This window comes from Homo sapiens, chromosome 5 (assembly GCF_000001405.40).
Source record: "Homo sapiens chromosome 5, GRCh38.p14 Primary Assembly".
Lineage (NCBI taxonomy): Eukaryota > Metazoa > Chordata > Mammalia > Primates > Hominidae > Homo > Homo sapiens.
The window spans coordinates 16,364,819-16,508,997 of record NC_000005.10 but is presented as its reverse complement, the minus strand read 5'-3'; the positions used below and the strand labels follow the sequence as shown (position 1 = coordinate 16,508,997).

Here is a 144,179-nt window from a genome sequence, read left to right as displayed (position 1 = left end):
TCCAATGAAGGTTACTGGCTGAGCGGGGACACCTTCTCACAGGACTGGAGAGAGAATGCGGGGCAGCTGGGCAGGGCTCACTTCCAGCCGCCTGTCACAGTACTGGGAGTAAGAGGTGACCTATTTATTTTTAGAAGGGGGCAGTGATAATAACCCAGCTCCTAGCTTCATTCAAGGGAGGCAGGCGCTTTGGAAGTTTGTAAACACCAACTTTCTGAGTAAGGGAGGAGCACTTTTTTTCCAAAAAGGAAAGAACGTCTCTACTGGGTTTTTTTCCTCCTGATATTCAGCATTAGAGTAGAAAAGAAACTATTGTTTGGCCACATTAGCCGTGGTTAGCAGGTGCTGCAGCCTTTGCCACTGTTATTATTTTTAAAGGGCAGAAATGCCTGAAGGTGAAGACTTTGGACCAGGCAAAAGGTAATTGTGATATATACGTACGTACTTATTCTTCAGTCTGTTTCACTGGCTAGTTATCTTTTTAAAAATATTATGACTAATTTAAAAAGGAGTTTAAAATGTAAAAATATGAAGAATGCAGTCCTTTAATTCCAGGAAACATAATTTTCTTTGGCACGAACTCACTCAAGAGAGGCAAATAACTTAATGTCCTCTTAAAAACTTATGCCAATAAGTGCTTTTCTTGAATCAGAAAGTGATGGCCTGAAATTTTTTAAAAAAGTGTTTCCCAGCACATAATGTAGAATCTACTTGAATGTTTTAATGTTGAGTTTTTAACATTAGATGATAGTTGTTGGAAATCTAAGCTATTGAACATTTTTAAAAACCTATTGCATTTTAAAGATTTGTTAAGCATTTCCACAGTTTAAACATTGGACCAATATACCATTTTGATATTGTAAAACTTTTTAAAACCACAGTTCCTATTGTTGAAAATGTGATTACTTGGGTTCCCTTTACAGGGAGTACATTAATTGTATCACTGTTTATATTAATATCTAACTCTGAGAAGGGGGAGATCAAGAGTACAGAAAGGAAGCAGACAATTAATTCCTGCTCATATGAGCATAATTGTGCCCAGAGTGAAAGTCTGCATTTTAGCCCCATTGCTGTGAACAACTTTTGTATGAGTCAGTTAGATGCCTTCATTGGAATTCTAATTGGGGCCATTGAAATTTGGATATGAAGTAGACAGAACATTATTAAACAAGAAAAGGAGTTGGACAATTTTCTTGCCAAAGAAAGTGGAAACTGGTAACTCTCTAGGAACAAGGGCACCAAAATATATTTTTGTCATTGTATTAAAGACAAGCATCCCCTTTCAGCCATGGGTATATGGGGCATGTTTGTGTGTGTGGTAATTATAATCAGTTGTAGTAGAGTCTGTAAAAGCTACTTTTCTCTAGTTTTCTAGTTTCCATTTTCTTACAAGTTCCTTCCTAGTACATCAACATTATGTTGACATTTAATTGAACAATGAAACAACTTTCTACATAAAATGACACAGTAAACCAAGTACTTGAAGATGACATTTACAGAAATGCTTAGAGTGGGATATGGGTTAACTAGCTGGTTAAGAAAACATTTCCAGAAAAGTGTAAATGTCAGGTTCAGTTTTGAGATCATGGGTTGATTTACTCGTATGTATCCCCTTCATGACATTTTAACATTTCTGGAAGCAGGACTTTTATTTTCCTCTTGGCACCTAGGCACTCCCACCAGCTCTCTTCATAGAATTTTCACAGAACAGGCATTTTTAATACATACTTGTAGAATGAAATGTATTGATAAGCTATTTGATATGTGCAGTACATATTTATGGGGCCTACTCATTTTAGAGGTTGAAAGAAGGGAGAGATTTGGCAGAAATGTGATTAGGGTTGCTTTAATGAAATGCAATATTTTCACAATTAAGTAGTAATTATTGATAAATATTTTGAACCAACAGTTTGTGATATATACTGAACAAACATAAGAATTTTTTTCTAAGAATGCTTTACTGGTTAACAAGGCGTAACCAGATAGGAGTGTATAGATATTATATAGCTATACATTCACATAACCATATATTATACACACATATAATGATTATTATTACCAAGGATTAGTAATATATTGGATTGAAAATGAGAGACTCCCCGTCCTTTGAGGTAGCATATTCCTGTGCCACCTCCCCCTACTACCTGTAGTTTTAATTTTGATAACTTTAAGCTTTTACCCATTGGTGGTTTTCTATGCAGTATACTTTGTCTTACTTCATACATTTGTTTTTTCCCTATCTGTGCAGAAAGAAGGGGCATCCCAGACAGGGAGAAAGTTTAGAGCTAGGCTAGAAATAAAAGATTACAACTGGCCTGGTGCCGTGGCTCACACCTGTAATCCCAGCACTTTGGAAGGCCAAGGCAGGAGGATCCCTTGGGTCCAAGGGTTTGAGACCAGCCAGGGGTGCTGAGGTGGATCACCTGAGCCCGGGAGGTGGAGATTGCAGTGAGCTGTGATCAGCCCACTGTACTCCAACCTGGGTGACAGAGTAAGACCCTGTCTCAAAAAAAAAAAAAACAAAAAAACAAAAAGATTGCAATGGAACAGGAATTTGACTCTTGCTACCTTCGAGATGAAATGCCATTGGACAAGTCTTTGGGTGCCTTGTCTGAAAGAGAAATAACTGTTGGAAGTTGTTTATCTACTTACAAAGTACATTCTTAGAGCTTGATTGCAGCAGGTTCTAGTTGAGTCTCACACTGAGGCTTTTTCATGTGACTTCAGTTCCATTTTGGCACTTGGTGTCCTAGATTGCTCTGGAACCATCAGTGAGCTAAATCTCAGTTTTGTTTTTAAAAAAATCAGTGGAAGCCAAATGCTCCGCAGCTTCATAAGTGTATCCAGGTGTAGGGCCCAGGCATCCAGGGCAGACTGCCATGCGTGCCCTGGTCTGATGGCCCCGAGGCACCATTTGATATTCACCAAATGGACTTGGTGAACCAACGGCCTGAGAGGGGGCAGGTCCAGGAGAGACCCCCCTCCTTGTGGTTTATCTTATGTCAGCCATACGTGGTATTAGTAGGAGCCTCTGGAGACTCCATGCCCTTTTCCAAGGTCAAGAGACGAGGGGAGAGGGTGAGCCTGAATGCCACTCTGAAGCAGGCGAGGAAGGCAGAAGCCCAAACAGGGAGCCTCAGGGGCCAGAGAAGAAGGAAAGAACAATGGGGGCAGCGACTAGGATAGCAGACAGGGTCAAGAAATAGGAGGAAACGTGTACCCTGGCCAGAGGCCTGGCTCTGCAGTGGTTCCTTGGCCCCACCTTGGAGCCGGGGCCTGGGAGGGCCTCTGACGCCTTCAGCAAGCAGCCTGGGCTGAGGGGTGTGGAAAGGGGGACGGTCCCTGTTCCAGCTGTCCTGAAGGGAGAGGGACCCTAGGCACCAAGACGGAGCTCTTCATGCATCTTCTTGTGGAAGCGCTTTCCAGATAACTTCCGGATAATTGTGTTCACATGTTCATTGCTTCACTTGGTAGGGCTTTATGGCGCTCCCAATGTCAGCCAGCTGCGGTGCCAGGAGCTAGGGTGATGTCAGGCCCCTGCTGTCACGGAGCACACAGCCCAGGTGTGGAGACAGACCCCAAGGTGAAAAAAAAGTAAGCAAGAGTATTTCAGATAATAGGGGCTGAGGAAATGAAACTTAAAATGGTCGTGTGGGAGAGTACCTGGCGTGCAGGCTGGGGGAGGGGATTAACAGCAGAATGTCACCTGCTAATCCAGGCCCCTGTGAAACATCCTACTGGACTTGTCATATAGTAAGGACTGAAAAGTTTGTCTGCAAAGGCCACTGAGTCCGTACAACTGGAATTTAGTAATACCAGTTTTGCGTCCTCACAGGCCTTTTGTGATCGCTGGACTCCGGAGCGGTAGGGCTGCCGTACATTTGTGTTCCGGATGCACGAAGGTGATTGTATTTAAGATCACCAAAGCACTTTTAAAGCCGAAACGTCATTCGTAATTGCACTAAATTTTATTCTTGGAAGTTTAAAAGAAATTGACTTAAATATATTCTGCAATCCAGATGTTTTAATAATTCAGATTAGCCAGATTTTAGGCTTAATTTTACATTGTTGACAAAGCCTATTGTTGATACTACCATTTCTTTAAAAAATCGGGTGAGGAGGAGAAAAGCCTGGCACAGGAGCCTGACCAGGGTGCCGTTGGGATTCCTGTGAGCCAGCGTATGTCAACTTTTGTATGTTTGAAAAGGTCGTATGTGGCCTTTGGTTTTGAAACAGGTACAGAGAGCTGAAGTAAACAAAGTTCACACAGCCGTGAAGTGAGGGAGTTGCGATTTGAAGGCAAGTGGCTGACTCCTGAGGAGCCTGTGCAGTTAGATACGTACATATATGGCTGTTATGTGCTGGCGATACCCCGGGTGTGTTTAGCATTTAGGAGGGCAGTGTGGGCGCAGAAAGGTCAGTAGGGTTGACACCCAAGGAGAAAGGAGAGAGTGGCTGAAGTGGGAGAGGTACATAGGAGTCCTTCACTGGGCCAGGTAGGCAGCGGTGTGATGGTGAATGTCATGGAATCTGCTCTATGTGGTAGAGAAAACCTGATCTTTAGCATTTGCTGATTCCTGTAGTGTAAATACTCCCACTGTGGTTGATTTCACATCACCACTTGAGGTCACTAAAAGTGGAGCTGGAACTATTCACAATAGCAAAGACATGGAATCAACCCAAATGCCCATCAACGATAGACTGGATAAAGAAAATGTGGTACATATACACCATGGAATGCTATGCAGCCATAAAAAGAAATGAGACTGTGTCCTTTGCAGGGACATGGATGGAGCTGGAAGCCGTTATCCTCGGCGAACTAATGCAGGAACAGAAAACCAAACGCTGCATGTTCTCACTTACAAGTGGGAGCCGAACAGTGAGAACACGTGGACACACGGAGGGGAACAACAATACTGGGGCCTGTTGGGGATGGGTTGGGGGGAGGGAGAGCATTAGGAAAAATAACTAATGCATGCTGGGCTTAATACCTAGGTGATGGGTTGATAGGTGTAGCAGACCATCATGGCACACCTTTACCTATGTAACAAACCTGCACATCCTGCACATGTACCCTGGGACTTAAAATAAAAATTAAAATGAAAAAAAAAGTGAAGCTGGAAAGAGAATCAAAATATTGGCTCTCCTGAGCCTGCAGAGGTCAGTCCCAATATACCATTGATTGTGGGCCAAGATAAGAGTGAGCATTTAATTCTAACTGTGCTGTGGCTCCTTCATTTATATATTCCTAAGGTATAATAGACATTCAATAAAAGTTTGTGGAAGGAATTATTTAGTTTTCTTTTCTTTCTTTCTTTCTTTTTTTTTTTTTTTTGAGATGGAGTCTTGCTCTGTCGCCCAGGCTGGAGTGCAGTGATCTTGACTCACTGCAAACTCTGCCTCCCGGGTTCAAGCAGTTCTCTGCCTCAGCCTCCTGAGTAGCTGTGATTACAGGCGCCTGCCACCACGCCCAGCTAATTTTTTGGTATTTTTAGTAGAGATGGGGTTTCACCATCTTGGTCAGGCTGGTCTTGAACTCCTGACCTCGTGATCCACCCGCCTCGGGCTCCCAAAGTGTTGGGATTACAGGTGTGAGCCACTGCGCTTGGTCTATGGAATTATTTATTTTTCTTCTACTCTTCTACCATAGTCATGGAAAATGTCTCTTAGATATGGAAAATGTTTACCACTTTTGAAATCCTATTTTGTCCCAGCTGGGCTAATATTTAAAATTGATTAAGAACATGTAGAACAATGCAATCTTTTTGATGCAAGAGAGTTTGTTGAGTTTGTTTTGCGTGAGATATCTGAATCACCAGTTAATAAGTGGTATGCTTCCTAAACCTTTTCAGTGCCCCAGTGAGCTTCCTGTAATCACGCCCCTGTGAAAGCTGATTTCTGTTTTATAAACACAGAGTGACTAATTCTTTGCTGCTGTTTGTAAAATGTGATGAAGGTGTCTCTGGTTTACCATGCCCAAGGAGGGCTGCAGCTGCTATGGTTGGCCATGGGGAGGGTCTGTCCTTGGTGACTGACAGGACAAAAGCCTAATTGTGTGGGCTTACCCTTATTCCCAGCCTCTTCTCTCTTTATGGCAAATCTGTGTCTAAATCCATTAGAGCGTCTTGCTGCTTCTCCACAGTGGGCTAATCTGGGTCCTGCAGAAACTATGTGGGCATGAAGTCTTGCCTGAGGGCAAGTCTGGTACACTACTATTCATATATTTTAAAAACAACGTCTCTTTAAAGAATTTTCCCACTAAAGGATGTTATAGCTGTTCATTTGGGAAGATAAAAATAGTATGGGGGAAAAATATAATGGCGAACAGATCAACTGTAATCTTAATGCCTCGAAAAAATACTGTTATACTGTCTTCTAGTTCTTCCTGGATATATTTTCTTGGCAGAGTTATAATAAGTATCTCATATGTACAATTTTGTCTGCTGCTTTTTTCTCGCAGCAGCATTTCTCAGTGGCATCTAGACATTTTGGAAGCATTTTTAAATGCCTGCAAAAATATCCTATCCTTTGGATTGACCCACGTTTATTATTGCCTGTTCCTTAAGGCCTGGGCCCAGAAGCTGGGACAGCATCAGTCCCACCATATTCAATTGGTCAGGCAGCCCAGGAGCCATGATTAGAGGGTAGGGGACATAGAGCAAACTTTCCCTTGGGAAGAATGTCAAACAAATTGGGCTTTAATTTACAACTAACTGAAAGAGAAAAAAAATGCTTACTTAGGCTGGGCATGGTGGCTCACGCCTGTAATCCCAGCACTTTGGGAGGCCGAGGTGGGTGAATCACGAGATCAGGAGATCGAGACCATCCTGGCTAACATGTTGAAACCCCGTCTCTACTAAAAATACACAAAAAATGAGCCAGGCGTGGTGGCGGGCGCCTGTAGTCCCAGCTACTTGGGAGGCTGAGGCAGGAGAATGGTGTGAACCCAGGAGGCGGAGCTTGCAGTGAGCCGAGATCACGCCACTACACTCCAGCCTGGGCAACAGAGTGAGACTCCATCTCAAAAAAAAAAAAAAAGCTTACTTAATTAATATTTATAGTTATAAAATTTTATCAGTTGTTAGTGGAAAGGATATCTCTGGTAGTACTTGCCATCTGGTGCTCTCTTGTGCTCTTAAAAAAATGCAGGCCAGGCTGGGCGTGGTGGCTCATGCCTGTAATCCCAGCATTTTGGGGGGCCGAGGCAGGTGGATCATTTGAGGTCAGGAGTTCAAAACCAGCCTGACCAACATGGTGAAACCTTGTCTCTACTGAAAATACAAAAAAATTAGCTGGGCATGGTGGTACATGCCTGTAGTCCCAGATACTTGGGAGGCTGAGGCAGAAGAATTGCCTGAACCTGGGAGGCGGAGGTTGCAGTGAGCCGAGATCATACCACTGCACTCCAGCCTAGGCAACAGAGAGCAACTTTGTGTCAAAAATAAATAAATAAATAAAAATAAAAAAATAAATAAAAATTGCAGGCCAATGAACTCTCTCCCTAACAGAATGATGCGTAGTCGCTTGATAAATAGCTCTTCTACATGGAATCACTTTCCAGTTAATTGAAACTTGCATTTTAAAGTGTAAACACTGAACGATTTTAACCATTTTAACCATTCTGCTGGGTGACTGTGAGCATGGGTTTTAGAACCATGCAATGCTGGTTTTACTCCTGGCTGCAAATCCCAGCCTTAACCAGGTACTAGCTGGGTGACCTGGGGTAAGCTACTTAATCTCTCTGAATTTCATTTTGTCATCAGCAAAATGGGCATAATAATACCTACTTTATAGGTTTGTTTTATAGATTAAATATGGTAAGCCATGTTAAATATTCACTTTAGTGAATGGCTCATTGTTAAGTCCTCAAAAGTAGTTGTTAACAATAATAAATGTATACATAAGTTATACATTTCCTTAAGCAATACAAAATAGGTCACACTGAATGGAAACACCTCAAACCATCTGTGGTTTACCCCTAGAGAAAATCCTGATTGCCAGACATAATATATAGGGCAGGTCCTTAACGTGTGGTCTACCCACTCTCTCTAGGTGGTAGTCTCCTCTAGGGGGTGTGCAAAGTTACCTGGGGCCCCTTTTCAGGAGAAGCTCCAGCTCCCTAAACAGCTCCGGAGTGCATTCCTGGTTAGTCTGGTCTAGAGGATCTGTGGGCTCTTTGTGGTTTGTTCAGCTTGTTTTGACCCTTCCTAGGATTGCTTTAACGCGCGTGAACATTGATATTATGCCATGGACTGTGCCGAGTGAAAGTATTTACTCTTTAGGGGGAAAGCAAGGATGTCTGCCCAGTGCATCTTATAGAGAGATGAGTACCCACACGGAGAATTTCAGGCTCAGGACATCCATATGTCTTTTGTGCAGCTGGTTTGCTTTAGTCTTTTGAGCACTCTGAATCTTCTGACTGGTCCTATTTCCATTTCTGATTGAGCCATTTGGAGGTTTGGAGCTAAAATTTCAGCTCTCCTCTAGCAAGTGTGTAGAACCCTCTGGAATGCACTCCTGTATGGTCTTCTTCCACATGACATTATTCTTCTTCTTCCCTTCAGGTTCTTTAGCCTCACAGTCTCTCATTCACCCATTCTCTCATCTCTCTCTTTGCTCTCCTTGTACCGCCACACCAGTAAACTGCCTTCTTAAAACCATGGCACCTGCTGTCTCTGAATCCCAAATTGATAAAGGCATGCGGCAAAACCTGGATGTAGCAATGCATTACAATTCATCTAGGTCACAAAGCATCCTGAGGCAGAAGTTGGGCAACGGTGGTGTAGGGAATGTTCCAGCTGTCCCTGGGAGAAGCCCATAGGCTCTGTGCATATGTCAAGAGGACAGTTGTGTTGCTCCACTTCGTATGGACAAGCTCACCCTCTTATTAGGGAGACAGAAGAAATGACGGTCTTAAAGGGAGGCTCCCATGGTCTTTCAGGCCAGGCCACAACCTCTGTCCTGCTTCAGCCTCATTTTTGCAGAGTTGGCCTGCCCTAGGTGTAATTGTTATCTGCTGGGTAAATACCATGGAGAGTATAAAAGATGTTGCTCTGTGGCCCTTAGTTGTGTCAGTGGGGTGCAGGGAGGCATTACCAGACTGCAGATTCTTTGCTTTGGAAGGGAGGATTGCAGTTGTGAATGCCTGATATGGGAACAGTTGAGGGAAAGGGTCGAAGCCCAGAATGTTCTCTCACAGTAGCAGTGATTTATGAAGGGTTGCTATGTCCCCAACATGCAAGTGTTTCACTGGTGAAGCCTGGCACTGCCAGAGGTGGGCAGACACCCACACATGATGGTGGTGGTGGTGAATGAGTGTCGCATGGTAATTACCATCAGGAATGGCCGCCTTGCTAGCCATATAAACAAAACAGGAGGAGCTGTGCACAAATATTACTCTGACTCGAAGTGACATCGCCTGGTGATAGTTTGGTTGAATTGTAAGCAAGTGCTTCATTTTGAAAAGAAAACAAAGCCATCTATTGGTGCAGAATCTTAAAATGATACCTCTAAAAATTATAAACTCTATTTTACATAAGGTAAGGGGGTTATGAATGTGTTTATGTTTCTTAGAAATTACTAGTTTCTACTGCTTAGAACATTCTCTCCAGGAATCGCAAATTATATGGCACATATATGTTTCTGGAGTAGCTTATAACATTAGTGGTGGATAACTTTCCCTCAAAAGTAACTGGGATAGACACTCCATGATTGAAGTAAACGAAATGTTAATTCTAAATACAGTCATACGCCGCATAAGGACATGGCTGCATATGTGACAGTGGTCCCATGAAATTATACTGGAGTGGAAAAGTCCCTGTTGCCTGGTGATGTCTTCATCATCCTGTCCCTGGGTAGGCCAAGGCTAATGTGTGTGTTTGTGTCTTAGTTTTTAACAAAAAATTTTAAAAAGTAAAAAAAAAAAATCAAAAATTAAAAATAGTAAAAAGCTTATAAAACAAAGATAAAAAGAAAAAAATTTTGTAGAGCTATACAATGTGTGTTTTAGGGTAAGCGTTATTACAAGAGTCAAAAACTTTAAAAAAATGGAAAAGTTTATTAAGTAAAAAAGTTACAGTAAGCTAAGAGAATTATTAAAGAAAAATTTAAAGAATTTAACTCAATAAGTGTACAGGGTTTGTAAAGTCTACAGTAGTGCACAGTAATGTCCTAGGCCTTCACATTCACTCATTGCTCACTGACTCACCCAGAGAAAGTTCCAGTCCTACAAGCTCCATCCAGGGTAAGTACACTATATGGATGCACCATTGTTTTTCTCTTTTTTTGAGACAGGGTCTCTCTGTGTTGCCCAGGCTGGAGTGCAGTGGCACGATCTTGGCTCACTGCAGCCTCGACCTCCTGGGCTCAAGTGATCCTCCTGCCTCAGCCCCCTGAGTAGCTGCAACTACAGGCATGCACCACCATGCCGGCTAATCTTTGTATTTTTTGTAGAGATTGGGTTTTGCCATGTTGCCCAGGCTGGTGTTGAACTCCTGAGCTCAAACAATCCATCCGCCTCGACTTCCCAAAGTATTGGGATTACAGGCGTGAGCTACTGTGCCTGGCCCCATTTTTTAAAAATCTTTTATTCTGTATTTTTATTGTACCTTTTCTATGTTTAGATGCACAGATACTTACCATTGTGTTAAAATTGCCTGCAGTATTCAGTACAGTAGAGTGCTGTACAGGTTTGTAGCCTAGAAGCAATAGGTTGTACCCTATAGCCTCGGTACGTAGTAGACTATCCCATCCAGGTTTGTGTAAGTACACTCTGTGGTGTTCACACAATGACAGAATAGCCTAATGATACATTTCTTAGAACATATCCCCATTGGTAAATGATGCATGACTGTAGTCATAGTTTCTCCATTCCGAAATATTGTGAAAACTTCCTTTTGGAAACATAGTTGTTTGTGCTCAGGAAGACTTTGAGATAGACTTCATTATAAAATGAATGCATAGAGAAATTATAAACCTAGAATGAATTGACTTGCTTGCTGAAACAAGAAGAGATTTGCTCAATAAACTAAGGTACAACAAACATTGGCACTGATGATAAAGGAGGTAACTGATAACCCTCTTTTTTGGGCATAGGAGAGGGGAAAATTGGAAGCTGTTGTGTCCCATAAGGCAAGTGTTGAGGGTTTGATGACTTCATTCTCTCATGCCAACTCCTATAAACTGCAAATGGTGCCTGGAGCTCTAATAGGATCATGAGGCCTTGTTGGGAAATTTCTGGAAAGAGTGCTGTGACACATTAGTGTGGTCTGCCATGCATGGCAATGGTGGAATGTTACATGCCTATCCCGAGATGAGGACAGAGGGTGATAATCTTTCTCTTTATTTAGATAAACTTTCAAAGACCTTATAAGTGGTCAGTGATGTTGATGTGACCTTGAGTTTTATCTGCCCCCGACCCCTGTTAGTTACCAATGTTGTAAAGCTTATGACCTTGGCGACTTTACCCAGGAAAATCTGAAGGTTAGGTGCCTCCCTGCTAAAGCCCAGGTTAACTGCTAGGCAGGGGATATTTTAAGATCAGAGGAAAGCCTTTGTCATTGTAATACTTTACATGTCCAATCTGACATAGCAGCTTTGCCGGTAGTGTGACAAGAAATTGTGTGCACTTATTTCACTTATTGTTAGCCAAAGGACAATTTTTCATCCAACTTCCGTAGAAGAACTTGTTTCATCTGGAAGAGAACGGGCTTTGGAGGCTGGTGGATTGAAGCTGGAGACTGGGTTCTGATCCTGGTCGCCTCTTCTTAGCTGTGTCTGCTTTCTTATCTGGAAAATGGAGGCATTTTACCCACCTCGTCAGAGTGTTGTGAGGATTAGAGATAATAATAAAGCTCCTAATGTCATGCCTAGCACTTGGTGTGTGCTCAATAAATGGGAGGTTCTATTAGAGTAGAAGCTCTCTTAATAGTTCCTAGTAGCTTGCAGAATTGGTGATTTTCATCACCTTTGTATAGCCATGTGTCTGAACCTATGACACCCTGAACTAGCAGACTCCTGTGCCTGGGCCCAAATCCACCCTGCAGCCTGATTTTGTATATGAAGTTTTATTGGATCACAGCCATGTTATTTCATTTTCATATTGTCTATGGCTGCCTTTTTGCTACAGTGGCAGAGTTGTATAGCCAACAAAGCCAAAAATATCTACTATCTGGCCCTTTAGTGTCTAATGGCTTCTACCATTTGAGTTGTGTGCTTGCTGAGTCAGTTGTGTTTATTCTCAAATCTCTTTGTGCCCGTTGTTTCCATTGTAATTGCATAAAATTATGTAAACTGATGAAATAAGGTATCAAAAAGAGAATTGTTGTGGCAGATTCTGTTGGTTGTTTCCAAATACCCAGCTTCCCTTTCTTTTTTGGGTAATGGAATTCTGAGTTTCAGCTGGGTGGTGGCCACCAGCAATTGAACTATGTTTCCTAGGCTCTCTTGCAGGTAGGCATGGCCATGTTTCTATGTTCCAGCCAGTGGGAGGTGAATGGAAGTTGCACAGGCAACTTGCAGGCCATGACTTTAAAGAGAAAGGGGAATTATCTCAGCTTCTTTTTACCCCTTCCTGCTGGTGGCAATGTGGATGGGGCAAGGTCCATGGGGTGGCAGTGTGATTTGACAGTGTCTGAGCAATGAGATGGAAAGGGCCTGGGTCTCCAACATTATGGATGTCCCATATCAGCCTGGGACTTCTATGCTCTGCTGTGACATAAGGGAGAAATGAACTGCTCTCTTGTTTAGACCACTGTTGCTTTGACATTTGATATGATAGGAAAACCTATATTGTAATACATATAACTGTTTATGAAAATTAAGTCAAATGCATTGGAGAGAGTAAGAGTAAGTTGCTAATACTACTTTTTTTTTTAAGTGTGGACAAAACTAAAAAGGTTTGGGGGGATGAGCAGAAAAATTTAGAATGATCCTTTACTTGGGTTTGACTTCTGTCATTAAATCCTTGCTCCTTTTTTAAATAAATAAAACTAGAAATCATGCCTAATACATCAATTTATTTGAAGCCCTAAATCAATTGGCAATTTGATAACCCCCTCAGTCCCCGCACCTAAGTGAAGATTTATTGGATTGAATCGAATACCACAGGGGTGGACTGCTAGGTTTGTTAGTCCCCAGTCAGCACTCAACTTATACCCTGAGTCTAAGAATATTCATACTCATCTATTTTTTTTTTTTGAGACAGAGTCTCGCTCTGTCGCCCAGGCTGGAGTGCAGTGGTGCAATCTCGGCTCACTGCAAGCTCTGCCTCCTGGGTTCATGCCATTCTCCTGCCTCAGCCTCCCGAGTAGCTGGGACTACAGGCACCTGCCACCATGCCTGGCCAATTTTTTGTATTTTTAGTAGGGGTGGGGTTAACACCACATGGAAGCCACCAAGGCTTATGGCTTGCACCCTCTGAAGCAGCAGCCCGAGCTGTACCTTGGCCTCTTTGAGCCATAGCTGGAGCTGGAGTGACTGGGACATAGGGAGCAGTGTCCCAAGGCTGTTCAGGGAAGAGGTGGCCTGGGCCTGGCTCACAAAAACCATTATGTCATCCTAGGCCTCTGGGCCTGTGATGGGAGGGGTTGCTAGATGGTCTCTGAAATGCCTTTGACAATGGGGCTTTTCATTGACTTGGCTATTTGCACTTGGCTCCTTTTTACTTATGCAAATATCTGCAACCTGCTTGAATTCCTCCCCTAAAAATGGGCTTTTCTTTTCTACCACATGGCCAGGCTGCAAATTTTTCAAACTTTTATGGTCTGTTTTCCTTTTAAATGTAAGTTCAAGTTTCACATCATTTCTTTGCTCACACATATAAGCATAGGTTTTTAGAAGCAGCCAGGCTACATCTTGAACACCTTGCTGCTTAGAAATTTCTTCCACCAGATACCTAAATCATCACTCTTTAAGTTCAGAGTTTCACAGGGCAGGGGCACAATGCAGCCAGTTGCCTTGCTTAAGACATAGTAAAAGTGACCTTTGCTCCAGTTCCCAATAAGATACTCATTTCCTTCTGAGACCTCATCAGCCTAGTCTTCATTTTCCATATTACTACCAGCATTTTGGTCACCACCATTCAAGTCTCTAGGATGTTCCAAATTTTCCTTCATCCATCTGTCTTCTTTTGAGCTCTCCAAACTCTTCCAACTTCTGCCTATTACCCAGTCTCAAAGCTGCTTCCACATTTTTATTTATCTTTACAGCAATGCCCCCACTCTTCAGTACCAATTTTCTCTATTAGTCTGTTCTTGCACTGCTATAAAGAAATACCAGAGACTGGGTAATCTATAAGGAAAAGAGTTTTAATTGGCTCATGGTTCTGCAGGCTCTACAGGAAGCAAAGTGGCTTCTGCTTCCGGGGAGGCCTAAGGAAGCTGCCAATCATGGCAGAAGGCAAAGAAGAAGCAAGGCACATCTTACATGGCCAGAGCAGGAGTAAGAGAGAGCAGGGGGGCGGTGCCACACGTTCTTTAAACAACCATATCTCTTGAGAACTCACTCACCATCATGAGCACAGCACCAAGGGGATGGTGCTAAACCATTCATGAGAGTCTGCCCCCGATTCAACCACCTCCCATCAGGCCCCACCTCCAACACTTGGGACTACAATTTGACATGAGATTTGGTGGGGACACAGATTCAAACCATGTCATTAACTTTCTACCATTTTTTTTGTGTCATCTATAATCCCAGGTTCATACCCATACCCATCTTCCCTGCATACTGTTGTTGAATATTATATTTATTAATTTACCATTAATACATGTACTATTTACATAATAGCTTATTCTCAAAATCTGCTATTGAGGGAGACTGAGGGCAAGTTTAGCAAGCATTGTCATTTTTTTCTGTGACTGATAAGGGTCTGATTCTCTTAGTAAGAGTGTATTCCTTTAAAAGCCTCTGATTATTTATGTGAACATAAATGAGAGATACACTCTTTAAAGGACTAAGTTGGGAATATGACCTAATTAAACAGCCTAGCATCTTGACTGAATATCTTAATGTGCGATAGTCACTCCAAGTTTGCCATCTTCCAGGTTATTGCTTTTTATTACAAAGGCTGATTCTACAAACAAAAATAATTTGAATTGGCCTTCATAATAAAAGCACTTTGGAGAAACTTGAGAATTCAGTGTTTGAGTTGTATATACCTGGTGCTCAGGACCAGTGTGGTGGGTACCATCTCTAAAAAGCAAAATTAGGAACAATATTGTTAATGACTTTTTTTTTTGTGCTGTAGGAAACATATTTTTTAGTATCCTCACAGGTTTCATATAAGTAGGCCAAATGTTGCAATGCAGGGAAGGGACATTTACTTTTGACTCCAACTACAGTAAACCCTGGGTTGAAATTCATCAGAAATTGTGGATCTTCAGTGGAATGCAAGAAAAGACTTATATCTAAATGAGCCAGCCTGCTTCACAATAACAGTTTTGTTTTCCTTGAGGAGTGTTTCTTGACTATCTGATATTATCTGTCCTTCAGGGATAAAGTAGAAATATTTTCTGCCCTCAGGGACAGTGATTGAAGCAAATCTTGGCATTCACAAATGAAAGGGTGTTGAATCTCCTGCAGGTCTCAAGTAGGTGCTTGTCCTATGCTAGTAATGGAATTTGCATTACTCATGCCCTGGGCTTATGAAAGTCTAGTTATTAAAATGTTAAAATTAAAAACGCTGAAAAATGACTTATACTTGGCATCTTGTTCATAGAAACTTGAAACTGTAATAAATACTATGATGGGTAGTTGAGTGTCAGCCTCCCAAATGATCTAGGTGGATTGGATAATTGATGATCACCTGGAGAAGTAGCAGTGCTCAGTTTGAGATAGGAGGTGGAAAGGGTCAATCGCAAAAGTAAGTAGCTGATCTCTGAGTCGTTTTAAACTTGATATAAAAAAAGGGAGAGCCCCAAATAGAACACTAAGTTGCTCTGAGGAAGATGGGGCTCTCCGGGCAGAAAGCTTCTCCAGGCAGAAAAAGCCAGCACTCACTGGCGCCTTCTGGTCCCTGGCCTTGGGAGGAGTCGCTCACGTGGCTAATTGGCCTGAGAAAGTGAACGCTTCAAGTTGAGTGCGATGTAATTTCTTAATCTTGTGTTTACTCTTTTTAATCCTCTAGTTGACAAATCTTATTTGCGTTGTCATGGTTCTAATTCAGTGAGTGCTCATGCAGAGAAATATATCTGTTTTTATTTTGTTTCTCTGCCTACATACAGTCATATGCAAGCACCTACACACAGAGGAACATAATAAGTATCCACAGGATTAAAAAAAATTCTAACACATTACACTAAGAAATGTTAAAATCTGTAACCAGATACTGACTGACCTTTCTAAGAAAAATTCGACAGGAATTAGCATCAACAGATGTCCACTACCAGTAGAGAGCATGAGACCCTTAGTCACTAGCTGAGAATGAAAGGTCTCCAAGCCAAAGCATATTTATAGGTGTGATGGTTGCAGCAGCTGTTTGTCATGGTTGCCAGGTGACGAGTTATAACAAATCCTTTTTTTTTTTTTTTAAGTTTGTCAATATGGAATGGTGACTTAGCAAACTTTCTGAAAAATATTGTTTGGCTTCAACTTCCATTTCTTATAAATTGAAAATAAAATAATGAGTAGTGTGAAATAATGTATACTTTCTGGAGGTATTATAACAGAAATCAAAACATCTTTGGAAATGATTATTGCACTATAAATTCATAAGGATGTGAAAAAGTTAAAACCTAACAAGAATGGTGTGTGTGTGTGTGTGTGTGTGAGAGAGAGAGAGAGAGAGAGAGAGAGAGAGGACAACACTGTCTGAAAATGTTCTCCAGCGGGGTGCAGTTGCCCTACAAAAACTTGAAAAGCAAAACCAAAAAGGGAGTCATTTTTCTCTGATATTTCATGTGAAGGTTGGATATTCGTCAGGGCCCAGTTCTGTTCTCTACTGGTATCACAAATGCTGGTGGGCCATGTGGGAACAGTGCCCGCAGGAGATACTCATGGATCCAGGGATCCCCAAGTCACACATTAAGGCTCAAGTTTTGCCCGCAGAAATCTCATATGAAATACCGATTTTCAGTTCCAGAAAGTCTTGGAATATATGAAGCATCTTTCTTTCTTTCTTCCTTTCTTTCCTTTCTTTCGTAGAGACAGGGTCTTGCCATGTTGTCTAGGCTGGTCATGAACTCTGGGGATCAAGGGATACTCCCGCCTTTGTCTCCCAAAGTGCTGGGATTACAGGTGTGAGCCACTGTGCCTGGCCCGTATTTCCTAATTAGCTAATTTTGAAGGCATTTTAACTGCCCATTTGCAAGAAAGAACAAAACAAAACTCTTCCCTATAGATGACAGTTGTTTTCTAGATTTTTAATAGGACTTTTTGTCTATTATTTTGTATATTTTTATACATATGAGGGAATGCATGCTAATTATTACCAACACGTAATGTATAGAAACATTCGGATAAGTGAATTAAAAACATGGTGCCACCAAATAACCACTGTTAATTATTTTTGATATTTTCTTCTTTGGATGTTTACTGTTTATATTCATTCAGTATTTTTATGTGCCTCATAGATGTCAAGCTCTGTTAGCTACTGAAGACAGAGCACTGTCCAAGAATTCCTTCATGGGATTTAAAGTCTCATAGGGAGTCAGTGTTACAAATGTCATAAATTAATTGCAATTCATAGTTGCCCTGAAAGAACGTTACCAGATGCGACGGTCGTGGTCGGTAACCAGGAGATCTGCTGTGTTTCAAGCCCTTTTCAGCCTCAGTTTTCTCTTGGGTAAAATGGAGATAACCCTGCCTTGCAGGGTATCGTAATGGGATGGGGTCCTAGGGGGATCATGTGGAGGACATTGGGACAGTGCGGGCAGAGTGCTTAACATAGTGCCTGGCACACAGGGAGAGCTTAGCAGATAGTTGCCATGGTCATGGTTATTATGGGCACGTGTTGTAATTGAAGTTTGTGAAGTTGGGTTCATGATTATGGAATCACTTTGTGGGTACTAATTTAGGAACAGCTGGAGGGGTTCAGAGAGAAAATAAGAATCTAGATGCCTTAGGACCAAGGAGTTTCACCTGGGAACCAAAGCCGCTTTTTAACTATTTTGATTTCTATTTGTGTAGCTTGGCATTTAGGGATCCATAATCCTGCCTGTGGCACTGCCCTAATGTGCTTCCCTACTCATCTTTGCAATGGTCCCCATGTTCCAATCCGGAGAGTGTTTTTTCTGTATCTCGCCCCACATTAGGAGCATTCCCAGTTCTATGCATTACTTCCCTATTCCATTGTGGATTCATTCTGTGACCTTGAACAAGATAGCTAATGTATCTGGGCCTCAACTTTCTCAATCTGTTGAACAGGAATAATAAACAGTAGTTCACTCACAGGTTGGTTGTAAGGATTGAAGTAAGTAGTAAGTTTATAAGATAGTAAGTTTATAAGATGCTGTTCACTACCTGACCCCTGGTGAGTGTTAGCTATTCTTTTTTATGGTGCCTGTAACCCCCTTTATTTGAATTGTTAACAAACTGCCTTTGCTTGATTTATTATATAACCTAATTGCATCTTTCCTTTCTACTACAAATTGCCACCTAAATAAAACTGTCATAGTAATCTGTGTAATCTTATAACTCTTTTTTAATAGTTACGTTTATTCATAATTTAAGATATTTTAAACAATTTTCCATTGCTCCCACTGAAACATGGGACACTTTATTTTGTTTTACAAATGCCAGAAACCAGCTTAAGGCACAAGGGAACTGGCTCCAATTATGGGGGATGTCCATGGGTGGATTTGCTTTGCACCTTGCCTTTTGGGCCCAACAGGACCCAAGAACTCAAACCTGACTATCAGGATTCATTCATATTCTCTCCCTGCCTCCCATATACTTTCTCCCTCCCTCTCTTTTTCCATCTACTCCAGGTTTCCTATCTCTGGTTGGTAATTATCTCCTCAAATCTAAAGCTCAAGAAATATGTGAAAATATTTTAGCTTTGATATATTAAAAATATAATTTTTTGCTTTCAAAAATAACTGAGTTGTAAAAACACTTTTAAGTTCATTAGTATATGCTAAAACATTGTCCTGTAAAATGTACAATAGTGAAAAGATCTTACATTTAACAAGCTCTCCTCATATATCCAATCCCCAACATAGTTTTCAAATTCATGTATCTCCAATAGCCCTAGATACAATTAAATGCCATTTTTTAAAGGTGAGTTTCATGTATCACCAGTGTGTGTAGGCTTTGCATCATTCTTGGGTCACATGTACACTTTAACTTATTGGTTACAGGCTGTGCCTTAGTCAACCCTCAGTCCCAGAGCCAGGAATGGTGACAGTTAATGTACATTCACTGCATATTTATTAAAACGAACAGAAGTTAAATGATAATGAGATAGTATTTCTTCTATGCCAAGATTCATTTTGTTGCAGCATTATTTTTTCTAGTGCTCAAAGATACTATTGGTGAAAGGGATGAAACAGGCTGCTAGCACATGTTCTGTCTTACAGAATTACAATCTATTTTTAAAGAGCACAAGAGTGTCCTATTTCTTAGTCTTACAGAACCCCCTAATGGAGAATACTGTGTGCTGCATTCTGAAACTGCCAGCCAAGTGCATTAGAAATTCCATTATGCAGGCATTAAACTACACAAAGACAAATCTTATAATATTTAAACATTGTTTTGATAACTATATTTTTTAAGGGAACAAAGGTACATGATAATTTAAAAGATACACATAAAAGTAAAATAAGTGAACTGCTTCACATCCCAGTTTGACTGAGTTATTTTGTTCATAACAAAACTCACCACTTTGTATCCTACAGTTGGCGGTTGAATCACTTAAAATCAGTTTGATCCTTTTAAGGTCTGCTTTTTTTTTTTTTTTTTTTTTTTTTTTTTTTTTGAGACAGAATCTCGCTCTGTTGCCCAGGCTGGAGTGCAGTGGCGCTATCTCGGCTCATTGCAGCCCCTGCCTCCTGGGTTCAAGTGATTCTCCTGCCTCAGCCTCCTGAGTAGCTGGGACTACAGGCGCATGCCACCAGGCCTGGCTAATTTTTGTACTTTTAGTAGCGATGGGGTTTCACCGTGTTGGGCAAGATGGTCTCGATCTCCTGATCTCATGATCTGCCCACCTCGGCCTCCCAAAGTGCTGGGATTATAGGCGTGAGCCACCACGCCCGGCCTAAGGTCTGCTTTTAAGACTTGTTAGGACCAGAGCCGCATTTAGTTTAGGACTGATTATTCTCTGCTACTGAGGCAAGACCCTTCTGAGTATTCTACCCATGTCTGTGAATTTTGAAGTTTTTCGGTCTAGTTGGTGGGACTAGGTGTCATTCTTGGCCAAAGACACTGTTCCTTCTAGTCCTTTCTGATGGCTCTTTCCTGGCCTCCGGGCTCCTCACACGCCTGTGCCAGCAAAGCCTCAGCTGAAGACTCCAGGAATCCCCCACATCAGACCTCTCCCTTTATCTCCCTCTGTACTGTGCTCTACTCTCTGGCACTGGGTCCTGCAAACTCTGGCCCCTTGGATCTCCTTTTTGGACCCTCAGCAATGTCTCCTCAACTCAGGGAGTTGCCAGGTGGTACCTGGGTTGCTGCCCCTGCTCCCAGGCCAGGAAACACTCAAGGCAGCGAGCTGGGTGATCACATAACTCCCTTATTGGTTTCTCATCCCTTAGGAGTCACTGTCCTTCCTTGCCTAATGCCCAGAGTTTTGAAAATCGTTGTTGCATAGATTTTCTTTGTTTCAGGTGGGTTGGGTATATCAGCTCCCTCTCACACCGTCTTGCCCAGAAGCAGAAGTCTCCCTCCTCTTTATTTGTAGGACAGGAATTCAGTGTTACTTTATCAAGGGTATTTCTCACAGTGACTCTTAAGGTAAGACACACCTGCCTCAGCATCATCTAGGACACCTGTTAAAATGCAGATTTCTGAGCCTCACCCAGGCCTGCTCCATCTCCATCTCTTCAGTAAGGCCCACACAGCTGCTGCTTAAACAGTGCCCTGGGTGTCTCACAACTACAGCTGCAGGAACTGCATGAAGGGCTTATTTGGCCAGACCTCCCAATGTATATGGTAAATTGTATTCTAATAGGGACAGGGAGGAAGAAAGAAGGGATGTTGGTTTGAAATTCTACTGAGAAGCCAAAGCTCCTTTCTGTGGACAAAGTGAGTTTGCTTATCTAAGGAGCCATCTTTCCATGTTTTATTCCCTTAGAGTTTCACTGGCAGGTAAAACCAGAAATTCTTCAGCTGCTGAAAAAGGACTTTGCCCTGGCTTAGGCTTCTTTGATAAAGAATTGCTTGATTGGAGAATGGCCTTCATCAAAACACCTGACTAGTTTTTCCGTAAGAAGGAAAACTTAACCAGATGGCATCTGCTGGGGCTTTTTTGGGAGTCATTTACAGTTACAGATCCTTGAGCAAAGCCCATTTGATAGATGGCATGGCCATGTAGAGGCTGGGGCTTGTAGTGACTTCTCCCTGGGAACTACTTGAACTGGACTGGCTACGAGGATGGAAAGTTGGGGATGATGGTCATCGGGGGTGACTCTTAAATGGTCTTTATCTTGTGGCTGGAGTGTGTGGTGAGTTCACTCCTTAGTGAAGGCAAGAGTGTGAGAGAAAGCTGGAAGGCTGGCGAGAGGGAGGGGAGATGGATAGAAAGATGAACCAAAGAACCTATTTCCTTTTGAACTTGGAAAGTGCATGGTCTCTCTGAAACTAAGGAGGAAATATTAATAAAGCTACTGGTAATGAATTTTCTCCCTTAGTTGAGCGTCAGTCACAGAAGACTTGTATTGTTTGTTTAGGAACTTAGTACAAACTCAAAATGTTTTGAAGCCTTAGGTATTTTCATTTCCTTTTATGTTAGTTGGGCCTTATGTTGCATGGTGATCAGTGCCAAGGATGGTGGGAAGACAGCTACACACCATGGAAAAGATCTGTTCCCCAAGCCTTGCCCAGCATTCACAGGAGATCTTTTTTCTAGTTATGTGTTTTCCAAATAAGGCTCTCTGGGAAAACCTAGAGTTTCATTACGTAGCAACTCAGCGTGTGTATGTGTGTGTGTGCAGATGACACCTGTGTTAAACATCAACCAACCACTAAGCGTAGATCTTGGTTTCTGCTGAGTATTTGGATTCTGCACATGAAGTGCTCTGTTTTCCTGGAAAGGGTTGGTCCTGCATGATGGCACGTTGGTATTGGTCAATCACACCTCATCTCTTCTGGTTCTAGGAAGGAGTGAGGAACATGAAATGCTCCTTCTCATTCTGAATTGCCATGTGGTCTCTTCAAAGAATATCATTGAATGTATTCACCCTTTGAAGAGGGCACACATTTTAAAGGATCAGAACTGTATTGGAAACCCAGAGTCCTGGCCTTGGGTCTTGGCTCTGCCTCATACTAGCTGCAAAAAGTTGGATTTCACGTTCCTCACCTATAAAATAAGGGAATTTGAAAAGTTGACATCAAATGTCCCGTCTCATGACAAATTATCTAATTCTGTATAACCTAAATTGAACTGTGGTGACATAAATTAATGGTAAACTCACTGGAAGACTATAGAAATGTGAGTTCCTATGGTACTCAGAATTAATCACTGGGCAATTTAAAACTATTGTTAAACTCCCAGGGAGCACCTGTTTTTGGTCCAGAAGAAAAGATGTGGAGTGACATCTTTTTTTCACCCTGGAACTTACATTTTCTTTTTAAATCATATATATTTCGATTAAATTTTATTCAGCCCAATCTGAACATTTATTTTTAATCTCAAACACTTATTACTCTTTACAAACCCATTTGGTTAGATATTATTTTCAGGTTGTACACAATGAATTTCTCATTTCTGTTTGTGATTATAACAATTCAAATATCAATTATAATTTATTGTGTTAATAAAAATGTAAGTAATGATGAAATTTATTGTCCCAAAAAACTATTATATGAAGCTTTTTAAAAGGGAAAAATGTAATATAATTAAGAGTGTTTTCTTATGACTATGGAAGATAGTCAAAGATTGCATATTTTTTTCTTTCTTTCCAGCAAATAGTGTTTATCTATAGACACAGAGGAATAGTGCTACCAGCATTCAAGTTTTTGATAACAGTATTTTCCACATTTAGTGTGATGCAAGACACAAAGGGGGAACTTAATAACTTTTTATTGAATAAATGAATAAATTAGTGGATAGATGGTGTCCACTTGAAGTCCCCTGTGGAAAATAGATAAGACCCTTCCTTAAATGCTAAAGAGAGTTTTTAGTTATTTCATAGTAATCTCTATAAAACACTTTAAGTTATATGAAGTCTTTGTTCTAACATTATCTCTATAGTGACAATTTAGTATTATACTAGGCTCTTTTACAATTTGGGGACATTTACTTAAGCAGTAATAAAAAATATGTAAACAAATATGGATATGGTGTCATTTCCAAGACATGAATCCTAAAGATGATATTAGAACAAAGTTCCAGCATCTGTACAAAGTACTATTCATTCAAAAAAATATTTTTTTGTCCTCGCGCAGTGGTTCATGCCTGTAATCCCAGCACTTTGGAAGGCCAAGGTGGGAGGATTGTTTGAGGCCAGGAGTTATGAACTGTTCATTTATTCCATCTTAATGTTTAAAAGAAAATAACAAATCCTTCCATTATAGCTTTTCATTGATTTTTGTTAGAATTATATTGGGCAAACAGTTCAAATGCATCCTTAAATAATTATTCAATATGCATAGAGAGCAGAAATTAAAATGTTTTCTGTCATCTTCATGGTCCCATTAAACTGAACAGTAGCTTAGCCTGTCTGTGCCAATTTGCAGCAAATCTATATTATTCTGAGAAAACAGACTGCATTTTAATAACCTTATATTTCCTTTGCCATATAGCTTTTGCTCTCTGGTGCAAAATCTTTTCCCACTAAGCAGATATCTGTGGCAAGATTTTGCCACAGATATCTGCTTCTTAGCTATGCACTTAGTATTTTAATAGATGTGGAATCATGGGGTATGCAAACCTGGTGCCAGATATGGTCCTGCTGAAAACAGATTTGCTCAGTGATTCAAGAGTGGGTAGAGTTAATGGATGCATAAACCATCCCCAAAAGTTCATTTCTTCTGACAGACAGGAAATCTACCTGCAGGAATAACATCAGCCTGGACAACTGGTAGCTCAGTGACTCTCCAGAGCATTAGTTGAGGCTGAAAGAACAAAGAGGAAGGAAAATGGTATACTTCCCCCCTTTTAAAATATGCTATTGCACTCATTTAAACTTGGATTAAAATTATTTTTATAAAAAGGAATTGTAATTTACAAATTGCCTTACTATTCAAAATATATTAAAAGTCACAGAATCTGTATGTACATAAACTTCTGTATAGTTGAGCATCTAAGGGCAAAGGTAGTTTTGATTTGTCTTAGGGCTACTGGAATTGAATCCAGAGATCAGCCTCACCCTGGTACCCTACCACAGCTCAGATGATAGTTCACTAACAATTCTAGTCTTCTTCTAGAAACTTTGCTGCTTTTGTTATTGCCATATCCATAGCTCTGTGGCAGTGCCTTCAACATGGTAGACACATATCTCTCAATAATCTCTTAAATGAATGAATTTGAGGATTCTTAACAGGGCTTGTTTGAACTGGTATGTTTTTATGAGTTAGGATTGCAAGAGCAGGAATTAAGCTTTATGTCATTGTAATGTTAGGGAATGACATGTATTTACATGTGTCTTCTTCCTGGAGTGATTGTTTCTAGTTTTTAGCTCACTGAGGTTCCTGTGGAAAATGAGGGCAGGGAGAAAGCTGGTTGCCGGCCCATGCATCACACTCAACACATTCTAGATGATGATTAGGAAAATGTACTCTGGAAAAATAGAGGATATTGTAAGATCTTTTTAACAATTTTCTATAGAGTTTTCCAACCATGGTATATATTGAAAATACATTGTTGGTATTTATTCTTAATATTGTATGCTTAATTCCAAGGTTTCTCTAAAAGTACTGTGGTTTCCCAATCCTTAAGGTTTAAGACGTTTCTAACAAGTCTTCCATGACCTAGTCTCCTCCTACCCCTCCAGCTTCACATGTTTTTCTTCTGGTTGACTTTGCTGGAGTCACATTGAGACTCAATAGGATAGCACATTTAAGCTCCTTCCCACTCCAGGGCTTCTGCATATATTGCATGTTGTTCTACCTGGAACCCTATGATTAACCTGCTGATCCATCCCATATCTGAGTTTTAAAATGACTCTTCATTAAAGATGTCCCTAAGCCTCACCCTGTTCTCCCTGAGTGTTTCCCTGATTGTAAACAGACAATTAATTAGACAGCTAATTGTTTCTTTTGACATGTGAGTTTCCTGAAGCAGGTGTCTGGATAGTTCCCTTCTGAATTCACAGGGCTTTTCCAGAGGGTGTGGCCAACAGTAGATGCTCAATAAATATTTGCCAAAGCCATAAATGTTGAATGAATCATCCAAAGTTCAGTAGTATTTTTTTTCTTTTTGTCTCTTTAGCTGGGAAGTTATCAATTCCAAACCAGATGAAAGACCCAGGCTCAGCCACTGTATTGCAGAATCATGGATGAATTTCAGCATATTTCTTCAAGAAATGTCTCTTTTTAAACAGCAGAGCCCTGGCAAGGCAAGTTTTCCAGTAAAGGAGTATGTTTTAAAATGTTCAGTTACTTGGAAACAAATGAACTAACCTATTTTATCAGCTTGTCAGATTTCTCCAATTTTAAATATAATATACTAAGAACATATGCCATAAAAGCTGGTATCAGCAAGGTTCAGATGTGTGAGTGTGCGAACACTAGATAATCCTCAGCCTCACATTGTGAAATTGGATTGGTTTTACATTTTATATATATTTATCTAGCTCATTAGCTAAAATGAATGGTGATTGGTCTTATCAGCAAGACTAGGGAGAAAACAGTCTTAAGAATTTCAGTTATCGTATTTAGCCTGGTGCTGAAGTCAAAGGGAGATGAAATGAATACATAGTTCTTTGACTGTGCTTTTGGAGATAACTGAATCTTATTTTCAAGCTAAAAAGTGGAGATTCTTGTATGATTTACTTATTTAAGAAAGAAAACTTTTGGCAAAAACATTCATAGTGATTATATAAACAAAATGAGTATTTTTCCAATTAAGATAAAACCCATGAGGGGGAAGTGTCTTACATGGTTGGGAAGGGATTACATGGAGTGCTGCACATACTTGTATTATTTTATGCATAAAGGCAGCTTTAATTCTGATCAACTGTCTTGATAGCTTGGGTGAGGTGCAGAACCATCAATAGACCTTGTCTATTCCAGTGTTGCTTTCAAGCTCCTTGAATATCCACCCGTGGATAGAATGAAGAGCTAGGAATGTCAGCATTGAAAATCTCTGTCTTTGTACCTTGTATAGGCAATATCGTAACTTCAATAGTATTAAATAATAGAACTATGCTTGGAGACATTTTGAGTGTATTAAAGTGGCAGTATTGCATTTGGATGCATTTTTTTTATTCATTGAAGGCATTTTTTTTTTTTTAGCATAGATACCTATATTTGGGGCATGATGTGCTGTTGATGTTGATTTTACTGAAGTGATTAAATGTATTTTTGGAAGATTCTAAACTTCAAACTTCTGCATTGGGTTGCATTAATGTGCCCCAAGTCAATTAGCTTAAAATGATGATGCTACAAATGTAGGGCATATTATGAAATCCCTTTGTAAAACTAAATTCTGGATATAGTAATGCTTTTCTTGGCTTATTTGTTCCTTTGACTTTTATGGCCTTTCCATTTCATTTATAGAATTCCAGATTCTTTCAAGGGCCCTTGCTGTTTTAGAAACAGCTCTTAATTTTGTTCCACAAGTCATCTAATCTACTTTTGACTAGTTAATTTATTAACTCTGTACCGAAGAATGAAAAATCAAAATTAAACTTAGATTTAGACCCCTTTGCTCTTTATCATCATCAGTTATTGGTCAGAGGTATGTATTCCTTCCTCCTGTATCTTTTAGAAACTCCCTTAATGAATTTCCTTTGCTTGCTTATCAGTTTAATTTACTATCACTGTTTAAAGATGACGAAAAATGTAAGACAGTTTAAGACTGGAGGGTGAAAAATCAGGTGAAGACTTTATGGTAACATTTTTCTGCCTTGATGTTTCTAAAGGGAATTAAGGATATTTTCTGATGTTTTTAAATTTCTTAAAACAATCAAGATTTTTTAACCATAAATGACAGAAGGAAAATAAACATGTCACTGTAGGAGTTTCATTTCAATGGCAGTTTTTTTCTAGGTGACTTAGAAGTGGGGTCAGTTTGAGCAGTATATATGGTTAGGAAAGAGGATAGTGATGGCCATAAATTTATCCTGTCAGCTTAGCAGCTATAAATTACATTAGATTTGTGTAAATTACGTTAGATTTGTGTAGATACCTCTAATTTCTGTAACTTGTTTTGCTGTGTTTTTATGAATTTCAGTGGGCTTATAGTGGTAGTTTGAACTTTCAGATGTAGTTATCAGGCCGCATTAATTTCCTTAAATGAGCGAAGTAAAAGAAGTTTCTGGGAACATAATAGTTTTCTGTTCTCTTGCACCTGGCAGTAATATAGCCACAGGCATGAGTAATGGGAGTTGTCACTCTCTGTGCCAGAAATTAGCTCCTGTGTCCTCAAAATAATTATTACCAAGTGTTGAAATGGACTAAGACTGGTTGAATGCAGCAGTCATTAGTCAGCCCTTAGTGCAAAATAATGCTCTTTGGAAAAAATCTGTAATAACCAGATAGGTCACTTATACCGGTCACTATAGATTTACAATTGTGTGTGTATCCTGTGCTCCGAAATATCTTGGTGTTATGCTTAACTATCCCATGTTATTTCTATTATTTCCAGTTTTGTCTCCTGGTCTGTAGTGTGTGCACATTTTTTACGATCTTGGGAAGTTACATTCCTGGGGTTATACTCAGCTATCTACTGTGTAAGTATAGTAGAACATATGGCTAAGTGTTGTGATGCATATGGTATCACCTTACGGTCAACAGACCTGTAGTTTGAAGAGGGGGGATGAGTTCTTAACTATAATACAAGTTGATTATTCTTTAATCTCCTGCTGTACAAAGTTTCTCCATTTTCCTAGAGACATGTCTCTATTTTAAAATTGGAAGAATAGCTGCAAAAGGCAGAATTATAAGTGAATAATTTTATGTTAAATTTTGTCAGTAAAAGTATACATAAAGCTGTATGCCCCACCTCCCAAAAACACACCAACACCTTTGCCTTCGTGCGTGTTCTTTGGCTCAAAAAAATAATTAAAACCACAATGAAATACCATTGCATCCCTACCAGAATGGCTAAAATTAAAAATACTGACCACATCAAGTATTAGGAGGGATGCAGAGCAAGTGGAATTCTCACATACTGTTGCGGGGTAGGTAGAATGTTAAAATCACTTTGGATAACAGTTTGGCAGTTTCTTAAAAACTACTACATGACAAAGCTATCCCACAACTAGGTACTTACCCAAAAGAAATGAAAGTACAAAGACATAAATGTTCATAACAGATTTATATGTAGTAGCCAAAAGCAGAATATAATCCATACATCCATCAATTGGAGGAATGGGTAAGCAAACTGTGGTATATCCATATAATGGATTACTACTTAGCACTAAAAATGGATACATACAACACTAAAGATAAATCTCAAAATAATTAGACTGAGTAGACAAAACCAGATGAAAAAGTGTGATTCCATTTATATATTATTCCAGAAAATTCAAACAATCTTTAGTGACAAAGCAGGTCAGTGGTTGCCTGGGGATGAGGTGGGTGGGGGCAGGGAGAAGAGGCAGGAGACTGGAAGGAAGGTTGAATAAAACCATGAGAAAACTTCATGTCTACTGGTAGACATGTTCACTATCTTGATTATGGTGATGGCTTCTTAGTTGTATGCATATGTCAAAATTTATCAAATTGTACACTTTAAATACATGTATTTTATTATACATCAATGACCACCCAAAAATGTTATTAAAAAGTATGGATTTTCTTCACCTGAAAACTATGATCTGGCACTGCTACCTTTCGATGGGGCAGGCACTCTCCACTTAACATACCCCCATATTTTCCAATTTTTCTTACAATGGACTTTAAAATTTACATACAATTTCTTGGCCTCTAGAGACATTTGAGTTTGTAGCTCTTATTTTAAAATATAATACGGGACACTTCCTAAAACGAACAAAGAAATAAATATTGGGAATACAATACTTAGAGTGTGGCAATCTTTGCTTCTTTTTGTATTCTTAATGCATAATGCAAATGGCAAATGGTCAGAGCTCAAATCCATTCTCCCCAAAAGAAGTCATATATAACATCAGCCTCATGATGACATTGTTTAGGAGGTAAAGGAGAAGAGGACTGGGGAATGAAAGAATAATTTGGGCAAGGCATTATTCAGATGGTTTGCATTGATTTCATTTATGCTTCACAACAACCCCAAGAAATAATGTTACTATCCTAATATTATTGATGAGAGGCTAATAACTTTCCCATGGTGAAATGGCATTGAATAAACACAGTTAAACCAGGACTGTTGTCTGGAAGGCATGTAATTTTTCTATAAATTTTGAGAATAAAAGGATTGAAAGGAGGGAGTTGATCTAACTGCACCTGGAAACAATGACTGTGAGCATTGTGTAAGTGTGGGTATGCATGTGTGTGTTTGTGGGTGGTGGTAGAAAATGTTTACCTTACAGAAAAAGAATAGAAATTATAAACTTGTGTAAGTGTGGGATGCATGTGTGTGTTTGTGGGTGGTGGCAGAAAATGTTTACCTTACAGAAAAAGAATAGAAATTATAAACTTATTTCACAATGGCATTTCCCTTAAAAAAACTTAAGTTTTTCAGTAAAGAAATGTAGTATTTTGTGAAATACTGAAATGTACGTAGCCTTTTGAAAGGAAAGGCATTTTACCTCTGCTCTCTTTCTTCTTTCAGTACTGTGTGCATTTTTGTGTCCATTGTTTAAATGTAATGATATTGGACAAAAAATTTACAGCAAAATTAAGTCAGTTCTGCTGAAACTGGATTTTGGAATTGGAGAATATATTAATCAGAAGAAACGTGAGAGATCTGGTAGGTAAAGTTTATATTTTAGATTCTATGCATGAAATGAGACATTAGCGAGCTATTTTTAGGAAATTCTTTAATACATTTGAGGATACTTTTAGCTTTTTACTAAATATTATTATAGAAGCTAATCTCCCTCAAAGTTATATATATCCTTTTCCTATTTGGGCTTTCCTTCTTTTCTCAAATATACAATTAAATAAATTGACTTTTTAATCCACAGTGTCAGGGGAGAAAGAAAAGGCTTCAACACTCTTTATTGTGCTACTTATGATTTACTTAGTTTTATTTTGGGTTGGACTATCACAAAGAAAAAGAAAATACAGGAAAAGCCAATATAATCATCTCTTACTTTTTAACTTGGCTTATGACCTTATAGGTTCTCAAACTAGAATGTATCGGAGTCACGTGGAGGGCTTATTAAAGGACAGATTGCTAGGCCCCAGCCCAGAGTTTCTGATTCAGTAGGTCTAGGGTAGGGCCTGAGAATCTGCATTTCTAAAAAGTTCCCAGGGAGGATGCTTTTGCTGTTTCAGGGACAATATTAAGAGAGCCACTAATGTGGATCATTTCCTTTGCAAATATGTGAAGCTTGTTATGTGCAAACATTTAATTATATTTGTAGTTAAGAATATGAGAAATATATATTTGTATTTGGAGAATATGAGAAATGTGGGGTAAGAATACATAATGAAATAAATGCACTATGTCTGAGTTGGCTAGGAAACTGAAAGCTTCCAAATTTTTTCCTCAACAGAAGCAGACAAAGAAAAAAGTCACAAAGATGACAGTGAATTAGACTTTTCAGCTCTTTGTCCTAAGGTATTTTTTGTTTAGTTTTCAATTTGTTCCTGTGTGGTTTGACTGTAAATGCATGTATGCATACAAAGCTGAATGATCTTCCTAATAAACTCCTCATATTTCTGTAAGATGACTGAATGATTTCAAAATAAAAATATCCATTTGGTTTTTATTACTCTGTCATTTTGGGGGTTCATATGGATTTTTCAAAATATTCCCTTCAGCAGTTTAAAATGTGCCGCTGGTATTTATTTATATTAACACAGATTAGCCTCACGGTTGCTGCCAAAGAGTTATCTGTGTCTGACACAGACGTCTCAGAGGTATCCTGGACTGATAATGGGACCTTCAACCTTTCAGAAGGATACACTCCACAGACAGACACTTCTGATGGTATGCTAATATTTCTGGAGACATTTATTTTTATGAGTGCATACAAAACTATTGAACTTCTGTCAAATACTGAATGGGTAAATAACATGTTACCACCATATCTACACAGTAGAATATTACTTGGCTATAAAAATGAAGTCCTGATACTTGCTACAACATGGATGAACCTTGAAAACATGCTAAGAAGCCAGACACAAAATGCCACATACTGTGTAATTCCATTTATATGAAATGCCTAGAATAAGCAGGTCCATATAAAGGGAAATTAAGTTAGTGGCTGCTATGGACTGATGGAGGGAATAGTGAGTGACTGTTAATTGGTATGCATTTCTTTTTGGAGTGATGAAAGTGTCCTAGAATTAGATAGTGATGCTGCTTGTACAGCTTTATGAATATACTAAAAAACACTGAATTGTATACCTTAGAAGGGTGTTTTTTTGGTGCATGAATTATCAAAAGCTGTTTTTTAAAAAGTATGAGGAAAATAAATCAGTCAATGTCCAAATTTGCCTTTATTTTGAAAACAAAATAATCAAAAATTAGAAAAATTACCTCCTGAAATGTCTTTGAAATGTCCCAAGCGATAATGTGGGAGAGAAAGATAGACGCTAATCCTACACATTTAGGCCTAGTCCTCATTAAAAGGGGCTGAAGTATGGACGTCAAGTTCCCTGAGTCCAAAGCTGACTCCGGAGTTTCTCACATTTGTCTTCAAAGTTAAAAAAGCTTTTTATTTTTATTTTTTTTGTTTCTGACTTTTAAGTTCAGGGGTACATGTGCAGGATGTGCAAGTCTGTTACATAGGTCAACATGTGCCATGGTGGTTTGCATCCCATCACCTAGGTATTAAGCCCAGCATCGATTAGCTATTTTTCTTGATGCTCTCCCTCCTCCCACCCCCAACCCTATTGACAGGCCCCAGTGTGTGCTGTTCCCCACCATTGTGTCTATGTGTTCTCATTATTCAGCTTCCACTTACAGGTGAGAACAGGCAGTGTGTTTGGTTTTCTGTTCCTGTGTTAGTTTGCCGAGGATAATGGCTTCCAGCTCCATCCATGTCCTTGCAAAGGACATGATCTCGTTCCTTTTTATGGCTGCATAGTATTCCATGGTGTATGTGTACCACATTTTCTTTATCCAGTATATTCTTTGTTTATAATAAGTACAATTAAAAACAGGAAAGCACAGTATTCTTTATAATGCAAATTATGTCCAAAACTTAAATTGAGAGTCAATGCTTGTACAGTAACTTAACTTTTGTTAGTCTCACTGGATTACCTTGTTTTGGCCATATACTGAACATATGAGCAGATTATAAAGGAGGAGGGTGAATGAACTATTTTACACTTATGTTCCAAAAGGACATTTTCTGTTTTTAAAGGAAGGAGGGAGGGAGGCTGTGCAGTGTTTGAAAGAAGATGGGTTTGGAAGGTGGAAGACCCAAGTGGAGTCTTGCCTTTGTCACTACCTAACTTTATGACCTTGAACGGGTGACATAATTTTTGTGGATCTCAATTTCCTCACCTTTAAATTAGAACAGGAGCATTGCTGAAGGTCATTCAAGCTCTACAAGCTTTCAGTACCTACAATTTGAGGTCATATTTTAAAGAACAAGAATAACAAGTACCTTGTTCTTAAGCATCCCATCTCAGATTCAACAAAAGAGACAATAATAATCCAAGCCACATACAAGGCTTTTCATTAATTGAAGATTTCAAATCACTGTTGCAGGGAGTTAACTGTTATATTAAAAGATTTTATATGAAAGGTAAAAACAATAAAATCTATTAGCCTTCTAATGTGACATTGCTTTCAAATGTCCTAAATCTTGGTATGGTCAGTTTCAGCTATAGTTATAGAGAGCCAAATGTTTCCATAAACTCTTGGGTTATATGGAATAGAAGGAGCAGTATCTTCCTTTCATTGCTTAAAACAAACACAGATTACAGGCACTGAAATAGATCTCTATGTATGAAAATGCTGAGGCTGGATAATATTAACCAAAACCCAAGGAAACTTATTATAGTATTTTAAATTTCATGTACATGTGTACTCATTGGCTTAAGATAATTCCCACCCTAGGCGCAGGATGGGGAATTTTTATAGTAAATGCTTAAACTTTAGTCAAAACCTCAAGCTAATATCAGACAAAGGTGAATGTTAAGTCAGTAAATACACTGTTTTGTGCTTAAGAGGAAAGCTAAATATGGAGAGGGATGTGTAGTATTTGTGTCCCTGTGGAGAAAGAGTGTTGCAGGATTAGGAGGAGTTCAGTATGTGGTTAAATTGATTCAAGTTGACCCAGGAGGCTAGATGAATGCCAAGGTTGCCAGAGGGTTCAGATTAAAGTCAGATATCTTTAGACAGCACTTTTATTTGAAATTTGTTATGGTGCTTCAGTCTGAACTTCTGTTATCCATTTCACAGATCTTGACCGACCCAGTGAGGAAGTTTTCTCTAGAGATCTTTCAGATTTTCCATCTCTAGAAAATGGCATGGGAACAAATGATGAAGATGAATTAAGCCTTGGTTTGCCCACTGAGCTCAAGAGAAAGAAGGAACAGTTGGACAGTGGTCACAGACCAAGCAAAGAGACGCAATCAGCAGCTGGTCTCACCCTTCCTCTGAACAGTGACCAAACCTTTCACCTGATGAGCAACCTGGCTGGGGATGTTATCACAGCTGCAGTGACTGCAGCTATCAAAGACCAGTTAGAGGGTGTGCAGCAAGCACTTTCTCAGGCTGCCCCCATCCCAGAAGAGGACACAGACACTGAAGAAGGTGATGACTTTGAACTACTTGACCAGTCAGAGCTGGATCAAATTGAGAGTGAATTGGGACTTACACAAGACCAGGAAGCAGAAGCACAGCAAAATAAGAAGTCTTCAGGTTTCCTTTCAAATCTGCTGGGAGGCCATTAATCTAGGAATCAGCTTGCAACAGAGCACAAAAAACACCAAAAAAATTTCAAACAAGAAAAAAAAAAAAAAAAGGAAAAGAAAAAAATTGAACTGTAAGCTTTAATGATTACTTTAGATTTGTTTTATTTTCCCTCCTGCAGTGAATTAATTGGATATATATCAGCTGACACTGATAGATTGATATTTCTGATCGTTATTTTTGTGTAATAAGCATGGAAATGAACTTTATACACACCACTGTGTTGTCAGAGATAAATATTAGGGGTTGTTTTTAAAGCAAAAAGAAAAAAACAAAAACCAAACTATTAAAATCCTCCTATAAATATTCTTTTTCTTTACAGTTTTTCAAGCATGCAAAACAGTTTATTGTAACTTACTGAAAAATATTAACAATTAATTGTGAATACATGCTGTTACCAGCTTCCTTATTCCTAATACCTGGAAAATTTTTTTTTCAACGGATAGATTTTGATGTAAAAAAGACCGAAATTATCAAGGTATCTTAGTTGAAGGACTTGGGAAATACTATCAAAATTAATTTCTTAGGAAAAAATTTAAAAGTATATTTAAGTACTCTGGATAGACTGAAACGTTTCCATGTTATTTCTGCAGTTGTAGACTTAGGCTTATTTGTAAAGAAGCATGCTCCATTGACTGCCATCTCTAGTCTTGCAGTGGGTGGTATTAACCCATAGAAAGCAAGCAGTTGTGTATCACATAGACAATGGTTATGATGTAAACAGATTCAGTTGTTTTGTTGTTCATTCGTCATATGTTTGTGATAGGGATGTTGGGAGCACAGCTCTATTCTGCCTGCTCAGACTTAAGTTAGACCCTTATCTTTTATATTATGTCATGAAAAAAGTCTCCTAAAATTGTGAAACTAGTTCTTGATGAGTGATGTGATCATCAGCAATAAAGATATAATAACTCTGTTTTCTTAGCCTGTATAGAGGAGAGGAACTTGCTTGGCTTTAAAATATATTTATTTGCCATTTAAGTATAAATATGGAATCTGTTTCTTATTGGGAAGATAGAATATATATATTTTCCTTTAAACTTTTTAAGGTCACTTTTAAATAACCAAATTTGATTTATGGTTTTTAACAAAGGACTAAAGAGCTGAAACCAACCTAGTTTTGTTTTTGTGATATAAACTTTAAGTGTCGAGGGACCATGCCAGCAACTACCAAAAATCTCTTAAATCTTCAGGTACAGCTGGCATTTTGGCAGATGCATAGAGACATCTGAGACCCTCAGAAAGGAAGGATAATCCAAGAATATAGGAAATCTGTGTTCTCTTCCTTTCATTTTATCCCTTATATTTCTAAAGACTAATTATAAGTAATCTGACATTTTAATGTAGCTACTCTTATTTATTTTTTCTTTCTGAGGTATTAAAATATCTGGACTGAGTTTTGCCAAATGTTAAAGGGAGAAGAGTTACTGAAGACTTTGAACACTTGCTTTTTGTGATTGCTTATGTCATTAGTGCCTCATGACTGTGTTTGATGTCCTTTATTGATACAAAGTGAGCCTGTGCCTTCATTATCTTGCCCATTTTAATACAAATGGAAACCTGGTGTTTGAAAATCTCTGAACTGTGTGGGTTTTGGAGGAATATACCTGAATTTTATTCAATAACAGTTTCTGGACAGGAAGAAAAATACAGTTACATATTTATAAAATAGTCGTTATCAGTATTTTTTTATGTGTATGTTTCTTTCTTTAAAACAATATTCTTGGATATAAAGTAGAAAAGTTTAAAGGTCATTTCCATTTCTTCACTAAGGAGAAAAAAAGTTAAATAATCCAAGTAATTAAAGAATATAAGTCACTAGATGACCTTACAGGAAGACGAACTCAAGGGCTGATAATCTGTGGTGGTATGAACAATAAATCTAGAATAAAATGTTAATAACTACAAATTAAAAGGGGTGTGAGGATGGGAGGAAGTTGGTAGGGTAGAAAAATGTGCTATTACCACTATTGAGGAGACATGCCAGCTCTCTAGGGACAGCAGCATTATAACTATGTATGAATTTTAATATTATTTGTATATGACTGTATGACTACAAATTTACACAATACAATAATGGGACTTTCTCACAACTATTAATTCAAACAAACACAAGGATGTTGAAAGTTCTTGTTTGTGTATATGTGTGTTTTGGTGGTGGGGGGTCACTGTTTCTGGTTTTAAAAGATGAAGGAGCAGATACATTTCATATGATTGATCCAGTGTAGTAGAGGACTACATGTCCTTTACTATGAGAATATAAATAGCAATATTTCCCCAACATCTGAAAGAACTGATAATGAGTGGTTTGTAAAATCTAAGTGGACTGAAGTACTTAAAATGTGAACCATGGATATATATTTTTAAAACTGAAAGCTGTAGAGAAGTTCTGCTTACTTCCTTTAGAAAGTACTGAGCAAAATCACACAATGGCAATAGCATACATTGAGCATGTATTTTAATCTGAAGCAATAAAGCAGTGCTCAAGAAGCTGAAGCTCGCTTTGGAAGATCAATCCAGGCTTGAATATTCTCATTCTGAAATACCTTTGTTTTTTTCTTACCCTACATAGCTTCAAAAGGGATTTTTTTTTTTAAACTGCCTGCTTCCCGGTTTAATAAAATATTAGGAAAACTTTTATAAGGTTTTGTAATTGGCAAATATAGTCAACATATTTAGGCATCTCACTCTTATATATGAAATAAATGCAACTTTCTTCCATTTAAAAAAGTGGCAAATGCCAGCATGCCACTAATTTTAGTCAAGAAGCAAATCCACATTTAAGAAAAACGTGATTTTAACATTTATATTATGTTTATAATCTAGATGGGTATACTTCTTTACACTGCTCTAGCTGTGTTCATTGCAAGATAGGAAATTCTTCTGAAAACCTTTACTGAACTACTGTTGTCTTAGATCATTTGTGTCATGATGAAATTAGCCTCAGAGCTATATTTTTGTGTATTATTCCTCCATTTCCACTGTAGCATTTGTACTAAGAAAGATGTTGAAAATAAGAGTTCTGGTTCTCATGTTAATATTATGGCCCTGAGACACAGTGTCAAAGTCATACAACGTCCCCAAGCTCCATCCTGTTTCCCCAAACATTAAATAGGGAAGTTAATTCTTACCTTATCACACACGGATGTTTAGAGAATGAATGAAAAAAAGTATCTGAAGCACGTTGGGGGCAGGTGTGTGTGTGGAAAGGCTGCATAAAACCAAGATACTGATTTTTTCCTGCCTGTGTTTCAACTGAGCCATTCTTTTAAACATTAAAACAAAGGCTATCAACAAGGAACAGCTTACAAGAACCATAAGGTTCTTTTAATGGGTCTAGCACTGTATCAGCCTCACAGTGCAAGAAATCCTTGTGGAATTAATGGATGGAAGTGTTGCAAAAATGTCTACTATTTCAGTTGATTTTGTGGACCAAGCGTAAGGTTCTATAATAGTAATTTTTATGGTTATAACACCTACTAGCTATGGGACTCTGAGAAAATCACCTAATAACTCCATACCTATTTACCTCATCTACAAAATAAAAATGTAGTACCATTTACTTCACAGAGTGTTACAAGGATTAAGTGTCTTAAGGCTAGGGTTGGCAGACTATGGCCCATGGGCCAAATCTGGCCTGCTACCTGTTTTTGTAGGGGCTGCAAGCTAAGAACGATTTTTTACATCTTGAAGTAGTTGAAAAAAATCAGAAGACTATTTTGTGACATGAGAATAAATGAAAATCAATTTTCAGCATCTGTGAATAATGTTTAATTAGAACACAGCTAGGCTCATTTGTTTATGTATTGTCTATGGCTGCTTTTATGCTATAACAATGAAGCTGATTAGCTGTGACAGAGAACCCAGGCCTACAAAGCATATTTACTTTCTGGCCCTTTACAGGAAAAGTGTGCAAACTCTTGGTCTAAGACATAGAAAACAGGATCCTGTTTAACCCTCCTGACTCTACAGTTAAGTGGTATTAGGAACATTTTGCCAAAGAACAGGGTAGATAAATTGTCCAAGGTTACATAGCTAGTCAGGGAAAAAGCCAGCCTGACCCCAAAGCCTATTCTCTTTCTAATGTATCATACTAGTATATTGGTTTTGCTTTTTGATACATTAACAGCGATCATAATTTTAAATAGTTTAACAGAATTTCACTAAGTATTAAATACTGATTTTATTTTAGTTTTTTTCTTTTTTCAAAGACTGCAGAAACCAGTTGATCTATACTGTTTTAAATGCTGTGTAAACAGGCTTTGCTGTAAATTTCAATTCCTTATTAAATTAAGACAAGACTTTGCATATGTAGACAGCCAAAACAATTGGGGATTGAAAATCTCTCACAGGACTTAACGTTTTCATAAACACAGAATTCACAGAAACTGTAAACCATGTGATAAGTGTACATTAGTTTTTATATTTCAGTATTTGTTACCCCCACCAAAGGTTACCCTCAACCAACCCAATCCCCTTCATAGCCTTCCTTTTAAAAACCAAGGTGCCACTGCGATATAGGAATGTGAACAGCAGTAAACTTGTCACAGAGAATATTGTGATCAGCATACAAAATGACTTGAAGGCAACTTTATTAGCTTTTATTTTAAATTATGTAATTATCAAGGATGAATATCCCAAAGTCTTCCAAGACTGAAACAAGAACCATGTTACTGTGTGTACTGTCACTGTTACAGTGTGCACCATAACTCTAGTAGTTTAAGAATTACGTGAACTATTTTAAGGGCTATGTCATGACATACAGAAGGAATTATAATTTTCAATACTTTCAAATTAATTTTCTTTGTCATAGATGGTTGTATTAGTCCATCCTCACATTGCTATAAAGAAATACCTGAGACTGGGTAATTTATATGAGATTTAATTGGTTCAGGGTTCTGCAGGCTGTACAGAAGCATGGTGGCCTCTGCTTCTGGAGAGACCTCAGGGAGCTTTTACTCAAGGCAGAAGGCAAAGTGGGCGCAGGCAGTTCACATGCCAAAATCAGAGGCAAGAGAGAGCAAGGCAGGAGGTGATACACACTTTTAAACAACCACACCTTGAGAGAACTCACTGTCGCTGGAACAGCACCAAGGGGATGGTGCTGAGAAATTCACACCCATGATCCAATCACTCCCACCAGGCCCTGCTTCCAACACTGGGATTACATTTTGACATGAGATATAAGTGGGGACAACATCCAAACTATATCAGTGATCTTAGTTTAAATTCTTCAGAGTGATCAATTTGGTAATTTTTTTTGATAGCAGTACTGTCAGCAGAGGTTAGACACATTAAGAGTGCTGAGGATGTGCCGCAGAGATTTTACTCAACAGTCCCTTGCATTTACCAAGGAGGTATTGGCTGTAGACCTACTCTTTTTTTTTTTCTCCAATTAGTTCCAGATACTGCTGCTGGATTTACTCAAGGCCCACTTCTATTCCTGGTGCCATACAAGCTGAAACATTCTGTGACTCTCCATCAAATGAAGCATGAGCAGTAAACACAACAATCCAAGTCTTTTGCCAATGATATCGTGGCTCTCTCTAGTCTCATTTTCCCTTGTTTGTATCCTAAGCTTCATCCAACGTAGACACATTCTTCTTAAATATGTCCTTGATTTTCCTCCCTCCACAGTATTTCTTCTACCTGTTCCACCTCCCTTTCCACTTGCAGAGTCCTCAATCTTCTCCTTTAGGACCCATCTGAAATGTCTACTCCTTAATGAAAACTTTTCTGATCTCTCTAATGGCATGAGATTTCTCTATCCTAAATACTCATTAGCCCTTTCTTTATATTTCATTGTACTAGATCCAGCTATTTAACTGTAAATATTTTTTTATCATCCCTAAGAAGTAAAAAAAAAAAAAAAAAAAAAAAACTTCGTGAGGGTAGGAATGCCTTAATTTAGAACCAGTAGAATATTACAAAAAATACATAGCATGTGGGAGAGACTATGGGAGATACGAAAGCCAGGAAAGGAAAGATACAAATGGAATTTAAACTTTATCTTATGGGCATCAGACAACTATTCTTGAACAGAAAAAGTGACATATGAAAAAAATACTACAGGAAAATTACTGATTACCTGTATTTACTGTAGAGGGGGATATGGGGAAAGAGTAAGGTTATCTTGGAGACTGCAGAAGAACAGTACATTGGAAAATTAGTATGGCGGAGGAAACAATACCCCTTTAAAGAAGAAAAGTAAAGAAACTGGAGAGTTCAATGATGCTGAAATAGGAGGAACATGAAAATAGATTAGAGGAGGCAGGGAGGAAATAGTGACCTGAAGAACAGATGCTGGAAGAGCCATATAAGAATGATAATAGGCAAAAGTAAAACCAGAAGTTCTTTACTTTTATAGCCATCTTCTGCTTTACTTTTTAGGGAAGCTTGAAAATATACTCTGCTTTGCTTATTCCAGTTAACAACTAATACTAGCTACATTTCTCAAAGTGAGTATCCAGATGGCTCAGCTATTTTAAAAGATACTGATAATCTCAAAATAAGTTTTCAGAAATAAAAATCACCATCTGACTTAACTTTTGCACTGCAAAAGATTCGTTTAACAAATACTGAACAGTTGATCTGCTGGCACTGTTCTAGCATTAGGGTATACAACAAAGGAGTGCTTGCTGTCATGGAGCTTATGTTCTATCTAGACGCAGATGACTAACATGCAGTGTGACTAGACATCCTGGTTTGCCCAGGATTGAGGGATTTCCTGGGATGCAGGACTTCCAGTGCTAAGCCTGGGAAATCAGTGACAACAAATGCTAGTGGTAGCTGATCTCCCAATGATCCCCTAAAACCACCCTGCCCCCCACTTCCCACTTCCTGGTATTCATGCCCTTATGTTAACCCTTCTCACATTAAATAGGGCTGACCTGCAAAAGTAACAACACATTGTGGAAACGACTGTGTGACTTCCAATGCTAGGTCTATGAATTTCATGTGGCTCTCTGCTGCACTCAAGCAGCCCTATGGAGAGGCCTACTTGTCAAGGAACCAAAACCTCTTGCTATCAGCTATGTAAATGAACCATCTTTAAGGGAGACTCTCCAGCCACAGTCAAATACAGTCAGATCTTCAGATGATTTTAGCCCTGGACAGCATGTTCACTGCAACCTCTTAGGAGATCTTAGTCAGAACCACCCAGCTGAGTCACTCAAATACCTGACATACAGAAACTGAAATAAAGCTTGATGCTAAATTTGGGGGTAATTTAATACAGAGTAGTAGATAACTAATACAGTACTGGAGAAAAGTTATGCCTGGTAAGGACTTAGGAAGGTAGGCACTATTTTTGGTAAGTGGATTTGGATAAGCCTCTCTTACAAAGGCATTTGGGCAGAGATCCAAAAAATAAGGAAGCAAGCCAGCAAAAGGATGTTCCAAGCAGAAGAGTAATGGATTTCTGACTTTCTGACTTAGTACCAACTAAAGTGCTTGTTAGAAGAACATCAAATGTGTCATTGCGACTCAAGTAGGGTGAGCAGGGTAGAGAAGGGGGTGTGGCAGGACCTCAGAGGGAGGGGTAGAGCCTCGGAGAATAGAAAGTAAGGTGTTTGAATTTGATTGAGTCAAGGGAAGGCACTGGAAGGTTTTTTAAAGCGCCATCTTCTTTTGGTTTTCTCTTGGCAGCCTGGATTCTGAGCATGCAACATTCGACTCTAACAAGGCTGACTCTGGTTCAACCAGGCTGTGTGGATGAAATCTACGACCTCCCCAAGCATTTGAAGTTCATGTTTTCTTTTTCTTTTGAGATGGAATCTTGCTCTGTTGCCCAGGCTGGAGTGCAGTGGCGCGATCTCGGCTCACCACAACCTCCGCCTCCCGGGTTCAAGCGATTCTCCTGCCTCAACCTCCCAAGTAGCTGGGATTACAGGTCTGCGCCACTGCGCCGGGACTAATTTTTGTATTTTTTAGCAGAGACTGGGTTTCGCCATGTTGGCCAGGCTGGTCTTGAACCCCTGACCTCAGATGATCCGCCCGCCTCGGCCTCGCAAAGTGCTGGGATTACGGGCGTGAGCCACCGCGCCTGGCCTGAAGTTCTTTTCTACAGAACTTTGCTGTCCTATATACATGAGGGTACACAGCCAACTGGGCACCTGGCACGGGTCTAGTCCAAATTGAGATGGGCTGTTAACTCTAAAACACACACTGGATTTCCAAGACTTAGAACCAACGACAGAGCGTAAAAGATCTAATTAATTCTTTTAGACTGATTACATGCTGAAATGACAGGATGGGCTAAATTAAACACATTAAAAGCAGTTTCACCGATTTCTCTTTACTCTTTAAAAATGTGGCTGCTATTAGAATTACCTACGTGGCTTGGACTGTGTGTCTACAGGGAGCTCCTCTCGCGCACTCTGTGCACTCAAATTCCGCCGGTGTCCTCCGCCGGAAGGGCCGCCTCAGAAAGGCCGAGCCCCCGGCCTGGCTTCTCCGGTTTCCCGGGAAAGCGTTGCAACCACGGGCGAGGGCTCCGAGGTCGGCCCCGAGGGGTAAGGGCAGCCCTTGCCTTCGCGACATCCATTCACCCGGCTCCGCAGGTGCAGCGCGCGGTCCTCAGAGAAACCCCGACCCTCGCGTCGCTGACCCGACCATTCATTAATCGGGGGCTTCCCAGGGCCCAGGAGCAGCCTCGGGCGCCCCACTCCCCCATTCTCGCGTAGCCGTCCCCTTGACCGCGTCACACCGAGCGGCACAACCACCAGGGAAGGTAACTGGGAGGGCGCGACCTCCCTCAATCAACAGCCACCTCGGGCTGACTGAGCGGACCCAGGTCCCTTTCAGCCACAGCGTTCCCTCGGCTTCCTGGGCCTCACGGCGGCGGAGGCGTGGCCACAGCCTGAGAGGCGGGTTTCCTGTCCAGTTGTGAATAACTTCCGACGTGTGCCGGAAGTTTCCTCAGTGACAATCAGGAAGTCGGCGTGTCGAGTGGCTCTTCCTGGCTGCTGAGGCGGGTTAAGGTCTGAGGGTCTTGTGGGGCCACGGCGCTGATCACCAGGTGTTTGGCTTGGTCGGTTCTTATTTCTCGCCTGGCAATGGCGACGTACACCTGCATAACTTGCCGGGTGGCGTTCCGCGACGCGGACATGCAGCGGGCCCACTATAAGACGGACTGGCACCGCTACAACCTGCGGCGGAAGGTGGCCAGCATGGCCCCAGTGACCGCCGAGGGCTTCCAGGAGCGAGTGCGGGCGCAGCGGGCCGTCGCGGAGGAGGAGAGCAAGGGCTCGGCCACCTACTGCACCGTTTGCAGTAAGAAGTTTGCCTCTTTCAACGCCTACGAGAACCACCTCAAGTCCCGGCGTCACGTTGAGCTGGAGAAGAAGGCCGTGCAGGCAGTGAATCGGAAAGTGGAGATGATGAATGAAAAGAACTTGGAGAAAGGACTGGGCGTGGACAGTGTGGACAAGGATGCCATGAACGCGGCCATCCAGCAGGCCATCAAGGCCCAGCCGTCCATGTCTCCCAAGAAGGCGCCCCCAGCGCCTGCAAAGGAGGCCAGGAATGTCGTGGCCGTGGGTACTGGTGGCCGTGGGACCCACGACCGAGACCCGAGTGAGAAACCACCCCGGCTCCAGTGGTTTGAACAGCAGGCGAAGAAGTTGGCAAAGCAGCAGGAGGAGGACAGCGAGGAGGAGGAAGAGGACCTGGATGGAGACGGTGATGGCCCTGTCTGGGCGGGGAGGGTAAAGAGGAACTTGGCCCACCCTTAAGTTTCCAGATTTATACTCGAGATGGGTGTGTGTGTGTGTTTGAGAGCTTTTAAGTAAAAATGATGAGGGAAGGTGGTTTAGACGCTTTCTGAAGTGCCTTATCTGGCCAGCAGGTTTGGCTGTTTAGTTCACTCAATTCATTCTCCAAGGCCTAAAACCTTGTCTGGAAAAAGAAGTGCTTAATGCATATTTGGAGAATGAATTGATGCCTTCTGTGTTTTGGATGAAGAGGCTTTTAACATATGCACAGGAGGACATGCTATCGTCATACCAGCTGCCGTGTAATTTGCGATTCTAGTGGGTTTCCAGTTATGATGGTTTTGCACTTAATTTAGTTGAGTAAAACAGAATGAGGGGATCAAAACCAACTCAGCCAGAAATTTGGAGCTGGAGCCAGCACCCTCACCTCTTTGCCTTTATGAGCTATTTATTCCTTACTTCCCTCATCCCACATCCTATTAACAGTGCTGGTGTAGGTGTTCATGTCTTAGTCTGTCCACTCTGCTATAAGGAAGTACTAGAGACTGGGTGATTTATGAACAACATAAATGTATTTTCCCATAGTTCTGGAAATTGGGAAGTCCAAAATCAAGGTGCTGGCAGAGTCAGTGTCTGGTGAGGGCCTGTTCTATAGATGAAGTTTTCTCATGGTGTCATCATGTGGTGGAAGAAGCAGAAGGCAAAAAAGGGGCTAGCCAGTTCCCTCGCACTAATCCATTTATTCAGGATTAGTGCTTGCCTAACCTAATCACCCACTAAAGGCCCCACCTCTTAATGCCATTTCATTGATGATTAAGTTTCAACATTTGAATTTTGGGAGGGAAACATGCATTCAAACCATAGCCGTTCATAGAGCACCCTACCAGCACATACACACACCCCATAGTACTTTTGTGAAATAGTAGATAGAGGCATTGTTTTAGAAGTTTATAAAAATATCCAGGCAGGTAGGAGACTTCCTAACTATATTTTCAGCACTGGGCTAGGTGCTGTAAGGCATAGGAAAGAAACAAAGAAAAGATTCCTGTTTCCTGGAAAAGAAAGACTAAGGAGTTTCATGGCCATTCAGATGAGTCTGTGGTAAACAAATAGCTAAAATTGAGATCTTGAAAGAGGAGTTGTCCTTGGGAGTTGGGGTGTGGCTGTTTCTCCAAATATAGGACTGTATCACCTCGTGAATTTTTGTGATATCTTTGCTTGCTACTACTTTTCTTAAACTTTATATTTCAAAATTCTGGCTTGCAGATTGGGAAGATATTGATTCTGATGAAGAATTGGAATGTGAGGATACTGAAGCAATGGACGATGTGGTGGAGCAGGATGCAGAGGAGGAAGAGGCTGAGGAAGGCCCACCCCTTGGTGCCATCCCTATCACGGACTGCTTATTTTGTTCCCATCATTCCAGCTCGCTGATGAAGAATGTGGCTCACATGACCAAAGACCACAGTTTCTTTATTCCTGATATAGAATATCTTTCAGATATTAAGGGACTGATTAAATACTTGGGTAAGTACAATAGTTTTCCTTTTAATGAGGAAATAATCACATTATTGGGGGACTGGTCTCAAGGGAACATTAGTTTTGCATTTTTCATCAATCTTTGATATAATTGCTTGGTTATTTTGTGAATGATTTTTGAGTTTTGGTGACAAATAGTGAGATTTAATCTGGTTGCAAAAAGCTTTTTTCATATTTTTTCCTTAAATTATTTTTCTAGGAGAGAAAGTTGGTGTTGGCAAGATTTGCTTGTGGTGCAACGAGAAAGGGAAGTCCTTCTACTCCACAGAAGCTGTACAGGCACATATGAATGACAAAAGCCACTGTAAGCTCTTCACAGATGGCGATGCTGCTTTGGAATTTGCAGACTTCTATGATTTTAGGTAAGCATAGTTTGTAATATGAAGTAAAGTGAGGTCATATTTGCTTTGAAGTGATTATTAGGTGTGCCAGTGCTGGATATGTTTGGCACTGTACAACATATCCTTAATAACACTTATAACACCTCTGTATTAGGTAGTTCTTTCTTTGTAGTTGAGAAACTCAGTTTAACAGAGTTTAACACATCTAGTGAAGAGAAGACCTTAGACCCAGACTGAAGTTTGACTTGTTTTTGTTTTTGTTCTGGTTAAAACATCAAGAGTTCAGTTTTGCCAGTTACCCCTTGAACAGAGGTACAGAAATTAGGTTTCACATATTGGGTTCCTGGAGAGTCCTTGCATCACCAGCTGTCTCCTGAAGGAGTTGAGACAGTTGCTAAACCAGGCCCAAACCAGGCATCTGATGGTGAGATTACCCCATTGGTGGTTCACCCCTAACTAGAATCTTTTTTTTTCTCTGAGAAAGATTTTTGCTGTCACCCAGGCTGGAGGACAGTGGCACAATCATGGCCTACTGCAGCCTCAGCTTCCCTGAGCTCAGATGATCCTCCCACCACAGCCTCCCCAGCAGCTAGTGTGCACCAATATGCCCTGCTAATTTTTGTACTTTTTGTAGAGATGGGGTTTCGCCATGTTACCCAGGCTGGTCTTGAACTCCTAGACCCAAGTGATCCACCCACCTCAGTCTCCCAAAGTGCTGGGATTACAGGTGTGAGATACCATGCCCGGCCCTAACTAGAATCTTGAATTTTTTTGTATGTCATTTAGCAAATGTATGTTAAGTACTTGTGAACAACTAGTTGTCAAAATTCCTGTGAGCTAGCACAGGAGATAAGCAGATGTGTATAATTACCATGCCAGGCATGCATAGACCAAGTGATACCATGTTCAGAAAAGTCTCAGTCTTTTAAGTCTTCCTTTTGCATTTTCTCCCTGATTTCTCATTTTGCAGCTGGAGACTTGCAGTTGGTGGACATGACTGGGTGGAGGTAGAGGGGAGGATTAGAGGCTGTGGCAGTAGAGAAGACAATGAATGTCTGCTGGTGGTGGGAAGCATCCTCTTTCAGTATTTATCCCTCTCAAGTTTCCTTTTAGACAGCAGTGTTTATGACCTTTTGACTGATGTTGTAATCAGAGTGGTCAAAGCAAATACCATGGATAGTTAAGCAGCTGCCATCAGCAGTAGGCTTGGAATGCCCAGCACTCAGTCTCTCATCCTGTGGTTATATTCAGAATCCTACCCAGTCTCATAGATTTCAATATCTTCTGTAGGCCCGTGACCCCCACATTTATATCTCTAGTATAGCCTTCCCCTCAGCTGTAAACTGAAGATATCCAGCTGCCTCCTTGATATTTCTACTTGTGTCCAAAAGGAATCATTAACTTAACCTGTCCAAAATCAACTCCTGCTATGCATCCTAGTCTGCTCTCTGTAAGTAAATGGCATCTCTGTCCTTCTAGTTACTTAAGCCAAATGCCATGCAGTCTTCCTTTATTCTTCTATTTTCTTTCATGCTTACATTAGAATCGATCACCAAATTCTGCTTTATCTGCTTTTGCACTATCTATCTTCAGAGGCTGACTGCTTCTCACTACTTCTATGGCTACTACCCAGGTCCAGGGCACCATCATCTTTCGCCTGACTTCCTACAGTAGCCTCCTGCTGCCTGGTCTCCATATTTACATCCTTACTACCCACTATGTTCTATTCTCAAAACTGTAACTAGGGGGATCCTTTTAAAACATTAAGTGAGGTCAAACTCTGCTCAGATTCTTTCAAAGACTACCTATCTTACTCAAAGTAAAAGCCAAAGTATAATGGCCTGCAAGGCCCTGCACATAGTGTGGAGCATCTGTGGTTCTGTGGTTTTGTATTAGTTGCTCTCTGGATTCCTAACTATTCCTCTAATGCATCAAGTGTGTTTCTCAAGACCTTTGCATTTGCTGCTGTATTTGTTTATAGTATTCGCTTAGATATTCACTTGACTTGTCCCTCACTTCTTGCAGGCCTTGACATAAATTTCACCTTCTCAGTGTGGCCTTTTTTGACCACCTTCCATAAAATAACACCTACCCAATCCTTTTTATCCTGTTTTATTTTTCCTTATATCCCCTACTGCCATTGTGTGTATTGTATATTATTTATTGTCTCCTCCTTCTAGAATCTAAGCTTCAAGCCCTAGCCTTTTGTTGTTGTTACTCTTGTTCTTTACTGGGTGTTGCTTAAACCGTTAGTTTGAATTAAAATATGTAACTGATGGAAACGGTTCTCCCTTAGTCCAGATGATGTATTTTTCATTCCATTTACAGTTTTATTCTGTTGGTGCCTAGAAATGAGAAATTATATGAACTTTTCTTCCTAAAAATGAATATTAAATGATTTGTTTGTCTTAAAAAAATAAAAGTCAGCCAAGTGTGGTGGCATGAGCCTGTAGTACCAGCTGCTTAGGAGGCTGAGGTAAGAGGATCACCAGAGGCCAGGAGTTTCAGGCCAGCCTAGGTGACACAGTGAGACCCTGTCTCTAGGGGAAAAAAAGGAAAAAAAAAAAAGTTGATAATGCTTAATAAAGAAAACTTGGAAAATAGAAAGCCTTTACATACAAAGCTAGTGTTTATGGAGTGCTTACCTGCCAGACACTGTTCTAATAAGCATTTTATGTGGATTCACTCAGCTAAAAAATGACAAATTACCTAAATTTCACTCCCCTTCACAAGGTAACTTGTTTACTTATTTTGGACCTGAAACTTTTTATTGAAGAATAAACTTACAGAAAAGTGCATATATGTATACAGCTGGCCCTCTGTAGTCATAGATTCTCCATCTGTGCATCCAAACTAAAGTATTCGAAAAAAATTTTGTCCATACTGAACATGCACAGACTTATTTTTCTTGTCATTATTCCCTAAACGTTTAGTACTGTGTAACAACTATTTACATAGCATTTACAATGTATTAGGTATTAATAAGTAATATAGAGATGATTTAAAGTATGCAATGATTTAGGTTATATGCAAATGTTATACCATTTTATATCAGGGACTGGAACATCTGCAAATTTTAGTATCCTAGGGAGGTCCTGGAAGCAATCCCCCATGGATACCAAGGGATGACCGTACTTGTGATATCATGATTCAGTGTAGTGAAATTTTAAATATAACTAGCACCTAGATCAAGAAACAGCATGTTAATAATACCCTGACATTTCCCTTGTGTGTCCTTCCAGAAACTACCCCTCCTTTCTCCAAGAGTAACTACTATTCTGACTTATAGCTGCATAGATTGGTTTTGCCTGTTTTTATACTTTATATAAATGGAATCACAAAGAATGTACTCTTGGGTGTGGCTTCTTTTGCTCAACTTTATGTTTGGGAGACCCATTCATACTATTTTATATAGCTGTGGAGAGTTCTTACTGTTACAGAGTGTTCTGTTCAGTGCTCCACAACATCTAGTCTACTGTTGATACACATTTGAGTGGTTTCTAATTTGGGGCTATTACAAACAATGCTGCCACATCATTCTAATGTGTCTTTGGCAAATGTTTATAGGTTATCTGTTGTGTGTATATGTAGGAGTTGGGCCAGAGGATATACATATGTTCCATTTTAGAAAATACTGTCAAATTGGTTTCCAAAGTGGTTTTCTATACTCCCACTTGTAGTGAGGGAGAGTTTTTCATCTTAGCAACTTTGGTGGGTGTGTAGTGGCTTTAATTTGCATCTCCCTGATGATGATTACTGCAATCAAGAGGCTTTTTGCATATTCATTGGCCATTTGGATATCTTTTTGTGAGGTATCTGATCAAGCATTTTGTCTATTTTCTTATTAGGTTGTCTGGTTTACTGTTAATAATTTAATGTACACTTTTCCAATTATTTTTTCATGTGTATCTATGAATAGCCTTTGTCAACATTTTTAGGAATATAGAGATTCTTGTGGAACTGCACTGTCCAATATAGTAATTACTGGGTATACCCATATAGCTATTTAAATAAATTGGAAGTTTAATTAAAAATTTAAACATTCAGTTCTTCAGTCAGACTACCTGCATTTCAAAGTTCTGTGCTGGAAAGCTCATGTGATTGCAGTTACTGTATCAGACACAAAGACATATTGATAGAACGTTTTCTGTCATCACAGAGTTCTGTTGGACAGCACTGTTCTATAATTTGTTTTTATAGTGGTTAAATTGAGTATAGCTGCATGTCCAGCTGTACATTCTCCTTCTTCTCTGTTAGACAGCCTTTCTAGGGAAAAACAAATAGAATTCTGTTATATGTCATTTGCTCATTTCTACTACAGACAAAATGCTAACGAGTTGTTTTCTCCCAAAACCTTTTAGCTGGTAGTTCCTACAGCTGCTTCCTCCCCTCTCCCTTTTAGGTAGCTTAGGAAGTTTGCCACATTTGCAAATGAGTTTATGTCTTTTAGTTCAATTTGAGATATTAGTCTATTTATTAGTGCAATTTCTCTGTTATAGGAGTAGCTATCCAGATCACAAGGAAGGGGAGGACCCCAATAAGGCTGAGGAGTTGCCCTCAGAAAAGAACTTGGAATATGATGATGAAACCATGGAATTGATTCTGCCTTCTGGTAAGTGCATTTGTCAAAAATAAATAGCTTAATGCCAGTGGGATTGAGGGAGAAGCATATCTCCATCAATTACTTTCCATACTGAGGGAAATAGACCATAAGCTTAAAGTATATGTTTGGGTTCTCATGTACGGTGTAAACCCTGAAGGTTGCTGCTCAGCTCTAAGTTGCCTGTTTTGTTTAAATTTGATCAGTGTTTCTGTTCATTTCTGGGTTATGATTCAGAATGTTTGATCAGGCATTTCTTTTTTTTTTTTTTTTAGATGTAGACCTTTTCTATTCTGTTCTTTATTTATTTATCTTTTTTGGTCCTGTCTAGGTTTCTCCTGTTAATTGTAACCTTACTGTTATTCTTTGAACTGATTCCTGTTTCCTTTTGTTGCTCAGACTTCCAAATGGTAGTTTGGTGTGGGTGTATCTGACTCATGGTGGAAATTTAGCCACCATGAGGTATGAAAAGATGAAGAATAACCATGAATGTGAGAAGCATACATGGTTGTTTATTGTGTAGGAAGAAAGAATCGTGATTAACTGATAAGAATAGGAGAAGCTACAGAAGACATGTTTGAGAAATGAAAGGGGATGGAAAGGTAGAGATGATAATAAGATCTTAATGTCTGGTATTTACTGAGCAGTTAGCACATTCAGGCAGATGTATTTGTCTTTATAGGCCAACGTGAGTTAGATTCCAGCATCTTCATTTTACATATGAAGCTTAGAGAGGCTGAGTAACTTACCAGGATCACATGCCTAATCAGCAAAGCCTTTTTCCAATATCTGTATACTGCCTTGGGAGATTTGCAGTAACGGTGCAGGCAGGAACAACACACCCTGCTGGTGGAGAGGTCCGCAATGAAGCAGCCTTGTCTTATGGCTTTCCACATAGAATGTCACTGCTTAGGTACAGATGACTATCTTTAGCTCAGAATGATAACCCTGTAAGGCCAAGAGCAGCTTTAGAGTGTGGCAATAGGAGGAAAGGTCAGGCAGAACCTATTTTGAAGATGACAGTTCTTTCTACAGTGATAAGAAGGTTATAATGCAATATATTATTATGGCCTATCTAATACACAGTGGTAAAACCTAAATCCCAGAGAACCTTTTCTAGTCTTTCTCTGGTGACAGTACCCATATAGAACATCAGAAATATGTTTAATAACTTATTTTCCAGAACTGTATGTTTGACTTGTTGTCTCCTTAGCTTCTGCTTCTTAAACGGTAGAATCAGATAACCATAGACCTTAAGTAAATTGAATAAGACAATCCTAGTACAGCAGTGTCTGCCGTGTAGTAGGATCACTATAGTGTTTGCTTCATTTTGCATCTACTTTAGCACAATATATTACAAACCTTAGCATAACGTGAGCATATCTATTCAAGAAATCTAGGATGTTTCAGAGAAGTTTTCATCTAGACTTTAAATTTTTGAAACTTATAAAAAATAAAGAATCCTCAGCTTTGTCCTGGGTGACTGAGTTTTTTAAGGTATCTAAAAAGATACCCATTTTGACCGCCAAAGCCAAGCCCATTTTTGGCTTTGGCTAGCCTTAGAAAGATCTTAGAGAGATCTTCCTCTCCCACATCCAGATGGCTTAGTAACTCCTAAATGTCTTTTGAGTATTTTTGAGTATTTTTTTTTTTGTATTCATTTATCTGTGTCACCATTATACCCTCCTGTCTGGTCATCTCTAATCTGGTTTCCACATGACCACCAAAACATTCTTTCTAAAACACCAGTAGATTTTCTTTACCCTCTGTAGTTCCTCCACTGGGAGCCATTGCCTTTAGGGTAACTTTGAGTTTCTCTCGCTTCTGGTCCCTCAGGTGTGTAGTGCTATTCCTCTACCCCACCCACATACAGTTCTCTTCCTCTGGGTGTTTACATGTGTGGTGCCTCTTTTATTCCTACTTTTCTTGTAAGATTCAACTTATTTAGATTCAACCCTCTGGGAAGGCTTCCTGAACTCATCTTCTGTCCATTTACTGGGTAACAAGAGTCTCTCCCCTGCTGCTGGGACACTAAATCTAGTTACTCAGATTGGACTTCAGTAAAATCAAGCAGGCTATCTCAAAGCTAATGACAAAAAGTATCCACTAGAGGGCACTGTGAGCATTTATTTTGAAGATTGTGGTCTGGCAAGGTTTTTTTGGGTTTCCTTCGTTGCTCTTCAGCTCTTTTGGAGTAAGTTGGTATGAAAGGCCCATTCAATTGGATGTCAGAAATTGTAAGGCCGTTTGTTAAGAAGGAGTGGACATTAGCCTGGTGTGATGGTGTGTGCCTATAGTCTCAGCTAAGGCAGGAGGATCACTTGAGCCCAGGAAGTCAAGAGTCACAAGGCTGCAGTGAGTCATGATCACGCCACTGCACTCCAGCCTGGGTGATAGAACAATATGCTGTCTCCTAAAAACAAAAAAAGAAAAAAAGGAGTGGATGGTCTATAAGTGGCTACTGCTGTGTCAAAAGCTAGATGGACAGGTCGCATGCTTCACCATGACTTAGACATAACCAATCCCTTATTTATTGGGCAGTCACCCTGTGTTCTAGAAAATACTTTTCCTTGATGAGGGCCTTCAAGTGTAGCTGTCCTTAGCCCATCATACGTGGTGCTAATATCAGGTGGTCACTGTCATTGGCACAGGGTAGGGGGAGCTCTGAATGCTATTTTCAGTTCCTTCTTACCAGCTGTTGGAAACCTTGGCATTGAGTAATGAAGCCATTTCAAAGACGCTTTAAAAGGCCAACGTGCTGTAGGATGTGTTTCCACATGTTGCTTAAGAATATAAGTATATTGAATTCTTATGTACTAATGACCAACATTATCACCTTGCAAACCTGGAGCGTCCAGACCTAACGTTACAAATAGAACATCACAGTGAACAATGCTGGAATTTCCTGTAGACCCTCCATTTAAGCTTGTGTTTTATCCATCAACTACATCTCACCTATTTCCTGTGGTCTAAGAGCTTTGTTAACTCTTATGCTGTCAAAACAGTCAGGTTTAGGGAAAATGTTTTTATCCACACTAGTATCCAAAGACCATGTCTTTGAATCGAAAGCTTCTTTTTGTCATCTCTTGAGTATGATGATAAAACAAGCAACTGAAAGTAACTACTTTTCCATATCTGTGTATCAAGCAAATTATTTTCCAGTTATTTTGGCAGGTATAGGGACTTAAAATAACCAAAATAATTTTCTTATGCAAATTGAAAGTCTGGATCCTAAAAGCAAATACAGACTTCCACAATATTTATAGTATCTGGTTCATGGTCTTTTTACACAAAAGATTCTGAAAGAAATGGCTTTACCTAGGTAAATATAAATCTTTCCTGGAAACCGTACACAGGGTTCTACCTAGCCAACTATCCTTTATTCATTTTCAGTGGAAATGGCTTTTTCGTGCCTTATGTATATGCTGTTGTTAAATATCTGCATGGTTATGTCTGTCTGGGAAGATATTTGATTACTTTTGTCCTAATTAATATTCTTGTGAAAGGATAGTGTGTATTTAGTAAGCTTTTAGGTAATGCTGATGACACTGGCTTTGCAATGCTGATGACCACCTTTGGAGAGCCACTGCTCTGAGGGAGCCTGGAATTAGTCATCTCTAAACCCAGCCCCCTTCAGGTCATCTCCCTTGAACTTATGACACATGGGTTGGGACATTTTCCCTAGAAAGGGCCAGAGGTGATCGTTTAGGCTTTGTGTGCAATTCTGTCTCTGCAGCAGCTTCCCACCTCTGCTGTTGTAGCAAGCACCAAAGCATCGAGAGATAATACCTACACAGTTGAGCGTGGCTGTGTGGCAGTAAAACAAACCAAAACAGGCGGTTGGCCAGATTTGGTTCTCTGGCTGTAGTTTGCCACCCCTAGATTAATATATCAGATGTGCCTCACCCTTAAATAAGAACCTTGAATTGTTCCTCCAGTAGATATCTTTACTTACCTCAGGTTTTTATTATTCCAGCTACAGAATTTCCAATTGGTGGCCAATACCTTTGTCCCATAGTTTTTTTTTTTTTTTTTTTTTTGGAGACGGAGTCTTGCTGTGTTGCCCAGGCTGGAGTGCAGTGGTATGATCTTGGCTCACCGCAAGCTCCGCCTCCCGGGTTCACACCATTCTCCTGCCTCAGCCTCCCGAGTAGCTGGGACTACAGGTGCCCACCACCACGCCCGGCTAATTTTTTTGTGCTTTTAGTAGAGATGGGGTTTCACCGTGTTAGCCAGGATGGTCTCGATCTCCTGACCTCGTGATCCGTCCACCTAGGACTCCCAAAGTGCTGGGATTACAGGCGTGAGCCACCGCACCCGGCCCTGTCCCATAGTTTTTTTATTTGAAATATTCAGAGTCTATTTTCTTTTTTCTCACTCTGTTACAAGTTAGTGGGCCTATGAGATAATGAGATATACAATCGTGTTGTAATAACATCAGCATACTTTGAAAATTAAATTTAGAAATTCATTTCTGAAAGCATGATTGACTCACATAGTTTTACCAGATCCTACTAAATAAGCAAAAGCTATAGACAGAATTCAACTTAATCACCTTTTAAAATTCATATTCACCAGGTGATTTCCATCATTTAGGAAGCAATAGGTCAGGGTTACTCAGCCTTGGCACTATTGACATTTTGGACTGAATAATTCTTTGTTATGGGGGGCTGTCCTGTGCATGTAAAGATGTTTAATAGCATCTCTGGCCTCTACCCACTAGGTGCCAGTAGTACCCCTCTAGCTGTAACAACCAAAAATGTGTTCAGTCAGTGCCCAATGTCCCTTGCTGGATAAAATCCCCATTGGAGAATCACTGCAATAGAGAGTTTAAGCAAAGGAAAGGTGGATTGATTTCTATTTTAGATCCTGACTGTGGCTTGTAGTCCCAAACATCAGAACTGCTCTCTGTGCTTAATCTTCTTCATATATATATATATATATATATATATATATATATATATATATAATTTTTATTTATTTATATATATAAAACGCTAAAAATCTCTTATCTCCTAGGCCCCTATTATCTGTATTAGTAGGGGTTTCTATGTGAATTTTTGGGGAGGCATATTGTATGCAAGTAAGTACACAATGCTAAGTTTTTCACTTAACAGTGACTTGTCATTTTCTTTTTAAAAAATCTATTGTTTGGTTTTCTTTTTGTTGCATGCTTGCTTTCTTTCACTTTTTATTTTTATTTTACATGCTGCTTCATCTGTCTTTAGTAGATAGAACAACTGTTTCTTCTGGTACATCGATTTTCCATCTAGATATACTAAAAGATCTGATTTGGAAAGCCCTTGCTTTATAGCTCTGCCTTGAAAAAACTATCCAACTCAGTGTTTCAGTATTGCTCTTTTGAAAAACAGGTGCCAGAGTGGGTCATCGCTCCTTGATGAGATACTACAAACAGCGATTTGGCTTGTCAAGAGCTGTGGCAGTTGCCAAAAATCGGAAGGCCGTGGGCCGAGTACTTCAGCAGTACAGAGCCCTGGGATGGACTGGCAGCACAGGTACATTGATCTTTACAACTACAGACCAGTCTGAGAACTTGTATTTCTAGAAGGGGTCTGGGGAAAGTTGTTTCCATTTATGTTGTCCATGTGGATTCTCTCTAGGGGAAACGTAACGTCTTGGCTCCAGGGACTTCCATTACCACTTGATATGTTTAAGGCAATAAGCCCAAAGTGCTATGACTTAGAAATTTCATATTCCTGGCACAGTGATTTTATATACCATTAACTTTTTCAGAAGATAATAGTTACAAAAAGAATTATTTAGTAATCACCAAAGGTTGAAATTATCCTGGAGGTTATGCAGAGGAATTAGATAGTATCCTAGTGGTTAATAGCTTGAGCTGTGGAGTCAGACGTGACTTATGTGATGTACTTAGAGGTTCTTATATGATGAACATGAGTAATTTAATTAATATAAGCTTCTGTTTCCTCATTTATAAAACAGAGATGATAGTAATAAGACCTACCTCTTAGAGTTGAGTGGGTTGAATGTCATGCATGTGTGATATAGTGCATGCCCATAGTCGAGGTTAGCTATCAGTCCCCTTTTTTGTAATTTTCCCATAGAAAATTTAGCAAAAGTTAGAAGAGTAAAGCATGCCACTGCAATTGTTGAGTTTTGAAACCTCATCAGTATGGTACTCTTTACATCTATTCTGATGTGTCTGCTGGATGAAGCTGGTTATATCCTTAGATCTTCAGGGAAAGCATCTATCCAACTGAGGACTGTGGAGAAAATAAGAGGCGGGCTGCCTTCTGATGGCCTGGGAAGCTCTAGGCAACTAAAATCCATTTGAAAAGGCACTGTGTTTATATGTGGTTTCCTTCACTGTGGCTGCTTGTGAGCTGTGTGGCCACTTGAATCTGGCAGAGACTTGACTTCATCTTACTCTTATCAGGAAGTATTGTCTGACTCGATATATAGCTTCTGCCTTTCTGATTAATGGGGCTTTACCTTTTGGGCTTATAAACTCTTCCAGATGATGAAAACTAAAGCTACTAATCCCAGATAAGTGTATATATACAAAAGTTCTGGTATGCAATTCTGGAGTCCACAGAGACCCCTGAGGCGCATGGCTTAGAGACCCCAAGTTAGCAACTCTGTTTTAAATACAAGAACCTAGTTACCCCAAACTAACCTTTTGAATTCTCTGCCAAGGTTGGATTTTCTCTGATCACAAATAACAGAACTTTGCCTAATTTCTTAACTGCCTTCCAATCATAGGAGCGGCTCTTATGCGAGAGCGAGACATGCAGTATGTCCAAAGGATGAAATCAAAATGGATGCTGAAGACAGGAATGAAGAACAATGCCACCAAGCAGATGCACTTTCGGGTCCAAGTGAGATTCTGAGAGTCTGCTGGGATTGAGCAATCATCTCCTGCCCAAGTTTCCTCCTTGCCCTGAGGACCAGTGAAAGACAGATCATAGGAGAGACCCTTTTGCTGCTACTTCATTCGTTCTGACCTAATAATAAAAGTTAGAACCATATGAGTTTTCAGATGTCGTTTTTGAATAGTGTTGAAAGGTTATGTTTTCACAAGGTAAGTCCTGTGTCTACTGGACCCTGGGACTTGCACTGCTGCCTGACAGTTGCTTCATCGCCTCAGCTTTAAATGATTTATGATTGTCAGAGTAATGTGAGGAATCAGGAATGACTTGTGTGCCCCAAACTTAGTTTAACTTTGAGAGTAACTCACCATGTCATGGCACTGGGACCTATGTAAGGGGGCTTGAAGGCTTATGTAGGGGCAAAGTTGAATGTCACTCATGGAATGTATCATGGTACAGGAGGTACTGAATATCTCTGGGCGCTTGCATTAAATCCAGGCTAAGTTAAAAAGCACATCAATAGCTTGCTGTAAAGGTTTTATATTTCTAAACATGACTGCACAGAGTGACTACTGTGTAGTCTGATGCAGTTTCCAGTGGTGCAGTTAGTCTAGGAGGAAAGTAAAGGTAAAATGCTTAGGTATCATTTTAGAAAGACTACCTCAGGGTCAAATCTTGGGAGAAATTCTCAGGTTAGGTGGCTTAGAGGAAGGCACTGATATAGTGAAAATGAAGCTAAACATGAAGTTCAAATCCATTGAGTTATCTTTGTGACCTTGGAAAAGTGACTTGGCTTTTTAAATCTGTAAAATGGAGGTGTTTATTATCTCACAGGCTGTTGGGGTTAAATAAATCTGCTAAAGGACCCAACACTCATTGAGTCCCTGGCAGAGTTAGTGCTTAAAGTTCTCTTTTACAGAGCAAATATACCACACTGAGTAAGGCATGGTGAGTTTTAGTCAGTGCAGTATACTGAGTGGTGGGTTCAAGCATGCCAGGAGAATGTGGTTGCCCTCACGGTGTATTAACCAGACCTCATTTGCTAGACATAGGTCTTTTTCTTTAAACTTTGGATGCAGAGTTGAATTAATTACATCCCATTGGTGCCCAGGTTCCCTATTATCCAACAATGAGGACTCCTTGGTTTTAATTTTGCTCCTTCAATCCTGTTTTCTACCATTCTCCCCACAGAAGGACCCAATCTGTTGTGTTTGACACACCTTTAAATCTATAGCCTGAGAAAATGGTGTAGTGCTTTGCATGTGGTATGTTTTTAATTTATGCTTAACCAAATGTACATGATACTGTGTTATAGTTCTTCTCAGTTTCGTTTTTCATTCAACATTTTTTCACTCCACATCTAGCAGTGTCTAGTTCATTACTTCTGACTGCTGCCTGGTATTCTATAGTGTGCGTCTACCACACCTTCCTTACTGCTTTCTCTAGAGCTGACACCTTGATTGCCTTCAACTCCACATCACCATACCAGCTAGCACTGTTAATGCATACCTCACTTATATACATGAATATATATAAATATACATTTATGTCGTCTTTTGTCATCTCTTTTATCCGGTGAGGGGCATGGGAGGCAATGAGAACAGCATGTTTACTGACCTGTAAAATACTAATACTATCTCTGTTTATTTCATTTTTGAGACAGGGTCTTGCTGTGTCTCCCAGGCTGGGTGCAGTGGAGTGATCACTGCTTACTGCAGCCTCGACCCCATGGGCTAAAGTGATCTTTCCACCTCAGCCTCCCTGGTAGCTGGGACTACAGGTCTGTACCACCATGCCTGACTAATTTTTTTTTTTTTTTTTGCAGAGAGAGAGTCTCACTATGTTGCCCAGGCTGGTTTTGAATTCCTGGGCTGAAGCAATCCTCATGCCTCAGCCTCCCAAAGTGCTGGGATTATAGGCGTGAACCACCACGCCCAGCCTCTTCATTTATTTAATTAGCTACTTCTTCCAGGCTTCAGGAGACACCTTAGTTCTGATTTTGGGTTTGTGGAACAATCCATTGTCTCACTTCTATCCACACTGTAATTTTATAAAATTCAATTTATTTGCTTTTCTGGAGTAGAATTCTATTTGCAGGATGGAGGATGGAGGGGGGCCCAGCAAACAAAAAGAGATTTAAACCTTATCTCCTGATAGTTAAGTGAACGAGACAGGAAACATGACAAATGGACTTGTTATTTTGGGGGAGCCTCTTGGTGGTACAAGAAAATGTGGAGATGTCTTTGATATTTTATTTGCTTGTTGTTCCTTTGGGGTGTGTTTATCTTTCTTTCTCTAGGTGCACTCTGTTCCCCACTCTGTTTTCTGTATTAGGATTTTTTGGGCTTCCTGGTCCATTCACACATAGTCATTTACCATCAGTTCTCCCTGTTTTGGTGTTTTCACAGCTACATGATCCTTTTCTGGTATCTTATGCCTATCACACTGGAGAAGTGAACACATGCATGTGGGCTGAACCTGCCAAACAAAGATCCAAGTGTAAAGCCTAGGGAATGCTTCTGTTCTTACATTTCTCTACCCTCACTGTGGTATTGACATAGCGCTTTTGTTCCTCCAATTTTTAAAAAATTTTTGTGGGTGCACAGCAGGTGTATATGTTTATGGGGTACTTGAGATGTTTTGATACAGGCGTGACATCATTATTTCTTCAAATTTTTATCCTCCACATTTCTTTTTGATGAAAAGAGCTAATCTGTATTGACCTACACCCCCCGTCCTGCCACAGTACCTATTGTCCTTAAAACAGTTATCTAAACTTACAGTGGATGCCAGAGTCGTCATGTTAAAGGTTCTTCTTCGGCTGGGTGCAGTGGCTCACGCCTATAATCCCAGCACTTTGGGAGGCCGAGGCAGGCCGATCACGAGGTCAGGAGATCGAGACCATCCTGGCTAACACGGTGAAACCCCGTCTCTACTGAAAATACACAAAATTAGCTGGGCGAGGTGGCAGGTGCCTGTAGTCCCAGCTACTTGGGAGGTTGAGGCAGGAGAATGGCGTGAACCCTGGAGGCGAAGCTTGCAGTGAGCCGAGATCGCGCCACTGCACTCCAGCCTGGGTGACAGAGTGAGACTCCATCTCAAACAAAAGCAAACAAAAAAAAAAGGTTCTTAGTGAGTACCAAGCCAGCGCTGGCTGCTGCAGCTGGCTGCCAGCAACTTGTGTGGAGCCTTTCCTCCTGGGAGGCATTGCAGGACCAGATGGTGCCGGCAAGTGTTTGTCAGTCTTTACCTTGAGACATCAAGACTGGGATCAAAAGTGAGAGAACATAATCTTGTCCCTTTCCATGCATGTTACAGAAACCCCTAGCTGCCTTTGCTGCCTGTCTACAGACTGGACAGTGTTGATTTAATCTTTCTGCTTTGTGTTTTACTGAGTATAAAGTGCCGTTTTATGATTCTCCACTGTGGGGTATATGTAGTATTCCTATTTTACAGATGAGGAAATAGAGGAGTTCAGTAACTTTTTAAAGGAGACACAAAAGGAAGCCAGAGGTGACAATTTCTTGTTCTGCATTTTTTCTTTTTTTTTTTTTGAGACAGAGTCTCGCTCTGTCACCGAGGCTGGAGTGCAGTGGTGCAATCTCGGCTCACAGCAACCTCTACCTCCTGGGTTCAAGCAATTCTTCTGCCCCAGCCTCCCAAGTAGCTGGGACTACAGGCATGCACCACCACGCCTGGCTAATTTTTGTATTTTTAGTAGAGACAGGGTTTTGCCATGTTGGCCAGGCTGGTCTTGAACTCCTGATCTCAAGTGATCTGCCCACCTCAGCCTCCCAAAGTGTCCTGCATTCTTAATATTGCAGCACACCTGTGCAGTGTCTTCAGCGTCATCCCAGCCTAAGGAGCACACTTGGGGAGAAGGTGGGGCTATAAAAATGTACTCAAGTCCACTAGATTTGCAGCAGCTGTGCAAAAATCTCATTTTAAATCCGAAAATACATACAATCTTACATTTACATTAATACATGAAAAAATATCACCTTTTCTTCCCTAGAAGGTGATCAAAATTTGCCCCAATTTTGGTTATTTGTGGAGTCTTCATTGTTAAGCTGTTTTCCTCCACCTTGATTATCATTTCTAAACTCTGTTAAGATCTCATTGAACATTATTAATTTGGAATTCACAATAATTCATATGTGGGAGTCCAGGTAAGAGCTGTGTTGCCAACTTTCAATGTGCAGTCATTTTTGCAAGAGAATTGCTGGCAGTCCTAGAGAAATTTGTAAGTGCTTAGAAGAATACATGTCATTTAATTCAGACTAATTTGCAATTGGCACATTAGTTATTTATGACACAGAAATTCATGGAGATTAAGATTTGATTAGCTTGTTAATGCTGCAAACAGTTAAAATTTTAGAATAATTATTTATTTATTGTTTGTGAGGCACACTTGTTCCCCTAATCTGTTCTCTCCTCGTGCATGTGGCTTACCAGGCAGCAACTGTTTCCCAGCCCCGCCTCCAGCAAGGCGTGGTCATGTGACTAAGTTTGGACCAGTGGTTGTGCACAGAGGCAATGGATGCAACTTGACTACAGATCCTCACAACTCTGAGATAAGCTGCTTTTCTACTCGCTGCCTGTTTTTCCTCTCCCGAGCTGGAAGTAAGGTGCACCAGTGTTACCCATGCAGATAAGGACTATACCTCAGGGAATGGCAGAGCAATAGTATGGAAGGACATTAGGGAGGAGAGGTGCTCTGCCAACTGGAGCTGACTGGACTGTTAGTGAAATAAATTGAAGCCATTGTGTTGTGATGTTTTAGTTACAGTAACCTAGCTTATAATCTGATAGAGTAAAAATCCATGATAATGCTAATATGACCTGGCATAATTCAAATGTAGATGGAATTGGCAATTGCTGTTTCTTATCTTCCCTTTGCCCCTGTTCTCAATCTGAAGTGGGCTAATTTTTTTTTTTCTCGATGGAGTCTCACTCTGTTGCCCAGGCTGGAGTGCAGTGGCACAATCTTGGCTCACTGCATCCTCTGCCTCCTGGGTTCAAGTGATTCTCCTGCCTCAGCCTCCCAAGTAGCTGGGATTGCAGGCGCCCACCACCATGCCCAGCTAACTTCTGTATATTTAGTGGGGACAGGGTTTCACCATGTTGACCAGTCTGGTCTCGAACTCCTGACCTCAGGTGAGCCTGCCTCAGAGTGCTGGGATTACAGGTGTGAGCCACCACCCCCAGCTAGAAGTGGGCTAAATTCTTACACAGGGTTGGTTTTGGGGACAGTTAGGAAGTGCTTGCTTCATGATCATTCGGGACTTTCTCAGGTCAATATTTTCAATATTGTCCCTTTTATTAATTTATTTTGGAGACTATACAGACAGAAAAATAATATTTTTCTTTCCCTCATATGGCAACTTCACAACATGCCCGCTAATTCTTTGACATTCCTTCCCTGGAGAGGTAGGGTCTGTCTCCCCTTGATGTTGGGCTGCTCTTTATTACTTGTTCATATCCAATTAAATGCAGCAGAAGTACAATTCAGCTCCCAGTTGGCTTCCTTGGACTCTCGACCAGTGTAAGGAGTCTGACGCCCCCAGGAAGTCATGCTATGTAGGATCCCAGGCCATATGGAGAGATCACATGTAGGCTCTCTGTTTGATGTCCCAGCTAAAGTCTCAGTCAACATCTAGCACCAATTTCCAGCACCTGAGGGCACCATCTTGCATGTCCAGCCCAGTTGAGCCTTCAGATGACTGCTGCCCCCACCAACTCATGGCAATCCTGGAACAGACCCAAGCAAGAACTATCTAGAAGAGGCCTTCCAAAATTCGTGACCCATAGAATCCATGAGCATAATGAAATAGTTTTACAACACTAACTTTATGCAGCAATAGTACCTGGAACACCTCACTATTACACCATCACATATGTTACATGGTTGAATCTTGGATTCCACTTAAACACCTTGTGGTGGAGCTTTCCCGTCAATGTTGTTTTAAGCGCAAGGACTTTACATACATTATAATACCTTATTTAATCATCACAGCACACCTAAGAAGTAGATACAATTATTATTCCCGCTTTACAGCTCAGGAATATTGGGTGTAACAGCCCAAGGTCACACTGCTCTTAATTACTGTGCTTTCTATTGTCAGTGCTGGAAAATGAGAGGCTCCAGGAGTCAGAATTTTAGACTTTCATGACATACTTGAACTGACCTCAGTCAATTCCCTCCTATTGTGGTTACACAGCAGAATCTGGGCATAAGGAAATTCAGCCATGGTATGCATTAGTAATTGACAGAGTAAGGTAGAAACGTATTTCTCTAAGTGTGTGTGCTAGCCACTGTGCTGCTCTGCAAAGTCAAACCGTTTTCAACTCCTTAAAAAATTCTTTGGTATAAACTGTTACTTACTGAGTAAGCACGATGCATTTCTTTAGAGGAAAAGAATGAATCTATATTTAGCATATACCTAAACCTATATTAAAAGCATTAAAACTATATTCAAGAATACATTTATTTAAGAATCTGTGCTTTAAAAAAACCTACATTTTTGATTTCATTGAATAAGACTTCTAAGTTGTGAATTGAAAGCATTCGGTTTTATTATTAATCACCACTTTTGGTATTCCAATCTCATATACCATTCTTACTTGGGGTAACGTGTCTCAGACATGTTGCCCAACCCTAGTTTACTCATTTTCTAAACAGCATCGGCAAATGTGGAAAATGAGACGACTTATAAAGGTGAGAGATTTTAGCTTTTCTAAAAAGATTTTTCTAATGCTTAGTGCCAGAGAATGAGAATATTAAATTGGCAGTAAATAGAGTAAATGGAAACTATTTTAACATTTATGCTTGAAACATGACTTCAGTTCCAAGACGTTTTTTCTTTTTCTAATTCAAGTAAATGAAACCTATTTGGATAATTCAGTAATTTATTCTTTTTATTCATCTTGAATATTGGGGGATTTTCCCTAGAAATAAACACAAATATATAGAGTAGGTAACAATTTGGTAACATAAAATCTAAAACAAAGAGCTTATTCAGTGATGGATATTGTTGTATGCGATTTACATGTGCAAACTCATTGAGTCCTCACAACTCTAGGAGGTAGATAATATATTATCCCCATTTTGTAGGTGGGGAAACTAAGGCATAAAGAAACTTCCATAGTTACTAAGTAGCAAAATTGGGGTATGAATTCAGGTAGTTAGGATTCTAGGTCTGCACTCTTCACACTGCACTAGCAGTTCTTTAATTTTTGGGCCTCAGATCCCTTTCACACTCTTTAAAGTACTGAGGACTCTGATGAGCTTCGTTTTTGTTGGTTGCATTTATTGATATATATATATATGGTATTAGAAATTAAGAAGGAGAAAATTAAAAAATGTTTAACTCATTTAAAAGTAATAAAACCATTGCATGTTAACCTTAATATATTTTTATAAAAAACAACGATATTTCCTTAAAAAAAAAAAACTATAGTGAGATGAGTGGGGTTTTTTTTTGGTTACATTTTTGCAAATTTCTTTAATGTCCAGCTTAACAGGAAACAACTGGATTTTCATATCTGCTTCTGCATTCAATCTGTTGTATAATACATGTCATGCCAACCCTGGAAACTACATAGTCTTCTGATAGGAGAACAAAGGCGAAACAGGCAAATAACATATAATTATTATTACAAAAAATGCTTTGGCTTTGCAAAGCCCCTGAAAGGGTCTTAGGGACATCCAGGCATCCTGAGATCATACTTTGAGAATTATGGCACTACACTTTACTGCCTGTAGGTACACAGGGAGAATGTCTTGGTTGAATTTTAAGTGTTCCTTAAGAAACAGTGTTTCTTCAAGTAAATCCCAGCCTGCTGTGGTAGAAGGAGCAGAGGCTGAGTAGCCAGAGACTGGGGTGCAACCCTAGTTCTGTGCATGGGAGTTCTTGACCTTCACTAAGTTCTCTCCATGTCAGGTTCCTTATCTTTAAAATGAGGCTCATTACCAATCCCTTCCAGGGTCATCCCAGGCTTTCCAAAAAATATGTGATAAGGTGCCTAACAGGTGCTGACACAAGAGGATGTCTGACCAAGTGTAGTTTTTATTTCAGATAGACTAATGATGGCCAGGGAGGAAGGAGAGGGGCCATGACCAACAAAAAGGGAAGGAGAAGAGAGCCACCAAGGACAGATCCACAGACTCCCAGCTAGAAGCCTTTCAAGCCAGGTGTTTAGAGACTCAGATGTTCGGACTTTTAGGAATTTATTGGGGTGCATATACTGTAGATACTGTCAGAGCTCCATAAGACTTGGAGGACCATCTGATAATCAAACACATTTATACTTCTAGAGAGGGACATATTCCACTCATACCGAGGCCTAGAAATAGCCTTCTCTCTGGCCAGATTTTGATGCCAAAGGATTTACAAAAAATATTTCAGTGTTCAGAACTCCGGGATTTGGGACTGTAGATGAGGAATTGTGGACCTTATTGGGCTTCTGTGCCAGCACCAAGCTAGGGATTGTGCCCACGCCCTTTCATTTCATCCTTTCAACTCCATGAGCAAGAAGCAGACATCTAAGGATCTAGAGAGATCTTTGCCTAGTATCTGCCTTGCAATCAACTTTAGAGGACCTCAGGGTTGGAGCAGTGGCTTCTGGCTTTCTGATTATGGCTGTTGCCTGCAATTTAAAGTCCTAATGTTCATTTTGTTTGAAGAGGGATGGAGGAGGAGTTAGACACATGGAATGTGTGTGTGTGTGTGTGTGTGTGTGTGTGTGTGTGTGTGTGTGTGTGTGTGTGTTTCAAGATGAACTCAATAGCATCAACAAATAATGAGGGTTCAGAAAGTTTATATTTAACTTGTTGAAAATCCACCTAGCTATGAGCCTAATTTCCTGAAGAATAAATGTAAGGTGAGATGATATGTTTTGGATACCAATAAGATCCAGTACCTGCTACGTTTATAGGGATAGAAATTGAACAAATGGCAACATTTCAAAATCTGCCAAAAAGAGCCCCAACTGATTGTTTTCATGTTTATAATCTCCAACTTACAGAATTTCACAGAGGAACAAGCCGTAAAGTTGCCTGAAGATAAGTCCTGGCTATGAATTAATGTTGAACAACATGAAAAGATTACAGGTACTTGGAAATAAACTTCTGAGGAACTCATCAGAATTTCAAATTATGCAAGTATTATGATAATACTTGAGAATCTCAAAATCATTTCAACTATCAATTTCTGTGGGATTTTATAATAATTTGCAGCTTCAATGACAAAATAATTTAAAATGATGTTTTCTAACTCTACCTACACAATTATTCTGACTTTATAGGAAATAAATTACATTTATTTGGACATCTGTACATGTCACACACATTAATAGGTATTTTGTTGATTCCAACTTAAATACTTACATATTTCAAAATTGTAACCTCTTTAAGTTTGTCACTGTCACAAACTTGGCTTCATGGTACTTCAAATGTCCTCTCCCCAGCCAAAAAGCAGAAAATGTTGTCTGTTAAAAGGCAGGGAAGTAGAAAAATAACTTTTTATAATACCTGTCTCCAGTTAAGTAGATATGGCTGCTCTAGTGAGTTGAGAGGACTTGATTTTTCTCCTTTCTCCTCCCCTCCCCTCCTCTCCCCTTCCCTTCTTCCTTCCTTACGTTCTTCCTTCCTTCTCTTCTTCCTTCCTTCCTTTATTCTTTCCTTCCTCTTTCTTGTTATTTTACCCTTCAAAAGTGGGTTTTAAAGTTTCTATATACAATAAATCACTGCTACTTTATTGCGTTTATCATCTAGAATTCCTTCAGGAACCACAATTACAATCGCAACAATTAGTTGAACCCAAGGCTTCTCCCAGGATTCCTGGTAACTAGGGTGTGTCAGTAAAGCTGGGCTCATGGATGCCTATCTGACACGCTTACTGTGGACATGAACTCAACCACTGCACATGCTTGTAGTGGATGCGGTGGTGTGCAGCCCCGATCTCCCCTCCAGGACTCAGGCACTCATTCGCCCAGCTGCCAGGAGTGCTGGCTTTTGTTGTCTCACAAATGAGTCTGTCTTTGGGAATCCCTCCCTTAGCAGAAGAGAGCTGCCCTGCCCAAGGCCCTACCCCTTCTGCAGTTGGGGTTTGGGGGGCAGCACGCATCCTGTGGCTGGCTGGCCCCTTGCCTTGTCTAGACAACTCTGACAGCAGTCCATGGGATTGCTGAAGGCCTTTACTGCAACAGAATCATAATTCAATTTCTCCCTCTATGGAATCCTTTTTCTCTTCTTTATGGGTATTGATCCTAAAAGCACTCCCCAGTAAAAGTCCTGCATGTATATCTCCACCTCAGACCCTATTTCTCAGGTAAGCATTCCTAAAACCACTGGTGCTAGGAATGGTCCGAGGAAGGAGACTCTAAAATGGAATCTGGAACTGGGTCACCAGCTGACCAGCCAGCAGGGAGGACACCATAACTAGGGGTGGGTGGGTGGATTACCTACAGCCCCTGGCAGGCTGTAACTATGCAATTGTTGCAACAGTCACTGTGATGTAACTGCTGGAAGGCAATGCATTGGTAAGTCTAGTATCCGAGATATCTAGGGGTCCAGGGGAAGTGGTAATTGTAAGTACAATAGAATTGGATGGCTGTTTCTGAGTGCTATAAAATGAATTAGAGAAAGGGGATGAAAGGATACAATGATTAATTACCAATTTAAGGCTAAGTGTGAAAGCCAGAGGGCCTATGGCAGTTTATAAAGAGCTTCTCATCTCCCGCAGCCAGAAGTAGAAAAAAGCCAGGATCAAGCCTAGAACTTAATTATAAGGCCAGGAGGGCTCCAGAGAAGGTTAAAATTTTCAATCCTAGTAAGTGTGCTATGCCAAGGTCAGGACCCTGACTAGGAAGGAGTGAGATGCTGAGACTTGGAATAAGGATATATGTGTTCCTGCACCAAAAATCTCGAATCTTCAGATTCCCCTCAACCGTCTGGGCCCACTGCTCCCTATTAAAAGCTAGTGCTACCCTTGCTTGAAGAGAGTGCAGGAGCTTTTTCTTGCAAGATAGCGTGTTCTTAAGTCAGGGTTGATCCCAACTCCATTCCTGGACACTAGGCCAGTAAATACAATGGGGATCAGCAACTGCAGTCTCCTGGCCAAATCCAGCCTGCAGTCTATTTTGGTAAATAAAGTTTTAGTTTAATACAACCACATCCATTCAACGACACATTGCCTATGGCTGCCTTCATGCTACAATGGGAGAACTGAGTAGTCACGACAAAGTCCATATGGCCCACAAAACCAAAAATGTTTACTATCGGGTTCTTTACAGGCAAAGTTTGCAGACCCTGAACTAGAGTCAAGTACAATAAAACTTGACAGGAGAAGTGCTGATTGTGATAAGGAAGGAAAAAATAGACACCAAAGAAGATGCAAGACTGAGCCAGCAAGTACTAGCAGGAGTGGAAGAATATATATGGGATGAATCCTGAAGGGCCTGGGTTAAGAAGGATGCAATATATAGTTGGATACTGGAAACTTTATCTATGTGGGAGCACTCCCCTGAGATAGAGAATTTAGCACTCTTCTTGGTTGACTCTTGGGGTATCTTTGTTGACTCTTTTCTTTCTTAGAAATGCAATGATCAACTATGTGGAGGAGATATGTGAGAAATGCCTTAGCAGATGATGAAGAAAGAGATCAAAAGGCTCCGAGAAGCAGGAATGCTACGGTGGATATGCAGTCAGCTCTCTGTATCTGTGGGTTCATTCAACCTCGGACTGAAAATATTCAGCATTTGGGAAAAAAGTGGCATCCCATACTCAACATGTACAGACATTTTTTTCCTTGTCATGATTCCCTAGTCAATACAGTATAGTGACTATTTACATAGCATTCACATGATATTAGATATTATAAGTAATCTAGAGGTGATTTAAAGTGTATGGGAGGGTGTGTGTAGGTTATATGTAAATCCTAGGCCATTTTATATCACAGACTTGAGTATCTATAGATTTTGGTATCCAAGGTAGGTTCTGGAACCAATCCTTTATGGATGCTGAGGGACAACTGTACACTGGTTCTCCCTATCCATGGTTTTGCTTTCCACAGTTTGGTTACCCCCAGTCAACTGTGGGCTGAAAATATTAAATAGAAGATTCCAGAAATCAATAATTTGTAAGATTTAAATTGCACATTGTTCTGAGTAGTGTGATGAAGTCTTGCACTGTCCCCCGCAGGATGTGAATTGTCCCTTTGTCCAGTGGATACACACTGTCAACACTTCCCTCCAGTTAGCCACTTCACCATCTCGGTGATCAGATGGACTGTCGAGGTATCGCAGTGCTTGTGTTCAAGGCACCCTCATTTTACCTAATAATGGCCCCAAAGCACAAGAGTGGTGATGCTGGTGATTCAAATATGCCAAAGGGAAGCCGTAAAGTGCTTCCTTTAAGTGAAAAGGTAAAAGTTCTTAAGGAAAAAAAATTATATGCTGAGGTTGCTAAGATCCATGGTAAGAACAAATTTTTTACCTGTGAAATTGTGAAGAAGGACAAATAAATTTATGCTAGTTTTGTGGTTATACCTCAAACTGCAAAAGTGCCACAGTGCATGTATAGGAAAAAACATCATATATATGGGGTTTGGTACTATTCGCGTTTTCAGGCATCCACCTGTGGGGTGGCCTTGGAATGTATTTCCCACAGATAATGGGGGCCTACTGTACTTTGTAAGACCGAACAATCTACCAGTTCACTGTATTTCACAGGGGCACCCAGAAGGCAACCTTTTACCAAAGCTGTAAGAAATGAGCTGGTGAGAGGGGCAATGTGTCAATGAGAAACTCAATGGTGGCTACCCCCTCTAGGGGAGGGCTGATACTGTATATTGTGCCGGGGTTCTATATAACTGGGATGGTTCTATATAACAGCAGTGGGCTTCTATATAACAGCAATGGGGATGGTAAGATCCCAGATTGATAGAGGCTGGGTGGTAGACTATAGGTAGCAGACCAAGAAGGATGCAATTATTATCATGAATGGAAAGGTTGGAGTGGCAGCCAGGAGTCCTCACCCAAAGAGAGCTGTGGAGATGGTTACTAGACCACAGTGTTATTAAGGGCAAGATACAGGGACACATAAGAATAATGCCAACACTTCACTGAAGAGTCATGGCCAATTTCCAGATCTGAGCCTGTCCTTTGACCCAGAACCTGTTGACTGGAGAGGCTGGTTTGAGGAAGGAGCCTGCTATACTATGGCAAGTGCATATGATAACAGTTCCCCCAGTCTTTACTCAAAGGGATCTGTGGCCACTTACTTGGGTAACTGTTCAATGGGAAAAAGGGCAATCCTAGATATTTCCAGGACTCTTGGGCATAGTCCAATCTCCACTGGTATTCAGGAAGTTTTGTTTCATCCAGGCCCCTTGCTGAAGTGGGAGCTTATGAAGAGTAAGAAATAAGAAGTCCAGACCTAGTTGATTTCACAAGGGATTCTTTGGCTCCATGGATCCACCTGGTGGTCATTTATTCAGTCTCTGGATGTATAATTGAAATCCGTAGTAGTCAGCAGAATCTTCTCATTAGTTCCTTGGTTTGTAGGGCCAACCAGTATGGTCTGTAGTGAAGAGGGCTACATAGAAGCCTCTGAAACTTTCTTACCATGGCCAAGAGAATAAATTAAAAAAAAAAATCACATCCAGGGGAATGGCCAAGAAATCTGGCACTCTAAACATGCTCAACACTACAAGTGGTCCCCATCATGTCCCCATTTAATTATCTCTCTGTCCCCCTTCAGAACCAGGGGTCCTGATAATTGACAGTGGATCTCCATGAAGTCAAGTAATTACTTAATATATCTATTACCACTACCAAATGTCCAACCTGCCAGCAACAGAAACCAACACTGAGCTCTTCAACAAACACAGTCCCCAGAGGAGACTAACCAGCCACTTGCTAGCAACTTGATCACATCAGATTCCTTTCAATCTGGAAATGGCAGTAATTGATTTTGACTGGAATTGACACATATTCCAGAGATGGCTTTACCTTTCCTACCCACAGGGACTCAGGCAGCATGACCACCTGTAAGCTTATAGATTATATGATAAACTGACATGGAATCCTGCATAACGTGACTGTGGACCACTGGCCCCATTTTATAGCAAAAGAAGGACAACAATGGACATATGATGATAGGATAACACCATCCAGAAACTGCCTATCTACTAGAGGTTTTTGACAGCACAGCTAAAGTGCCAGCCTGCAGGTGATACTGTGTCCGGAATTGGTGGGTTCTTGGTCTCACTGACTTCAAGAATGAAGCCGCGGACCCTCACAGTGAGTGTTACAGTTCTTAAAGGCGGCGTGTCTGGAGTTTGTTCCTTCTGATGTTCGGATGTGTTTGGAGTTTCTCCCTTCTGGTGGGTTTGTGGTCTTGCTGGCTCAGGAGTGAAGCTGCAGACCTTCGCGGTGAGTGTTACAGCTCTTAAGGTGGGGCATCTGGAGTTGTCCTTTCCTCCCGGTGGGTTAGTGGTCTCACCGGCTTCAGGAGTGAAGCTGCAGACCTTCGGGGTGAGTGTTACAGCTCACAAAGGCAGTGTGGACCCAAAGAGTGAGCAGCAGCAAGATTTATTGCAAAGAGTTAAAGAACAAAGCTTCCACAGTGTAGAAGCGGACCCAGCAGGTTGCCACTGCTGGCTCGGGCAGCCTGCTTTTATTCTCTTATCTGGCCCCACCCACATCCTGCTGATTGGTTCATTTTACAGAGAGCCGAGTGGTCTGTTTTGACAGGGCACTGATTGGTGCGTTTACAATCCCTGAGCTAGACACAAAGGTTCTCCACGTCCTCACTAGATTAGCTAGATACAGAGTGTGGACACAAAGGTTCTCCAAGTCCCCACCAGAGTAGCTAGATACAGAGTGTCCATTGGTGCATTCACAAACCCTGAGCTAGACACAGGGTGCTGATTGGTGTGTTTACAAACCTTGAACTAGACACAGAGTGCCTATTGGTGTATTTAAAATACCTTAGCTAGACATAAAGGTTCTCTAAGTCCCCACCAGTCAGGAGCCCAGCTGGCTTCACCCAGTGGATCCCGCACCAGGGCCGCAGGTGGAGCTGCCTGCCAGTCCCGTGCCGTGCGCCTGCACTCCTCAGCCCTTGGGTGGTCGATGGGACTGGGTGCCGTGGAGCAGGGGGTGGTGCTCATTGGGGAGGCTTGGGTGCACAGGAGCCCACGGAGGGAGTGGGAGGCTCAGGCATGGTGGGCTGCAGGTCCTGAGCCCTGCCCTGAGGGGAGGCAGCTAAGGCCGGCGAGAAATCCAGCGCAGCGCTGGTGGGCCGGCACTGCTGGGGGACCCAGCACACCCTCTGCAGCCGCTGGCCCCGGTGCTAAGCCCCTCATTGCCCAGGGCCGGCAGGGATGGCCGGAGGCTCCGAGTGCCGGGCGTGCCGAGTCCACACCCACCCGGAACTCGTGCTGGCCTGCAAGCACTGTGCATAGCCCCAGTTCCTGCCCCACCTCTCCCTCCACACCTCCCGGCAAGCTGAGGGAGCCGGCTCCGGCCTCAGCCAGCTCAGGAAGGGGCTCCCACAGTGCAGCAGCCGGCTGAACGGCTCCTCAAGTGCCACCAAAGTGGGAGCCCAGGCAGAGGAGGCGCCGAGAGCAAGCGAGGGCTGTGAGGGCTGCCAGCACGCTGTCACCTCTCAATATGTTGTAAGGACAGGGTGGCATTGAACCAATGCCCGTTATATAGTGCTACGTCTCCAATAGGTGGGATTGATGGCCTCAGGAGACAATGATTGGGGCCTGGTGTGGTGGCTCATGCCTGTAATCCCAGCACTCTGGGAGGCCAAGACTGGTGGATCACTTGAGGCAGGAGTTTGAGACTAACCTGGCCAACATGGTGAAACCCCGTCTCTACAAAAAATACAAAAATTAGCTGGACATGGTGGAGTGTGCCTGTAGTCCCAGCTACTCGGGAGGCTGAGGCAGAGAATCACTCGAACTGGGAGGTGAGGTTGCAGTGAGCCAAGATTGCGCCACTGCACTCCAGCCATGTGACAGAGCGAGAAAAGAAAACAATAAGAAAACAATGATTGGAGTAGGTCTGGCTCCAGTACCATTACTCCCAATGACCTGCTTGAGGAATTTGTGCTTGCTTGTCCTTGCACATTTAGTCTCTCCCAGGTCCTTATCTCCAAGGGGAGAATGCTTCTACGAGGGAACACAAGAATTCCATTACACTTTAAGCTACAGCTGCTGTCCAGTTGTGATCACAGCCACCCAGGTGACTCACTAGGTTGTCTCTTGGTACCCCCTTGCCAGATCTTCATTGTAAATGAGCAAGTGCAGTAGCCATGGCTGGAACTGGTTATGCCACCAAGCCATGTTTTCATGGTAAGGCAGGGCTTAGGGTCTCCTGGGATGAAAATCATGGTCATCCCACCAGGTAAGCCCCCCAGACTACAGCAGTGCTGTTTAAAAGTGTGAAAGCAGAGGAGGGAGATCATGACACCAGATGTAGTCACTGAAAGGGGCTGAGATTTGTCCCAATAACCTTCCTCTTACCAGTTTCCAAAGAAAAATAGATCATTGAGAATCCCATGGAGCTATTCTCAGAGGGGATGAAGTTATTACATGAAGGAGGGAGGCTAAGGGTGGGGGCTGCAATGCGAGGGGAGATACACTCCCCACATGTTTCCTTCAGGATCAAAGCATTCATTTCCAAGCAGTCAGAAGCATTGGTTTCTCACTCCTGCAAAGGTACTCATCCATGAGTTCCTCTTGGGATTGACTCTTGGCCAAAAGGAGCTACTTCTTCCAATACCCACTTCCATGGGTATTGGATTTATGTGAGAATACAAGGGCCTGGCCCCCCTTGCCTAGATTATGAAAGCTCTGAAGGGCCTTTCTGCTTGGTCTTCTCCTGGTATCTGTTGTGGCCTCTTGCAACCGCATCACAGTTCTACTTCTCCGTGTGCCCAATCCTGCTTCCCTCACCCCTCCCAGGTGCTGTTTCTGAGAACATTCCCCAGTAAAGCTCCTGCATGTAACTTTCCATCGCAGAGTCCAGTTCCTGGGAACCTGTCCTGAGAGTGTGACCTGCTTTAAGCATCTTATAAATGCCTCTTATTTTCCTAATTGTTATAATTCTGGGGTTAAAAACAAACCAGTGATTAAGTGTAAATAATTTTTCCCTCACAAACTGAAAATTAAAATATTCAGTAGTTTCATTCAGCTGAAAATATTTTACTGAACACAAAGGGCTTTGTTTCTTTGGGGAGTCAACTCTACATAGCATCTTCCCTTTAATGAGCTTTTGGCATTTCAATCATTTATTTTTAATCAAGTTCTAATCCACTGTTTAGTTAGATATTTCCAAAGTATTTTTACAATGTAGTATGTTTTTAAAATTAGGTCTCCATCTGTCATTATATGGAATGTGTGTGGGCATTAGTGAATGGACTTATTTTTACCCTCTGAATGCTATTATCTTGCTTAACCATATCCCTGGAAAGAAGTGTCATTACAAGTGATCTTTTCTTCCATTTACTCACAATTAATTTTGCTTTGTTTTGTGATCCACAGCTTCAGTTTTCGAAAAACCAAATCAGCACCTTAACCTGTTTAAAGAGGAGCACAGAAAATTGTTCTGCAGAATTTATGTTCTCTTTCCATCTCCAAATTATTTCATTGCCACAACAAAGACATGTTCACTGAGCATATCACAGACCTCTTCATTCTGAATTTCTTAGATTGATAGTTTTGATGCTCCTTCTATTAATACTTAAATTGGTGATGGTGTAAGGTGCCAAAAAATGTAGAAGATGATCAATCTTTTATTTTAATCATCAATTTCAAAACTAATCAGATAATATTGGAGCGATTCCATTTAAAATGCAAATCAGAAATCAGCATATAACATATGGAGTAGGATTTTCTCACATTTTTTTTACAGTTATTTATTCCATATCTTTCTAGTCCTGGCATATATGGAATTTCATTTCTATAGGTTTTGATGTACTCATATGCATCATTTTTTAGGGTTTTTTTAAATTTTATTATGGAATGTTCCAAACATACAGAAAGTAGAGAGAATAGGATAATGAACCTTCATGGACTCATCTCTCAGCTTCAGCAGCTGTCAACAATTTGCAACTCCTGTTTCATCTAATCATCTCCGTCTCCTCTCTCCCTCCCACCACATACAAACACACAGACACACACACACACACACACACACACACACACACACACTTTTTTTTCCTGGAATATTTGAAGCAAATACTAGATATCATATTATTTTCTTTGTAAGTTCTTTATATACATTTAAGCAGCCCGACTTTAAAAAAAAAACCACCTAGGTATTATCATACCAAACAAATAACACAAATATCAAAAATATTCTAATATCAATTCATATTCAAATGTCTTTAATTGTCTGAAAGTTGTTCTTTTACGGTTGGCCTATTCGAATAATATTAATAATAATTTCTCTTAGCTATTTCAGTCTACATTGTCCCTCCTTCTCACTCCTCAATTGTTTTCATGCCATTGAATTTGTTAGAAAAATCAGATTATCCTTTAGATCTACATCTAGATTTGCATAATTGTTTCTCTGTGATGTTTTTAACTTGTTCCTCTGTTTTTTTCTATTTCCTATAAACTGATAGTTAGATCTGAGCCTTAAATCAATTAAGGTTAAAATGCTTTTTAGATTATAATATTTCTGATGCTATGTACTTCCTGTGGAATCATACCATGAACTCATGACATCTGTTTGCTCCACTTTTGGTAATGCCAGGAATCAGTCTTGGTGATGTCAGGATGCTCCATCCTCTAAAAGTCTCCCACAAGTATTTCACCTGTGATTTTAACATTCACTGACGACCATTGACAGATCCAGGGTTTCATGAGGGATTGAAATGGCAATTTTCTTAATCTGTCCTTCCTTCTGCATTAGTTATCCATAATTCTTCGATAAAGACTTATCCTCATCAAGTATTTGGCTGCCCTGAATTACAATTTGTACAAGAAAGGATAAATTCTTGATTCTTTCTATGTATTTATCAATTTTCAGAGTAATGAGTTGGTGCTCTCATAAGCAAGTTTTAAAAAAGTATCATTATGAACTCATTGATTTTTATGTTTAATGATTTAACGGAGAGTGATTATTATTCTTTTGGGTAGCTGCATTGTGTCATTTTGGGATCTTTTTCGTTTGCTTCCTTTTGACGTGACCTATTTAGTCCTTAGTAGCTTCTTGCTTTCTTGCATCTCAAAATGTCCCAGGCTTATCTCGTACATTTCAGATTCCATGTAGATTCCCAAAAGGTGACTTACTGAGCCAAAAGGAATAAGTATTTTTAAGGTAGTTTGACTTAGTGGAAACAGTATGGTCTTTGAAGGTAGGTAGGTCAGGGTTACAGTCTCAGCTCCATTGCTTATGAGCTCTGGGGTTTAGAAAAGGCTTAACCTCCCAAAATGATGATAATAGGAACTCCTATTAGGAAGAGAAAGGTAATAACAGAAAATTATTTTACTCTAGTGTAAATGGAAAAAGCAGAGTTCACAATGATATAAAATGCATAAAGAAGCTATTGTGATCAAATATGCTGCAATGTTGATGGCATCATCTGATGGTGGGAATACAGGTTATATTTCTCTTTTTTATGTCTTATACTGTATTTTTCTACATAACAAAGAATAGAAATAAAAAGATAAGTTTGTTCAAAGAAAAATAAGCCTGTACTGCAAATCCTATAGTGTTGATTAAAATTCATTTAAGATATGATTCATGGCATATACCTTTTGTATCTCTCATGGTCAATTGAATCCACTTGTCCTTTAACAAAATTTAATGCAAATTCTGTAATAAAGAAAAATATTGATGTAAGTATACTCTGCCATCTGCTTCCTTTCTCTATGCCATGCCATATTGATTTCAATAGACCAGGTCAAAACTGAGTGTTGCCTGCTTTCAAGGTTGACCTCTGAAGGTCTCCTACTGTTTCGTCTCCTTGCTCCCTGGGGAGAGCCGCTAAGTCTTTTGTTGACAGCTGAAGGCAGGATGAAATAAAATCTCCATTTGACATGCTTATAAATCAGTTTTCCTATGGGACAAGATTGTTGGTGTTGGGTGCTCATTGAAAATAGTCTTACTGATCAGAAAACTAACACAATTGGTTCTTTATTCACCTGAGGATTCAGATTGACTAATCGAAGATGAATTCATCTTGTAATCTTTTAAAAATATGACAAATGATTAAAAAAACTTTTGTGGAAGATGTCTGCAGAAGTTTCTAATTTAAGATTCAATCTGATTTTCAGAAATGATATTTTGATCTTGGGCTTGAGGGTCATAATTTCCTCTTTAAAATGGACATTAAAATTCAGCACACATTTGGAGTACAAGGAAGGGTGATGATCACAGATAAGTTTTTCTTATAATTTTTTTCTATTTGAATACATCTTATTTCAAAAGAGAATTCTTGCTTTTTAATTTTGGATACAGTGTAGGCTAAATCCAACACTGTGGCATCTTGACTACGGTGGCCTGCTCAATTAATTCTGAACAGTAAATTGCCTTTTACAGGTCTTCAGGTAGCTGGGTAAGAAGCGGCAAGGCAAACAAAGGGTCCTGGTAATTGAAAACAACTGGTAAGGATTGTTTTTCTTTTCTTTCATGTTCTTCCTAATTGATGTGCTGATTTGTATATGAACCTACAGATGAGTCAAACCTAAGCATTCGGCATTGGGAGCACTGTCACTAAAACTGCAGCCTCATTCAACAACACATCCTTATCGAGCACTTGCAGGTACTCCATTGAATGTTAGAAATGCATTGATGATGGAGACACAGCACCGGCTCATGAGGACCTTCCAGCCTAGGCAGCAGGACTGGACATACGCACTTTGGTAGGTAAGAGAATAGCAGAGGCTTCACCAAGTATGATGTGGGAAGTGGGATGGGTGATGGTGGGGAGCCATTCCTCTGGATGGTGTATTAGTCAGGGTTCTCAGAGAAATGGAATCAACAGTATGTCTTTCTCTCTCTCTCTCTCTTTCACTCTTTCTTGCTCTCTTTCTCTTTCTCTCTTGAGATTTATTTTTAGAAATTGGCTTATGCAAGTGTGGGGCTGGCAAGTCTAACAACTGCAGGGCAGGTCAGGAGGCTGGAGACCCAGGGAAGAGTTGATGCTGCAGTCTCTAGTCTGAAGGCAGTGCAGAGGCAGAATTCCCTCTTTCTCGGAGGATCTCAGGCTTTTTCTCCTAAGTCCTTCAACCAAGTGGATGAGGCCACCCGCATTAGAGAAGGTATGTTTGCTTTCCTTGAAGTCTACTGATGCAAATGTTTATCTCATCTACACACTGCCTTCATAGCAACAACTAGACTGATGTTTGACCATGCAACTGGGCACCATAGCCCAGCCAAACTGGTACATAAAATGAATTATCACAGATGGGGAGAGGCTTCATGGGGGAAAGCTGGTTAGGAGACATAACAGTACTCAAAGAAGCCTGAGAACAGGTCTTTAGCTGCTCCCAAAGTATCCAAATTGATGGCCCATCAGAAATTAGGAAGCCATCCCATGGAAAGATCTTTTCCCCAGCAACAGGTACATGAGTATGTGCTGTGTGTTGAACAGAAGGACTCCCACAAGAGGATCCAAGGAATATGATTGGTTTAGTCCTGGCCTCACCATCTCCCTTAAAAATGCCAGTTTATTTCTCTGCATATTTACCTTATTATTTTTTCATTGTCCTCTGCAGATTTATGATTTTCAATTGGTTCTTTTTTTTTTTTTTTTGAGATGGAGTGCAGTGGCATAATCCCAGCTCACTGCAACCTCTGCCTCCTGATTTCAAGCGATTCTCCTGCCTCAGCCTCCTGCGTAGCTGGGATTACAGGTGTGCACCACCACACCCAGCTAATTTTTTGTATTTTTAGTAGAGATGAGGTTTCACCATGTTGGTGAGGCTGGTCTCAAACTGCTGACCTCAGGTGATCCACCTACCTCGGCCTCCCAAAGTGCTGGGATTACAGGTGTGAACCACTGTGCCCGGCCCTTTGATTTTTTTTTTTTTTTTTAGGAGATAGGTCTTGCTCTGTCACCCAGGCTGGAGTGTAGTGGTGAGATCACTGCTCACTGCAGACTCAACCCCCTGGGTTCAAGTGATCCTCCCTCCTCAGCCTCCCCAGTAGCTGGGACTGCAGGTCTGCATCATCATGGCTGTCTTTATTTATTTATTTTTCAGTTTTTTAGAGAGAGAGTCCAGCTCAGGCTGGACTTGAACTACTGGGCTCAAGCAATCCTCCCACCTCAGCCTCCCAGTGTGCTGGGATTACAGGTGTGAGCTACCATGCCTGGCCTCTTTCCCCCTTTAAAAATATCAACTAAATAAATAAATAAATAATAAGCATTTTGTCTATTGAAACATCAATATTTTTAATATTTTAATGACATACAGTTTGCTTTTTGAATATGTAGTTCATTCCTATGACATAAATTCAAGATTCAAAAGGTTACACAGTGAAAGTAATTATCTCTCACTCCTGACTTCAAGCCACCTAAAGTGTTTCCCCAGAGGCAGCAACTATGATCAGATTGTTGATTTTGTTTTAGAGATATTCTATGATATATAAACAGCTGAGTATAAATACTTAAAAAAAGTACAATAACACCTTGATTTTTTTCACTTAAAATATTTTGAAGATTGTTCCACTTGAATCTAGTTAAAGCTGCCTTTTTATTGCTACATAATATGGCATTGTGCAAATATACCATAATTTATTTAGTCAGTCCTCATCTAGATTGTTCCAGGCTTATGCTAGTAAGACAATACAGACATAAATATCCTTGAACACACACTTTCCCTCACCAAACCTATTTTTCAGGATACATTCCTAGAAGTAGAATTGCCAGGTCAAAGAGGATGTACATTTGAAATTTTGACATATTAGCAAATTGTCCTCCATAGAGGCCATGCCAGTTAACACACCTACCGCTGATTATTTTCAGCTCCAACTTGCAAATTTTAGAATATAACATCACATGGCATTTTTTCCAAGGATAGTGATGGGATTTTGGCTGATTCATTCTCTCCTTTTCCCTCATGCCCCTGGAGGCCAATCACAAGGATGTGGAAGTCAGCTGCCTGGGAATAGTCTGAGGAAAGAGAACCAAGTGAAGATAACTTATCCATAGAGGCACTGACCCCGGAGATTCACCTTATTACACCTGGATCTGGTTTAAGTACAAAAATGTGGGTCTTCTCTTTGTGATTTCTCCACGTTCACACAGCCCATACATAGGTGTCAGGAGTCGAACTTGAACCCTGCTCCAGAGCGTTCTTGTGACTTTGGAGATCATAGATTTGTAAGCATGCCTATGTGAGCTACGCCATGCACATCGTTTAGGACAGCACCTGGTACACAGCAAGCACTCAGCAGGGTCACTTATTGTAGTCCTCGCTCGTTAGGAGGCAGGTGTGGAATGAGTGAGGCAGGAGGTGCTGGAGGGGATTTGCAGTCTGGATGTTGCTGGGGCTGGGGCTGGGGCTGGGGCTGAAGCATCAGAGATGGCTTGGATGACCTCCCCAGTCTCTCCAGCTGTGGAACTCAAACAGCTCCAGCTAGGAAGCTGTGTTTGAGTCATGGGGGCAGATGAGCATTTTTCTTAATTGAGCAGGAGCTAATGAGAGCTGTATTTCTTTGAATCTGCTCCTTGGATGAGAACAAACATTAATGACCACTGAGCTGGAAAGGCCAGATACAATTTACCAAATGAGAGAGCATCTTCCCCCATCAGTTATAAAACCGTGTGCAGAGGACCGGGTCATATTTTCCAACAGCGAAAGTCCATCAGCAGCTACGGTGTTAAATGCAGAGCGAAGGACCCATAAACTGGCAGCCGTGTGTGAAGCAATTAGATGTGGCACTGCCCCCGCAGCCACGTTCCAGCAGCCGCCTCTGTTGGAGCTTTCAAGGCTCAGCAACTCTTAGGATGACAGAGGAATAATAATGCGCTGGTTTTCTTTGCGGACACAAAGCAGGCTGCATTGGGGGAGCTCCTCTCTCCTAATGGCAACAAGATTCAGAAGCCATCCTCACCTGGATCTCGAGGGAGGGGCAGAGCTAAGTTCTCCCTGGGTGGCACCTCTGACCAGCTCCCTCTGCCAAAACAGAATACATAATCTGCTGATGGCCAAAATGAAGGACATTGGACACACCTGGTGAGAAACCCAGACTCCAGCAGAAGTAATAGTGCTCTGGCTGGCTTCTTCTCCTTTTTATTTTTATTTTTTTCCAAAAAGAAGCCATCTCACTATGTTGCTTAGGCTGGCCTCAAACAAGTGATTCTCCTTCCTCAGCCTCCCAAGGAGCTGGGACTATAGGCACTCACCACCGTGCCCAGCTTCCTTGTTTTTAATGGTGCACACAATCTACCATTTCACATTTTACATCTCCCATTTCACCAAGTGCCTAGTTTTTTTACTCTAGCTTAGTAGCCCAGAGAGTATTCCTAAGTCACTGGGGCTCAGTGAGGTTGGTGGTTATGTGAATAGGTTTCTGAGATGGTATAGTTAGCTTGGTTAATTTCTTCCCTTAAATGCCCATAATTTGAGGTATTAAGGATATTGACATTAGCCCCGAAGAGAACTGGTCAGGGTAATGTCTGGGCATGGAGGAAGAATGAAGGCAGGATATTATGGGGTTTCTCTTTCTCCTTTTTCTGACTATCTCCTTCGAGAGCTTGGAGCATAAGTGAGTCCTGTTGACTGGATTTTTAAGGGAGATGGTGAGGCCAGGACTAAACCAATCACATTCCTTGGATCCTCTTGTGGGAGCTCGGTCCTTCTGTTCAACACACAGCACATACTCATGTACCTGTTGCTGGGGAAAAGATCTTTCCTCTGGATGGCTTCTTAATTTCTGATGGGCCATCAATTTGGATATGGCCCTGGGTGTGTGGTGTGGGTGTGTCTGAGTGGGCGTCACTTTTTCACCAGGAGCAAGCCTGCCTGCCCTGTCTGCTGCATGCTCCTGGCCAAGGGGCCACTGCCGTCCCTGCCCCAAGGCCTCTGTGAGATCCTGCTCCACTCCACATCCTGAAAGCTGCTTGCCTTCAGGGTCCTAATGGTGCAAAGAATCCTCTGAAGTTTCTGAGAAGAGTGGGTTGGAAAGGGGCGAGGGGCTCCTGTGTTACCCAGGTACTGGGAGCATGGTCGCCTGTGTGGCCGAGGCAGCATTGCTCAGTAGTTGAGTTGACCATCTCTCCTAGAATCTTGGCTCCACCTCTTACTCTGTGTCTTTGGGGGAACTACTTACCTTCTCTGTACCTTGGTTTCCATATCTGTAAAATATGGATAATAGTAGTACCTACTATTGTTATGTCATGAAAATTAAGTGACAGCATGTATGTAAAGTGATTAGAAAGGTGCCTTCAGTGCCTTCTGTAGAAGGAGACCCCCTCTCCTGCCACCACAGCTGCCCATTCTTTAACATTGCTACCTCATGCTGTTATCTGACTTCTTTCTAGGGCTCAAATCTGGTCTGGGTGGGATGGGGTGGGGCAGGGAGGAAGGGGGACAGCTGCTAGGTTGTCTCAGGCTCGGCCTCCTTTCTTCCCTTTGCACACATGACTTCCCTCTCCTCATTCTGGTACCAAAAACGTTGATCGGTTCCCAAGCATATCAGTGTATGGACCTGGGTGCCCACAGGGGTCACAGTTCTGCAAACTGCATGTGTGAATCCAGCTGGGTCTTGCTGGACCCCTCTGAACTGTCCTTAGGCCCATTTTACATCCATTGCAGCCTTCTGGGGCCTTCTCGCCCGCTAAAGCCATCCTGCCATCTAAAGCCAGTGCCTCGTGTTTGAATTTCTCTCCCAGGCATGTTGTCATGATCAACAAAATCGCTCCCAAGCCTTTGCAGATATTCTCAGTGCTGCAATCAGTTTTCCACCGGACACTGTCAGGCCCAGTCCAATATTTATCAGCTATGCCTCAAAAGGCTGTTTCCTTCCAGAAGACCTGTGTACAGGCAACACCGGTTTGTCCCTGTGTTGGGTAGCATTAGGATCCTTGCGTGTCCCTCAGTGTTGAGTGGCATTATGATTTGCGTGTCCCTCAGTGTTGGGTGGCATTAGGATCCTTGCAGCAGCAGAGCTCCTCAATCTCCTTCTGTCTAGGAGAGCATGGGCATTTTTGTCCTCTCTGTGCCCTGTTTTGACCCTGGGCATTTTCTAGTCCTACTCTGGTAGATGGAGGTGAGGACTTTCACTCGCATCCATGTGAAGAGACCACCAAACAGGCTTTGTGTGAGCAATAAAGCTGTTTATTTCACCTGGGTGCAGGTGGGCTGAGTCCGAAAAGAGAGTCAGCGAAGGGAGATAGGGGTGGGGCTGTTTTATAGGATTTGGGTAGGTAAAGGAAAATTGCAGTCAAAGGGGGGTTGTTCTCTGGCGGGCAGAGTGGGGGTCACAAGGTGCTCAGTAGGGGAGCTTTTGAGCCAGGATGAGCCAGGAGAAAGAATTTCACAAGACAATGTCATCAGTTAAGGCAGGAACAGGCCATTTTCACTTCTTTTGTGGTGGAATGTTGTCAGTTAAGGCAGGAACCGGCCATCTGGATGTGTACGTGCAGGTCACAGGGGATATGATGGCTTAGCTTGGGCTCAGAGGCCTGACATTCCTGTCTTCTTATATTAATAAGAAAAATAAAGTGAAATAGTGGTAAAGTGTTGGGACGGTGAAAATTTTGGGGGGTGGTATGGAGAGATAATGGGCAATGTTTCTCAGGGCTGCTTCGAGCGGGATTAGGGGCGGTGTGGGAACCTAGAGTGGGAGAGATTATGCTGAAGGAAGATTTTGTGGAAAGGGGTGATATTGTGGGACTGTTAGAAGAAACATTTGTCATTTAGAATTATTGGTGATGGCCTGGATACAGTTTTGTATGAATTGAAAAACTAAATGGAATAAGAGAAGGAGAAAAACAGGTATTAAAGGTCTAAGAATTGGGAGGACCTAGGACATCTAATTAGAGTGCCTAAGGAAATTCAGCATAGTCCTGTCAGCAAAGATTATTTATTTACTTCAAGAGTTAAGAGTGGCAGTTTGGGGATAGCACCGGGAGATATCAGCTGTGATGGCTTGGAGAAACAGTTTAAACTGGCAGTGTAAACAAGAGCAGGGCATGTATGAGTAGTTGAGAACGGTGAATAGGAGTATGACTAGACAGAAGATAGTAGGGATGACAAGTTTTGTTGGGGCACAGTCTAAGTTAGTCTGGTGTCTGGAGTGAGACTGGGGCCTAATAAAAAGGAGCATCTATATAGGAGCTCAAATGGGCTGTACCCTGTAGCATTCTGAGGACAGGTCTGACTTCTGAGAAGGGAAAGTGGTAAAAGTATTGTCCAGTCCTTTTTAAGTTGGTGGCTGAGCTTGGTGAGGTGTGTTTTTAAAAGACCTTTAGTCCGTTCTACTTTTCCTGAAGACGGAGGACCACAAGGGATATAAAGGTTTCACTGAATACTAAGAGCCTGAAAAACTGCTCGGCTGATTTGACTAATAAAGGCTGGTCTGTTATCAGACTGTACAGAGGTGGGAAGGCTAAACTGAGAAATTATGTCTGACAGAAGGGAAGAAATGACTGCGGTGGCCTTCTCAGACCCTGTAGGAAAGGCCTGTACCTATCCAGTGAAAGTGTCTACCTAGACTAAGAGGTATTTTAGTTATCTGACTCGGGGCATGTTGAGTAAAGCTAATTTGCCAGTCCTGGGTGGGGGCAAATCCTTGAGCTTGATGTGTAGGGAAAGGAGGGGGCCTGAATAATCCTGGAGGAGTAGTAGAATAGCAGATGGAACACTGAGAAGTTATTTCCTTGAGGATAGATTTCCATGATGGAAAGGAAATGAGAGGTTCTAAGAGGCGGGCTAGTGGCTTGTACTGTAGCATAACCTGCCTTTACTGGTGTGTGGCGATTAGGCCTGGTGGAACCGCCATCAATAAATCAAGTGTGATCAGGGTGAGGAATAGGAAAGAAGGAAATATGGGGAAATGGGGTGAATGTCAGGTGGATCAGAGAGATACAGTCATGGGGGTCAGGTGTGGTATCAGGAATAACGTGGGAGGCTGGATTGAAGTCCGGGCCAGGAACAATGGTAATTGTGGGACTTAACAAAGAGTGAGTACAGCTGAAGGAGCCGGGGAACAGAAAGTATATGCATCAGGTATGAGGAAGAAAATAGATTTTGGAAGTTATGAGAAATGTAGAGAGTGAGTTGAGCATAGTTTGTGATTTTTAGGGACTCTAACAGTATTAAAGCAGCGGCAGCTGCTGCATGCAGACGTGATGGCTAGGCTAAAACAGTAAGGTCAAGTTGTTTGCACAGAAAGGCTACAAGGTGCGGTCCTGGCTCTTGCGTAAGAATTCTGACTGCACTAAACCATGCCTAGGAAGGAAAGGAGTTGTTGTTTTGTAAGGGATTGAGGTTTGGGAGATTAATCGGACACGATCAGCAGGGAAAGCACGTGTGTTTTTATGAGAATTATGCCGAGATAGGTAACAGATGAGGATGAAATTTGGGCTTGACTGAAGTAATGGGCGCTGTCTGTGAAGCCTTGCGTCAGTACAGCCCAGGTAATTTGCTGAGCTTGATGGGTGTCAGGGTCAGGCCAAGTGAAAGCGAAGAGAGGCTGGGATGACGGATGCAAAGGAATAGTAAAGACAGCATGTTTGAGTTCCAGAACAGAATAACGGGTATGTGATCGGTTGCCAGGGAAGGAGTAGAGATGTCCCATACTTGTGGGTTAAGGTGGGGGATATGAGAGGAAGACGCGAAGGAGGCTTTGGGATGGGGAGAAGGGCGGCGATGAGATGCGGCTGTAGTCCAGGAATAGTCAGGGAAGCAGATAATTTGGTTAAAATATCTCAGCCTAATAAGGGAACTGGGCAGGTGGGAATAACTAAAAAAGGGTGCATAAAAGAGTGTTGTCCAAGTTGGCACCAGAGTGGGGGAGTTTTCAGGGGTTTTGAAGCCTGTCTGTCAATTCCCACAACAGTTATGGAGGCAACAGAAACAGGCCCTTGAAAAGAAGGTAATGTGGAGTGGGTAGCCTCCGTATTGACTAAGGGGACGGACTTACCTTCCACTGTGAGAGTTACCGGAAGCTCGGCGTCCGTGATGGTCTGGGGGGCTTCCGAGGTGATTGGGCAGCATCAGTCTTCAGCTGCTAAGCCAAGAAGATCTGGGAAGGAGTCAGAGAGCCTTGGGCCAGAGTTCCAGGGGCTCTGGGAGTGGCTGCCAGGTGAGTTGGACAGTCCAATTTCCAGTGGCGTCCCACACAGATGGGATGCAGCTTAGGAGGAATCCTGGGCTGCGGGCATTCCTTAGCCTGGTGGCCAGATTTCTGACACTTGTAGCAAGCTTCTGGGGGAGGAGGTTCTGGAGGAATGCCTGGCCGCTGAGGTTCAGGCGTTTGGAAGTTCTTGTGTGCTAGAGATGTGGCTGGGGTTTGTCTCACAGTGGAGGCAAGGAATTGCAACTTTTTTCTATTATTTTACTCCTTGAAGGCAAGGTTAATTAAATCCTGTTCTGGGGTTTGAAGGCCAGAATTTAATTTTTGGAGTTTTATTTAATGTCGGGAGCAGATTGGGTAATAAAATGTATATTGAGAATAAGACGGCCTTTTGACCTTTTAGGGTCTAGGGCTGTAAAGCATCTCAGGGTTGCTGCCGAACGAGCCATGAACTGGACTGGGTTTTTCATATTTGATGAAAGAGCCTAAATGCTCACTGATTTGGGAGAGATCTGATAAAGAAAAAGGAGCATTAACCTTGACTATGCCTTTAGCTTCAGCCACCTTTTTAAGAGGAAATTGCTGGGCAGGTGGGGGAGGGCTACTCACGGAATGAAACTGTAAACCGGACCGGGTGTGAGGAGGGGAGGTGATAAAAAGATTATAGCGTGGAGGAGCAGAGGCTGAGGAAGAATTGGGACCTAGCTCGGCCTGGTGAGGAGCAGCCTGGGGAGGAGGGGAGAGGTCAGATGGGTCTGTAGAAAAGGAAGATTAGAAAGACTCAGTGACGCTTGGGGTTGGGACTGGGGACAGGCGGGAGGGAAAGAAGGAAGATTTGGGACGAGTTGCACTGGGCACAGAGACTAGGGAGGGACTGATGTGTAAAAGAATGCCTAGACGTCAGGCACCTCAGACTGTTTGCCCATTTTATGACAAGAATTATTTAGATCTTGCAGGATGGAAAAATTGAAAGTGCCGTTTTCTGGCTGTTTGGAACTACTGTCCAGTTTGTATTGGGGTCAAGAGGAATTGCAGAAGAAAATAAGACATTTAGGTTTTAGGTCAGGTGTGAGTTGAAGAGGTTTTAAGTTTTTGAGAACACAGGCTAAGGGAGAAGAAGGAGGAATGGAGGGTGGAAGGTTGCCTATAGTGAAGGAGGCAAGTTTAAAGAAAAGGGAGAGTAGAGACACGGAGGGAAGTGGTTCGGGGGTTCTTACCCTCCAGAAAAGTGGGAAAGGGGTCGGGGCACAGAGATACAAGGTCAGGGCATGGAAATAAGGGATCAAGGCGCAGAGATATAAGAGGTTGGGGCGTGGAAATAAGGGATTGGGGCGCAGAGATATAAGAGGTTGGGGTGTGGAAATAAGGGATCAGGGCACAGAGATATAAGAGGTTGGGGCACAGAGATACGAGGTTGGGGTACTTGTCCCTCCCCTAGAAAAGCAGGACTTGCCGCTAAGGGTGAAGGAGAAGGGGTTGGGGGTTTCTTGCCCCTGCCCCAGAAAAGCAGAGAAGGGGTAGAGACACGGAGAAAAGGGGTTGGGGAACTTGCACCTCCCCCAGAAAAGCGGGATTTGCTGCTAAGGGTGAAGGACCAAGGCAGGCGTCCCTGCATGGTCTCACACCTCTGAAACCTGGGTTAATAATCAGGTGTCCCTGCAGTGATTAAACACCAAAGGAAGGCTGCCTTCCCTAGTCCGTGACTGGCGCCAGAGTTTTGGGTCCACGGATAAAACGTGTCTCCTTTGTCTCTACCGGAAAATGAAAGGAATTGAAATTAGAGAAGGGAGAGATTGAAGTGTGGCACCAAGATTGAAAGGAGAAAGAGGTTGAGGGATAGTGAGGGAGGCTGGAGAAGAGAGTAAAAAGAGGTCGCTTACCCGATTTAAAATTGGTGAGATGTTCCTTGGGCTGGTTGGTCTGAGGACCTGAGGTCATAGGTGGATCTTTCTCAGGGAGCAAAGAGCAGGAGGACAGGGTATTGATCTCCCAAGGGAGGTCCCCCGATCCGAGTCATGGCACCAAATTTCACTCGCGTCCGTGTGAAGAGACCACCAAACAGGCTTTGTGTGAGCAATAAAGCTGTTTATTTCACCTGGGTGCAGGTGGGCTGAGTCCGAAAAGAGAGTCAGCGAAGGGCGATAGGGGTGGGGCCGTTTGATAGGATTTGAGTAGGTAAAGGAAAATTACAGTCAAAGGGGGTTGTTCTCTGGCAGGCAGAGTGGGGGTTACAAGGTGCTCAGTAGGGGAGCTTTTGAGCCAGGATGAGCCAGGAGAAGTAATTTCACAAGACAATGTCATCAGTTAAGGCAGGAACAGGCCATTTTCACTTCTTTTGTGGTGGAATGTCATCAGTTAAGGCAAGAACCGGCCATCTGGATGTGTACGTGCAGGTCACAGGGGATATGATGGCTTAGCTTGGGCTCAGAGGCCTGACAAGGACTGTGGCTGATTTGCCATTATTTATGGGAGGTGGAAGTCAGTTATAATAATTTACTTTTTTATGAAGCAATCGTGGTTCCCTTCTGTTTCATCTTCAAATGATGTGCCCCTCTTTTATCTTTCCCTTTGACTTATAGCTTCTCCCCACAACCTTCTCTCTCCTTTTATATTAAAATATTTAGGGGCCGGGTGCAGTGGCTCACGCCTGTAATCCCAGCACTTTGGGAGGCCGAGGTGGGTGGATCACAAGGTCAGGAGATCGAGACCATCCTGGCTAACATGGTGAAACCCTGTCTCTACTAAAAATACAAAAAAAAAAAAAAAAATTAGCTGGGCGTGGTGGCGGGCGCCTGTAGTCCCAGCTACTCGGGAGGCTGAGGCGGGAGAATGGCGTGAACCCAGGAGGCGGAGCTTGCAGTGAGCGGAGATAGCGCCATTGCACTCCAGCCTGGGTGACAGAATGAGACTCTGCCTCAAAAAAAAAAAAAAAAAATTTATTGGTCATTCATTTCATAGTATGTGTTTGTACTCTTAGTATCAGCTTAATGAAACTGTTCAGCAAATAAAATGGTCAATAATTTAAACATATACATTTACTAAATATAACTTTTATTTAAAAAATAGAAGTTTTTTTTAGAATTTATTAACTGAGCACTCCCTTTAAAGGAGTGAGTCCTACACTTTGGAGAAATGCACTCCTACCTCTGTTTTTGCATCTCTCTCCCTTCCTCTCCCTCTCCCTTTCTCTCTCTCTCTCTCTCACAAACACACACACACTGAATAATTGATAGTAATCAGAAATCTGTAACTTTTTTTTCATTTGAACTGGGGCTTATAGCATAGAGATAAAAATATGGGCTATGATAATCCAAATTTTGGGACTGACTGCACTCACTAGTGATATGCACCTGGGAAACCCACTAGGTCACTCTCAGCCCCACTTTCCTCATCTTTAAAATGAAGACATTTGGCTTCTGATTCTGTAAAGTCCCATCCACCCCTTTTATTCCACAGCTCTCTGGATTCTGAAGACCAGGGCTCCAATTCACAGTGTCCATTAATCCAGGAGCCACAAAGGCAAGTGCTTATTTGCATAGAAATAGAATGCTAATCAGGTGCAGACAAAGCTCATCAGAATCAAGACAGCTGTCAGGACAACACCCTTCTAAAGGTGCCCAGACAAGCCGAGCAGAGGCAGGAGAAATTAAATTTAGCTGGAGTAGTGGAGTGCTATCAGTTATCGGCGGCCCCAGGCACATTAAATGGCATCTGGCTTCTGAGTGCTTAGCAGGGGAGCTCTTATCGCTTCAGTCCTGGAATTTGGAACCATTTTCTGTTAGAGTAGAGGGATTAAAAACAATGTCTGGGCCTGATGGACAGTGGTGAACAGCCAGCCACATGGTGCTGTTTATTGTTGGTGGATAAGGAGTCTTGGCTGAGTGAAGCCAGGAGGCTGAGGTAGGGAGATTCTGAATCACCAGCAGACTACCAAGGTCACGCAGGAAAGTCTGGCCGACTTCTCTGTAGCTAAGTTTTCATCTTCATTTTGTGAACAGTTATCATCTGACTGTTATTATTAGAATAAAATGCAATAAGGTGGCAACAGCCCTTTGGAAAATTATAAATACCCTTGACATGAGTTTGAACAGTGCGCATCCACTTAGATGAGAATTTTCTTCTACCTCTGTTACCCATGAGACAGCAAGACCAGCCCCTCTTCTCCCTCCTGTTCCTGCTCAGCTGACTCAAGGTGAAGACAACAAGGATGAAGCCCTTCAGGATGATCCACTTCTACTTAATGAATAGGACATAGATTTTCTTTTCTGTGTGATTGTCTCAATAACATTTTCTTTTCTCTAGTTTATTGTCAAGAATGCAGTATATAATATATATAAAGTACAAAATATGTGGTTAACTGACTGGTTGTGTTACTGGTCAGGCTTTGGTCAACAGTAGGCTATTAGTTAAGTTATTGGTGAGTTAAAAGTTATACATGGATTTTCTATTGCGCAGAGGGTTAGCCCCTTAGCCCCCATGTTGTTCAAGGGTCAACTGTGGTGTGAAAGTTGTCATAACAAAAATGGAGTCCCTTGTGTCAAACCCTAGCAAATGGAGCTGGGGAAGGCCATGGAGGGCTCTCATGCACAATTTTCCTGATAATGGGAACTATCACAAGAAATGTTTTCAAACTGCAGCTTACTACGTGAGTCACTCAAGGCAAGTTAGCAGCACAAGGACGGCTAGCCACTTATACAAGAACACCTGCTTGTTTCAAAAACTGTCTCACAAGCCCAGTTCAAAACTACAAGGGCTTAAACATAACTCCAAGATTACAAGTCCGACCTAGCAACTGCTGACACTTGTCAATCAGAATTTGCCAGCTCTTGTTAGATGATGCCAACACCAACGAGCTTTCTTTCAAAACAACTTGTATACCCTCCTCTCTCCCTAGTAAAACTCTAACTTTCCTTTGTTTTCTGGACATACCAGAGACCACACTGGTCTCTGTATCTGTCCGAAATTGTAATCCTATTTCTTTGTTTATTCCTAAATAAATCCTTTTTATGTATTTTTATTTCAAGTTGACAGTACGATCCATACAAATAATCAAATTTCAGGCAACCAATAGTCATCATTTATTATATGCTTGATACTGGGAATGGTAATAATAGCCAAGACTTATTAAGCACTTACTAGGTAGATACTTTGTAAGTACCATCCTTATCCCCACTGGGGAGTTTAGAAAATGGAGACAAAGTAATTTGTCTGAGATCATAGGTGTTGTGTGGCTGGGCTGAGGCTCCAATTCACTCTGGAACCTGCAATCTTAGCCATAATTATACATGCCCTTTAATAATAATCATGGCCTTATTTAGAAATAAATCCAGTCTTTTATGTAATATATATTTCACTTATATGAGATATTATAATCTTGATATATATTTTAGTTAACAAAGAATAAAGCACATTTTCGTGTCTTTAAAAATTGCTCCTTGACATAATCAAAGGCTACATATTATAATGAAAGGAATTACTATAATCTAAATAGATACACTTAGTTTCTTTCTATTACAAATAATTTTAAAAGGAAAATTTGTCTATAATTTGTATCATTTCTCAAAAGTGAAATTATTGTGTAAAAGAGTGTGTATGTTTATTTTAAATTTTAAAAATTACAGTCCAGAATTCTTTTATTTTTGAGACAGAGTCACCCAGGCTGGAGTGCAATGGAGTGATCTCGGCTCACTGCAACCTCCGCCCCCTGGGTTCAAGCTATTCTCCTGCCTCAGCCTCCCAAGTAGCCGGGATTACAGGCACCAGCCACCATGCCTGGCTAATTTTTGTATTTTTAGTAGAGATGAGGTTTCACCATGCTGGCTAGGCTGGTCTTGAACTGCTGACCTCAGGTGATCTGCCTGCCTCGGCCTCCCAAAGTGCTGGGATTACAGGTGTGAGCCACCATGCCCGGCCCTAAATTTCAAGTATATCTAAAAGTAGGGAGAATGTTGTTATGAATCCAGCATTCCCATCACCAGCTTCAGCAATTATCAACACCCAGCCAATCTTATTTCATCTATTCCCTCCCCACAGAGCAATTATTCTGAAGCAAATCCCAGATGCTATCTCATCTATAGAGATTCCATTTTGTATTTCTAAAGGATTAAGACTCTTTTAAAAAATACCTGCAATATCATTGTCACATCTAAAAAAATTAACAATAATTATTTAATATTGCCAAATGCCTTGTCAGTTTACATTTCTTTGATTGTATTATAAACAGTCATGTGCCATATAACGATGTTTCAGTTGATGAAGGATCACATATATGAAGGGTGGTACTATAAGGTTATAATACCATATTTTGACTTACCATCATGTTATAATTTCCTACAGTATTCAGTACAGTAATATGCTGTGCAGATTTGCAGTCTAGAAGCAATAAATAATGTAGACCTGCTCAAAAATGAGGAAAGCCAAATGTTCTCATTGGATATTTCCTTCTCCTCTCATCACTTAGTCCACTAAGTAACCCTTTTCCTGTAAGGGAATCATATATAGTGTTAAAAAAAAAAAACTCAAACATGTATGTTTGTCTATGTATGTATGTGACAGTGGCTTTTAATTGATATTCACCAATTTTCTATATCTATGTACCAGAAGCTCAAATACAATTTACTTTCATATCCCCTTCTCTATTTCACCCCCCCAAAAATAAACTGTTTATTAAACATTTTTCTTTTCATCTCCATCTTCCTTCAAGAGGACACACATACCCTCCAAATTTTCTCTATACAAGGAATTCTACCTTGATGCTAATATGGCCACTGACCTGTCACTAACTAATGAAAAGAATCAGGCAGTATTTGCTCTGATTGGCTTGTTGGTGTAATGAGCAACATTTATGAAAAATTCCGTATATTTTTCCATCTCATTTTTATTTTTTTCCCCTTTTGTTCTTTGTTCATATTTGTTTGGCATCTCCCAGAATTTCCAAATTCTGGGATTGGAGGATTGGAGGCACAAAGCGGGCAGAACTCAGCATCACATCAGCTATCTCTGGGTGAGGGAGAGTTGGAGTTGGTAAGAAAAGAGAAAAGTGTCTGGTGCAGAAGACACTTTGAGGATGATTTTTCACATAAATGTTTCACAGAGTATCTTGTGCAGGTTGCTCAGAGAAGCATCTAATTGTATCGAGGGACTCTCAGGTGAAGAGGTGCTGATATAACGTTCTGCCCCAAGTTAAAATGCATTGTTTTAGGGAAGTAAAAAATAAAGAAATGAAAAGCAGTCTCTGCCATCTGGGAGCCTTATACTCCTAGCTGGACCTCAGTGCTGTTGCAAGCTGGCCTGGAGCTCATAGCTGGGCCCTGTTCTCCTGCTTACATAAACAATCTCACAGAGCAACCAGGACCAAGCAAGGTCACTCTGAGACCATGATGAAGTGAGACAAAGCAAGGCCATGTGCAACCCATAAAATACCAAACATCTCCCTCTCTCAGCTAAAATGAGTGACCGCTGTTTCTTTATCAATTACAGTTTTATCCTTGCTCTAGTCTGCCCTCCCCATGGAAAATATTAATATACCAAATAATAGGATTCTCCCCACATTCTGGCAGCATCCAATCTAAACCAAGCTCCCACTTCCTTAGACCTTCTCCCTGCCAATGATCTAATCAAATCAAAGCCCCAGTCATATGATAGGCTCCTTCTAATACCCTCTTTGTGGTTCCTCCTGGAGAACACTCTTCCTTGCTGCAATGAATAATAAACCCAGTTTCAATGATGGAGTGTTCCTGATGGGCTTTGGCTGAAGGGTATTGACAGAGGTAAATTTACAAACCATATTGTTTTCTTTTCATTTAATCATTGACTAGTGACAATGAAAGGCAGATTTGAGACCATTCATTCCTTCCTTTTTTATTTTGTTTTACTTTGCTTTATTACCAACAGCAGAACTCTTTTTTTAGACAAAATCTTAAGTCATATCCCAGTATAGGAAGCAGATGAAAGGGAAACTGCTCTGTCACAAACATGGCAGCTCCTGGGCCCCATGAGCTTGGGTCCCTATGCCTATTCCCACAGTGGCCTGAAGGCACTTCTGCTTGTTAGAGGGACCCATGTAGAAAACAACTGGTCTAGCCTAAATTCCTTATAATCTGGATTAGGCATCCAAGATCCAGTTTTGTGAGTTCCTCAAAGTCACCCTGCTTGTTAGGGGAACATCTTAGGTGAAACTTCTGGTTTCCTGACTCCCAGGCCAGGGCCAGAATTCTGCAAGAGTCCCTTCTCTCTTCACAGGAGTTCAGGGCCAGTTCACCAGCTCCAGTGACCTGTTCTGGGTTGTTCATGTGGACATGGTTGTCTGACTCTCCCCAAAGATGCTCACTGCATCAGGACCCTGGCCCCATCCAACGTCCAATACCTCTGCACTTTCCCTTTTCTACTTTCTTGACCAATAGCCACAGTAATGACCATGGTGGTGCCATGATAATCACATAAAGATTCCCTTTAATGCATGACTGTGGGGAAGAGTTCTACCAACTGTGGAATTAATATGAGGCTTAGAAATGGGATTCCCAGTTAAAAGCATTTGGTCCTTTTTACTAACTCTAAATGAACTCTAAATACTTGAATCCTTGAGGTAAAAGCACTGGTGAGGAAAGGAAGATGAACTTGGGAGTTTTGTGAAAAGAAGGCCAAGAATCATGGCCTCAGAAAATAGCTTGAACAACATCATTCTGCAGCAATGTGAGGAGGTGTGAGTCTGCTTTATGCAGCATTTGCACTTACCAGGAAGAAGAAATCATGTCTCTTCTTGCCTGGTGCACAGGAATGCTATACACATACTAGAAAGTGATCTACACTCCCTGAAAGAAAGGGGCCATAGAAGTCCAGGGGGAACATATCAAAACATTTTTTGTGATGTTTTTCATGATGTTCCTCATATTCAGAAGGGATGTCTGTTGTGGGTGACTGAAATGTCATATAAAGTGAGAAATGTTCTTGTCAGCCCCAGTTCAGTAGACAGGGTAAGCAGTCAGCCCTAATGAGTCAAGTGGGGCTAAGAAACAAAAAGGACCATGCTGAGTTTGTTCTGTGTCTAACACAAGGATCCAGATGGAGATTCATGATGTGGCCAGACCTCTTCCACGTGAATTTAGGCTGCTTCCATTATTACAAGTCATACATCTTTCTGGGTCAGGCTGTGTCACAACTCAGGCTAGTTTTTAAAAAAAATCACATTCTGACCTGTTCATAAACCACAGTGCAAAGTAATGACCCAGAAACACCAGGAAAGGGATCTGTAAATGTATTTTCTCATCAGACCAATTGGAAAACAAACACCACTAATTTTTTTTGTAAAAACATTATTAATATATACATTTTTATCTTTAAGCTGCCCCATAAATAACAATTAACTGCCCTTGAGCACTTACCAAGTGTCAGGGAAGAGTAACCAGGGCTAGGAGTAGGTGAGATGAGGAAGGCACTTATGTTGCACACAAAATTTAAGGGTGCATCAACAAACTCAGTAATCAAGATAAATAATATTTAGATGCAATATTTAAAAAAATCATCAAACTCTGTCCCTCTTGTTATTGCCTATAAATCTTTAACCTCTGACTGATGCTTATAAGTGCTTCCACACATCAATGTCTTCCCTTTGGGAAGAGGCCAGAGAGTTAGTTCCCACTCTTTTTGCCAGGTGATGACACAGTAAGAAGGTGACTGTTGAAACCAGGAAGTATATTCTCACCAGAACCTGACCATACTGGCACCCTGAACTCAGGCTTCCCAGCCTCCAGAACTTGGAGAAATACCTACCATTTAAGACCCCAATCCATGGTATTTTTGCTGTAGTAGCCTTAGCTAAGGCAGACCTTTCAGACCTTTATAGAATTTGTGTGTCTGTGTGGGGTACGTACTTAAAAAGAGAATGCCTTCCCAGGTTTCTTTTGGTGCCTAGAAAGATGTGAAATGCTTTTGATGTCCTTAGGTAGTGACCAAAAATGGTGAGGCCTGAGTATCTGGACCTTCACCTCTGAGATATATCTGGATACATAGAGACTACTGGAATGCTTTATGGTTTCTGGTGCAGTAGGAAGAGAGACCATCCAAGTTACAGGCAGGAAAAATGCTTCTGTTCTTCTCTTCATTCATTCCTGAGTCCCTGGGTCATCCAGTGTGGGCTATTACTCACCACCCATTCTGTCCCTACCTCAGCCCTGCATCTGCTTCTTTCCTGGTGGATCCAGCTTCCCTCTAGGGATACACACTTGCTGGATATTCATGCTCCCAGACTTGCTTCAAGTTGGGACTTGTGTTTATGGTCCAGTCCTGGCAGAGGGGAACATGAGGAGGAAAGTGTGCTGTGTGTGTCTGTGTGGGGGTCTTAAAAAAAGGTTGACTTCCTAATGAAAAGGGAGCCACAGGGAGAGGCACTAGTCCCTGACTGTAAATGATGCTGGGATCTGCAGCAGATATCTGATAGCCCTGAGAGTAGATATTACCACACCAGGAAGTGGCGGAGCAAAAAGGCAGACAGAACCTGGATCCTATCAATGAAATGCTGCAGCAATTGAGCAGTCACCTTTTCTCTGATCTTCTTGTTTTATATCTTTATTGCTTGAGCTACTTGAATTGGATATTTACTAACTTGCAACCGAAAACATCTGAATACCTTCTTACCCCCAACTTCCCTTGCGCACTCATTATCCTTGGAGAGGTGCCCAAGGCAGCTCCCTCCTCACAACTTACTGACGTAGTTTCTGGTGCACATTTCTTTTGGCACCAGGCTTATGAGCTGCACACACATACACACGCATACATACGCACACATATGTGCATGTGTGTGTGTGTGTGTGTGTCTGTGTGTGATGTATGTTTAACTACACGGAATACGGATGAGAGGAACAGAGTATCAAAGTTTAAAGTGGCAGTGGCGATGGCTGGCTCTGGGTCATGGAGGGTCTGGTAGTGAATAAGGTGCTCCACGGTTGTGTGGGTGCAGCCTGTCGGCTGTATTCAGGGATTGCTCATGCTTTTCCTGAGGCACTTGCCAAGAGAGCATTTGCATTCCATTAACTCAGCACTTGCAGGAAAACCCAGAAAAGGCTGAATCTGCTTTTCAGGGTTAAAGATACCCGAATACTGGGTTCCTGCAAAGGGATGGAAGGCATTTACAGAGGATTCAGGAAAGGCGAACCAATACTCTGGATTCACGTGACTAATTAGAAGGACTGCTTGATGCTGTGCAAAGAATAGAAGCCTTGGGAGAAAGTAACCATGCAACCTTGGAGTTAAGAGCTAAGCATGGGACCACTAGATGTAGTCAGATGCGAAACTTGGGTGTTAGGATATCAGATGTCTAAAGTTCAGAGGAGGGCATATATAAGAGGCTGAGGTTGTTTTGACATATGGAAACCTGGGCTTGAGAGAGTTAAATGCAGAGGATGAAACAGTTTGGGAAGAGCAGGGCTGGGAGCAGGATTGAGACACGTGCAATGGGGAAGAAGAGGACTCAGCCAACTCCAGTAGGAGGAAGGCCACCAAGGTGGACTTCTAGAACATCACTGGTCACCCAGTGGTTTGGCTGCAGGGAGCAGGCATTAGTCTAGGCCAATTTTCCACACTGGGAAATAGAACTTAAACATGGCCCAAGCCTGATGACATATCAGAATTCTTGGAATGAAAATTTCTGTAAAAAATGCACGTGGCCACTCCAATTCCCACCCTACTCCCACCCCTGAGATTCTGATGCAGTTGTCTGAGAAATTCTAACTTAAATAGTCCCTGAAATTTATATTTTTTGGAAGGTTTCCAGGTGATTATGATGAGCAAACAGGTTTAGGGACTTCAGAAATAAGCAGTGTCAGTGTTGACAGAAGGGTGTGGAGCAGGTGGTAAATGAACTGAAGCTGACTGGCAGTCAGGCCTCAAGGATCAGGGGTCAAGGATGTAAACTCCGTTCCCGGTCAGTGTAATTTCCCTAGAAATTACTGAAATACACAACTGTGGGCTGACATCAGCAATCCTGGGGAGATTATGAAATGTACTCATCATATAAGGTGTGTGCTGGTGTTCCTATTTTACACATGATCAAACTAAGGTTCAGAGAGGGTAATAGATTTGCTCAAGATTACAAGTCCAGTAAGTGGCAGAATTGGGAAGTAGAATCAGGTGTTCATTCATCCAGTGACCATGGGAGAGTGACCTCAAAAGTCAATGAGGAACGATGTTGTGCACTCAGGAGAAACAAACTACAGAGAAGAAAAGAAAGAAAAGAAGAATACACTGGGCTTGATTAGAATGAGAGTAAGCAAGGCAGGGTATCTTTGTTTGTGTTGCTGTAACAAAATAACACAGACTGGGTCATTTATAAACAATGGAAACTTATTTCCTCACAGTTCTGGAGGCTGGAAAGTCCAAGATCACGATGCTGGCCTTTGGTGTCTGGTGAGGGCCCTCTTGCTGCATCTTCAGATGGTAGAAGAGAGAAAGGGCAAAGAGGGCCTAAGCTCATTCCTTCCAGACCTTTATACATCATTAACCCATTCATGAGAACAGAGCCCTTGTGATTTCATCACTTCCCACCTCTTAATACTGCCACAATAGGGATTACGTTTCAACATGAACTTGGGGAGGAACACATTCAAACCATAGCATGGCAGAAGGAGAGTACGTTATTAGAAATGAGAGAGAGCTCTCTTATTTTCTTCATTTGGCTTCATTCATTCATCACATATTTATTATTATTTCCACAAATACAGTTTGTCCTTCCTCTGAGTTCCAGCTTCCCAACTGTGTGAATCCCCCTACCTCATCTTTCTCCAACGCCCTAAATGATCCCTTATTCTCAAACCCTTTTTATGACCACTTTCTTGTCACTTGGCTGGAGGTCATGTAATATGGAAGCTCTTTAGCCTTCTTTGTACATGCACTTCTTTTCAACTCAATACCTTGGGGCACTGAGAGAGTAAAGTGGACTGTTGGCTTCTGAAAGGAGTTATGAATCCCTTTGTGGGTGTATTGGCTTCTTTCACTTTGTAAATAATGCCTCTTCAGCAGCCAAATATAGAAATCACCCATTTGTCTGAAAGTACCTAAAACAAATCCATAACTAATTGGTTTTTATGATCCTTTTTGGATCTTTTGATACTTTATGCTAAGAACCATAGAAACATTTAGGTCTCTAAAAGAGGAAAATTCAACGTGTCAATATATATTTACAAGAGCCAATGAGCCTTCAGAAGCATCTGCCTTTCTAACCATGAATAATGGGCCTTTCAGGACAACTGGGTGCATGAGCTTTCCAAGGCAGGAGGAAAATGCCATTTGCTATGGATAGTCCACAAAGCACTTTATGATCTTCTGTTGTTCAGTTTGAAGAGTAGGAAAAATAAACTCCATGCCGTCTTCTTTCTAGGGTTCACCTATCAACAGCAAGAACTATGTTCGGCAGTAGACATTCTGGGCAGCGATATATTAGGCCTTAAATTAAAATAGCCATTAAAATATTATGCTAAGCATTTTCTTATTTACAAGACACTAATTTATTGTAAAGTAGTTAACTTTCTTCTATGGCTGAGTTTAATACATTTCTTTCAGAAGAACCATACAAAGCATGCTCAGAGAAAGGAGACTGTGTTGCTTTTTTTAATAAGCAATGTAGCTGTCACCAATGCTGTAACCAATCAAAGATTGATTAATGCATCTTTAATGCAGATAATTTATTAGATAGTAAGGGTTTTTTTCCCTCTAAATTTTCAGTAGGAGGAAATCGCTGAGTTTTTCCATTTTAAATTAAAGGGTTTCTGCAATTGGTTTTTCACTAAGCCTTAAAATGGATTATCAAATTCAACTATGTAGCAAACATGCTTAGGATGAAGCTTGTGCTACTCTCTCATACTTTTATGTCTGCTTGAATACCAACAAACCTCCTGACAGCAAGAACCAAACAAGACGCATATCGCGACCAAGGTGCCTAGTAGAATGCTATTGATGTATAATGATGTATAATAGGTGCTCCATGAATATTTGTTGGATGAATAATGTCTTAAGCTGTTTTTCTTCCTGTAGAGTATGCTTGTCCTAAGCTTGTATATCAGTGATGGATTGCTACGTAGCATTCACACTTCCTCATGTCTCTCTTTGTCATCTACCAGCAGCCAGGATGGGAGGCAGGGTGCAGAGGCGAAGAATGAATTAGCCCAACTGTGTCCCTGTCTTCTTCACTGAAGGGGGTTGAAACTGTCTTGTCCTGGCAATGCCAAGTGGTCAGCCTGCAGTTCAGCTTCATAAGATAGCCAGTGGGAAATTTCCTATTCAAGGTGGCGAAGAGCTCTAAGATGCCAAGGTGAAGCTGTCACAGAAATTCTTAAATTTTTGTGTCTAATGGCAAAGAAGTATAAGTTGAACAATTGTCTCTGAGAAAGACTGGGACACATAGTTCAAAAGGGATTATGGGTTGAGCATGGTGGCTCACGCCTGTAATCCCAGCAATTTGGCAGGCTGAGGCAGGCAGATCACCTGAGGTCAGGACTTCAAGACCAGCCTGGCCAATGTGGTGAAACCTCGTCTCTACTAAAAATACAAAAATTAGCTGGGCATGGTGATGCAAGACTGTAATCCCAGCTACTTGGGAGGCTGAGGCAGGAGAATGGCATGAACCTGGGAGGTGGCAGTTGCAGTGAGCCAAGATCATGCCACTGCACTCCAGTCTGGGCCACTGAGTGAGACTCTATCTCAAAAAAAAAAAAAAAAAAAAAAAGGAATTACAAAAAGAAAAACTTTTCCTTGAAGTCTCTTATTTTAAGTTTGCATTGCAAGCCATAATATACCCTTTGTTAAAAAGGTTAGTCTCTGGCTGGGTGCAGTGGCTCAGGCCTGTAATCCCAGCACTTTGGGAGGCCAAGGCGGGCAGATCACGAGGTCAGGAGATCGAGACCATCCTGGCTAACATGGTGAAACCCTGTCTCTACTAAAACAAAATACAAAAAATTAGCTGGGCGTGGTGGCAGGCACCTGTAGTTCCAGCTACTCGGGAGGCTGAGGCAGGAGAATGGTGTGAACCTGGGAGGTGGAGCTTGCAGTGAGCCGAGATGGTGCCACTGCACTCCAGCCTGGGCGATAGAGCGAGATTCCATCTTAAAAAAAAAAAAGGTTAGTCTCTAGTTGTTAGTCTCCATAAATGTAACAAAGATTTCAAATAATCTTGATTTCAACCAATGGAACTGATTATGTTGTATCTAGACTACAAGGTTGTTTACATATCTTTATACCCCCTCAGCTCCTCACCCATCTTTGTTAAATAGGTATATTATGATAAAATAAGCAGAAGAAAAGAGATACGTTATGATTATAAAGAGGTATATATGAACGAAACAAAGGAAACTGAGCATAAGTCTTTGGTTAATGTTGAGTTGAGTATAATTTCTGGAAAAGTAGAATGAATTGGAAAGGACCAATGTTGAATATCATGTTCAGAGCCCCTACTTAATGTTTTCTTCAGACTTGGGTTCACACTATTTTGGAAACATAGGCCCCCATAAAAATGATGACAGTGTCTTCACTGCTTGCCAAATTATATCAGGGTAAACACCAAGGACAAATGCCTGATTGTGCCACAGAGTTGGCATAGTGCCAGATTTTCAGCCATAGTCCCTGAAACCTTGAATAAGTGTCTCTAACTGAGAAGTTAAGCCATGTGGGTCTTGTGATGGTTGATTACAAAATTTTTTTATTTCTATAGGTTTTTGGGGAACAGGTGGTATTTGGTTACACGAGTAAGTTCTTTAGTGATGATTTGTGAGATTTTGGTGTACCCCTGTGACAGTTAATTTTATGTGTCAACATGGTTAGGCCATGGTATCCGGATAATTGGCCAAACATTATTCTAGATGTTTCTGTGAAGTTTTTCTTGACATTTAAATCAGTAGACTTTGAGTAAAGCTGATGACCTCTCATAATCTGGGTGGGTGAGCCTTATCCAATTGGTTGATGGCCTTAAGAGAAAAACATTGACGTCCCTGGGATAGGAGGGAATTCTGTCAGCAGACAGCCTTCAGACTCAAACTACAATTCTTTCCTGGGTCTCTAGGCTGCCCGCCTACCCTGCAGATTTTGGATTTACCAGCCTCTATAATCACATGAGCCAATTTCTTAAAATAAATCTCTCTATGCACATCAAATTGGGTCTGTTTCTCCCGTGAACCCTGACTCATGCAGGTCATGTGGTGGACTGAGAGTGGACCTGCCAGACCTGCTTCTAGGTGCCCCAGCCCTGATGGCCAGGCCTACTTGCGTAATTTATTCCTTCTCCTGGAATGCCCCCAAACAATAAGAATCTCACCCAGTTCCCTGGTAATGCAAGAGAATCAAATGATGCAATCATTCTCAGCACAGTAATTTTTTATTTTTTCCTCTAGCCTTACAAAAAGCAGTATATTCCCCAACATGGAAAGTGAGATTTTTCACATTTGATTTGCTTATGGTATGACAATACCTTTTGAGGGCAAATATTTCAAAGTTTTTTCTTTAAGCAGTTGGTAAAATCATTATCCTTGGAGATGTGTGATATGTTTAAGGAGGTTAGATGAAAGCATTTAGAGTGGCTGTCAAGGACAATGGCCCTTGCTGTCTCTTTTGTTATCCTCAAGGTTAAGGAAGAGATGAAACAAAACATCTTTTGAACTAGGATACAAAAATGACTGCATCTGTGACTAAAATTTATGAACTGAGTGTGTGTAGTACATTAGTAGGTCTAGTTAATGAAAAAGCTAAAGGCAAGAGAGACAAAAGAGTATTAACAATTCTAGCTGTTAGTCTCCATAAATGTAACAACAAAGATTTCAAATAGTCGTAATTTCAACCAATGGAGCTAATTGATTGTGTCCTGTCTAGACTGCAAGGTTCTTGTTTACACATCTTTATATCCCCTCGGCTCCTCACCCAGTGCCCTGTACTAAAGAGATGATCAATAATAGTGGTTGACATACCACCAGCAGCTTTAATTTGTACAAATTAATGAAAGGAAATGTGAGGTCTATTGTCGCAGTTCCTTTGTGTGCTGTATGTACCCAAGAGAATGAGGCTAGCATGATATCAATGTCCTGGAAATGCGTTTAAACAAACACAAAAGTTTTCTTACTCTCCAGGCTGTTCTTTTCCGTATAAAGCCATAGTAAAGCTTCATTTAATTAGCAAAATGTGAATAAGAAAAATATAACCAATTAAGAGGGTGAATACAATAACCTAGGAGAGACAGCATGAGATGAAAATAGACACATGAACGGGTTTGTTGCAGGAAGGGATACATGTCCACCATCAAGATAAGATTGGGGACCCAATAGGATTTTGGAGCAAAGGAGAGGAAGGAGTCTAGAATGACAAGAAGGTTTCAAGCAATGCCCTATTGGCCTTAAAAACTGCTTTGTTCTTTTGCTGGAGAAGATGATATTTTATGTTTTAGTTATAATTAGTTTGGAGATTTAGTGGGGGTTCTTGGGTGGGCACTAGCATTTGGGGAATGTACTCTTATTCTTTGACAAGAGAATTTGGGGATGTATAGAAAATAATTAGACTCAATAACAGACACAGTGTTCAGATTGTTCTGGAGCCCAGTCATACCTGTATCTTTGCCCTAGGTTATTTAGGTATATAGTGGTGGGACACAGGGTGACACTGCAAAGAGTGCTTAATATCACTTAACTGTGATAAATATTCTATGTTGAAATCAGGAACAAGTCAAGGATGCCCATGTCATCACTTACACACATTATCCTGGAGGTTCTAGTCAATGGACAAAAGATTATGGAAAAAAATTACATATAAAAATTAGAAAATAAGAAGAAACGAAGACAAATTATTAGAATAAAATAGAATATTAAAACAAAAAATTAATTGCACTTTTATATATCAGTAATAAGTTAGAAAAGGAACATTTTTAATAATAAAAATAAAAGACAAGAAGAACTAAAACTATTAAAAGAATTGCAAGACATTTATGGATCAATTTTTTAAACTTTATTTTAAAAATGTAATGACTTATATGTCATTAAAGAAGACATATAAATGGAGAGATATACCATATTCATGGTTGCTGCTTCTTGGTAAATTGGTCTATGAATTTATTGCAATTCTTATCAAAATCCCAAAAGCATTTGTGGTAGACCTGACAAGTTGACTATAGAATTAAAGGAGGAACAATACATTAAGTGGTGCTAAGACATTGGTTGCTGTGTGAAAAAGAAAAGAGAACAGGAAAGTGCTTCACATCATATAAAAATCAATCTTGTTTGGGTTAAGAATGAAAGTGTAGAAATCAAAATTAGAACTCTGAAAAAAAATTGAAGAATATCTTTATGAACTTGAGATAGGAATGATATTTTTAAAAAGACACACCTCAAACAAAAGATTGGTAAGTGGGCTATATTAATTACTTGAATTTCTTTTCATCAGAGGAAAGTAGAAAATAAGCTATAATTATGTAAGGAAAATATATTTTAAACACACGTAATCTAATAAAGAATTTATATCTGGAATATATCCAACAAATAATAAAAATATCACCAAAGGAAAAAAATCTCAAAAGAAAAATACTTATCCTGTCTAAATATTTTTAGATACTATGTAGATAGGCAGCAATGTCTGTCTAAATATTTCAATTTACCCAGTAGAAAGATGGGCGAAGGAAGAAATGAAAAGATAATTCATAGAAAAAGAAACAAAAATGACCAATAGGTTTATGAAAAGATGGTCATTCTCACTAGCAATGAAGGAAATGTAAATGCAATAAGATACCTTTCTGTTTTTCATCCACCAAACTTGCAAAAACTAGACTAACAATATCAGAGATTGTGAGAATATGGTCAATGGCATTATTTATGCATTGATGGAGGCATACACTGGTCCAAACAAACAGGAAAACAATGTGGCATAATATACTAAATTTGATGATGCACAACTTTTAAGACCTAATAATTCAACTAGCTATATATTCTCAAGAAAGAACTTGCTTATGTGCACAAGAGGACATAAGTACATGTGTCTCCAATTCAAAGAAATGTCTGCGATATGGTTTGGAGCTGTGTCCCCACCAAATGTCATACTGAATTGTATAGTCCCCAGAGTTGAAGGTGGGGCCTCATGGGAGGTGATTGGATCACGGGGTGGCTTTCTCATGAATGGCTTAGCACCATCCCCCTTGGTACTATCCTTGTGACAGTGAGTGGGTTCTCACAAGATCTGGTTGTTTTAAACGTGTGTAGCACGTCCTCCCTCTCCTCCTCTCTCGGTCCTGCTCCCGCCACGTAAGATGCCTCACTCTCCCTTTGCCTTCCGTAATGATTGGAAGCTTCCTGAGGCCTCCCTAGAGGCAGAAGCCACTAGGCTTCCTGTATAGTGGGCAGAACCTTGAGCCAATTAGATCTCTTCTATTTATAAATTACCCAGTCTCCATTATTTCTTTATAGCAGTGCAAGAATGGCCTAATACAATTTGTAAGTCAAAGCAAAATCTATGAAAATGACCATCAACAAAAATCTGGATAAAGAATTATATTTCTGTCAATTGGTCTATATATAACCTTACTTTATGTGTGATTGTTTTTAAAACACCATATTTAATATAATGGCAGACCTAGTTTTATTATACTTCGTTTATTGCATTTCTTGCACATTGAAGATTTGTGGCAATCCTGCACTGGGTAAGTCTGTTGGAGCTGTTTTTCAAACATCAGGGACTCACTTCATGTCTTTGTGTCACATTTTAGTAATTCTCATGCTATTTCATACTTTTTCATTATTATTATATCTGTTACGGTGATCTGTGATTAGTGATCTTTAATGTTACTATTGTAAGTGTTTTGGGGTGCCATAAATGGTGCCCATATAAGACTTAATCGATAAATGTTGTGTGTGTGTCCTGATTGTTCCACCAACAGGCCTTTTCCCTGTCTCTCTTCTTCTCCTTGGGCCCCCCTATTCCCTGTGACATGACAATATTGAAATTAGGCCAATTAATAAGCCTACAGTGGCCTCTAAATGTTCAGGTGAAAGGAAGAGTCACATTTCTTCCACTTTAAATCAAAGGCTAGAAAAAAATAAGCTCAGTGAGAAAGGCAGGTCAAAAGCTGAGACAGGCCAAAAGCTAGGCCTCTTGTGCCAAACAGCCAAGTTGTGAATACAAAGGAAAAGGTCTTGAAGAAAATTTAAAGTGCTACTTCAGTGGACACCCAGATGAAAAGAAAACAACACAGTTTGTTGCTGATATGAAGAAAGTTTGTGGTCTGGATAGAAGATCAAACCAGATACAATATTTCCTTAAGCCAAAGCCTGATCCAGAGACAGGCCCTAACTCTCTTCAATTCCCTGAAGGCTGAGAGAGGTGAGGGAGATGCAGAAGGAAAGTTGGATGCTAATAGAGGTTGGTTCATGATGTTTAAGGAAAGAAGGCATTTCCAGAACATAAAAGTGCAAAGTGAAGCAGCAAGTGGAAGCTGCAGCAAGTTATCTGGAAGAACTAGCTAAGGTTATTGATGAATGTGGGTACACTAAACAACAGAAAAACAGTCTTATATTTGAAGAAGATGTCCCTTCGGACTTTCATAGCTAGAGGAGAGAAGTCAATGTCTGGCTTCAAAGCTTTAAAGATCAGGTTGACTCTCTTGTTAGGGGCTAGTTCTGATGGAGAGATACAAGGAGAGTAATGTTGTTTTCATGCTTGCTAACACAACATCCATTCTGCAGCCCATGGATCAAAGTGTAATTTTGACTTCCAAGTATTATTATTTGAGAAGCACTTTTGTAAGGCTATACCTGCTATAGATCATGATTCTTCCGATGGATCTGGGCAAAGTAAGTTGAAAATCTTCTGGATAGGAGTTACCATTCCCTACATCCTTAATAACATTTGTGATTCATAGGAGGAAGTCAAAATATCAACATTAATAGGAACTTAGAAGAATTTGATTCCAGCCCTCATGAATGACTTTTGAAGGGTTCAAGACTTCCATGGAGGAAGTCATTGCATGTGTGGTTGAAATAGCAAGAGAACTAGAATTAGCAGTTGACCCTGATGATGTGACTGCATTGCTGCAATCTCATGATAAAACTTTAACTGATGGGTTGCTTCTTATGTATGAACAAAGAAAGTGGTTTCTTGAGATGGAGTCTACTCCTAGTGAAGATGTTGAAATGAAAACAAATGATTTAGTTGATAAAACAGTGGCAGAGTTTGAGAGGATTGACTGCAATTCTGAAAGTTTTACTGTGGATAAAATGCTATCAAACAATATTGCATACTACAGAGAAATCTTCCATGAAAGGAAGAACCAATCAATGTGGCACACTTTGATTTTAAGAAATCTTATTTTGGGTTCTGTTCTAAGATGGCCGATTAGGAACAGCTCCAGTCTGCAACTCCCAGCATGACTGACGCAGAAGACGGGTGATTTCTGCGTTTCCAACTGAGGTACCTGGTTCATCTCACTGGGACTGGTTGGACAGTGGTTGAAGCCCATGGAGGGTGAGCCGAAGCAGGGCAGGGTGTTGCCTCACCTGGGAAGCACAAGGGGTCAGGGGATTTCCCTTTCCTAGCCAAGGGAAGCCGTGACAGACAGTACCTGGAAAAATGGGACACTGCCACTCAAATATTGCACTTTTCCCATGGTCTTAGCAACCGGCAGACCAGGAGATTCTCTCCTGTGCCTGGCTTGGCACATCCCACACCCACAGAACCTTGCTCACTGCTAGTGCAGCAGCCTAGATCCATCTGCGAGGCTGCAGCCTGGCTTGGGGAGGGGTGTCCACCATTGCTGAGGCTTAGCTAGGTAAACAAAGCGGCTGGAAAGCTTGAACTGCAACTCAGCAAGGCCTACTGCCTCTATAGACTCCACCTCTGTGGGCAGGGCACAGCTGAACAAAAGGCAGCAGAAACTTCTGCAGACTTAAACGTCCCTGTCGGACAGCTCTGAAGAGAGCAGTGGTTCTCCCAGCATGGCGTTTGAGCTCTGAGAATGGACAGACTGCCTCCTCAAGTGGGTCCCTGACCCCTGTGTAGCCTAACTGCAAGACGTCACCCAGTAGGGGCTGACAGACACCTCATACATGCGGGTACCCCTCTGGGATGAAGCTTCCAGAGGAAGGATCAGGCAGCAATATTTGCTGTTCTGCAGCCTCCACTGGTGATACCCAGGCAAACAGGGTCTGGAGTGGACCTCCAGCAAACTCCAACAGACCTGCAGCTGAGGGACCTGACTTTTAGAAGGAAAACTAAAAAACAGAAAGGAATAGCATCAACATCAACAAAAAGGACATCTACAACAAAACCTCATCTGTAGGTCACCAACATCAAAGACCAAAGGTAGATAAAACCACAAAGATGGGGAGAAATCAGAGCAGAAAAGCTGAAAATTCTAGAAACCAGAGAGCCTGTTCTCCTCCAAAGGATCACAGCTCCTTGCCAGCAACAGAACAAAGCTGGATGGAGAATGACTTTGACAAGTTGACAGAAGTAGACTTCAGAAGGTCGGTAATAACAAACTTCTCCGAGCTAAAGGAGCATGTTCTAACCCATAGCAAGGAAGCTAAAAACCTTGAAAAAAGGTTAGACAAATGGCTAACTAGAAGAAACAGTGTAGAGAAGGCCTTAAATGACCTGATGGAGCTGAAAACCATGGCACGAGAACTTCATTACACATGCACAAACTGCAATAGCCGATTTGATCAAGTGGAAGAAAGGGTATCAGTGATTGAAGATCAAATTAATGAAATAAAGCAAGAAGACAAGTTTAGAGAAAAAAGAGTAAAAGAAATGAACAAAGTCTCCAAGAAATATGGGACTATGTGAAAAGACCAAATCTACATTTGATTGGTGTGCCTGAAAGTGATGGGGAGAATGGAACCAAGTTGGAAAACACTCTTCAGGATATTATCCAGGAGAACTTCCCCAACCTAGCAAGGCAGGCCAACATTCAAATTCAGGAAATACAGAGAACACCACAAAGATACTCCTCGAGAATAGCAACCCCAAGACACATAATTGTCAGATTCGCCAAGGTTGAAATGAAGGAAAACATGTTAAGGGCAGCCAGAGAGAAAGGTCGGGTTACCCACAAAGGGAAGTCCATCAGACTAACAGCGAATCTCTTGGCAGAAACCCTACAAGCCAGAAGAGAGTGGGGGCCAATATTCAACATTCTTAAATAAAAGAATTTTCAACCCAGAATTTCATATCCAGCCAAACTAAGCTTCATAAGTGAAGAAGAAATAAAATCCTTTACAGACAAGCCAATGCTGAAAGATTTTGTCACCACCAGGTCTGCCTCACAAGAGCTCCTGAAGGAAGCACTAAATATGGAAAGGAACAGCTGGTACCAGACACTGCAAAAACATGCCAAATTGTAAAGACCATCAAAGCTATGAAGAAATTACATCAATTAATGGGCAAAATAACCAGATAACACCATAATGACAGGATCAAATTCACACATACAATATCAGCCTTAAATGTAAATGGGCTAAATGCCCCAATTAAAAGACACAGAGTGGCAAATCGGATAAAGAGTCAAGACCCATCAGTGTGCTGTATTTGGGAGACCCATCTCACGTGCAGAGACACACATAGGATCAAAATAAAGCAATGGAGGAAGATCTACCAAGAAAATGGAAAGCAAAAAAAAGCAGGGGTTGCAATCCTAGTCTTGGATAAAACAGACTTTAAACCAACAAAGATCAAAAGAGACAAAGAAGGCCATTACACAATGGTAAAGGGATCAATTCAACAAGAAGAGCTAACCTAAATATATATGCACCCAATACAGGAGCACCCAGATTCATAAAGCAAGTCCTTAGAGACCTAGAAAGAGACTTAGACTCCCACACAATAGTAATGGGAGACTTTAACACCCCACTCTTAATATTAGACAGCTCAATGAGACAGAAGGTTATAAAAGATATCCAGGACTTGAACTCAGCTCTGGACCAAGCCCACCTAATAGACATCTACAGAACTCTCCACCCCAAATCAATAGAATATACATTCTTCTCAGCACCACAGCACACTTATTCTAAAATTGACCACATAATTGGAAGTAAAGCACTCCTCAGCAAATGTAAAAGAACAGAAATAACAACAAACTGTCTCTCAGACCACAGTGCAATCAAATTAGAACTCAGGATTAAGAAATTCACTCAAAACTGCACAACTACATGGGAACTGAACAACCTGCTCCTGAGTGACTACTGGGTACATAATGAAATGAAGGCAGAAATAACGATGTTCTTTGAAACCAATGAGAACAAAGACACAACATACCAGAATCTCTGGGACGCATTCAAATCAGTGTGTAGAGGGAGATTTATAGCACTAAATGCCCACAAGAGAAAGCAGGAAAGATCTAAAATTGACACCCTAACATCACAATTAAAAGAACTAGAGAAGCAAGATCAAATTCAAAAGCTAGCAGAAGGCAAGAAATAACTAAGACCAGAGCAGAATGGAAGGAGATAGAGACATAAAAAACCCTTCAAAAAAATCAATGAATCCAGGAGCTGGTTTTTTGAAATATCAACAAAATTGATAGACCACTAGCAAGACTAATAAAGAAGAAAAGAGAGAAGAATCAAATAGACACAATAAAAAATGATAAAGGGTATATCACCACTGATCCCACAGAAATACAAACTACCATTAGAGAATACTATAAACACCTCTACATGAATAAACTAGAAAATCTAGAAGAAATGGATAAATTCCTGGACACATATACCCTCCTAAGACTAAACCAGGAAGAAGTTGAATCTCTGAATAGACCAATAACAGGCTTTGAAATTAAGGCAATAATTAATAGTCTACCAACCAAAAAAAGTCCAGGACCAGGCAGATTCACAGCCGAATTCTACCAGAGGTACAAAGAGGAGCTGGTGCCACTCCTTCTGAAAGTGTTCCAATCAATAGAAAAAGAGGGAATCCTCCCTCATTTTATGAGACCAGCATCATCCTGATACCAAAGCCTGGCAGAGACACAACGAAAAAGATAATTTTAGACCAATATCCCTGATGAACATTGATGCAAAAATCCTCAATAAAGGACTGGCAAACCGAATCCAGCAACACATCAAAAAGCTTATCCACCATGATCAAGTTGGCTTCATCCCTGGGATGTAAGGCTGGTTCAACATACACAAATCAATAAACGTAATCTATCACATAAATGACAAAAACCACATGATTATCTCAATAGATGCAGAAAAGGCCTTTGACAAAATTCAACAGCCTTTCATGCTAAAAACTCTCAATAAACTAGGTATTGATGGAACGTATCTCAAAATAATAAGAGCTATTTATGAAAAACCCACAGCCAATATCATCTGAATGGGCAAAAACTGGAAGCATTCCCTTTGAAAACTGGCACAAGACAGGGATGCCCTCTCTCACCACTCCTATTCAACATAGTGTTGGAAGTTCTGGCAGGGCAATCAGGCAAGAGAAAGGAATAAAGGGTATTCAATTAGGAAAAGAGGAAGTCAAATTGTCCCTGTTTGCAGATGACATGATTGTATATTTAGAAAACCCCATCATCTCAGCCTAAAATCTCCTTAAGCTGATAAGCAACTTCAGCAAAGTCTCAGGATACAAAATCAATGTGCAAAAATCACAAGCATTCCTATATACCAATAACAGACAAACAGAGAGCCAAATCATGAGTGAACTCCCATTCACAATTACTACAAAGAGAATAAAATACCTAGGAATCCAACTTACAAAGGATGTGAAGGACCTCTTCAAACTACAAACCACTGCTCAATGAAATAAAAGAGGATACAAACAAATGGAAGAATATTCCATGCTCATAGATACGAAGAATGGATATCGTGAAAATGGCCATACTGCCCAAGGTAATTTATAGGTTCAATGCCATCCCCATCAAGCTACCAGTGACTTTCTTCACAGAATTGGAAAAAACTACTTTAAAGTTCATATGGAACCAAAAAAGAGCCCGCATTGCCAAGACAATCCTAAGCTAAAAGAACAAAGCTGGAGACATCATGCTACCTGACTTCAAACTATACTACAAGGCTACAGTAACCAAAACAGCATGGTACTGGTACCAAAACAGAGATATAGACAAATGGAACAGAACAGAGGCCTCAGAAATAACACCACACATCTACAACCATCTGATCTTTGACAAACCTGATAAAAACAAGCAATGGGGAGAGGACTCCCTATTTAATAAATGGTGTTGGGAAAACTGGCTAGCCATATGTAGAAAGCTGAAACTGGATCCCTTCCTTACACCTTATACAAAAATTAATTCAAGATGGATTAAAGACTTAAATGTTAGACCTAAAACCATAAAAACCCTAGAAGAAAACCTAGGCAATACCATTCAGGACATAGGCATGGGCAAGGACTTCATGACTAAAACACCAAAAGCAATGGCAACAAAAGCCAAAATAGACAAATGGGATCCAATTAAACTAAAAAGCTTCTGCATGGCAAAAGAAACTATCATCAGAATGAACAGGCAACCTACGGAATGGGAGAAAATTTTTGCAATCTACCCATCTGACAAAAGGCTAATATCTAGAATCTACAAAGAACTTAAACAAATTTACAAGAAAAAAGTAAACAATCCCATCAAAAAGTGGGCAAAGGATATGAGCAGACACTTCTCAAAAGAAGACATTTATGCAGCCAATAGACACGTGAAAAAATGCTCATCATCAATGGTCATCAGAGAAATGCAAAACAAAACCACGATGAGATACCATCTCACACCAGTTAGAATGGTGATCATTAAAAAGTCAGGAAACAACAGATGCTGGAGAGGATGTGAATAAATAGGAACCCTTTTACACTGTTGGTGGGAGTGTAAATTAGTTCAACCATTGTGGAAGACAGTGTGGCGATTCCTCAAGGATCTAGAGCTAGAAATACCATTTGACCCAGTGATCCCATTACCGGGTATATACCCAAGGGATTATAAATCATGCTACTATAAAGACACATACACACGTATGTTTATTGCGGCACTATTCACAATAGCAAAGACTTGGAACCACCCCAAATGTCTATCAATGATAGACTGGATTAAGAAAATGTGGCACATATACACCATAAAAAGGGATGAGTTCATGTCCTTTGCAGGGACATAGATGAAGCTGGAAACCATCATTCAGAGCAAACTATTACAAGGACAGAAAACCAAACACCACGTGTTCTCACTCATAGGTGGGAATTGAACAATGAAAACACTTGGACACATGGCAGGGAAGGTCACACACTGGGGCCTGTTGGGGGTGGGGGGCTGGGGGAAGGGTTAGCGTTAGGAGAAATACCTAATGTAAGTAACGAGTTGATGGGTGCAACAAACCAACATAGCACATGTATACCTATGTAACAAATCTACACGTTGTGCACATGTACCCTAGAACTTAAAGTATAATAAAAAGAGAGAAAAAAAGAAATCTTATTTTGTCTTTAAGAAATTTCCACAGCCACCCCAACTTTCAGCAACCAACACCCTCATCAATCAGCAGCCAACAACATTGAGGCAAGACCCTCCACCAGCAAAGGTTAGGACTTGCTAAAGGCTCTCATGATCACTGGCATTTTTAGCAAGTATTTTTTACTTCAGGTATGTACATTTTTTTTAAACATAATAAGATTGCCCACCTAATAGATTACAGTACAGTAGTAAATACAATTTTATATGCTCCAGAAAACCAAAAACTTTGTGCCACTTGCTTTATTGAGATATTCACTTTACTGTGGTGGTCTGGAACTGCACCTACAGTATCTCTGAGGAGTGCCTGCACGTTGTTGCTTTGTTTTTTCTGTTTATTGTTTATTGTTTTTTGTTTTTTGAGGTGGAGTCCGACTCTGTCGCCCAGGCTGGAGTGCAGTGGTGTGATCTGGGCTCACTGCAAGCTCCGCCTCCCGGGTTCACGCCATTCTCCTGCCTCAGCCTCCTGAGTAGCTGGCACTACAGGCACCTGCCACCATGCCCGGCTAATTTTTTGTATTTTTGGTAGAGACGGAGTTTCACCGTGTTAGCCAGGATGGTCTTGATCTCCTGACCTCCCAAAGTGCTGGGATTACAGGTGTGAGCCACCCTGCCCGGCCAGTTGCTTTGTTAACATTGCACTCACTGCCAATAGCACTGCTCATATTTGGACTCATGTAATTCAAATGTTCAAGATGTTTTGGAAGTTATGTTGCTGAATCAGGAAAGAGATGCTTGCTTCTCATGTACAAGTGGCCCAGTGACTAAACTGGTATTAAATTATAGGTTAGGTCACATGCCCTTGTATCACTAGTCTATTGGTGATGCAATTCTGATATTAAAAAGGGTTACGAATATTGAAGCTTTTCTGGCTATTTGGAAAATATGTTTATGTTCTACCAGGCTCATGGACTTTAGATTTCCATCACCTTTATTTTATTTTATTTTTTTTAGACAGAGTCTCATTCTGACACCCAGGCTGGAGCACAGTGGTGCAATCTTGGCTCACTGCAACCTTGGCCTCCCGGGTTCAAGCGATTCTTCTGCCTCAGCCTCCAGAGTAGCTGATATTATAGGCATGTGCCACCATATGCCACTAATTTTTGTATTTTTAGTAGAGATGGGGTTTCACTGTGTTGGCCAGGCTGGTCTCAAATGCCTGACCTCAAATGATCTACCTGTCTCAGCCTCCCAAAGTGCTGGGATTACAGGTGTGAGCCACCATGCCAGGCCCATTATCTTGTTTTTACTTGTCTGTTTCCAAAGAAGGGGTGAGTTAACAAGAAACTTAGAGGGCATAATTTTATCCTTAAAGATCTCCTTGCCTCAAAAAAGCAGCAGTTGTAAATAGCTTAAGGTCATTTGACCTCAAAATCATGTTGCTTCTGTGCCCTTGGTGCTTGGTTTAAGAACACATCCTCAACACTTAAAATCCTTTCCTCTCCCTCTTCCTTGAATAGATGGTCATCTTCCTCTCTTTTCTACTCTGTTCAAAAACTAAAATTGGCAGAACACATTTGTTTGCAAGAAACCCAGTTGCTCTGCTGGTGGGACATGCAACCTGCTGTCTTCAAGTAAAGAAGTTTCCAGAAATATTAAGACAAACGCTTAACCATTAGTAGATTGGCAATAAAAACGTTAAAAATGGTCAAGCCATTACTTCAGCGTTTCTGAATATAGGGCATTTAGGGGAGGGGCATCATTCTAAAGATAAAGCATTCGGTCCTATTTAGCTGGAGTTACAGCCCCCCACCGCCTAAACAACAATGGGACTAGTGGTATATCTCAGAGATTTGGGAGAAATCTTTAAACAAGAACCCATTGCTGCTCTGGAATATTCATTTCCTTCCTGACCACTTTCAGTTAATAGAGTGAAAGTTAAAAGCATCAAACTCATGCAAGAGCTTTTATGAAAATGAATGTATCAAACAAATGGATCTTTAAAAAAATCTGAGAGTTGATGCACGCTAATAATATTAGCTTCAATTATATTTAGCCTTTTTCAAATAAAGCCCTTGCAAATAGATAAGAGATAACTGCTTCCATTTCCGCTCCTCCCACCCTCATCCTCCTTTATGCAGAATGACTCATGGGTTAGTCTGAGGCCCAAACAGCAAGCAAAGAAATCGACAAAAGCACAGAGGAAAGATGGTGCCTCTGTTTTTCCTTCCTTTAAGTGCTGACAGAAAGGTCTCCCAAGAGATGCTGAAATTGGTCAGGATGTTGGATTCTCTCTCTCTGGCAAATTCCATTCTTTATACTTATTGTCTTCCTTGCCCCATTGTCATTTTCTGCGATTAAGTAAAAATAAATGTTAGCGTCATTAGGAAGGTGAGATAATTCCGCAGTGCATGCTAATTCGCCCTGGTCTGTCTGCAGTGTGTTTTCAAATCCCAAGCCCAGCTCATTTTGTTTCTGGATCTTTAGAAAACACTATTTATAACATTAGTTGTCACCCCTATTAAAGACACTTTCTGGAAGTGATAATGAACCTTGCCGTGTTTATACAAGAGGGTGTGTCTCAGTAAATCACATCCTTGCCTTTGCATATCATTAGTGTTTTCAAGCCAGCCTGGAATACCTGCAGATTGGGTGGGAGAAGGAAAAAACAGTTTACAGATGCCTGATAACTAACCACAGAAGCTTCATAGTTTTTCCCCTAGACTGAATCACTTGTCAGAGAAAATTATGTTGATAACTTTCATGCAGTTACATTGATAACAAATTAACACTTGAAGTCACCATATGCATTAATTGTAGTGATGCAAGTCAACTTTCCTGCTGTTCATTAATATCCATCTGGGTAATAACAATTTCCGTCATGGAGCAGAGACAATAGGGAGGCCTCTCTCACCGTCTGGAAACTGACACCTTTACTCCCTATTTTCATCTTTCATTCCTACCCTGAGATTGCTGGTTGCAGTGTCTCATAGCAGTTTATGACATTACTACTGATTACAACATAATGAATCTTCATTGATTAAATGCGGTTTACATGGGATTGTCAGAGATGGATCAGGGAGCATGCAAATAGAAATTGTAACCACTAATGAATGCTAGGCCTATGCCTACTTATCCTGGAACGCAATGACAATGTAGAGAAAAGTAATTCAAGCCCTGCATATAGGGCTAACTTACTCATTTTCTAAAACAAATTAACAATCAATTCAGTAAAATAACGGATTTGATGAATTTTCAAGTTAGAATCAGCTAATGTAATCATTGGAGTCTGCAAATCATAAAACTTTTTCTTTGTGTGACTATAAGCTCAAGAATTTTTGTTTTCAGTGATTTCCTTATCATTTTGGTTTTATGTACAGGTCACAATGACAGTTACTTTGACAACTGTAAACTCAGTTAATGGTTTGGCAAAGAAGCCCTGTCCTGTTAGTCATTCTATTCATAAATCTGCAATTAGCACTCAGCTAGTAATTGTACGTATACAAAACCAAACTGTACTATCCAGAATATTCTTAGTTAAGAGGTTAAACTCCGGGTTCCCTGTTCCTCTTGACTCTGTGATACAGGATGAAGTTAAGAATATTAAAAAAAATGTAGACTCTCAACATACTTGAAATCCCTCATAATAGAAAATGTTATTTAGGGCAAGTTAATATCACATTAACTAACTTAGAGGAGAGAAAAGGTTTTTGTTTTTACTTTTGTCTTTTAATTTTGTGGAGCTTAGGCCTTTGTGGGAAAAAGTCATCAAAGTTTGGCACACACTTACTGAATTAACATATTGAGTTAAGCTAAACTATACATTAAGAGAATACATCAAATAATTCACAATCTAGGAATTGGTCCAATTTGTGGAAGATGATTTGTTGTAAATTTATGGGGCAGTCCTCTTAGGGGAGGTTAGGAGCGGGGACAAAGGATACCCAAGAATTCAATTACCTGATGCAATAAATATGGAATGTATGATAATTGGTCTAGAGGCTGGGCTGAAGTTTATCCTCATATATTAATCACAAAACATTTGACTAAGATAAGGAACAACATGAAAACTGTTTCAGTTCCTAAAATTAAAAATAATTCAAATAATTCATTAAGTATAAACACTTCATATTTTCTAATTATATGTGATCCTTAAATAGTCATTAAAGCAAAGTTAACTGAACTGCTACTAGCCTATATTTTGTTGGTCTATTTCTAGTTACTGCATTTCCCTGAAAGACAGAAACTGGACTTTTGAAGTCTTCTGAAATCCTAACTTGCCTTTCTCCCCAGTAATTAGACTGTACCATGATAATTAGACTGTACCATGAGAATTCGTCTCTGCTTCAGGATTAGAGTGTAGCAGAGCTCAGCACATTCGTTTTAGGTTGACTTTCATGGATTTCTTAATCCCATTGCACATTTCCTGTCTACAGAACCAGAGGAAGAGTTACTTGTGAATTTCCTTACAAGACCGCTTTACCAAGTGACCCTTTCATTGTTATTGTAGGAATAGTTCAGATTTTCTAGGATCACCTTAAAGGCTATTTGCCTCTCAGTTGTTTTTACATATTGGTGCTAAAAACACCCCACCAAACATGACATACATCTGTCATCGTACCATAATCCACATTAAATTTCTGAAGTTACCATCAGGTGCTCAATGTATTCCTCTTCTTGTCTTCCTTCCCTGCCCCATCCAGGCAAATTTATGTGCTGCTCTCCTTGCTACCTTTCTGGCTCTTTCTAAACCATGCTTTCATTCCATCTGTCTCCACCTCTCACTGAAATGGCAAGTCTCTTTTGACAGCACTACAGAGTTAGGTTAAGACCTCTAAAGAGAAAAAGAATGGGTCAACACCAATATTCTCATTTAATGCAGTGAATTACAGTCTGACACTCAAAATAGCATATATTCCCCTGCTCTTACCTGATATAGTGGATGAGGTGAAATAAATTATTTTCACTCCTTAAGCTGTAATTTATCCATGTGCTGATGAAAAACTGCACAAGGCTGCCACTCATGGAGGATGGTATTCTTCCCCAAGTTTGGAAGTAAGGCAAGCTGTTAATAGTAAATATTTAAGATTAAATCCAAACCTCTGATTGGAATTACACTCCTTTCTTACTGGGCAAATAATAATTTAAGAAATAATAAAAATCCCTGGTGAGTGCATTATTGAGCAGCAGCCATGCCCCAGGCTTTGATTTTAGTGCTAGGGTGTATAGTAAGTGGTGAGTAAATGTTAGTCACTATTATTACTTAGCATTTATTAATTAATTAATTAATTAATTAATTTTTTTTTTTTTTGAGACGGAGTCTCGCTCTGTCGCCCAGGCCGGACTGCGGACTGCAGTGGCGCAATCTCGGCTCACTGCAAGCTCTGCTTCCCGGGTTCACGCCATTCTCCTGCCTCAGCCTCCTGAGTAGCTGGGACTACAGGCGCCTGCCACCGCACCCGGCTAATTTTTTGTATTTTTAGTAGAGACGGGGTTTCACCTTGTTAGCCAGGATGGTCTCGATCTCCTGACCTCGTGATCCACCCACCTCGGCCTCCCAAAGTGCTGGGATTACAGGCGTGAGCCACCGCGCCCGGCCTATTAATTTATTTTGATCCGTGTTATGGTTTGAGTGTTTGGCCCCTCCAAACCTCAGGTTGAAATTTGATGCCCACTGTTGGAGGTGGGGCCTAACAGAAGGTGTTTGGGTCATGGACAGACAACTCATGAATAGATTAATGCCCTCCCTTGGGAAGGAGTGAGCTCTCAATCCATTCATGATTGCAAGAGCTGGTTTTTAAAAAGAGCCTGGCATCCCCTCTCCCCTTTGATTCTTCTCTCACCAGGTGATCTCTGCACATCCCTGCTCCCCTTTGCCTTCTGCCATGAAGCCCTCACCAGATGCAGATGCCCAATCTTCCTGAACTTTTCAGCCATCAGAATCATAAGTCAAATAAAGATTTTTTTTTTTTTTGAATATAGGCCGGGTGCAGTGGCTCACTTCTGTAATCCTAGCACTTTGGGAGCCTGAGGTGGGTGGATCACGAGGTCAGGAGATCCAGACCATCCTGGCTAACACGGTGAAACCCTATCTCTACTAAAAATACAAAAAAATTAGCTGCAACTGGTGGCGGGTACCTGTAGTCCCAGCTACTCAGGAGGCTGAGGCAGGAGAATGGCGTGAACCTGGGAGGTGGAGCTTGCAGTGAGCCCAGATTGCACCACTGCATTCCAGCCTGGGCAACAGAGTGAGACTCCTTCTCAAAAAAAAAAAAAAAAAAAAGAAATATATATAAATTACCCAGACTCAGGTATTCCTTTTTAGCAACAGAAAATGGACTAAGACACCTCACAACTACTATGTGAATTTAATGTCATCTCATTTAACAGATGTATTTGTTTGCTAAGGATGCCATAGCAAAACGCCATAGATGGGCTGCCTTAAACAATAGAAATTAATTTTATCATGGTTCTGGAGGTTGGAAGTCCAAGATCAAAGTGTCAGCAAAGTTGATTTCTTCCGAGGCCTCTCTCCTTGGCTTGCAGTTGGCCACCTTCTTGCTTTGTCCTCACATGGTCATTTATCTGTGTGTGTCTATGTGCTAATCTCATCTTCATACAAGGACAGTAGTTATATTGAACTAGGGACCACCCTAAAAACCTCATTTAAACTTAATTTACCTTTGTTAACACCCTTTATCCAAATAGTTACATTCTAAGGTACTGGAGGTTAGGACTTCAACATACAAATCTTGGGGGACATGATTTAGTCCAAATAGCAGACGAGAATACAGAGACACGTGCAGAGCCAACCTGTGATTCCAGGCAGTGAGCTCAGGGGCTGTGTTCTTAATCATTACACGGTCATGTATTTTGAATAAAATATAATGCCAGCATATGTACTTTTGGCATCTCTTACTAGTTATCTCAATGCATTTTTAATTTCTATGTAATCAGTATTGATCAAAATAGTCAGGAAATTAGGTTAGTTCATTTTTTTTCTAATTCATTAAGCATTAAGCATAATATTTTTGATTTCATACTTTGTTTAAAAATGTTCTAGGATGAATGTCTCCTTTCATCCTTTACTATGTGGACTTTGTAACAATGACTGAAATCCTATTTTGTGATTGAGGACTTTATGATCTGTGAATGAGGTAAATATTCTGAGTATTAATTTGAATTGTACAGTGCTGTTGCCACTGAAGGTGTGAGAGGCTGAGTCAACTAAGGGCACAGTGTTGTCTTGTCATTGCCTTTTTCTCATAGAAGGAATAGGTACATATATACACATATGTGGTTAATTGAGGCTGTGGTAGGTTAATGCTAATTTGAAGATTTTAGCATTATCTAAAAATACAGAGATTTTGTTGAGATTAAATTCTACAAATTATTGCATATTTTTCTTGATGACATTTTCTTTTGCCAACAAAAAAGTTTCCATACTCCTAGGAAAGACTAATTATTCTGTAGCCATAGTAACAGGTAAGCACCAAAATGGATTTTAAACCTGTTTATTTGTAATAAGACAATTTCAAAGTAATGGAGCATGAGAAGTCATTGTAAACCTATTTAATCCATCAACAACTCCCCTCAGTAAATATGCTTCTGAAAGCCAAGTAATCAGCATCAGCCTTTTGCTTTGGAAAATCAGACAGTGGGAAATGGACTCCCTCCAATGAATAGCCTTCTAGCAGTGAACCCATCCACAACAGTCTCACCTGAGTAACTACGCTCCTACAGGTTACACTACCCTCCACTCCACCCATCAGTTACCTACTCTTCTTCTAAGAGATCACGCCCATCCAGCATAACTCTTCCTCACTTAAGGAAGGCATAAATTCAGTTTTGTGGGTTTTTGTTGTTGTGCTTTGTTTGTTTGTTTAAGACACTGAGAAGTGGTCTCATCCTTTGACACTTTATTGCTTCTCAGTAGCACTCAAATATTGACTGGTCTAAGGGCCTTCTGGCTCTCCTTTAGGTCCCTTTTTGGTAGAACATGTGGGAAAAATGACAACATGGCCTTCTTAACTCCTTTATTCCAACTGTCTTTATTGATTGAATTTCAAGCATAAGGCATAAGTAAATGATCTGTCTTTCTTGTGGCATGATACGAGATTAGCTCTAACTTCCAATGCCTGCAAAGTGGCAGATTAGATGTACAGAGAGACCTTTTCCAGTACAGCATACCTAAAAATCCTGCATAAAAATCAGCCTCTCACAGGGAGAGTGCAGGTAGAGTGAGGAGAAAGTAAAGGAATTTCTCCAAATCCTTTTAGAAACTTCAGGAAAATACAAATCCAAAAGGGCAGCGTAGCAGTGCTGGAGCCAATGTTTGTCCTGGGGGTATCTAGTAAAACCTGGAGATGGCTTTCTGGGTTTTAATGGGACAAAGACACAGGGACAGGGGACAAAGCCTGAGCCCCAACAGGGAAAGAGGGGGCATCCAGTCAGAGTTCCTGTGTAAATCTAACACCCCTAAAGTAGATAAATAGAAAAAAATTTGCCCTGCTGATAAAGAGCTTGGAGATACACACCAGAGATATATTTCTGTCTTAATCTTGGCTTTCAATAAATTGGATGAAAAAAATTTCCCACTTCTAATCACAGGCCTGTAATCGCAGGTTGGGGACCAAAATCCCTCTACCTGTTTGGTTGTAGAAGAATTAATTTACAGTAGTCTTGTGTTGGTAGTGCTTCTGGAAGGTTGGCAGAAGCAAATGTAAATACTCCCTAGATGAATACAATTTCAACTATAGCCTCAGAAATTTCTCATACAAAAATCCCCAGAGGGAGTGGGTTCAAAATTTCTTACAAAAATTAGGCAAAACCAAGCCATTATAAACAAAAGTCAGCAGCAAAAACAAAGCACAGAAGTAGACTTGCAAAGCCAGTAGACATTAAAAGGATAAGAAACAGAATGTAAAGGGAGTATGTTTGATATGTTTTCATAAAACAAAGTATTGAAAATATAATGAAGAAACAAGAGATCAACATTTACTAGGTGGATTTGGAAAAGAATCAGATAGAACTTTCTGATAGGAGAATACAATAATTGGAAGGCAGAGATGCCATGCTCTCAGGAGGTGGTAAGGGCGTCTGTTTACATGAAAGAATGCCAGGTCTCCCTGTGTACATTTATAAGGCTGGCTTTCCTACAGGTGAAATAGGGAAATCAGGGACACTGTTGTAAGAGGAAAAATCCCGATGCTTGATTTATAATAAAAGAGTCAGAACTCAATGGCAGTCCACAGATGTTCTGTGGTTTGGTTTTTACTGTCAGTCAGTTTCTCTTTCCTCTTCTAGTTATTGTGTGGCCCCTTGAGAGTCTAGGTGGTCATGACAGGGCTCATTTTCCCAAGGTTGATAGGCTAGCAAACAGGACCTTCTATAGTGAAAATGACCAAACTTTGAAATATCCCATCTCCCAAGCTTGGAATACAGACCACCAGAATAATTTCCTCTTTCTTTGTCGTACTTTACTTACTGTACTTTACCTTACTACTGGAAAATCTGCCCATTGTTTTTTTTTTCTGGATGATGAATTCATTATTAATTAACAAATATGTCTTTTCATTTCCTTGCCTATTGTTATTGCCCTAGTTCTGGTCCTCATTACCCCATTTGTTTCTTCAGCGAATGTTTTCTAATTGATCTATCTGTCTATAATCTTATTTTGCTCAAATTCTTTCTATACAAAACTCAAATGACATCTGACCATACCACTCTTCTTGGCAATAAAAGTCAAAGATTTCCCATAGTGTATAATCTGAAAGACCCAACTCCTGGTTCTCTCTGAGTGGGCCTGCCTACTTCTCCAATGCTATGTTCTGCAAATCTCTACTTTCTTCCTCGCCACTCTACCTTCATTCTCTTACACATTCCATGCTGCCTCTCACCTTCATAACTTTTCTCATGCTGTTTCTGCTGTCCTGAATGCTTGGCGAATTCTAAGTTATCATTTGAGATTGAGACTGTGTGTCACTCCTTCCAGGAAATCTTTTCTGACACTCCCCATGTCCTGCTGAGTTAGCAGCTCTCCTTAGTACTTCCATGTACGAAGCATTTCTTTCTATATCAGTGTCTTACAATATTATACTCTGATTATGTATCCACATGTTTGATTTCCTCATTGTAGCGTGAGCTCCACATTTTATCTAAGGGTCTACAGAGCTAGTCTGTATTTACTAAGTGTTTACTAAGAGCTCAATGAATTTTGTTCAATGAATAAATTATTACCCTTCCTCTAAGATTCAATTTTCTGAGATGGGACCTTCTTGAACTAATCATTCCTGGGAATTTAGTTTAACGTCAAACCTTGGATGTTCTCAATGTGTCTGTAATGTAGCAACCAAGTACAAAAAAGACAGACCTTGTCATTGGACACCTCATGTGTTGTGGCCACAAAATTGCTTATTCGCTTTTCATGAGCCTAGTTTTTCTTCATGATGAAACTAGAGAAAGTGATAAAAACCCTGGTAGCCAGTATCCAAATAGTTCCCAATGATCCCCACCCCTGTTATTCGTTCTTTGTGTAGTCCCCTCTTATATTAAATAGAATGACCTATGTAGCCAATAGGATATTGTGAAAATAACCACGTGACTTCCAAAGCCAGAATGTTCATAAAAAACATTGTGGTTCCATTGGTCTTGGATTATTCACTCTAGGGAAAGCTAGCTGATATGTTATGAGGACATTTGAGCAGCCCCATGGAGAAGTCCACGTGGAAGGAACTGAGGCCTCTTGCTACCGTTATGTGAGTGAGCCATCTTGGAAGCAGATCCTCCAGCCTGGTTGATCCTTTGGATGACTGCAGCCCCAGGTGCCATCTTGACTACAACATCAGGAAAGATTCCAAATTAGACTCCCCCATCCCAGGTAAGCTGCAAATAACATCACATAACAATAGCCATTTATTATCTTCCATAGAAACTATGCAAGGTAATAAATAGTTATTGTTATGTTAAACCATTAAGTTTGGGGGTAATTTGTTAAGTAACAATAGATAACTCATATAGGAAACATACATTATACTTTAGAGTTTTCCTGTGTATCTTATCAGTAGATCTTTGTAGATAGCAAGTAATTACTAAATATGATTTTTAGTGTAAAAACATGCATGCAGTGAGCCAATTATCTGTGAAATGGCTGGGGTGAAGCTTTATTTTCCTTGAATTGTGGCCAAAGGATAAACACGCACTGCCACAAACAGCAAACAGATGTAGGATTCAGATGGTCTGTGGATGCCTAAGAGTTTTCCATCACAGATTTGTTTCTCACTTAAGTGAAGTTAATGAATTTGGGGTGAAGTGATGTAACTATCATGGTTACTTTTATCCTGTCTCAGCATACTATGCTATCCTACCTCTCAAGACTATACACCTCCTTAATGTAAAAACAAAAACAAAAACAAAAACACTAAGTTTTAACAAATCGCAGCATTTACTTTATAAGCTAGTCAGCACTTGAAATGAAAGAGAAATATTCTGCCTAATTTTGAATACTAATCCACACAATAGGAGACAATTCTGTGCTGGGATATTGTTCATTCATTCATTCATTCATTCATTTATGTGTTCATTCATCATGCATTTCACAAATACTTATCCGTGAAGGTATTGGTTTTAATGCTATGGGAAAACACAAAGTGGAACCAGCGTAATGAGGTGGAAAGAGCATGGCCTCTGGAATCAAATGGACCTAAGTTCAGTCTCTTACAGTATTTGAGGCAACCCAATAAATAATTTCTGGTTTCCAACCTGGCTTTTCAATCCTCGGAGAGATAAGACAAAAAGTAAGATAACATATGGAAGCCAGTATATCACTACTTTTAGTAATGAGATGATTTTGGTGAATGTGGCTTGTATCTGAAGTAAGTTGACTTCCTAATTCTGAACTTGAGAATTAGGCAGACTTTTACACCAATCACTCATGGAGAGCTGGGATAGAAGAGAACTCATGTTGTCTGGGCACTCCCGGGAGAAGGAACAGGAGCAACAACAGAACAGCTCCTTACTCCAAAACCACCACCGATTATTACAGGGCCTGTTCTGAGGCACAGCGAATGCCGGGGTGATGGAAGGCAGAGGGTGTGCCAAGGGCACTCCATCTTCAGGAAGGGAAACTCCAGGAGTGGAGAAGGAGTATTTGGACCTGGAGCCCATGAGAGGGATGGCCATTCCCTACTCAGGAAGGGTCAGCTGGCTCTCAGGAGAGATCCACTCATGCTCCTGATGCTGCTCCCAATACCAACCAGGGTCTTTTGGGCATCTCCCTGATATCTCCAGGGCAGTAGATTTTGCTCCAAGAGGTTTCTAGAATAAGCCAGAAAAGTGAATTAGTGAAATCAAAGCCAAGGCCAGTCTGAAATCTGTAAAATCAAAGCCAAGGCTGAAAAAGCAATCCTTCTTCCATTTCCATTTCAAATTAATATCAGCTACACTGTACAATTCAGCTCATTCTAGTGTTTTTAATTCAGAGATTCAGAGATGAAATTAAATGATAACATAACAACAAAGTACAATAATACAGTATAACAATGTAGATATCTGAAATTTGAATCCAAACCCTCTTCCATTTTAAATTTCCTAGCAAGAAATTAGAGTTTAATGATTAAAATTCCTATGCAGATTAAAGTTCAAACATTCACAGCAATTAACATCTGGAAGTAAATTCTATTTCCCTATCTGTTAAAAATTCAAAGATATTGCCATACCTTCATTGCTTAATTTATTATTCTGGCTGTTTTAGCCAGAGGGTTCTTACTGTCTATGTCAGCAATTTTCCAACTTTTTAATCTCAGGATTTCTTGAAACTCTGAGTAATTGTTGAAAACACCAAAGTACTTATTAATATTTATTATATTATAAATTAAAACTGAGGCATTTAAAAATACTTATTCATTTAAATATAACAAAATAAACCCATTTCAACTTAACATAGATAGCATGTATTTATGAAATGGGGTATGAGAAGATACTGGTCAAACTGTGCAAAATTTCAGTGATGCATGAGAAATATTTTAGTAATCATCGCAAAGCATGATGACTATAGTTAATAATAATTCAAAACTGTACATTTCAAAACTGCTAAAAGAGGAGACTTCATTTTTTTTACCACAAAAAATGTTAGGTATATGAGGTGATAGATATGTTAATTAGTTATATTTAATTATTATACCATATACATGGTAGACCATATATATATTATATTTGATATATATGATATATATCAACACATCACATTGTACCCCATAAATATATGAAATTATTTGTCAATTAAAAATAAATTAAAAAATATAGTGAAAAAGTGTAGCTTTTTTTTTTTCATGTTGGCGAATCCTTCTCATGTTTGGTTTAATAGAAGGCAGCTGGATTCTGCTCTTGCCTTCAATCTGTTGCAATATGTTTTTTGGTTGAATAATCTGAAGAAAATTCAGCCTCACACAGACATGCAGTTGGAAAAGGCAGGCATATTTTTATACCAGTTTCAGATAATGGTGGATTTTCTTATTTGATATTATGATGATGATTGACAAGTGGTAGTTTCTGAAAAGTTAGTGCAATGCGTTGAATCTGAAACCAGGTCAGTGAAGTTTTCACACGTTGCTGTATTAAAATCCATGATAGCATCTTGCATTTTGAAAGAATCCCTTATCCATGCATAATTTTGTTAACATCATATGTTGGTCATATGGAAAATATTGGTTCACTGAGTTAGGCAGATCTCCCAAATCTTGACACGTTTCATTATACAATACCAAAAAATCATATTTGGTAATATTTCCATGCACCTCATCAGAAAAGTCTTTCGGTATTAAGAAGCTGTCAAGCTCACAGTGCTGGACACATGTTTTTTAAAATCCTGATTTTCACTTGAAAGCTTGAATTTTATTATTAGTGACAATTATTGTCAGCTATTCTCCTTGAAGTGACAGGCTTTCCTTGTTTATTTTTGAGCAAATAGTTGTCAAATACCCAGGTTTGAATAATCACAGTAGTTCCATTAAGATAAAAGAAATGCTCATTTAAAAAAAGAAAAGAAAAAGCCTAGTTCTCTCTTAATCTAAACAACTGCACAGTGCTTGCCCTTGAAACAACCTTCATACTTTGGTATGTTGCAAATGTAATCTATGCAACTTCCCACTTTGTCACATGAACTATTAAAAGGACATGTCCTCAATCGATAAGATTTAATAAAACTAATATTTTTTTACAGTTTCATTAAGGACAGTCTTAAGTGAAAGTGACTTAATTTTTTTTGTGTGTGAGTGCTTGATGGTGAATAATTCAATGACTGCTAGTATACTTGGGTGTCATAGTGGAGAGAAGAGAGAAGGTAGTGTCTTTTCCTCACCTGTAGCAAAGTTCATGGCAGGGTTCCTATAAAAAATGATAGATTGACTTAATTAGTTTTACGTGACATAGGAGCCTTCATAAGGAAATGAAGAAACAAAGGAATAGGGGAACCTATATCTTTTTATGCTAAGTTTGGTGAAGAAGTGAATACTTGTGGAAAAGTATGCTTGGACAAAAGGGGTATGGTTTAATGGTAATAAGTTGGGGGAAACTTAGCAAGTCCTGTTTGTCTACATTGTTCTTTGTGTTTCTGTCTGCAGAGACAAGGACATCTCTTTCCTCTGGGTATAGGGTGGGCATCTCTCACATGAGGGTCTTATGACCTGGTCCAGAGGAAGGTCAGAGAATTCTTTCTACGTTTTATGGCTTGCTTTAAGGGGACCTTCCTCTGCTGTTTCTGCTGTTTTCTCAAATGTCGAGGTACCATATTTTGGAGTAGCATGTCCTGAAGCCCATCAGTGCTGTGTCTTGACATATGCTAAGGGCAAGCTCTTTACCTCCCCATGCTTTTGTGCCACCAGTGCAAATGTCAATAAATGGAAAAAACAGACTCACAAATACCATCTTACTTTTATTTTGAAAATCGTTTTGACATGGCAGAACCCCTGAAAATGTCCGGAGAACCGTTAATGGCCGATGAGCCATACTTTGAGGACTGTAGTCTAGGGAGATGCCTAGTTTGTTTCTATCTGGAATGGGCATAGTTCTTTTTAGGTCTCAGAAGTGATATTAGTTCAGTCAAAAGTTCTTCAATGCCTTTCTTTCCCCCAACTCGCCACCCAATTTTTCCACATCCATACCAACACTTGTTATTTTCTGGTTTCCTTAAGATTAAAAAAAAATTCTTATAAAATAATTTAAAGAGTTAATAGAACATATATCAGAACCCTGACCCCACATCCACCAAATTGAGCAAAGCAGCCCATTCCTAACTCCAGGGGCAGCTATTTCCAGCAAAATTAGGTTTCTAGAAGCCAGCAAAGTAGTTTGTCACAGAAAACAGCAGAGAATCAGATGAGTCAGGGATAAGATAGCTAGGGAAATCTGCCCAGCTACTGTCTTCTCCAGATGATGCTAGTTGTCATGAATTCATGAGCTTTGAAAAACATAATGGGGAAAAACAGTCTCCAAGCAAGGGCAGGTACCATGTCTGGGAGGAAAATCCACACATGTACACCTCCACTATCATACTAGCATACCTCGTTGCAAACTAGAAATTTGCCATGATGGTCACCCCATCTCCAGTAATTGATCTTTCTATTTTTGCCATCCACCATATTCATCACCTCCTAATTCGCATTTTCCATTTGCTTTGCCTTCTTATGCTTGGCACTAACAATTTAAATCTAGAACCTTACTTAGTGCTCTGCAGTGCAAATGCAATTCTCTAGCACTGTAATTTAAAAACAGCAAATAGGTTCCGAACCCTAATGTCTCAGTTCTCTTTTCTCTATAGATGAATCATTGCTTTACCTGTGTCTGCTTAGGAAATCTTGCACCTGTGTAGGTCAAGGGCCCCTTGAAGCACCTGTATGCAGAGGCCACCTTCACATGCTAACGGCCCACACCTGTGTTGAGCCTGTAGGGCCAGGATTGGCTCACAAGCTCCAAGAGACACCATCTATGGAGGACACCTGTGTGAACTAAGCTTAGCTTTTTGGTGGCTGTGTGGTCCCCTGTGCCTTCGCTAATCCTTGAACTACCTTGCCCTTTTGATGAGGCTGGGACACCTTATCAGCTTTTGGCACTATGCAAGCAACCCTGCCTCTCTGTAAGCTGTCAATGGCCTGTGAACAAAGGCATATGCCACAGCCACTTACCAAGGTCAAGTAGTACATAGCTCAAGGCTTAAAGCATTTGCCCGGGCTGTAGTGGTTAAAATCCAATTTCACAGTTGTATTAACCATTGTGTATGATCCTCTAAACCTTCCAAAGTTAAAACACCTGCTCATACACTAAGATCCAAGGCTCAAATCCACTTTGCTGGCTCAAACGCTCTACATACATTTTATTCTTCTGAAATTTTACTTCTGGTCTCTTTTCTAAGATTGCTGACATACCGTGCTAGGTATTAGTGAGTTTGAGTTTAGATCTCCCAAACTACAATCCCCCATGCCTTTGGCTACAGGAACCGAAGCTTCTTCCAAAAGACTTACAGTGATTAGAAGCAGAGAAAAATGGAAGAGAAAGGAAGAGAAGAAGAAAGTGCCTCCAGGTTCTCCTTCCAGACAAAACCATCACACTGAGACAGCTTTTCAGCTTTCTGAGGAGGAGGGAGTAAGGGGACAGGGAGAAGCCTGGAGTCTTAGGGAACGAGAATTCGGCACCCCTCTCCTACAGGAAAACACAGGGGAGGAGCAGAAGCATGACCTTGAGAACAACATCATAGCTCAGCTTCTTACCCACTGTGTATTACTTCCATCTCTATAAGCCACAGTTTTCTCATCTTTAAAATGGAGATTTTAATATCGACACAGAATGGCCATTATATGGATTAGAGATTCGCGTGTCAAGCTGCTATCATGCACACAGTAGACCCTTAGTAAATACGATTCCTGATCTCAGTGCAGTCACAGCCCAGAGGGGACAAAAACACATGCAAGCAGATATATGACAAGCCAGAGTATGTGCTCAAGTGCTAAAAGGAAAACGCCAAGCTCTCTAAGAGCCCAGACAAAGGAACATTTATTTAATTCTAACATGGGTTGGTGTGGTGAGTGGGGGATATTGTGGATGATTTCATGAGAAGGATGGCTCGGGGGTTGAATTTTTAAATTTCAAGAAGGGCTTTTCCTTCTCTTGGTTCATTTGATGAGCATGTTGTTTTGATCATCTACCAACTGTGAGGATCTGGGCAAGCAGAAATGTAAAATATAAATAACAGAATTCCAGAATCTATAGAGCTAGTTGGAGAAACATCACACACACACACACGCACACACACACACACACACACACACACACACAGCTCTAATATGAATGTTTATGCCCCCCATTCATATGCTGAAATCCTAACCCCCCAAGTGAGAATATTAGGAGTTGGGGTCTTTGGGAGGTACTTAGTTCATGAGGGCAGAACCTTTATGAGTGGACTTAGTGCCAGCATAAAGAGGTCACAGAGAGCTGCCTGCTCCTTCCATTGTGTGAGACACAGCGAGAAGATGCCATCTGTGAACAAGGAAGCAAGTCCTCACCGGACATGGAATCTGCTGGGGACTTCATCTAGGCCTTGCAAACTCCAGAAACGTGAGAAGTAAATTTCTGTTGCCTATAAGCCACCTAGTCTATGGTAATTTATTATAGCAGCCCAAAGTGATTAAGACACACACACACACACACACACACACCACATCCCCAAGTGCGTGCATAGCACAGACACAAGAGTAAGCCAAAGTACCGTATCTGTAAGCAAAGTGGTGCAAAGCACATGCCAGGCTTGGGCAGAGAATGCTGGAGGGACAGTGTAGAAGAGCTCATCTGAGACGTTCTCCTAGAAGCTGGGAGCTTAATGATAAGACAAAATTAGAAGAGGATGGGAAAAATGTTTGGAAGCAAGGTTATTTAAGGCCTATGGCAAGAAAGCAACACATTGAAAGTGGTCAGAATAAAGAAGGCTATTGGAGGAGGTTCCTTTGGAGAAGTTTGGTCCCATAGAGACACCCAAGTTAGGTTGAAGAATTTGGCTGTGAATGAAACGGCAGTATGGAGCAGGTGGTTTGGAAACAAGCCATTTCCTAGCTTTGTGGAGCCATTTCCTTCCCATCAGGATATTCCTTTTGGCATTTAAGATCTTTAAGATCACAGTTGCTGGGAGCGGTGGCTCATGCTTGTAATCCCCGCACCTTGGGAGGCCAAGGCAGGCGGATCACCAGAGGTCAGGAGTTCAAATACCAGCCTGGCCAAAATGGTGAAACCCCTGTCTCTACTAAAATACAAAAATTAACCAGGTGTGGTGGCAGGCATCTGTAATCCCAGCTACTTGGGAGGCTGAGGCAGGAGATTTGCTTGAGTCCAGGAGGCAGAGGTTGCAGTGAGCCAAGATCGCGCCACTGCACTCCAGCCTGGGTGACAGAGTGAGACCCTGTCTCAAAAAGCAAAACAACAACAATAAAAAAAACCCCCAAAAAACCCAACCCCCAAATCACAGTCTTATCACAAATGTATCCATGTAGAAAGCCTGCCAATGATACAGAGCACATTTCTCTTAAGGAGAGAAAGACACCATGACATGATATTCCAATAATGCCTCATTTATGTTTGAATATGAACATGTTTTCAAGCAGGTGAACTAAAGTTGAAAGCCAATGTTATTTCGTGATCTACATTTATGCCTATTTTCTGAGTATTTCATTTTGTGTAGAGAAGTTCAGTGAAAAGAATAAATGATTTCCTTGCCTATTAATGAATGGAAATAAGTTTAGTGGCTTCAATGTCTAGGGTTTCATCAGATTTCTCAGAAACTCAAAAGAAAGTAAATTGCGTGGTCTCAACTCAACAAACTGTGGACAGTGGTCAGTGCTATACACAATTAAGCTTGTGACTAGAGACTCATCCAGAGAATGGGAAAAGAATTCTGTGAGAGAAGCACCCTCTCCCTCCAACCTGGCAATGCTCCCCAGCAGAGAGCTTGCATCATTTAACAGCAGTGTCAGCTTATTGACCATCATAAACTTAAGTCTCACTGAAGCACGAATAAATAAATTAGTATCTTGAAAGCACATAACAGGAAAAGGATGTAGAAAATAGCTGCAGGATCAAGAGTGCCCTAAAGTACAGCGGTCTGGATAATGCAAGCGTTGAATCGGATCTTTCCCTGCTGCCTTGTTCCCCTAATAATAATATGGGCCCTCTGTACAGATGCCAATTCCACTGACCCACCAGTATTTGAAAAGGAGGTCATGGGGAGTTATTTCTGCCACTCTTTTAAAAAAATAATTCACTTATGAGATGGAGGTGGAAATTCGCAGATAATTGATAGGTATGGGTTATCTTTTGTAGGGCCTCAGAATAAAGCAATGCCAAGGACCCATCGTGGGGCTGGTCTTGTGCTATTGACCTTACTGGTCTTCCAGAAGGACTGCTCCCATGGGCTCTTGGGTGGGATGATAAATTTGCTAAATCAGGTTCACTGCACTTTCCTCTCACAAAGGAGTATATATGCCTGGAGTGGCTCCATTACTAGGCTCCATTTCCAGCACCTACCAATTGGCACTGTGTATTTTTTAAAGAATAACATTGAGGCTCCTTGCCTCCTTTCAAACTGTGAGAAAGAGTAAGTTTCTATTCAGTGTTCTAAATGCTATCTGCTTAGTTTAATAGGGTTGTAGTAACCATCATGGGAGTTTTACTGAAGTCCAAAGTATCCCAGAAAATGTACATTCCTCTCTTTTCTTATTAAATGGTGCACAGGGACAAGCTCATCATCATCCTTATTTTATTGCAAATTGGTCTGTTGAATTATTTATTCTTTCTTTATCCCTATTTCCCTATCTTACCTTGAAGCCCTCTCCCTCCACCAAATGGCAAACATTCTGCCCGAAGACAGAAACCAAGTTGATAGGAATGTGGCTAATTAGGTGTCTGGGGCAGTGTCATTTCCATACACTGATTTTCCCCACACTTGAGCAGTTATACAGGAAGCAAATTGGCAATTAAAGTAACCACACAATCCTGTAGCTGACACTGTCTTCCAATTATTTCCATTATTCAGATGTGCTGCCAGAGCTAGCAAGGAGACAACCAGGTCAGCTTGCTCCAATTCTTCCCTTACTGGCAAATTCTTCCCAGGTGACTGTAACAGCAGGGAAGGACTACACAAACAGAGTTGAGCTTTCCAAATCTTCATCAGGCTCAGGAGGAGCTGCACAGGCTGTTGTCAGGACTGATTGTCATATGAAACTCCCTTGCTGGCGGATACTCCCTTCTTGTGCTATGGGATGCCCAGGTTCTTCCACAAGTACAGTTGTCAATAGGTGCCATCAGGGAGAGCTTCCGGCAAGAGGGGTGGAATGTGAAACTGCAATGCCACTGATCTAGCAAATCCCCATCTTCCTGGGTGCCTTTGCTGGGTGCAATAAATTACAGGCTCATTTTTTCCCCCCATGGGCTGAGGGCCATCTTGATAGATGGTGAGGTGGGTCAGCAGCTGCCCAGAGATGGAGACTGTATCCAGAGAGTTGCACTGGGGAAGGGCAGGCTGCCTGGTCATTCAACCTGAGCTCTTCTGCAAAGGTTAGATGAGACATGGTTGAAGCAGTTGTTGCTAACAAAACACATTAATAAGGAGGCTGGAGGCATTCTGATTTGGTGTTTTGGCCTTGCTTAATTCCAAAGGGAAGCAGGCATTGCAGTAAAGTGATTCTTGATCTTCGTTATGATTCTTGTCTTCATTGGGGAGGTTCAATCCTGGCAAACTGGGTTGAGACTGGGCATGGATGGACAGGGTGAATGTGAATTAAAGTATATTTCAAAGCAGGTTGCATGTCCTTGTGGATTCACTAACATGGAGCTTCAGGTTCATTTTATGTCAGGTATTGTCCTGGGGGCAATGATTGGAGAGCACAGGTTTCATAGAGACTGTGGGGTCCCCAAAATTGAGCTCAAATGGCTTTCTGGCCAATGAGGTTAAAGAAAAGGATACTTGGAGGTGCAGAGTATGAGGCTGGTGTGTGTGTGTGTGAGTGTGTGTGTGCACACGCGCACATGCTGACAGCCGGGGAAGGTGATTCCCATTCACCCAGGTTTCCCAGTTCCCAGGCTAGGATGGCTACACACCTTTGAGACTAAGTACTGAGATGTGGCTTTTGCTTGTATTTCAGGCCTGGCCCAGAGAAAGAGATGAAAGCTGACACGCAGCTCTCAGAATCACCCTTGCTATCAGGTTTGGCTTCTGGAGCTGATGGGAATCTGAGAGACGTCAGGGTAGAAGCCGCCTGTCTTGGTGAGCTTCCCGTGCTCATCTGGCTTTGGGAAAGACTCTCAGCCTCATTTGCTTATCCTCCATCACGGACCAAGCACTTGGTTTGGGAATAAGGGGCCCTTGGCACTTACTGTTGTGTTCTTGGCCTTTGGGGCCTTGGCCAAGAGTCAGGTGGAAAGAGTTCCACCCTAACATCTTCTCCTATGCTTCCTCCCAGAGCAGGGGATGGGAAAGTATGGGGAGAAAAAGGCTCCTTAGGGAATTACTTCATGTTAAAAAATATTTACTAGGCACTTAACACGTACGCAGAAATTTACCAGTGGCTGAAGTGGGTAATAGGGATGTATCAATTAACTAATAAACTAATTAATTAGACAAATGTATTAGACATTGACTGTGGGTCAGGCACTGTGCTGAGCATTGGGGATATAGCAATTAAAAAAAAAAAGCCATGGCCAGGCACGGTGGCTCACACCTGTAATCCCAGCACTTTGGGAGGCCAAGGCGGGCAGATACCTGAGGTCAGGAATTTGAGACCAGCCTGGCCACCATGGTGATACCCTGTCTCTACTAAAATACACAAAAGAATTAGCTGGGCATGGTGGCATGCACCTGTAATCCCAGCTACTCAGGAAGCTGAGGCACGAGAATCGTTTGAACCTGGGAGGTGGAGTTTGCAGTGAGCCAAGATGGTGCCACTGCACTCCAGCCTGGGTAACAGGGTGATACCCTGTCTCAAAGAAAAAAAAAAAAAAAAAAAAAAAGACAACAAAAACACACACACACACAAAACAAACAAAAAAACCCAAAAGCCCAAATTCATACCCTCACAGAGCTTACTGTATAGTGGGGGAGACTCAAAATAAACAAAATGGATATGTTACATAAGGAAAGCATAGTGGGTAGGACTGTGCACTCTCCAGGCCGACCTCCTGGTGTTTCAGTCCTGGCTCCGCTGCTTGGCCATTTTGTAATCTTGGGCAAGCTACTTAATTTCTCTGTGGCTCAGTTTCCTCATCTGTGAAATGGGATCAACAGGTGACTCACTCTGCCATGCTGCTGTGAGGGTTAAATGAAATAGTGCATGCAAAGCTCTTAGAACAGGTCCAGCATGCAGCGAGCCTTCCAGAAGGGTTTGCTGTGATTTTGTTGACATTAGATGGTGAGAAGTGCTCTAGAGATAAATGAAAGGAAAGGATCGAGGAGTAGGGGATAGTTTAAGTTTCAGATAGGGCCATCAGGGAAGGTATCATTGAGAGGGGGTCATTGGAGCCAGGACTGAGGAGGTCAGAAATTTGAGGCTGCTTCGGGGAAGAGTCCACCAAGTAGAGGTAGCTGCTAGGGCAAACACCCTTACTCAGAGGAGGTGAGGAATATTAGGAAAAACAGCAAGAAGCCCATGTGGCTGGGGTGGGAAACAGGAGGGTGTGAAGGTGAAGGGATTGGTGGAGACAAGTCATGTACGACCTTGTCTGTCACTGTAAAGGCAGATATCTGGAAAGATCTCCTGACCTTAATAAGTTGATTGCTTTCTTGGCAAAGGTGACAGCTTAGAAGCTATGGTTGACAATATTCCTGGGGTTTTATATTCGAAGTCTGGGAGATGTCATTAAAAATTTTTCCTCCTAGGTCTTGATATTTGATCTACTATTATGTGATGGGTGGGATAAGTCCTTGAGTTTCCTACTGAGTTTATTCTTTGTCTATGATGAACCATCGTTTAACCTAAATAAGGAGAAAAGATAAAAGAAAAAAAATTGCCCATGATTCTATCATCTTGGTAATATAACTGTCATGATTTTACAACATTTCAGACTGAAACCTTTTAAATAAAATGGGGATGATAATATCTGCTTGCAAGGTTGCTGATGATGGACTAAATGTTGTTTAACTGTGAATGGGGGTGGAGTGGACACTGGCCACACCCCTTTGGAATCTCCATATGCACAGGCTGGAGGCTGGGCACTTCTAGAGGATGAGAGACATCCATTCTGTGCTGCCACTGATCCAACTTTAGGGCCAACGGTGGAGATGGAAGTTGGGGAAATAATTGGACAAATCATGTGAGGTTAAAGCTTCATGACTTGGTAAACAATTGCCTAAAGGAAGGTGGGAGAAGAAGGCAAAGAAAACTCCAAGGTTTTGGTTATGGGCTCCTGGGAAATAGTGAATTTATAACAGAGACAGGAAAATCAGGAAAAAAAAAAACCCTGAATTGTGTGTTCCATTTTAGATGTGCAGAGTTGAGGAGACTAAAGCAGTGTTTCTTAACTCTGGGACACATTGGAATTTCCTAAATTGTTAAAAAATGTGGACGACTAGGCCCCACTCTGACCTACTAAATCAGTAGTTCTGGGGTGGAGCCAGGGTACCGGTATTTTATAAAAGCTACAGTGATTGCAATGTGTAATCAGGGGTGAGGACGTTTGCACTGGAAAATAAATTCAGGTGCTGATGCTCTCAAGAAATGTAAGAGCTAGGGAGAAATATCTGGGAGTTTGTTGCACAGAGGCCATTGGACAAGAAGGTTGAGAAAGAATAAATTATAAAAATAAGAGCGGCCTATCACTGTCTCAAAGAAAATTGGGGCAAACGGTATGAACAGATCCACACAAATCCTTCCACAATTGTGGGAAATCTGCTCAAAATCTATGCTATGGTCACAAAAGAAATAAAGGAAGAAGTGCAGGATTGAAAGTTGGGAAATTTGGGCTTTACTCACAGTTGGTACTTGTGGTGTGATCGTAACCATTCATTCCACTAACATTTATTGAGCACCTATTATGTGTACGGCATTATCCTAATAGCAATGAACAAAGCTAGACAAAAATTCTTGCCCTCCTTGAGCTTACATTTTAGTTAAAGGGATTGGACTAGATTGACTCTTACACTCCATCTTGCAATTCTCCACTGTGCCCAGAAATTGTGATAACAGGGATAAGAGTAACAGTGCAGATCTCCTTGCCTTCCAGGACCACTCTACCCCTCTCTGCATTTCAGAAGGTGATCTACATGGTCTGATCAATGGGTCTCTTGTCCTCTGGCTTCTGGGTTGCTTTGACCAACGAGAGTGCAGGCATTGCTAGGAGACTGAAGGGTGGGAAGAGAAGGAAGGCATTCATTCCTTAAGCTCTCTCTCTGTCTGCCAGGTTACCACAGGTCTGCTGTATCCCCCTACTGAAGGTCACCATTCCTGGCAGGTGGCCCTCATCACTTCCTGTCAGGAATCTCATAACTGTTTCTTCCCCTTTCCCATTTTAGGTCTTAGAGTGATATAACTTTGTCCATTGTTGCTTTCCATAAACTCTACCCATATCCTTGTGAACGGACCCTTTGCTAAGCTCTTCCAATGCACTGGTTTGAGTATGCCATTTGTTTCCTGCTGGGCCCCGAATGATTCGTTTTAATGACTGCCCCAAAACGTGCACTTAATTCTAAACATTTTTGAGTAATGCTAACATCACGGGAGTAAGTGAAAGCTTGCTGAAATGCTTCAGTGTGAGCTGATAAAGCAGCCTTTTCCCTTTGTGTTCCTTCACTGGACACAGGATTAAAGGCACGCCTTACAGATCTCCACACCTGTAAGTTTTGGGAATCATGGAGGCTGACTATGAATAGAATGCTTTTGGCTCTTGGAAGACTTCCAGCAGGGCTTAGGCACTGACCATACTTCTGAGCCTTTTATGCTCTGTGAAATGTGTTTTTCTCAGCATCTCCAGCTCCAGGCAACACGGATCATGATAGATCTGGATGGAGATAATGTCAAGGGAGGACAAGCACTGAGAAGGGTTATACATTCCTAAAAGCATGGGAAATAGCTGCCAATCACCCTGAAGTAAGAGACGAAGAGACTGCTTGCAGAAAAGGACATGGCTGCAGTGCAGGCCAGTGGATGATCAAAGCCATCTCCTCTTCACGTTTCTTGTCTTCAGGGATTCAAGAGAGCAAAGAACGAACACCAGCCCTACAGAGAGGCCATCTGAAACTGCGTCTTGGAGGCTTTGTATTAAAATCTTTAAGTTAATGTTGAAGAACCACCAACATATTGTTCTGCTTACCATGACATCAGCCACACCTCACAAACATCCCAAATGTGTTGGATAGTGCTATGTGTCAGCAATCAGCAGTTGCCGGCAATTGCACAAGTCAGCCTCTAACATCAACTAGGGAGAAAGCCAGGGAACAAACCGAAGGTGAGATTCCAGTTTTTGTTTTTTTTTCCCTTTTCTCAAGAACAGGGAAGGAGAAGCTCATGAAATGGATGGACAATTTATCTTGGTTTGTCCAGAACTTTCCTGATTTTGGTGATGAAAGTCCTGGTTCTCTGAAGGTGGATAGTTGGTTGCTGACAGATGTGATATCAATGGCTGTGTATTGATTGCTCTTAAATATGCATATTTGGATACTGATTTGTTTTCTTTTTGGTAATGTGTGACTGGATGGCTTACACTCATTCTTAGTATATCTTCACAATGCAGTGGGATGTTTTCTAGTGGCAAATTTGAAATTAGACTTTTTAATCCTGGATTGGAGAAACTTCATGACAAGAAGGCATAATTTGTCTTTCCATGAAGGATCTAATGAAATACTTTAAAAAGATTGATAAAACGTACGAATGGCTGATACAACTTTTAAACTATTAATTTGTAGGCTTTTTTTTCACCAGTTGATATTGTTTGGGGTTTATTTACTGGGTCTTTATAGATGTCAATTAAAAAGTATTGCTAATATTCTTTTTTGGCTCCTAAGAATCTTTTTCAATTCCAAAGCAGAATTTATTTCAAAATCAATTAATATTTTTCTTCCTTTGCTCACTTCAAAAGTTACACTTTCAGTGGAATCTGGCTTGACTTTCCCTGTGGGGGGAAAATAAACAAGAAACAAAATATCCTGGAACACGATGATGCTGGTGTTGGTGAGGGAAAAGAACTCTTCAGTGAGAGGCAGAGAGAAGTGCCTCTCTAAGTGCAGGAGAGAAGCACGATTGGTCTCTCCATCCCAACCGTGGCTGCAGGATGGAAGCACTTGGTGCCTGGGCCCCACCACTGGAGACCCCGATATGATTCTTCTGGGGGTTGCTTGAGCTACTCCCCAGCAACATCGCCTGGGCAAAATTTTTTTTTTTTTTTTTTTTTTTGAGACGGAGTCTTGCTCTGTCACCCAGGCTGGAGTGCAGTGGTAGCATCTCAGCTCACTGCAAGCTCCGCCTCTCCCGGGTTCACACCATTCTCCTGCCTCAGCCTCCTGAGTAGCTGTTCTAAGCATTGATCTCCACCTGATGCTAGATGAAGATTTCTCAAATCCTCATTCAGAGAAGCAGTTGAATGGCATTGGAGGGAAAAGTCGCTCGTACTCCTAAATCTTGATATTAAAAAAAGAAAAATTGTGAGAGCTGACAGACCATAAAATCATTTAATCCAATCCTTCCCTTTACAGATAAAGAAACAAGACACAAATACTTCGAGTGCACAGCTGTTTGACAGAAGAGCCCAGAATAGAGACTTTCCTACTGAGTCGTGACAAGAGGGAAGAGAAAGATAAAGTCAAAAAGGAAGAGAAGATGATGAGGTTGAGGAAGCTTGTGTTAATAATTCATTCTCTATTTGTGTTGTTCAGAATTTGAGAATGGTTTTGGATAAATTATTCATGGCGGAAGGTAAAGAAAACATCAGATGCCATAGTACATCTGATCTGACCCTTTTGAGAAGCACAATTTCCTGGGTCCAGTGCAGTATAATGAAATTAGTCCATCAAGGATCTTTGAATATATTCACTGATCATCCTCTGTAGACATCCTGACATAGCCTAGAAAATAAAGTCAGCATCCTCCTCAAGTGATTATTATGCATCCACTTGCAAAATAAGCCTGAAGAAATGTCTGCTTCCCGAAGTTCGCTGATTACTCCTCTCTGACACATTGGCTAGGTGAATATGAAACACTGGGTTTCTGTACATGACAAAAACAAGAGACTGTGCCTCCCAGGGTGAGAGGACATTGGTGAAAATAAGCTAGGGACTCATTCCTGATGATTGTACTGTTTCAGCACCTAGTACACTCCCATATAATTTGTAGGGACTTACAAAAAGGCTTGATGAATGAAGGGTGAGTGAGTGAGTGAATTAATGAATGAAAGCTACTGGCCGCTTTCAAACTACAGAATATAAATCTCCCAGGAATATAGAGCAAGATTATCTGAAGTGCTGGACGCATATTTTGCCTTCTTTTTCTTCTGAGGCTCTTTTTCTTGGAAGATGTGGACTGTATTTGAGAGAGAAGAAAGCCAACTTCAAGTTCTATCAGATAAAAATTGTGTATGTAGCTCCTCCATTACTTGGGTAAGGTCAGGAGTCCACCACAGGGCTATGTGCCAAAGACGTGGATTAAAATCTTGAAAACAAGTTTTAAGTCTTTTAATAAATAGAAATCTTAATGAGAGAGTACAAATCATTTAACTCAGGTAGCTGGTTGGGCATGATGTCTTGAATAGAGGTGAATATTTTTTCCTTTTGACTTTTATGACATTTATCTTTTAGGTTGCCCAAACTAAATAAAAGAATTCCAAAAGAGCATTTTTGGATTTCTGCCCAAGAAGATGCCCAAAGATCTGGTATAAAAGAATGGAACAATATCTTGGGGTTGAGTGAATTATATATATATATATGTATGTATGTATGTGTATATATATATGTGTATATATATATGTATGTATGTATGTGTATATATATGTATATATATATATACACACCCACATACATATTTATAAATGAATAGACAAATATCTATGCATAATAATATCACAAAGCTAGCAGAGTGTCATCTTCCAAAAGGTAAAATGGAAAATAAGCAATAGGGAAGTGTGCAATTTCTGAAATGGAGCTGGAGTTATATTTTATTTCTATGTCTGCATAACAAATGGAAGTAGTACTTCAGCTTTTTCACTTTGGCCTCTGTGTCCATCCCTCCCCCAGTCCTACCTCAACCTCATTCCTCATTGCCCCAACCAAGTCAATGAATTTGTGAATATTGGGTTGGAACTCAGCCAGGAATATCTGAAAATGGTGTCTCACGTTGACTGAATCCATAAGGAGGAAATTATTCAGACGATTGATGCTCCTTAGGGCAGAACATTAAATTGATCCTTTGGCAGGGAAAACCTCATGGAACTTAACACAGCAATTCCCATAAATATCAATGTGATTATCAACCAGATTGGGACTTACCTATTTCTCAGAACTAGACAAGAAGGATACATGAGTACGTGTTTGTGTAGTTGTTATGTTTAATATGTGTGTATCTTGACATGCTCAAACCCATTATTATATAAATCACACTAATGAAACTGCTTTGTCAAGCATGCAGTGTGCTTGACGAAACAATTCCGTTGTAAGACTTATTTTCAAGTACCTGCCTTTCAAATAAAATTATCCTCTGGACTCACATTTCTTCTAGTTTTCCTAGCTAAGTGGAATTTTCTTCTAAACAGAAAGCTTTATTTCAGCCCCTTCTATGACTATTACTGTATTTTAATGACAAGCTTGCAGAAAATATTTTTTAAATGATTGCTTTCTTATTATGAACTGAAAACATTTCTTAAAACTTGTTCTCTCCCCAGGATGATATTTTTTGCATTCTTTTGTTCCGTCATGCCCTCATCTGTTCTGTCATTCAGTAAATGTTTACTGAGTGCCTGCTTTGTGCCAGATCCAGGGTTCTAGGAATTGAGTGTTCATTAGTGACCAAAGCAGACACAGTAATGATTAAAAAAAAATGCAATAGAGCAGTTCAATAGGCGATAGGAGCACTGAGTAAGAGGGGCATTGCAGGGTTGCCAGGACAGCCCTCTCTGCTGACATAACATTTGATTAGGGACCTGAATGAAATAAGAAATGAACCGAGCAGATATCTGAGGAGAGAAGGCTCCAGGCTGACCGAACAATGTGTGCAAAGACCTTGGAAAGAGAACACGATGGACGTTTCTAAATAAAACATCTACTCTTCTTCTCTTGAAAATGTATTTAAAAAATAACTCTCTGAATTGTTTGCCATATGAAATTTAATTGCATCCTGATTTTGAATAGAACTCCTGTTCCATTGACCATTAATTTTGGTAAGTGTGGCCGTTTCAGGGCATGAGTAATGGATATTCCAAATTTGGAGAGAGAAGCAATAGATGAGAACATTGGCATGCTCTTGCCCTGGCAAAGCTTATCACTGGAACAAAGAGATGAATAATTAAAGGATACACAAAAATGGTTCCATGAGGGGGTTTTGAAAATGTTTCATATGAAAATAATTAAAATAACACTTTCCCCCAATCATTATCAAGCATTTAAAGATTTGGCTTGTGAGATATGTCACAGGGTTTTGGGAAAGGCTATGCTCATCCCCAACCACTAGCAAATGAGCTAGCTGTTCATTTTACTCTGTGGATTTGTGTGTTTGTCAACCAAATAAAAGGCAACATCATAACCCACTTTTAGTGGTCAGAATTTTACAGGCGGCTCTCTATGCAGATATGCCACAGGAAAGAAAACTGGATGGATTCAGATTGCATCAATCCCAAGACCAAGTTTATGCAGAGGGAACAGCTGGCTGCTGTGTGGCTAAACCAAGTGGTTGAGTTTGTCATATCTCATCCACTCTAGCTCTGACTGCATATGCAAGCAGCTGAAACAACCCAACCATTGTCCTCTTGGGGCAGTTACCCTTGTCCCTCTCGTCATCACAGCTGTCACTCTTTCTCCTTTCTTAAAGATTTTAGCTCCTGGCTTACTCTCTCTGATTCTACTGTCTCAATTCTTGGGGATTTCAATACCTATGTATCCTTGCAGTTCCTTTAGCTTCACCTGTTATTGAACTTGTCCTCCTCCATCTCAGCCCCTCACTCCTTCTTTGTCATTTAATAACACAAACTCT

The 144,179-nt window shown here is 40.8% G+C and overlaps 2 protein-coding genes and 1 long non-coding RNA gene across 7 annotated transcripts in view, besides 5 other annotated features; all 3 read left to right on the top strand.

Moving 5' to 3' along the window:
• The window catches only part of RETREG1 (reticulophagy regulator 1), a 143,945-nt gene extending 108,000 nt beyond the window's left edge, over window positions 1–35,945 (top strand). For 2 of the 5 annotated variants that reach the window (NM_001034850.3, XM_011514055.4), the window contains 6 exons: window positions 25,526–25,652; window positions 27,905–27,989; window positions 30,011–30,148; window positions 30,900–30,964; window positions 31,210–31,336; window positions 33,764–35,945. In NM_001034850.3, the coding sequence (NP_001030022.1) occupies window positions 25,526–25,652; window positions 27,905–27,989; window positions 30,011–30,148; window positions 30,900–30,964; window positions 31,210–31,336; window positions 33,764–34,257 (1,036 nt within the window). In that variant the 3' untranslated portion in view covers window positions 34,258–35,945. Of the gene's footprint in view, window positions 421–3,474; window positions 3,595–25,525; window positions 25,653–27,904; window positions 27,990–30,010; window positions 30,149–30,899; window positions 30,965–31,209; window positions 31,337–33,763 lie in introns of all 5 variants that reach the window. The other 3 variants (XM_011514054.3, XM_011514053.4, NM_019000.5) reach the window with 3 other exon arrangements.
• Window positions 41,359–41,448: an enhancer, noted in NCBI's record as "active region_22423". NCBI's record gives its function as "activates an Ori minimal core promoter by ATAC-STARR-seq in GM12878 lymphoblastoid cells {active_cell/tissue: GM12878}" and the evidence as "EXISTENCE:reporter gene assay evidence [ECO:0000049][PMID:35858748]".
• Window positions 41,479–41,538: an enhancer, noted in NCBI's record as "active region_22422". NCBI's record gives its function as "activates an Ori minimal core promoter by ATAC-STARR-seq in GM12878 lymphoblastoid cells {active_cell/tissue: GM12878}" and the evidence as "EXISTENCE:reporter gene assay evidence [ECO:0000049][PMID:35858748]".
• Window positions 41,791–42,013: a silencer, noted in NCBI's record as "fragment chr5:16467094-16467316 (GRCh37/hg19 assembly coordinates)". NCBI's record gives its function as "represses an EF-1alpha promoter that drives an FKBP-Casp9 reporter gene in an ReSE screen in phorbol 12-myristate 13-acetate-treated (for megakaryocytic differentiation) K562 erythroleukemia cells {active_cell/tissue: K562(+PMA)}" and the evidence as "EXISTENCE:reporter gene assay evidence [ECO:0000049][PMID:32094911]".
• On the top strand, window positions 43,198–57,479 carry ZNF622 (zinc finger protein 622). The gene is made up of 6 exons (NM_033414.3): window positions 43,198–43,957; window positions 45,256–45,516; window positions 45,728–45,890; window positions 50,369–50,481; window positions 55,842–55,985; window positions 57,214–57,479. Exons 1-6 carry the CDS (start codon window positions 43,333–43,335, stop codon window positions 57,339–57,341), a joined length of 1,434 nt encoding a protein of 477 aa, NP_219482.1. The 5' UTR covers window positions 43,198–43,332; the 3' UTR covers window positions 57,342–57,479.
• Window positions 43,821–43,890: an enhancer, noted in NCBI's record as "active region_22421". NCBI's record gives its function as "activates an Ori minimal core promoter by ATAC-STARR-seq in GM12878 lymphoblastoid cells {active_cell/tissue: GM12878}" and the evidence as "EXISTENCE:reporter gene assay evidence [ECO:0000049][PMID:35858748]".
• Window positions 57,480–67,895: 10,416 nt separating the features above from the next.
• Window positions 67,896–135,637, top strand: LINC02150 (long intergenic non-protein coding RNA 2150). The gene is made up of 9 exons (NR_104625.1): window positions 67,896–67,910; window positions 68,917–69,112; window positions 69,523–69,745; window positions 71,083–71,624; window positions 77,886–77,950; window positions 78,020–78,212; window positions 78,394–78,607; window positions 124,654–124,864; window positions 135,162–135,637. It is a non-coding gene; the product is annotated as a long intergenic non-protein coding RNA 2150 (long non-coding RNA).
• Window positions 72,265–72,782: an enhancer, noted in NCBI's record as "H3K27ac-H3K4me1 hESC enhancer chr5:16436325-16436842 (GRCh37/hg19 assembly coordinates)". NCBI's record gives its function as "activates a minimal SCP1, AML or CMV promoter by ChIP-STARR-seq in primed H9 embryonic stem cells {active_cell/tissue: H9 hESC(primed)}" and the evidence as "EXISTENCE:reporter gene assay evidence [ECO:0000049][PMID:30033119]".
• Window positions 135,638–144,179: the final 8,542 nt, after the last annotated feature.

What these genes read in the sequence shown, in the direction of transcription:
- ZNF622 (NM_033414.3), top strand. Translation starts at nt 43,333, where the DNA reads ATGGCGACGTACACCTGCATAACTTGCCGGGTGGCGTTCCGCGACGCG. An exon ending in GGGACTGATTAAATACTTGG is followed by an intron (nt 45,517 to 45,727) that starts GTAAGTACAATA and finishes TTATTTTTCTAG; the next exon opens with GAGAGAAAGTTGGTGTTGGC. An exon ending in GGAATTGATTCTGCCTTCTG is followed by an intron (nt 50,482 to 55,841) that starts GTAAGTGCATTT and finishes TTTGAAAAACAG; the next exon opens with GTGCCAGAGTGGGTCATCGC.